The sequence below is a fragment of the Rhincodon typus genome, chromosome 15, assembly GCF_021869965.1.
Source record: "Rhincodon typus isolate 14 chromosome 15, sRhiTyp1.1, whole genome shotgun sequence".
Classification (NCBI taxonomy): domain Eukaryota; kingdom Metazoa; phylum Chordata; class Chondrichthyes; order Orectolobiformes; family Rhincodontidae; genus Rhincodon; species Rhincodon typus.
Genome location: NC_063346.1, coordinates 47,096,856 through 47,241,034, shown reverse-complemented (window position 1 = coordinate 47,241,034; position 144,179 = coordinate 47,096,856). Strand labels below are relative to the sequence as shown.

The 144,179-nt window shown below is 39.6% G+C and overlaps 4 protein-coding genes across 4 annotated transcripts in view; all 4 read right to left on the bottom strand.

Annotated features, from left to right (window-relative positions):
- Positions 1-48,138, bottom strand: part of LOC109916435 (BTB/POZ domain-containing protein KCTD19-like) — a 100,912-nt gene extending 52,774 nt beyond the window's left edge. Inside the window, 8 exon segments of the mRNA XM_048605999.1 lie at positions 500-612; positions 6,273-6,430; positions 18,183-18,405; positions 19,415-19,546; positions 28,067-28,258; positions 39,569-39,716; positions 44,956-45,272; positions 47,902-48,138. Of these exon segments, the coding sequence (XP_048461956.1) occupies positions 500-612; positions 6,273-6,430; positions 18,183-18,405; positions 19,415-19,546; positions 28,067-28,258; positions 39,569-39,716; positions 44,956-45,246 (1,257 nt within the window). The 5' untranslated portion in view covers positions 45,247-45,272; positions 47,902-48,138.
- A 6,867-nt stretch (positions 48,139-55,005) lies between these two features.
- cep72 (centrosomal protein 72) lies at positions 55,006-105,734 on the bottom strand. The gene is made up of 14 exons (XM_048605998.1): positions 105,662-105,734; positions 104,433-104,560; positions 101,053-101,245; positions 92,696-92,795; positions 91,272-91,372; positions 78,452-78,609; positions 75,053-75,101; positions 72,220-72,657; positions 69,931-70,295; positions 67,700-67,880; positions 64,220-64,407; positions 61,731-61,839; positions 59,489-59,603; positions 55,006-55,195 (listed from the first exon to the last, which is right to left on the bottom strand). The coding sequence occupies exons 1-14, from the start codon at positions 105,732-105,734 to the stop codon at positions 55,006-55,008; spliced, it is 2,388 nt and encodes a 795-aa protein (XP_048461955.1).
- A 17,098-nt stretch (positions 105,735-122,832) lies between these two features.
- LOC109912560 (tubulin polymerization-promoting protein family member 3-like) lies at positions 122,833-132,353 on the bottom strand. The gene is made up of 3 exons (XM_048606039.1): positions 132,140-132,353; positions 127,270-127,423; positions 122,833-123,762 (listed from the first exon to the last, which is right to left on the bottom strand). Exons 1-3 carry the CDS (start codon positions 132,328-132,330, stop codon positions 123,574-123,576), a joined length of 534 nt encoding a protein of 177 aa, XP_048461996.1. The 5' UTR covers positions 132,331-132,353; the 3' UTR covers positions 122,833-123,573.
- A 9,904-nt stretch (positions 132,354-142,257) lies between these two features.
- The window catches only part of LOC109912561 (tubulin polymerization-promoting protein family member 3-like), a 14,779-nt gene continuing 12,857 nt past the window's right edge, over positions 142,258-144,179 (bottom strand). The window contains exon 4 of the mRNA XM_020511993.2: positions 142,258-144,179. This exon is cut by the window's right edge and continues 681 nt beyond it. The gene's annotated coding sequence lies outside the window, so the exon portion shown is untranslated.

The following is a 144,179-nucleotide window of genomic DNA, read 5'->3' as shown; positions in this document are numbered from 1 at the left end:
GCAAACTTGAATGAATGGCCTAATTCGGCTCCTATATATTATGTCTATGAATAGAATAAAACAAAATAGAATATCCTTTCATTGTCATGTGAACTCCAGTACAAAAGTACAGGAGTACAGTGAAAAGTTTTTACAATGGCTGCCTTCTAATGGCGCCATCGTAGGTACAGGTACAAGTACCAAGGTACAAATCTTGGATATAAAAGAGGAATAAAAGGAAAAGTCGTGGCATTATTTAGTGTCTAAAAAATAAGTTAGAAATAAGATAGTTATAACATAGTTAAAGGATTGACATTACAGTCCAATAAAGGATTGACATTACAGTCTGGTAAAGAATTTCAAATCGACGTTACATTGCAGCAGCTTAGCATGTAGTCTGACCACCTGCACCAGGCCCCAGTCCAACAACTGTCCCGCTCTGCTCCAAACCTCCAGTCCACTTCTCACCAGGACTGGGCTACACCAATGGTCTAAATAGTAGAATAGTGAACTAACATACCTTTAAGAAGGTATTCAGATAAGTGGCATACCAATAGTTTCCCACATAAACCTTCACAATTTGATGAAGTGTGTGGCTGTCTACATCAGCAGCCCAGCTGTCATCCAAAGAACCTTAAAATTGAACCAAAAATGTTTAACATTAGTATTTGCTGTAAGATATCAGAGAGTAAGATATTTAAATGGGTAGATTAGCCTGCTTCAATTTATTGTTGTAAAGGACAGTAATATATTAAACAAAAGACTTAAGAGGCTAACCAATTCTGGGGCATTAATAGTTTAAATGAAGCATAGAATGATGCTAATGGAATGCAGGTCTATAGAAACTGAATTGATCTGAATACCATTCATTGTGTAGCACTCATTTGAACTGAAATAATCTTAACAACTGTAGACTGTTCACGTCAGACAAACACAACCACTGGCAACAAAAAAATTTGAAGACTACGGAATGTTTAGCAACATGTATAGAAGTTGTTAAATTGATTTGAAATCAATACAGACATACTTCAAAGTTAAATGTGGCATTGATACCAAGTTAAAACTTCAGAGAAATCATGGCGAAGAAATTTTCTAGCCCCTGAATAATGTGAGCTATGGCGAGGAAATTGGGAAAATTGGGTGAGAAAGCCAACAAGAAGTTTCTTGGTGTTGAAGGCAAAACCTGGACTTTTTGCTTACTTGCATGCATTAATAATTCATTATTAAGTTTTCTGAATGTCACTTTTATGCAGTTTTCCATTCTCCCGCCTACTGGATAAAAACTAAACAGCAATAGTTTCTGAATCTGACTTCAGTAGTGGGTAAGCTGTTGGAGGCGATTTTGAAAGATAGGATTTACATGTATTTGGAGATGTAAGGAATGATTAGGGATAGTCAGCATGGTTTTGTGAAATGGAAATCATGTCTCACAAACTTGATTGAGATTTTTGAGGAAGTAACCAAGAAGATTGATGAGGGCAGAGCGGTAAATGTTGTTTACTTTAGTAAAGTCTTTGACAAGGTTCCACATGGTAGACTAGTAAAGTTAAATCACAAGGAATTCAGGGTGAGACTGCAAATTGGATACAAAATTGGCTAAATGGCGAGAAACACAGAATGGTGGTGGAGGGTTGTTTTTTGGACTGGAGGCCTGTTACCAGTCGTGTTCCACAGGGACTGGTGCTGACGCCAGTTTGTTATTTATATAAATGATTTAGATGAGAATATAGAAGGCATGGCTAGTAAGCTTGTGGATGACACCAAAATTAGTGGTATAGTGGACAATGAAAAAGGTTATCTAAGATTACAAAGAGATTTTGATCAACTGAGTCAATGGGCTAAAAAGTGGCAGATGGAGTTTAATTTAGATAAATGCAAGGTACTGCATTTTGGTAAAACAAACAAGGGCAGGACTTATACAATTAATGGTAGTATCCTGGGTAGTATTGTAGAACAGAAAGACCTAGGGGTTCTGGTACATAATACTTTGAAGTTGGCATCACATGTAGATGGGGTGGTTAAGAAGGCATTTAGCGCACTTGCCTTCATTGCTCAGACCTTTGAGAATAGGAGTGGGGACATCATGTTGAAGTTGTACAGGATGTTGGCAAGGCCTCTTCTGGAGTACCATGTCCAGTTCTGGTGGTCCTGTTACAGGAAGACTATTAAAAAGCTGGTAAGGGCTCAGAAAAAATGTACCATGACGTGCTCAGAATGGAGGGTTTGGGTTATAAGGAGAGGTTGGGACTTTTTTTTTCTTTTACTGGAGCAGAAGAGGCTGAGGAGTGACCTTATAGAAGTTTATAAAATCATAAGGGGTATAAATACAGTGAATGATAGGTGTTTTTTCCATGGGGTGGGGGATTTCAAGACTGGGGGATATATTTTTTAGGGGGAGAGGAGAAAGATTTAAAAAAGACATGAGGGGAAACTTTCTTTACACAGAGTGGTTCATGTGTGGAATGATCTTCCAGAGAAAGTGGTGAATGTGAGTACAATTACAACATTTAAAAGGCATTTGGATAAATACGTAAATAAGAAATGTTTGGACGGATAGAGGCCAAGCACAGGCAGGTGGATCTAGTTTAATTTGAGATTATGGTCCGCATGGACTGGTTAGACCGAAGGGTCTGTTTTTGTGCTGTATGATTCCATACTCCATGACCAAAAAAAAGAGCAGTTATCAAGCAATTCTAGTTTGCCATTTGCTCCTTTTCACCTCCATGTCCACATCCACCATACCGGGCACCAAATATCAAGATTCACTCCATGGGCACTGACTGCATGCAGACAACCCCCACCATTCCACACACCTCTGCATCAGACACTTACCACCCTCACTCCATCATCATGCCACTTCTCTGATCCACTTACAGAACAGTTCTGGATTTCAATGCTTCACTTTGGGATGCACCAGTACCTTTTATTGGATTGCTACTGCCAATCACTCTACATACAGGGATAGGCACACACTTCATGAATTGGACCAGGGTGCATCTCAAGAATCCTTGCTCGTTTTCTTTGCACTCACTTACTTTATGCTGACTTCAATGCTCAAAGCGTCTCTGCTTTGCCTTTATGCATCTTGACTTCTCTGCCAGAGCTGAAATGCTTGCTGGGCGTTTTTGTTGACTTGGGTTTTAGCACAGATCCAAGAACCAGGCAGCTTGTCAGATGTCAGCAATCAAGGCTGTGGACACGTTGCTGTACATCACTGTGTTTCATAAATCAAAGCTGCACCACGTGCCAGCCACATACGCAGCAAACACACTACACATGCATCAACTAAGTGGTCGTGTCTCAAAGTCTAAGAGGATCAGTTCTCAATTTAATGGAGTGTGTTGTCAGAGACAGTAAGTCATGGACAGCCTCCAATATCATTCCGGGGTTTGAGCACAGTCAGTTTGCCACTTGATGCGGTCAGGGTCAAGGGGTCAGTACCACTGTAGTCCAGGGAATGGGCCACCATCAGCCCTATAGGTCCAGTGCAAACAGTCTAGAGAATCAGTCAGGGAGATGCACACCGACCAGTCAGAAATCATGCTAGATCTGATCATTCATCGTTCCAGGCAGTCCTGCTAGGTATGTCAAAGAGGTGAGCTATGGTCAATCCTGGGATTCAGCCACTAAAGGTTATCAGGAACCGGTGCTGGAGGGGATCTGGGGAACTCAACTGCAATTATTAGCACATTCCATGTATGAATCTTTTTAAAAAGCAGAATGCTGAGATGCAGAGGTGATAACAATCGTGAAAGGGGCACACTCAAACATGTAAGGCAGATAGGTGATCCAGCAGTGAAGCATATGAGGTCATTCCAAGAAGGAGAATCATTGACAGTCAGCAACACCATAGTTTCAATGGGAAGACAGTTTTTTTTTCTTTATTCATTCATGGGATGAGGGTGTCACTGGCTAGGTAGCATTTATTGCCCACTCCTAATTGCCCAGAGGGCAGTTATGAGTCAACCACATTGCTGTAGGTCTGGAGTCACATATAGACCAGACCAGGTAAGGACGGCAGTTTCCTTCCCTTAAGGACATTAGTGAAGCAGATGGGTGTTTTTCCCCGACAATTGGCAATGAATTTATGGTCATCATTAGGCTCTTAATTCCAGATATTTATTGAATTCAAATTCTACCATCTGCCATGGCGGGATTCAAACATGGGTTCCCCAGAATATTATCTTGGTTGCTGGATTAACAGTCCAGTGATAATATCACTAGGCCATCGCCTCCCCTTGCAGTGGACTATTATATTCGTCATGACGATGTAGCTTACCTGTGGTTCGGGGATAAAGTGGGGAGATGAATTTGATAGATGGATTGGATGGGAATGTGGACAAGTTCAAAGCTGTTGCAGTTGAAAGGGGGAGCTACCAAGAACGATTTGTATATCTGGGGATTCCCCAAGGGTAAGAGGCTGAGCCTGAGACTCTCTGCCTGAGGGGCCAATCTTGACGGTATTAGGCAAGAACACTCAAAAGTTGATTGGGGTGGATATTCACAGGTAAAGAGATGGCTGGAAAGTGGAAAGCCTTCAAAAATGAGATAACAAGAGTCCAGAGACAGTATGTTCCTGTTAGGGTGAAGGGCAAGGCTAGTAGGTATAGGGAATGCTGGATGACTAGAGAAATTGAGGTTTTCGTCAATTAAAGGACGGAAGCATATGTCAGTTATAGACAGCAGGGATCAACTGAGTCCCTAGAAGAGTATAAAGGCAGTAGAAGTACACTTAAGAGGGAAATCAGCAGGACAAAAAGGGGATATGAGATAGCTTTGGCAAATTGGATTATGGAGAATCCAAAGGGATTCTACCTATACTTTAAGGACAAATGAGTAAATAGGGAGAGAATACAGCTCCTTAAAGGTCAGCTCTATGACTCTGTGAGTGACCGCTGTTTCCTTCTATCAAGGTCTAAACAGCAAGTGCATCATGAAGCTGAAAATGGTTGCTTTGTGAGGCCCTTCAAAGGGCAATGGCATTATAAAGACATCTACACAGTACAAGGAAAAACAACTGTGAGAACTACATGCTATCATGCCTTAACCTATAATGTAAACTACAAATCTTGGTCCAAAGCACCCTTGATTACATCATGCCATATTGAGAATCAATCCCACATGGCTGACATGCACAAGAAATGTTGTGTGGCCTGGAAGTTTTTGGTAAAGCTGCAAGCACCTTTCAAGTCCTCATGTCATGCATGTGATAGGACAACAGCTGATAGGACGCTCTGAGATCTTTTAAATATGGCAGGGCACCAGGAATCCTGGATTATCCCAGCAGTACTTCTGCCACCAGCAAGTGGAAGAATATGATGAGCAAGGCACCAAAGGTATATTGCACTTATCTAATGAGGTGAGCTTGGGATGATAGCGTGAGAAAACCCACTAGGCCTCGCAGAGAGACATCATCCATGAAACTCACAAAAAATGACACTCAGCTGATTTCTGCCAAGATTCAGTCCAAGGTGATTGGAAACACGAACAATAGCAATTAGTATATTAATTATGTGTAAAAATATGATAAATTGAGCTGCCTTCAGTGGTCCCAAAATGTTTTGAAACTGTAGTAGTGTGGCACAAACTGACATTGATGACATCAAACTGTGCCTTCTTTCGAAATGCAAGGAGACTAGAAGTTACATTATTTTTATATTCTTTGCCAAATAAAATATGTATTTCCAAGCCAATTGCAAGAAGTCCTAAGGGACTTAGATTGTTTAGTTGTCATTTTGAAATAAGTGTGAGAGAGACCAGAGGAAAGAAAGCTGCTGTCACACTTAACAATTGCTTTCAGGCATCTATAAATCCTAGAAATGATATTAAAAGAAAGAGGTTTAAATAGATGGTCTCTAATGTGGTAGTTTGAATGAAAAATTATACACCTCATTGGACAATTGTCACTTAGGGTTTTGGATTTAAGGTGAGCAGTACAATCTTCTCAATGAAACATTTTGTATGCTTTTGAAAGACAGCCATTAAAAAAAATTGCAAAGAGTGATTCAGTGCTTAACTGAAGCAATTTGGTCAGCTGCTGAATGGTATATTCGGCACAAGATGATCTTTTATGATACCATAAAATGTATTTGCAACAGCTGTACTGCTAATGGGTGTATTGTTAACGAATGGATTATGTTGTCATTAATGCTTAAAATTGAGCCTTGAGTGCTGTCTGTTTATTTCTCATAATTATCATGTTTAAACCATTGCATAGCCTGTCAAGGGTAAATGTTACATCTTATGGTAAGAAAGAAGCATTGTATTTTAAATCAACTTACTTATTTTAAAACTAGATTCGATTGTCTCCCTTTTTCTTTTCTGCAGGTAGAGTCGCATGGCATCTTTTACTGGCTGATATAGGCTGTCATGTTGATCCAGAAATACACAAACTGCGCACATCTGAGATACATCTTCAGTCAATGGTAGGCGGGATGTTCCTAACCAGCTTCTGAAGTCATAAATAAGGTCAAAAACTTCCAATTAGGCAAACAAGCTTGAGAAAAAGCAAATAAAAAAGAAAGAAAAATTTAAATATCTAATTTATAAATATAACATGCCAAACAACAATTAATCAATCATTTTGGTTTTGCATAGGCCATATTACATATGCATTTAATGTTTAAAACCATATCTGGTAAATAAGAGGGAAATTTTACAGCAATTAATTTCTGTTAATAAAATTACAGGAACGTGATGTCTTAAACCATCCAGTCTAAGAACGTGCTTTGCATTAGTTGCTTGTGGAATGTTAAAATTGTGGTTAAAACGCTAGGCTAGAAATTTGAATGCATTCAAATTAGGCTGTGAATCAGGTGCACTGTGTGCTAGTTGCTTCAGATTTGTTGAGATTGGGTATTCCTGATTCTTTTCCCATACACACACTCTCCCAACTCCCCTCCACCCTATATTCTCCCAAGAATCTTGTCCAGTCCCCGCATTGGTCAATCCTGATGTTCTCCTTTGACTGGTTCTGCAGCTGCAAATGGTAATTAATGAACCATCAAACCAGTTTGTCCTTGTTCTCCCACTGTTGTCAAGTGTGATAGTGCACGTTTGTGCATGTGTACAGCACTGCGCTGGGATCACTCCCAACGAATTCAAATTTCTCAGTCAAAGTCTTCACTACATTTTGAACTTTCCACAAGTGATGAATGGAAACGGTCTACATAACTGTTAAGAGCAAGTTAAGATTAAAGTATATCCTATATCTAAGGTAGCATACCCATCAATAAACCTATACTTTTTGGAGCAAGTTTGGGAAAATAAAACTATAAACTCAAATGTTTGGGGAGTTTTTTTTTAATCTTCACCCCCAAGTGTAATCGGGCACGTTCTTTGTAGCAGTTGTCTGTTTTTCATTCTGTTGATTTCAATCTATAATGGATAGGTGATCATCCTATGGTTAAGATGTTAATAATCTGTCTTGTTTGTGCCCATCAGATAGAGTGAATTCCACTGATGTTGTACATTTGATTAAGTATGGTGGAATGTCACTTTAACAATCCAATCTTGTGATGTGATGATGAAATCAACCATTTTAAGAAGGAAACAGTTTAATGTAACTTTGCTGCTGCAGAATGAGCATCTCTTTAACAAAGCTCCTGCTGTTATTAAACATTTTGGTCTCTGGGTCTTTCTTGAAATGGAACACAAGAGGGAAATAGTGACGATGATAAAAATTGCTTTGAGATCCACCATGTCAATCTACTGATTTGACAAGAAAGACAGAATTGTGGACATTGGAGGCACATCATTAAATAGAAAAAAAAATCAAAGCACACAATCGCTGCAGTGGGTACAGTAAATGAGGAAAAAAAGAATACATCTCACAAAGGAAGTGAATAGTGCCGAAGAAACTTTTCAAGTGCTCCACCCTGAAGGAACACTGAGTAATGAATACCCTACATGGAGGAAAATATTTTGGGTGAAAGATACAGTCTCAAAGAAACAGACAGCCTCAGTAATGCCTCGTTTTAAACAGGAAATAAACAAGGTAGTACTAACATTTCTATGGTACATCATGCTACGCAGGCCTCAGCCATTTTTAAAAAATATATAAAAGTTTGGTGCCAAAGGACTGTATGTTGAAAATACAGAGAGCTAAAATTACTACACAGAGAAATTCCATTATTTTGTTCAAGCTGACAAAATTGAAGCAGATATAGTCATCCCTGCATTTCTGAGTGTTCGTGGTGGTGGGGTGGATTTTTGAAGTCTGGTAGAGCCAAAGAAACCAGGTTCCAGAGCCCAAGAAGAAATAGTAGGATGCCTGCTATTTTTCACCAAAACCATTGATGGCTGAAAGGTTAAGATTTCACAAACATAGCCAGCATGATTATCTCCCTGTTCACAGCAATTTTAAAGAATTAGTAGAATTCTGTGAATTTGGAGACAACTTAAATGATACTATCATGGACTGACTCGTGAGTGATTTAAGATGTGAAGTAATCCAAAAAAGCTTACTGGTGGAAAGGAACCTAAACTTAAAGAAAGCACTGGAAATAGCAGTCTAAACGGAATTGGCAGCCAAGGAAGCTCAACAGCTAAGCTCGAGCATGAGAGTTCACAATCTGGCAACTGAGAGACAAGCACCAATGCAGACTCAGACTGCAGCAGTGTGGGAAAAACAAGTCGCAGAACAGCAAATTGCTGATGTAAGAAAGATAAGAAAGGTATATGCAGAAATCTCGACAAAACAGGGCAGATTGAACAGATGTGTTTGAGGAAGAGACATGAACAACATTAAACAAAACTACAGATACCAGAGTAGTAAGAAAATATACACGATACAAAAAGAGCATCAGAAAAGCCCAAACTCTCAGTCCGAAAAGGAACTGTTACTAAACATACTGGCCATTGCTGGCAACACCAACTGATACTGGGTCACTCCCCTGCTGAATAGCAAACCAGTAAGCGTAGTGTTGGACACTGGAGTAGTGGTTTTATTCATGCCTGAAAGTGTGAGTCAAGCGAAGTCAGATTGAACTGTGACCCTCAAACTGTACTACGAACATACACAGGTGAAGTGGTGTCTTTATGAGGGATGTATCAATGTGACTGTTCATTATACAATCAGTCTGAATGTTTGTCCATAAACATTACCAAGGAAATAAAATTTTCCAGCTTTATTGGGAAGAACGTGGTTGGAGTAAATCAAATTGAACTGGGCTGAAAACTATCATTGCCTAGCACTTGTGTGATACCAGTGTTACTTGCCGCTTGTCAGCCCAAACCTGGATATTTTTCAGCTCCTGCTGAAATTGGACATGCACTGCTTCAGTTATTGGTGAGTATTGATCATTATGAAATCAGTGAATACTGCTCCCCCTTCTGACTTTATGGTGCAGAGAAGGTCATTGATGAAGCTGCTGAGATTGCTTGGTCTAGGACACTAAGGAATTCCTGCAGAGATGTCCTGGATCTGAGATGATTGACCTCAAACACCCACAACCATCTTCCTTTGTGTCATGTATGGCTCTAAAGAGTGGAGAGTTTTCCTCCAATTCCTAGTGACTATAGCTTTGCTGGGCTTATTGATGTCACACTCAATGATATGTAGCCGTGATGCTAAAGGGCAGTCACTCTCACTTCATCTCTGAAATTCAGCTTTTTAGTTCATGTTTAAACCAAGGCTGTAATGAGGTCAGGAACTGAGTGGATCTGGTGGAACACAAACTGAGTGCCAGTGATCAGGTTATTGAGAAGCAAGTGCAGCTTGATAGCACAAATGATGGCACCTTCCATCACTTTACTGATGATTAAGATAGAGTGATAAAGTGTTAATTGCTGAGTTGTATTTTACCTGCCTTTTTATGTGCAGGACATACCTGGGCAATTTTCTGTTGAGTTCCACATTGTTACAGCTCTACTGGAACAGATTGACCAGGGGTACAGCAAAATTAGAGCACAGGTCCTCAGGAGTATTGCTAGAATGTTGTAAGGGCCTATGGCCTTTTTACTATCCAGTGCCTCCATAAACTTTTTGATATCACAGGTTGAATTGAAATGGTTGAAGACTGGCATCTGTGATACAGAAGATCTCTGGAGAAAAACAAAGTGGATCATCTACTCAACATGTCCGGCTGAAGATTGTTACAAATTTGTAACAGTCTTTATGGACGTACCATATTTCCTTAGCCTCCTGAGGAAGTAGAGGCGTTGCTGTGGTTTCTTGATTGGAGTGTCAACTTGGGTGGACCAGTACAGATTGTTGGTGATCGTCACTCCCAGGAACTTGATGCTCCTGACCATCTCCAGCTCAGCACCATTGATGCAGACAGGGGCTTGCCCTCCACTCCACTTCCTGAAGTCAATGACCATCTGCTTCATTTTGCTGACGTTAGAGAGATTGCTGTTTTTACAACATGCCATTATGCATTCTGTCTTGTCATTGTTTGAGATCTGACCTACAACTGTGGTGTTGTCAGAAAACTTGTGAACAGAGTTGGCATGAAATTTGGCCACACTGTTGTGTGTATATAAGGAGTATAGTAGGGGCTGAGTAAGCAGCCTTATACGGCACCAGTGTTGAAGATTATCGTGGAGGTAGTGTTGTCGTCTATCCTTACTGACTGTGGTCTGTTGGTCAGGAAGTTGAGAATCCAATTACAGAAAGGGGAGCAGAGACTTGCGTCCTGGAGTTTGGAGGTCAGTTTGTTTGGAATTGTTGTTTTGAAGGCAGGGCTATGATCAATAAGCCGGACCCTCATGTATCTAGGACCAAATTACTGCAGATGCTAGAATCTGTACTGAAAACAAAAATGCTGGAAATCACATTGGGTCAGGCAGCATCCATGGAGATACAGAAAGTTAACTTTTCAAGTCTAGATGACTCTTCATATCTTTTTGTCTAGATGTTCTAGGGATAAGTGTAAGGGCCAGGCAGATAGCATCTGGCATGGACCTGTTGCACCGGTAGACAAATTGCAAGAATCAAGGCAATCTGGGAGGCTGGAGTTGACGTGGCCATAACCAAGCTCTTGAAGCACATCATAATTATGGCTGTCAGAGCCACCAGGTGGTAGTTATTGAGGCATGCTGCATGATTTTTCTTTGGCACTGAGATGGTTGTCTTCTTGAAACAGGTGGGGATTTCAGAATGTAGTAAGGAGACGTTGAAGATGTCTAAAAATACTCCCTTCAGCTGATCCGCACAGGATCTGGGTAATATCTGCTACGATGCTTTCTCAACAATGAGTTGTTTAATTGTCTATTCAAGACTAGATGTGGCAGGACTGCTGAAGCTTAGATCTGATCCATTGATTGTGGAAACATTTAGCAATCTTTCATTTGCTGCTTATGCTGTTTGCCAGTCCTAGTTTCACTAGGTTGCCACATCATCTCTAGGTATGCCTGGTCTTTCTCCTGCCATGTCATCCTATATGCTTTATTTACCAATCCCTGTCTTAAGGCTAATGGTGGAGTAGGGATTATGCCATACCAAAAGGTTGCAGATTATGTTGGAATACAATTCTGCTGCTACTGAAGCCCATAATGCTACTGAAACTGTAATTATCAGTGAACTATTTCTAAACTTATGATTTAGGGAAGGTCATTGATGAAGCAGTTAATGATGTTTGAGATTACAGTGAGGAACTCTTGCAATTATGTCCACTGGTAGCATGACCTCTTTTGATTTGTTCATAGGATGTGGGCATCACTGTCTAGGCTAGCATGCCCACCCCTAATTGACCTTGAATTGAATGGCCCTCTGAAATGCTAGGCCATTTCAGAGGGCAGTTAAGAATCACATTCTTGTGGATCTGGTGTCACACGTAGGTCAGATCAAGTAAGGATGGCAGATTTCCTTTTCTAGAGGACATTAACAAACCACATAAATTTTTACAACAATCAACAGTGATTACATGGTCATTATTTGAGTAGCTTTTTATTCCAGTTTGTTTATATTGAGTTCAAATTCTTCATCTACCATGGTGGCATTTAAACCCATGCCCTCAGAATATTGGCATGATGTTCTAGATCATTAATCCAGTGACATTTCACTACACCAGCAACTTTCCTTTTACTGGTCTGCAATAACCATGGCCTTGGCAGAACACAAGCTGAGCAGTAATGTATGACTTATTAAGAGCTGCTTAACAGCACTATTGACGATGTCTTCCATCACTTTGTTGATGATCACAAAGAAACTTTACCAGGTTTGCAGTTATTTTTCAGATGTACCTGGTGCTTTTCCTAACATTCCTTCCTACACTACTCAATAAAGCAGTGTGGAGCTGGAGGAACACAGCAGGCCAGAAGAGCAGGAAAGTTAACATTTCGGGTCGGGAGGCTTCTTCAGAAATGGGGAGGGGGAAGGGAGCTCAGAAATAGAGAGAGGAGGGGTGGGTCTGAGGAAGGTAGGTGGGATGGTGATAAGTGAGTGCAGGTAGGGAGTGGTGGGGATTGGTCAGTGAGGTGGGAGGGGCGGATAGGTGGGAGAGAAGATGGACGGGTTGTGTCAGGTCAAGGCGGTGGGGATTAGAGGGAGGGTTGGAAACGGGAATGAGGCCAGGGGTAGGGAGATTTTAAAACTGGTGAAATCCATGTTTAGGCCAACGGGCTGTAGGGTCCCGAGGCGGAATATGTGGTGCTGCTTCTCCAGTTTGCAGGTGGCATCATTGTGACACTGGAGATGGCCCAGAATGGACAAGTCACCCAGGGAATGGGAGGGGGAGTTAAGATGGTTCATGACGAGACCATCGAGATATTTCCCTCCCCACCCCTATCTGCCTTTCGTAGGAACCGGTCTCTCCGTGACTCTATTCTGTACCCACTGAAAATCAGCAACTTTCCACAATCATGCTGCAGCTGCAAGGGCATGCAAAGGGAAATCAGTAATAAAGAAAAAGGGTGATTTTCATCTCCAGACAATGCATGATTTGGTTTTGAAATTTAGTTTAGAGTATTTGAGAGTTGGTTTTTAACCTTGCTCTGTGGATAAGTAGATGTTGTGATGGCCTATAAACAAAGAGACGGAAGCTAGTAGTGAGAGGTAGTGGACAAATGGCAAATTTGGGTTGCGTTTATAGACATCACAGTCGAGTTGAGATAGTAATGAACATCACAGCCAAAGGCTGTGTTGCTTGCTTCCCCAGTTCCTTTTTCTCCTGAGTTAAGTCCATATATCTGGTGGCAAACACTATGGGATCTTGATGGCAAAGTTGTGAAGGTCAGCATGAATCTTGTCACAGAGCAAACCAACCAACAGAAGAATTTCAGCATTCTAGTGGTTTGGTTTATCATATTTCATGTGGCAGCATCTTTTTTGTAAGCATGCTTCCAATATGTTTGTTTGTGATAGCTCAAATGCATTTAGTACAATGGACTTCTGCAGAATGAAGACTTTGTGACTGTTGCCAGGATAGCAATCACTGGACTGTATTAACACTATGGGAGGTAGCACACCAGATGGACACTGAAGGAGTGGAATCACTTTCAATTACAATACATCTTGATTGTTCTATGACAATTGCAGAGTCATGTGCATGCAGTCAACAGTATGCTGCACCACAAGAATGCCTGCAATTCACTCCACCCACTTCTCTCTGGCAAGAGAGATGCTTTAATCAGTTCTCTTGGAATACAAACTCTCAACCTCCTCCATTAAGTAATATGAAGTCAAGCTCAAATTAAGAAATTTGGTAAATAATGGAATTTTAATTGATTTGCTTCTAAAATCTAAAGTTTGCTGTTAGAATTTTCCTTAAACATTTAGAATGATCTGTGATCAGGACTAGGAAGGTGTGATTACAAGCGAGGCAAGCAATGGGATCCAGAAGTTAGCCTTGAAAGAGACACAGCCTATGCAATTATCCAACAGCTTCAAGGTTCATGCAGCCCAGGAATAAAAGTAGGGACTGCAAAGAAGAAAAGCAAACTGACCGCAGCACTAAGTTACAGCAGGCTATTCAAGTGGGGGAAGTAATAAAAAGATGTAGTGGTATTAAGGGACATTATAGTTACAAGAATAGATATTGTTCTCTACAACAAAAGGGGAGTCCCAAAGGCTGTGTTCCCAGCCCAGTGCTAGACCGAAGGACATCTTCTCAAGGGAAGATGAAGGGTCCAGTTGTTGTGGTCCACAAGAGTACCAATATTATAGATAGGAGAACTGCTACTTGAACACCCTTGATAGATATGACTTCTGCTGGGGGTCGTTCTTCCCCTCCTATTCCTCCTCCCTTTTCCAGCATCTTGTCTTGCACTGTCACCTCTGCTCATTCATCAAGCACCAGTTAAAGAGGTATGCATGCAACTGCACATATTTCTGGAAAAAAGTGGATTATGCAAAACCTCAAAATCAGGGTAATGTCCATCAGTGTTTGCTATAGCAACTTTAAACTACTAAACAACTTTAAACAACTCTAGAAACCACCAAACACATCTACAATCACAGCAAAAGACAACCAAAAATCAAAGAGCAACTAGCTTGTAGGAAGATAATGTTTCTTTTAAATAGCATTGGTCAAGAAGGAGTGCTATTCTTTACGCTCAATGCATGTTCAGCTGCTCACGTTTAAGACATGGTGTCAGCCAGAGGGTAAAGCTCCAAAATGGCACTGGTGACATCCAACAATTTGTTTAATATCCATGTTTCTAGCAAACACCCTCACCCTCAAAATGAGTCTGGCATACTTTGTAGCAGACATCTGTGTATGCACTGCATATACCATCATACAATACTCATTACGCCAAATGTCTGAGCACTAAGCAATTGAATTATGTTTCCAAGCATTACAAACTTTTTTTTAAAAAGTGAATTGGCTTCTCTCCATCTGCCAAATAAGCTTGCTTCCAGTAAAATGGCATTGTAAGCAAGATGGTTTAAAGTGGCTTGAACACTCAATTTCTTTCAGCCTTAGATGTCATGCCTCACTGGGGTAGCACACTGTAAATCAAGCCTGCTATCTCCAGAGTCATCTTGGATTCAACAATCTTATCCAACTGCGCAGAAATCCCCAATTCATCTGTCTGATCGACTAAGGTTAACAGAAGTACAGAACTGTTTTCTGCACTTAACAAGAATTACTTTTTATTACAAATAAATGGATTCTAACTCCAGGTAAACAACTATGAACTGCTGACATACAACTCCACTAGTTAAAACTCTAACCCCATTCTAAAATCCCTCTACACACACACACAACAGACACACACACAAAAAAACCAAAACGTTAGTGTTATGGGTGGAGGAGAAAATCTGGGGAAGCAGCTCAATGATCTCACTCCTTGGGGCTTGTGAAATTATCCTTTGGCTTGCCAGAACTTGCTGTTCTTCAATCTCTATTTTCCTGGTTCTTTTCACTTCCTTGCAGGAGGCACATGTGATTTATACACTAACTGTGAAGTCTCTTAGTTATTGGTTAATGGTTGCAACTTACAACAACTTTCCTTAGACTTCAGATATTTTTACATCAGGGAGAAAGGGACACCACCATCCCTTCCAGTGGTCTGAAGGTTTCTCCCAGTATTGGTCATATCCACATGCTATGCGGCTACCTGGGAGCCGATTAGATTGCTGTTGTCAGGCTGATGTCCGTTAGCATCTTCAATTCTATAAACCAATCAGTAACATGTTGCCAGCTGAATTTCACTTTTTACACAGCCCCCCCAAGCCAACCTGTCTTTAAATAGCTTTCCCCACTGCTCAAACAAAACAGCAATAAAAACGTGACTTACAATGAGTTTCAGTAAATCGCTGTTTAAAAGTACAGCAATTCCTTCCATGATCACTGGTTTTAAAACAGTACTTTGTACTTTTTAGTCCACAATCAAAAATACAGTTGGACTAAAGGGTCTGTTTCCATGCTGAATGATTCTATGACTCTATACAAGAAAGATGAACTGAATCACATCAACACTAATATATTCAACAGGTGAGGGAATGATAGTGATTTTGTGCTTTTCACAAAATTTCAAAACTAACCTTCCGTTATAAAATGCTAGTAAACCAAATATCTAGTCTGGTTGTTTGATAAACATGCAACAGAGTGTGGGCAATCCAGTTGAAAGCTACAAGATTCTGAGATTAGCCATGATTTTATGAAGTCACAGAGCGCAATGTTCTCAGGCTGTTAAAACAAAAATAAAGCCAAGGGTTTAAAAACAAAACAAAATTATGGAGGCAATTCACTTTAGAAATGCATTTGGCTTGGCAAAGATCATTGCTGGAATACCTTGCAATTGTGACCTCCTTATACCAACAAGAATATGCAGTTACTGGAGAAGGTAAACAGTAAGTAGCATATTTGATTCTACAGCTTAAGGAAATGATGTATGAGGAAGTGTGCGTACAGAAGGGATGTGTAATAAGTGCTAAAAATTCAGAAAGATTCAGACAAAAATAGGAGTAAAATTACTCCCCACCAGCAGCATGAAATAGGGTTGCAGTGAATTGATAGACAATTTAACACTGTGCTTAATGTTCTTGCAAAGGGGGTTAGTAAGCTCAGTTAGCTGGACAGTTTGTAATGCAGGTGATGCCAACAGTGTGGATTCAATACCCACACTGGCTGAAGTTATCATGGAGGATTCTCTTTCTCAATCTCTCCCCTCATTTAAGGAATGGTGACCATCAGGTTAAATTACCAGCAGTTATCTCTTTCAAATGAGAGAGCAGCCCTATGGTCTGGTAGGACTATGGCAAATTTACCTAGATTGATTGTTCAAATATAATTTGGATCTTGTCTCTTAATCTCGCCCCTTTTACTTGGTTTGGAATTTTAAAAGTCTTTGTCATCTGAACTGTTGACTGAAAAACAACTGCCGTTTGCTTTCAGCCCATTTCACCCTGCTGATATAGACCAATTTCATCTTGACTGAATTGAAGAAAGCTTTGTATCATTGTTAGAATTTCAACACAAGCAGTCATATTTACAAATTAAGGACAAAACAGAAAAGAAAATACAGTAGGAATGCTTTACTAAAAGTAAAAGGGACTAAACAAAACAAAAAAAGGCCTTTCAGAAAAGGGACTAAAGGACTGCCAGCACCCATGGCACCTCAAGTCCTCTTAAAAATAAGCACCTTCATGCAAAAAATGACAAAAAGTGGGAAACAAACCTGTATAGGAATCACCTTGACTATGCAACGAGTTTTAAAACAAATGAAAATCATTTCAGTTTTAAAATTCCAAGGTGTATCCCTGGTAAACCAAAATGGAGACCAAAACTAGCAAGTCTAAAAAGAACTCGAAGTACACTGACCTTGTGCTGCTCTTACTGCTGCTTCACATGCGCTACACCTGTTGGGAAATGCCCACTTCTGGTCACATGCCATGATCAACTTAGCTTGAACTACTTCTGCTGGAACACTAGGCATGGCCACCACCTAAATCAGAAGATCCTGCAGACCAGGTATGGCAATTAGCCATAGCTTAATTACCCTTGTTCCAGGTGGTACAGTTGGTGAGGTTGGAAGGTGCATGTAACAGTGATGCATTTTATAGACATTAAGACCGTTGCCACTGTACACCAATGGTGGAGGACCTAAATGTTTAACAGTTTAGAACTCCAATGAAGTGGGCAGCTTTCACCTGGATAGTTCAATCAGACTTCTAACTTGAGTCTTGTAGATGGCAGATGTACTCAGGTGGTGAGTTACTCACTGCAGAATTCCCTCTGACCTGCTCTAGTAGTATTCATATAGCTGCTCCAGTTTATGTTTTTGGTAATGGTAACTTCAAGTACATGGGTTGTGGGGGATTCAGTGAAGTGATGCAATTGAATGTCAAGGGTTGAATCTCGCATGGTGCAAGTTGTTATTACCTGGCAAATGTGTGCTGCAAGTGTTACCTAACACTCGTTAGACCAAGCCTGAATGTTGTCCAGGTTTGCTTGCTCTCAGATAACTAAATGATCTCTCCTATCTCAAACAGAAGATTGGTTAATTTTAAAATAGTTCGGACCAGGTATATGTTAGCATTGAGAAAGTCAACGATTTATTTTTTGCTGAGAGTTCAGGGCTGTTCATAACTACCTGAAGGAAAGCATGTGCACTTAATAAATACAAGAGATATCATTATTTAATCTGTTATAACAGATATATGCAATTAAAATTAATTGAAAAATGTCTTAATTTTCTAAAAATAACTTTTCCGTGGGACAATATTGTGCAAACATAATTTTAGACAGTAAATCATTTTGCTTCTGCCAGGAAATAGAATGAAATGTAATTAAAAATAAACCTAATATAAGCACCTGACATGTTTAAAAAGAACTCCATTGCCAAAAATATATAGCTTCATCCCATCAAGGCTGCTCTCAATGGAAAGCTGTCCTAGTGCTGAATCTGGGTACTTCACTAACAATTCCAGGACAAGGACATATAACGGTTTATCTGTCATTTCACATAAATTGTTACAACCCCCTTCAGAATGATGTATAGAACTGACAGGGATAGAGACATCTTTGGAACTATCACCTATAACAAAAGAGAGGTGAAAATTAATTCACATAACTAATGACTTGCAAGTGGCCATACAAGATACTAGTTAGATTTTCAACTTTCCACCCATGCATAAAATGCCACAATAGATCAACATAAATTTCATTGCCATATTTTGATTTTTAAATGCTTTTTAGCAAGTCCAAAATCTACTTCAGCAGCACCTTATAAATATCTATTCCTGCCCCTCTTGATTTCCAAAATTCTCAATCATTAGACAATAATAATTCCTACATTATCACAGTAACCATGCACTTAAATGCTTCATTAAATGTGAAGTGCTTTGGGATGTCCTGATGTTGTAAAAGGCACTATAGAATGTGAAGTTTTGTTTTAAACGAACACTAATAGTTGATGCTATACAGAACATTATTTACAAAAGTAGCATTATCCCTTGAATGTGTACTTTCAAAAATGATCATTTTAGGCTCCTCTCATCTTTATATTTACAACAATGAACAATCTTATCTTGGTTAACACAAAAAATTGAAATGAACTACAAGCACTGTGATTATTGTTCTTTAAAATTAGTGTAACAGGGAATATTACAATGTCACAGCAACGTCAACACTGGAATGCTGTTGCTTAGTCTTTTCCTATGTCCTTATATTCTTGAAGTTTATACATTTTCCACTCTTATCAGCACATTTGTAGTGTATATATTTTAATTGGTTTAATAACCTGTCAATTATTGCCATCATTAAGTCTCAGTTTCATTAATATTTTTAAACCAATACCAAAAAAAACTTGTACAAGCTTTACTGTTAAATGATCAGCAGCTATCAATGGAAACAATCCATAAATTTAATATGAATGTAGTGAGATATTATTCTAATTTTTAAAAAAATTACAAATGTATTTCAATGTAAATCAATAACTTCTAAAGAGTTCTGTCAAGTATATTTTGTATTTATTTCTTCCTTTTCTAAATAAATTATTTCAGGTCCTTTGGTTCCATTTTACCCATTGACTATTGTTGACTTACCTATGTCTGACCTGTATGTTTTCACAGCTTTGATGAGTTCTGGAATTTGAAGCATCTCCATTTCAGTCACAAGAACATCAATTTCTGAAAATTTGTCAGGCACGAGAAGTTTCCCCGTCTGAAGGAAATTTGCTGCAACATTAAATTTTAAAAACTTTCATAATTCTGATTCATTCCAATTCAGTGCAAATAAACTGAATAACTGTCAATATAAATTTTATTATACAATGTGTATTTACACAACACCTTTTACACAGAAGATGTTCCATCAGGTGTTACAGGGAGAAGAATTAATAAAAACAACAGATGATAAAGCAGGGCAAAAAGCTACATTATGTTGCTACATTCCAAAATCCCAAAATAGAGATGAATAAGACTAAAGGCAATCTTTGTACATGTACCTATTAACCTAACTAGCATACTTCAATCTGTTCAGTTTTATCATCGGTATCAAAAGATGGTGCTTGATAGGAGAAAATTTTGACAATACAAAAGTAGGTTGATAGAAGTATGAGAATTCAAGTTGGTTTTATCAGCACTGACCAGCAGACTGTGGTCTGAAGTTTATATTGTGTTGGATTCCAGCCAGCCCACGTTAAATAATGCTGTCCCACAGCAACAGCACGTTGCCAGCAGCTTTAACTATTTGAGGGTGTGACTTCTGCCCCTCAGTGGAAGTCCCACCCTCCAAAGATACAGCCAATCAACTGCAGCAGGATCAAACTCAGCACTGAGAGCTTCTAAGACTACACTTAGGTCCCAGAATGAAGACATGGATCCCAGAGAGTTAGATTTGGAGTACTGAATGTGAAGGGTTCGGGGAGCTTGTATGGGTGGATGTTAAACAATGGGTTTTGTTTGCCAAGCAGGAAATAACAAAGCAGAGGAAGGTAGCGTCTTGGGAGCAGGGAGGTTGGCACTGTTGCATACAAGGCACCCCTTTCTTCCTGCATTTTAACCAGATATGGTAAAAGGAACAGCCTTCCCACTCCTGTCCACACCATCCCATATTACGGCATTGGCAACATATGATTCAGGTAAATTGGCTTGCAGATTCCCTATGTTTCTTAGGGAAGGAAGTGTGCTCTGTATAACTACTCTGGCTCATATGAGATTCTACGTCAATGTGGTTGACTCCTTAAATGCTCTAAAATAGCCAAGCAAGCTGCTCGTTTGTACTGAACTGTAACAAAGTCAAAAAGGAAAAAAAAAATGAATTGATCGACCAGCATCAGCCTAGGCACTAGGAATAATAACAGCACAACAAATCTCATCAACCCTGCAAAGTCCTCCTTACTAACATCTAGGGGCTTTTGCCAGAATTGAGGGAACTGTCACACAAACAAATCAAGCAACAGCCTAACAAAGTCATACTCACAAAATCATACTTTCCAAACCACGTTCCTTTCATCACCATCACCAACCCTGGGTATGACCTGTTCCACTAGCGAAAGATCCAGCAGAGGAGGCAGTACAGTGGTTTACAATGGCAGGGAGTTACCCTGAGACCCCTCAACATTGACTTAGATGTGCTTATATTTTCTGCTATTGATACTTTGAAGGTTCAATTGATTAACACTCTCTTGGGTTTGTAGTGACAGCAATTAGTTTTTAAAGAAAACTACGAATAGAAAGACTTTTAAAAAGCTTTCACAGACATAGCACCATACAATTGGGATAGCTTGGTTTATACAGGATAGAGCAGCATAATGAGATATCATTGTCCATTATCCTCTTTTTCTTCCCCCTAATTCCAGTCTTTTGATTTCTGACTGTATCTTAGCTAATTCTAGCTGTGACATCTCAATTTCAGTTTCCTTTCTTCTCATTCTAAACTTTGGATAACCTACTGAAGTATTTCATCCTTACGAGATCCCGCTTTTATGTCCACCTTCAATTTATCTTCTAACTCACAGTTTGGTATTAGTGAAAGATTCTACTTCTAAAAAACTTCACAACATTCAGTGTTATATTCAAATTCCATGCTGTAAACTTGAAGACATGGATCCCAGACAGTTAGATTTGGAGTGCTGAATGTGGAGGGATCGGGGAGCTTGTGTGGTTTGATGTTAAACCACAACACAGCTGTTTTATGATCAGAACCAGCTTATGTGCATTACTTTAAAAAGGCACCAAATCCCTCTTAAATCCAATGAATTAAAATCCCAGATGACCCAATTATGATGATCCCAGTTGATGTCATTACTGAACAAGTCAGATCCCAGAATGAAATCTAGCTCATTAAATAACAGAAAAAAAGGTCTAACAAGGTGGTCTTTAACTGGAACACATGAACCCAATGCTAGATTTGCTTTTAACAGTAGAACAAAAGTTATGATACAAACTAAATGGAGATAAAATAAACGAATACTATATACAAGACAATTTTAAAGATTTTCAAACATGCACTAAAATACAATGCAATTTATCCCAGCAGCAACCTTTTTTTGTACTCAATCACCAGAGAGAATACCTCTGCCATTATGATGGTTTAATTTAAATGTTTCTTTCTATTCCTGGTCCTGAGTGTTGGATTACTTCTTCTTTGTGTAATCATGCAACTTAAACTTTCTCATATTCAAATAACTCCTTCAGTGATCTAACCAAACATTCCTGGTTTGGAACTTTCAAGTTTGACTCCTTACACTGAGGTAACCTATTTCTTAACAGTTCAAAATGATGTCCTTTCTTCAGAAGAAACTGTTTTACTCATAACTACTACCAGGGACCTCTACAAGTGGAAACCAAAAGCTTTTCAAACTATGGGAATTTCCCCTAAAATAAAATAAATGAACCTTCTAATTGAAAGCAAATGCTTCTCAAATGTTGATTTTGTCTATTTGTAAAACTCTCACAATGCCAAGAAATCTCCATTACCACTCCAGGAAATCTTCATCTCTTACTATTCTTTTTAGCAAATCAAGGCTCCAGAAATACTAACAAGTTAATCATTAAATCTCTCACATAGACCAAAATCCATCTGCCAGAAGTTCAAAATCTAACCTCTAAAATAAATGGCATTAATGAATAATATAAATAAAATTTCACACTTTACATCACATGTTGTATTCCTCATTATCAGCCAATGTAGAGACTGTATTGGCAGCTTGCAAAGGATTAAACACTTTGCCTTTTATCTATTCAAGTAAATCACTGTTACCATAATACATAATGTAAGAAAATTATGATTCTTTGTTATATCAAAAAATTGGATGAACACAATCAAGACATTTTACTCTTTGGGCCACCACTTTGGTGGTTAAATTCTAAATAATCTATCAGTTTCCAGGATGGGTGCAGTTCCAACACTGAAGCAGCTTGACACCATCAAGGACAAAGTAGCTCACTTGACTGGCAGTACATCCATAGGCATCCACACTCTCTACCACTGATGCTCAGCAGCTACAGTGTGTACTATCTACAAGATGCACTGCAGAAGTTCAAAGATTCTTAGACAGCACCTTCCAAACCCATGACCACTTCCATCTAGAAGGACAAGGGCAGCAGATACCTGGGAAACCACCACCTGCAAGTTCCCCTCCAAGCCACTCACCATCCTGACTTGGAAATATATAACCATTCCTTCACTGTTTCTGGGTCAAAATCCTGGAATTTCTTCCCTAAGGGCATGGGGGTCCATTTAGAGCATGTGGACTGCAGTGGTTCTGGAAAGCAGCTCACCACCACCTTCTCAAGGGCAACTACAAATGGGCAATAAATGCTAGCCAGCCAGTGATGCCCATGTCCCGCAAATGAATTTAAAAATAAACCTGGACAATATGCATTTTCATGAGAGATAGTAGGAACTGCCAATGCTGGAGTCTGGGATAACAAGGTGTGGAGCTGGAGGAACACAGCAGGCCGGGCAGCATCAGAGGAGTAGGAAAGCTGACGTTTCGAGTCTGGACCCTTCTTCATAATTGGGGGATGGGAAGGGGGCTCTGAAATAAATGGGGGGGAGGGGATGGTGATAGAAGGTGGATAGTGGAGCGGATAGGTGGGAGAGAAGACGGACAGGTCAAGGAGGCGGGGATGAAGCTAGTAAAGGTGAGTGTGGGTAGGAAGTGGGGGTGGGGGTTAGTCAGTGAGGTGGGAGGAGCGGATAGGTGGGAGAGCGATGACGGACAGGTGAAGGAAGTGGGGATGAGAGGGGGGCCGGTCTTGGGATGAGGTCAGGGATGGGGAGATTTTGAAGCTAGTAAAGTCCACATTGAGACCATTGGGTTGTAGGCTTCCAAGGTGGAATATGAGGTGCTGTTCCTCCAGTTTCCTGGTGGCATTGTTGTGACAGTGGAGGCAGCCCAGAATGGACATGTCATCCAGAGAGTGGGAGGGGGAGTTGAAGTGGTTCGTGACTGGGAGGTGTTCTCGTTTGTCGCAAACCAAGTGTAGGTGCTCCACAAAGCGGTCTCCGAGCCTCCGCTTGGTCTCCCCGATGTAGAGGAGACCATATCGGGAACAGTGGATACAATAAACCAAATTAGCGGATGTGCAGGTGAACATCCGTTTAATGTAGAAGGTTTTTTTGGGGCCTGGGATGGAGGTGAGGGGGAGGAAGAGGGGCAGGTGTAGCAACTCCTGTGGTTGCAGGGAAAGGTGCCAGGGTGGTGGGGCTAGTGGGGAGTGTGGAGTGGACAAGGGAGTCACGGAGATAGCAGTCCCTCCGGAAAGTAGATAAGGGTGGCGGGGTGGGGGGAATATATCCTTCATAGTGGGGTCAGATTGCAGGTGGTGGAAGTGGCGGAGAATGATGTGTTGGATCCGGAGGTTAATGGGGTAATACATGAGGTCAAGGGGAATTCTGTCTTTGTTTTTAATTGCGGGAAGGGGGTGAGAGGGCTGAGGTGTGGGAAACGCAAGAGATTCGGTCGAGGGTGTTTTTGACCACTGCGGGGCGAGGAGGGGAAACCGCAGTTCTTGAAAAACGAGTGGAACGCCTCATCTTCGGAGCAGATGCGAAGGAATTGGGAACAGGGGATCGCATTCTTGCATGAAGATGGGTGAGAGGAGGTGTAGTCTAGGTAGCTGTGGGAGTCGGTGGGCTTGAAATAGATATCAATTTCAAGGTGGTTGCCAAAGATGGAGACAGAGAGGTCCAGGAAGGAGAGAGAGGTATCAGAGATGGTCCAGGTGAACTTGAGGTTGGGCTGGAAGGTGTTCGTAAAGTTGATGAACTGTTTGAGCTCCTCATGGGAGCACGAGGCGGCGCCGGTACGCTCATCGATGTAACGGAGGAAGAGGTGGGGGATAGTGCCAGTGTAGCTGCGGAAGAGGGACTGTTCCATGTATCCTACAAAGAGGCAGGCATAGTTTGGGCCCATGCGGGTATCCATGGCCACCCCTTTCATCTGTAGGAAGTGGGAGGAGTTGAAGGAGAAGTTGTTAAGGGTAAGGATGAGTTCAGTTAGGTGGATAAGGGTGTCGGTGGAGGGGGACTGGTCGGGCCTGCGCGAGAGGAAGAAGCGGAGGGCTTTTCTGCATGGGGAATGCAAGTGTAGAGGGATCAGCTGTCCATGGTGAAGATGAGGTGTTGGGGGCCAGGGAATTGGAAGTTTTGGAGAAGGTGGAGGACGTGGGTGGTGTCCCGGACATAGGTGGGGAGTTCCTGGACCGGGGTGAGAAAATAGAGTCGAGATAAGTGGAGATATGTTCGGTATAGCAGGAGCAGGCAAAGACAATAAGTTGGCCAGAGCAGTCGGGTTTATGGATTTTGGGAAGGAGACAGAAACGGGCATTGCGGGGTTGGGAAACGATGAGGTTGGAGGCTGTGGGTGGGAGGTCAACTGAGGTGATGAGGTTATGGATGGTCTGGGAGATGATGTTTTGCAGGTCAGGGGTGGGGTCATGATCAAGGGGAGGCATCAGAGAGTTGCTCCTTTTAAATGCCTTACTACGTTTTGAACTTATAAAATTTAGGTAACTAGAATATGTTTTGCATCACTTCCAATGTAAGTTTCAACTTTTTTCCACAATTTATACCATATAGCAACATCTGCAAGTTAGAATTGAAATAACTAACAGGACTAGATATGACTGAATGCAACAGCTAAACAGGAACAGATTGTCAGCAGGACTTGCGCCACCACAGCTTACAAAACATATAGGCCTGTTTTTGCAATCTCTATCTTGTACTCAGCTGCACAAAGTTTAAATCAAACCAATTTTGTGCACAGTAATATCTCAGGGAAACTATTTGCTCCCATCTACATATTATGGATACAACTGAACTAATTGACTATGCTAACCAAGTAAGAATGGGATAGGTTAAAGAAAAATAAAATGTAACATGAGGCTTAAAGAAAGAACAATTTATTTTTCCCAAATAGTTGTACATAGCTTCACACTACTACTACAACAACTCTATCAATTTGGAGTAAGTATCACAGATGATATTCAAGTAATAGTTGTGCAAGATTCCATGAGGGATAAATTATTTTATACAATTTTCCGACTCTCGACACATACTGGAATTTCAGGGCAGAATGTAGAGTGCTAGAAGCCAGTGATGCTTTGGTAAAATGTGGGAACTGATGGCTACAGGGCAGGTCATAGGAGAAACTAGGCAAGGATTTTTCTTTGTTTAATGTAGCATCCTTCAGTTTTGTGTTGCTAAAGTAATGCCCAGATGCACCAGTCACAATTGTAATATGGCGGTCCAATCTGAACAAAAGTCAAGGGTGAAACAGAGGGTGATAGTGAAAAGTGACTGAGGAGGATTCGGCGCAATCACCACAACTGCTAGTTTCAAGAAGCAGCTGGAAACTGAAACCAGAGAGGCTGGAGAGAGGAGACAGTTACCAGAACAGGTTCAAAACTAAAGATGGAGCATTTTGGGCCTAATTTTGCATCGTAGCCTTATCTCGATCCATTACACAGGGAGTATGATGGGAACTGATTTCATGACAACACAAGTTCAAACGTGACATTTTAGACAGAAGGGCTCCTGATTGCTAAGTAGTGGTCAGGTGATTTTCTTTTTCTCCTTACCTTCAATTTCCATAATGTTTTCATACCCATAAGGTTTTAGAGTAGTGGGATTTAGGTTAATGGTAGAGTGGTACAGTACTGGGATTCAGAGTAGTACCTAGACTTTTGTTTATCCATGTGTTATTAGTATTTGTTAGTGAGAATCCGACACTAGGGGCCATCTAGATAGCTGTAAATTAAATAGATTTATCAAATTAACCAAAATACAATCTGTTATGAATGGCTCATCAGCTACATTTCTTTATAAGGAGACTGCCCCCAAAATTTCCAAAAGCACATAATTATGGGGTTGTATTTTAAATTGCTCATCAGTAAAACTATTTGCGTAAAAATCATTCAGCACTTGTGCAAAAAAGTTTATTGATTTAGTCAAGACACTGAACTTTTGAAATGCATCTTGAAGGCAACTCACGTTAAACTGGAGTAAGTTAAGATTTGAGATAATTGTCTAAACTATTCCATACTTTCAGTGCTAATTTTTTTTTTTGAATTCATTTGTGGGATGTAGGCATCGCTGGCTGGCCAGCATCTCTTGCCCGGCCAGCATCTCTTGAGAATGTGGTGGTGAGCTGTCTTCTTGAACCACTGCAGTCCTCCTGCTGTGGGTTGACCTACAATGCTATTAGGGAGAGAATTCCAGGAATTTGACCCAGTGCCAGTGAAGGAACGAAGATATATTTCCAAGTCAGGATAATGAGTGACTTAGAGGGGAACTTGGAGGTGATGGTGTTCCCATATGTCTGATGCCCTGGTCCTTCTACATGGAAGCGGTCGTGGGTTTGGAAGGTGCTGTCTGAGGATCTTTGGTGAATTTCTGCAGTGCATCTTGTAGATAGTATGCACTGCTGCTACTGAGCGTTGGTGGTGGGAGTGAATGCTTATGGATGTAGTGCCAATCAAGTGGGCTGCTTTGTCCTGGATGGTGTCAAGCTTCTTGAGTGTTGTTGGGCTGCACTCATCCAAGCAAGTGGGGAGTATTCCATCACACTCCTGACTTGTGCCTTGTAGCTGACGGTCAGGCTTTCAGAAGTCAGGAGGTGAGTTACTTGCCACAGTATTCCTAGCTTCTGGCCTGCTCTTGTAGCCACTGTGTTAATGTGTTGAGTCCAGTTGAGTTTCTGGTTAATGGTAACCCCAAGGATATTGATAGTGGGGGATTCAGCGATGGTAACACCATTGAATGTCAAGGGACGGTGGTTAGATTGTCTCTTATTGGTGAAAGCCATAGCCTGGAATTTGTGTGGCGCAAATGTCACTTGCCACTTGTCAGCCCAATTTATAAACTTATAAATTTTTAATGGGTTGGAATAGATGAATGAGGATGATCCTGAAATATTATAGCTCTGACTAATGAGGAAAGTCAAAGTTAACTTTCTTTCATCCAATGTAAAGAAGTTTAAGTATAAATATCTTGCATTGAGAGACATCAATGATCAAAAATGGCACAATTAACTAGATTATGAACAAATAAGTACAGAACATGTCAAATTAATATGCCCCAATAACAACATGAAAGTCGTAGATTTTTCCCACAGATTAGGTACAGACCTTTTAACACAAAGAATTCCAGTAACAGAAATTAGGGAGGTAGAAGAGAATATTTTCAAATTGCCTATTTTTATATACAATGCAATATTAGTATATCACAGGTGACGACTAATCTACCTATATATCGGAAATTACTCCATCCAATTTCTATGAGGACAACTCCCTCACATAGCCACAGCAGATTATCATCATTGATTAAAGCAGGGTATTTCTTCACTAGGTCTAAAGGAAGAAAATACCAGTGCACCTCTTCTTCAGTATCCAACAAAGGTGTGTCAATCAGTCCTAAAGGAGCTTTATCAGGTAATCCTAAAACAAAGTAAAACATTGTTTTAATTTTCTTGAAACAAAATGCATTTCCGATTGATACTTATGCCACTTTGCAAAATATTTACAAACTTATGTTTTCAAAAACTTTCTTGTGTGTATAATAGTTAAATGGGCCACAGAGATATGTTATGGAGTTACAAAGGCTAAGAAGGACCTATGCTGGACTTCTTGTGTGCTGAATATGTTTACTTATTAATTTGCTTACTTCTTGCAACAATGGAAAGATTATTTTAACCAGACTGAATGGTTAAATGAAGGCCTGGCCAGCAAAACATTAAGTTGATGGGTTTATAAAGCTAATTGCTACAACAATTTAAAGTTTAGTTAGAATTGAAGACTAACCATTAAATGTAATTTTATTTGCCATGGTAAAGAAGAGATCAACATGTTTGTAATTGTGACTATGTATTTCTGGGATTTTGCTTTTAAGTGAAAAAGGAGAAATGTTTCATTGAAAGCCAAGGAACTAAATGGTAAAAATTGTAGTCTTCTTCATATATCTCTTCAGAATCAGTTTTACATCTTCATTTTTTTATTAATAAACACTAATCAGATAGAATATAGTTACCTGAATAAATAAAAGTCTCAAATAAGAAATCAAAGTGGACACAGCTTAAACTGGGATTTTCCCGACAGGACAATGTGCACAAGGGAAAACCATGGTCTGGGTAAGAAATACCACTGAATGTTATGGGAACTGTCAATTAGCAGTTGGCAGCACCAAAATTCAGTGGAGGCCGCGGCTGCTGTCAGGACTTCCTGGATAGTCGATCACTAATGAGAAACATAAATATTGGTTTATGGAAATTTCTAGGATTGGAGTTCATAAGGAAAGATATTTAGAAGTGAGAACAGGGGGTCGGCTTTCACCAGCAAACACTTGGTCTGGATCAATTCTTTCTGTCTTGCACAAATTAGCATAGATCAAAGGTCCCCACCTTTACCAACGTCACCCCCATCCCCACCCAGACTGATTCTCCTGCCTCTATCATGCCCTGCCCAGAGGTACATAACTGATAAGCTGAATGAGCCTGTTAAACGGTCACGTAAAGGCCACAATTGGGAAGGTTGTCGAGCTTGGGACTTACTGCCCAGAAATGAATTAGATCCAGGTTGAGAATGTGGTAGGGTTCTGGCCCTCCATCATCCTACATAACTAAGTTCATTTACCACTTTCAGGCCTGCCACCTCCAAGACCAGAAGATGGGGTGCTTTGAAAACAAGTATTTTCCATTCTCTTGCAGTCTTCCAAATGGAACTTTAGTGAGGGACTACAGTTACCATTTTAATTTTAAAAATCAAAAAAATGAAAAAGAGAATTCTCAGTTTTATCAAAACTATTTTTTTCGCCTGTCAGTATTGAGGTTAGTTGCATAGAATTGTGTGTACAGCATACAAACAGTCCATTTGACCCAATTGATCTAGTCATAATTTTTTATTTACATAAGCTTCTTCCCACCATACTTGACCTAATCCTATTAGGTTCTATTCCTGTTCTCATGTATTTACTGTCCATCTCCTTAATTGTGTCTATGTTCTTCAACTCTTTTATGCATTATCAAGTACAACATTACAACTATTAACTGGATTAAACAGTTTATCCTGAATTCCCTATTGGATACTTAAGTGATTATTTTATACAAGACTTCCCTGTTTGCTGTTATAATCCTTGCTCATTCCCCACATGCAGAAACATTTTTTCTACTGCCATCCTGTCAAACACCCTCACAATTTTTAAAGATCTTCATAGAAGAGATTAATCTTCATAGAATCCCTACAGTGTGGAAACAGGCCCTTCGGTCCAACAAGTCCACACCGATCCTCAGTGCATCCCACCCAGACCCATCCCCCTATAACCCATCTAAGCTACACATCCCTGAACACTACGGGCAATTTAGCATGGCCAATCCACCTAACCTGCACATCTTTGGACTGTGGGAGGAAACCGGAGCACCTGGAGGAAACCCACGCAGACACAGGGAGAACGTGCAAACTCCACACAGACAGACCCCCGAGGCTGGAATCGAACCTGGGTCCCTGGTGCTGTGAGGCAGCAGTGCTAACCACTGTGCCACTTTTTTTTTTTAAAGAGAGAATATCCAGTTTTCAGTCCTTCCAAGTAGCTTTAACCTCTATTTTCCTTATCATCCTTGTAAAGCTACATCTTTTCCATTGCCTCTGTATACCTTTTGGAATATGGAGGGCAACACTGTATATGATATTCCAAAAATAAATATGGGGGGAGAAACCAGATACATCTTAGTATTAAGGTATATTAATTCTTCTACTCACAAAGATATTCCAAGTTAGCTGTGTTGTTCAGATGTTGCCCACATTTCAAAATAATCAATAGTGAACACACCATGTTACTTACAAGTTTCAGAATTGTGAGAATGGGTGGAAAAAAAACCATGCAAAAAGTACAGTAGGAGATTCAGGAATAATTTATTGATTTTGGGAAAATCAAATTTCTTCATACATGTCCTAAAAGGGTATTAACAGCTTCTTTGGCTAAATAGATGTCACCCTGGCAGCGCACACACTTCAGGTTCAAGTTTCAATCCAGGGTTTGATCACATAATGTAGAACACCAGTGTATGAAATACTACATCATTTTCTGAGGTGTTGGTCTTCAGATTAGACATTAAACTTAGGTTGAATCTTTCTCTTCAAGTAAATACGAAATATTCAAACAAAGTTTCGTGAGAAGAGCAGAATCAACATGACTAAGAACATTTCACCTACATCATACAATCAAAGTTTACATGGTCTTATGAAAGGATCATTATGTTTCACAAATTCAAAATTTTTTTGAGAATGTAGCCGTAGAATAGATAAAGAAGAACGAGTACATGCAGCATATAGTTGCTTAGAACTGCAGAACTTGGGTATTGCTGAAGGCAGATGTTCTAGCTGCTTTTCATCATGCACTTGTCAGGACAATTCACAATAAACAGCAAAGGGAAAACAACGTATATACAGCATAAAATGAGTGTGCTGATTGGTTGGCAAGCAGAAATAGATTAATAGAGGCACTGCCATGAGAATTCACTAATTAATGATGACTGACAGTTAACTGTAAGGCTTTATTTAAATTTAAAATAAACAGGTTAAAACAAGACTCTGATTAGTCAAGGCATTGCCCAGAGAAATGAACAAGTGAATGGTTGTCACCTATTTTCTTCTTTTTAACCAGGCACAATGCAGAACAGTGCAGAGAACAGGGACCTTGTATTAGTGTACATAGCTTCTAGTACACACAAGTAAGCTAAACTGCAAGTCTGCCTGACAATCCTAAATTGGTTGTCAGCATAATTCGTCACTCAGGATTGTGTAGCAAATGTCCAGTTATGGAATCACATCTGCTGCTGCACACAGAGCTTTGAAAGTACAGGCTGTGTGGGTACAGTCAGTATATTGCTTGGTGCAATCAGCCAAAGGCATATGCCGTCTGAAGTGTTCCATAAACTGTAAAACCATCAGATATAGTAGCAGAATTAGACAATTCAGCCTATCCTCCTGCGTTCTCCCATAATTCCCTTACTAATCAAGAACCTATCACTGTCTTAAAGGTATCACAAGAACCTATCACTGACTTAGCCTCCACAGCCTTCTGTGGCAATGAATTCCACAGATTTACCTCCCTCTGGCTGAAGAAATTCTTTTTCATCTTAGTTCTAAAGGGCTGTAGCTTCACTCTGAGGCTGTGCTCTCAGGTCTAGTCTCTCCTACTAGTGAAAACGTCTTCTCCACATCCACTCTATACAGGTCTCTCACTATTCTGCAAGTTTCATCGAGAACCCCTCAGCCTTCTAAACTGTTATCAAGTGCAGACCCAGAGTCCTCAATCACTCTTCATATGACAAGCCCTTCATTCCCAGGAGCATTCTTATAAGCCTCCTCTGAACCCCACCCAAGGTCAGCAAATCCATCCTTAATATGGAGCCCAAAGGTGCCAGCTGAATCTACGTTAACTTTAAGAGAATCCTGAACTAGATCTCCCAAGTCCTTGTGCTTCAGATTTCTGAAGATTTTCCCCATTTAGAAAATAGTCTATTTTTGCTACCAAAATGCAAAACTTCATACTTTCTCCACATTGCATTCCATCTGCCACTTTTTTGCCCAATCTCCTCACCTGTCCAGGTCCTTCTGCAGCCTCCCCGCTTCCTCAATACTAGTTGTCCCTTCAACAAATTTTGTATTATACTTTTTTTAAAATCAGAAAAATGTCCCAGTTTTGGGGACATTTGGCCTACATACCTAGCATTACACTGGCAGTGAAATTCATATATCATATTTCTCATTTGTGAGATAGGTAGAACAACATTTTGGCTTGGCAGCAAAATCATGTTAGTGACAGAGACTAATTGTATTACTACTGCATTGTAGCAACATGAAACAACTGGAGTCACCCATTGCTCAAATGTTTGGACACCTTACTTAGGGTAGTTTGGAGGCAGACTAGGAACCTTTCAGCACCAAAAGTATTGGCCTTGTGCCTGTTCATGGTTTTGCATTATACACAGCAAGAAATCCAATCAGGATAACAATTATATTGCAGATAGATTTAATGTACATAATTTCAGCTACAAACCAGTAGTGAACAAATGGCTCAGATCCTATTTATAAGGTAAATTTAAAAGAACATCCTTACAATGTGTGGAACTGTAGGAATCCCAATATGTATACGACCAGTGAAGGCAATTTTGTGAAAGTTTCCTTCAGATTTGCAAAGACAATACAGTACTTGTATTGCAATGTTTCACAAATGTAACACTCAAAGAAGCCACATACATCACGACGATCTAGTCCTGCTGCCATTGTTTGAACCAGTATTCATTGAACACAGTTGCCAAGTTGCTGAGTTCAAATGTTCGGTTTTAACAACACTGTGTATGCCCAAATAGATAGCATATCACAGAAGCTTTTGGGGTTCCATGGAACTCTTGCACATCTCCAATATGTAGATAATGTTTGCTATACTTGAATCTGCAGTTGCATGTAAGAATTTCCATGCACATCTTAATGGTCTCAATCTACACTCAAATTCACCTGTGAAATGGAGGAATCACATACACGCCCTTCTCTTAATGTGCTCATTGTGAAATTAGCCTGTGTTTTCTCTACTACCATCTACTGCAAATCTACCTTCCCTGGTCAGTATTCGCATAGTGATTCAACTGTTCCGAGTTATAAATTAGCAAGCTCATAAATAGAGCCGGAGCCATTTGTTCACTATGCAATCTTGATTCTCAAATAGGTTACATCAAAGCCATCATGCAAAACAATGTACCCTGATCAGATCTGAAAAGTGCCCAGTCTCCCTCAGATTACCCAGGTAGTCTAAAAGGTCAAAAAAGACATTCTGCCTTTTATATAGATTAGTAATGTGGCATATCAATTTCGGTGTCAATGTGATATTAGGTACGTAGGCCATACGTTCTAAAGACTGACAGAACATATTAAACAACATATCCTTTCAACTGTTCTCAATAAGCAAGGTACTGACTGTATCCAACCAGCCCATGCTTGCAAAATTCAAGTGTCAAACATTAGATACATTTCCACAATTGGACAATATTTGCCAAATAACCTTGCGTGTGAGGAGAAATACATTGTCAACAATATAGAATTGACAGTCAGTTTTGCAGATTGGCACATTTGCATCCACTGGCAGCTGCATACATTAATACACTGCCTTGTTCTTGTAGATAAAAAGAAAATGTACACATGCTGCACCTGTTCCATTGCAATAGAATAGGTGACAGCCATTCACTCATTTACTTCTCAGTATAATTCTTTAACTAGAGTCAACCTTCCTTATTTAAAATTTAAACATAGTTTGGCAGTTAACTGTCAATCATTAACTGGTGCACTCTCCATGGCAACACCTCCAAAGTCCACTTACCAACCAATCAACACACTCCTCTACTCCTGTTTTCCCTTTACTTTGCTATTCCATGTGAATTTTTTCTGATGAGTGCAAAACAAGGCTTTTAACAAATTCTTTTAACAGCAATACTCACGATGTTGTATACTTGGATTTCCAAAGGGCATTTGATAAGGTGCCACATACAAAGTTAATACACAAGATAAGGACTCAAAGTTGGGGTTGATAGATTTGCATGGACAGAGTGGTGATTAACAAACAGGAATCTAACAGTAAGATAAATAGGCCACTTTCAAATTGTAAGGCTGTGACTAGTGAAGTGCCATAAGGATCACTGTTGAGGTATATGCTGTTTACTATATATATTAGTGACTTAAATGAAGAGACAGCGAGTAATATATTTAATTTTGCTGACAAAACAAAATTAGGTAGAAAGTAAGATGTGAGGAAGATACAGAGGATGCAAAGAAATATGGTTGAGTTAAGCGAGTGGGAAACATGGCAAGATGAATCATGTTGAAGTGTGAGGTATTCACTTAAGGTAATAAGAAAAGAAAGCAGAATATTTTTAAAAATGAGGAAAACTTGTAAATGTTAATATTCTAAGGACCTAGCTCCCTGAAGTGTCATTGCAGGACTTTGTCACTCTTCATACCTGTCATTTGTGCCAATATGGACAATGACTTCTGTTTACCCTCCAATTTCAGGATGCCCTGTACCTGCTCAGAGACATCCACGATCCTGGCACGAGGAAGCAACATACCTTCCTGGAGTTTCTCTTGTGGCCACAGAAACATCTATCTGTGTCCCTGACAATCAACTCTCCAATTACTTTTGGTCCACTATGCTTTGTCCTTGTCCTCTACAGCAGGGCCTGTTGTGGTGCCAGTACACTGGCTGTTGCTGCTGTCATCTGATGGGACAAAGTCCTGCACTGACACGTCAGGGAGCTAGGTAGTAAACCAAAAAGAAGGACCTCAGGGTAGTAATCTCACATAATACTGAGGCTAGGAACAGCGGCAAAAGTACAATTGAACGCATGGCTAAAGAGCTAGTGTATGAGGGAGGTCTTCAGAAATGTGAACATTGAGATTGCCTTCCAGGGAAAGTGGGATCTGTACAAGAAGGATGGGTTGCACTAATATCCTAGCAGCGAGGTTTGATAGGTCCACTTGGGAGGGTTTAAATTCGCGTGGGAAGCGGAGGGGCAGGTCAGTTAGTATAGAGATTGTGGAAGAGCTTAAAACTAATGTAAATATAGGTAAGAGGAAGTACAGTCAGGGAGAGGTTGCTGAGCTCAGCGGAACTGGAGGCTTGGACTCTATTTGCCTCAATGCAAGAAGTATAAGATATGAGAAGGATGAACGTAGAGCCTGGATTAATGCATGCAATTAAGATGTTGTTGCAATCACAGAGATGTGGTTAAAAGAAGGATAGGGCTGGATGCATAATGTTCTGGATTATCAATGTTTTAGATGAGACAGAGGAAGCAAAAGAGGGAGGGGAGTTGCATACGGGGCCTGGTATTAGGAAATGAGACCAGCCAGGCGATCAAAGTTTCAATGGGAGACCTTTTTGGGAATACTGATCATAATTCCGTAAGTTTTCTGACACTTATGGATAAGGACAAGTTTAGATCCCGGATAAAGGTGTTAAATTGGGGAAGGGCCAACTATAACTGAATTAGGCAACAATTGGAGAATTGATTGGGAGCAGCTGTTTGAAGGTAAGACCACATCTGACATATGGAAGTCTTTTAAAGACCAGTTGATTAGAGTGCAGAACAGGCATGTTCCTATGAAAATAAAGGACAGGAATGGCAGGATTCGGGAACCACGGATGACAGGAGAAATTATCAGCTTAGTCAAAAGAAAAAAAGAAATATACCTAAGATCTAGGCAATTAAAAACAGACAAAGTCCTTGAAGAATATAGAGAAAGTAAGAAGATGCTCAAATGGGGATTTAGGAGGGCTAAAAGAGACATGAAAAGTCCTTGGCCAGCTGAGTTAAGAAGAATTCCAAGGCATTTTATACATATATTAGGACAAGAGGTTAGCCAGGGAAAGAGTAGGCCCATCAAGGATAAAGAGGAAGGTTGTGTGTGACAGCAGAGGAAATGGGTCAAATCTTTAATTAGTACATTACATCGGTATTGACCAAAGAGATGGATGCTGAGTTTCAGGAAAGGTGTGTGAATACCCACAGGCAGGTCAACATAATGAAGGAGAAGGTGTTGGGTACCTTGAAATATATTAAGGCAGACAAGTCCCCAGGGCTAGATGGGATATATCCCAGGATAACGTGAGCGGCAAGAGAGGAAACAGCTGGGGCTTTAACAGATATCTTTGTATCCTCTGACTTCTGGCGAGGTTCCAGGGGACTGGAGAATGGCCAATGTTGTTCCTTTGTTTAAGAAGGGGAACAGCGATAATCCAGGTAATTACACGGTGGTGAGCCTGATGTCATGGTGAGGAAACTGTTGGCGAAGATACTGAGAGATGGGATCTATTCACATTTGGAAGCGAATGGACTTGTTAGTGATAGGCAGCATGCGTTTGTGAGGGGAAGATCACATCTCACCAACCTGATTGAGATTTTTTGAGGTGGCAACAAGAATGATTGATGAGGGAAAAGCAGTGGATGTTGTCTACATGGACTTCAGTAAGGCATTTGATAAGGTACTTCATGACAGGCTGGTACAAAAGGTATGGTCTCATGGTGAGCTGGCTAAATGGCTACAAAGTTGGCTTGGTCATAGAAGGCAGACTGTAGCAGTGGAAGGATGTTTTTCAGAATGGAGATCAGTAACTAGTGGTGTTCCATGGGGATCAGTGCTGGGACCTTTGTTGTTTGTAATATCTAGAAATGATCTGGAGAAAAATGTACTTGGTCTGATTAGTAAGTTTATGGATGACACCAAAACTGGTGGAGTTGCAGATAGTGAGGGGGATTGTCAAAGCACACAGCTGGATACCAACAGATTATAGATTTGGGCAGAGAAATGGCAGGTGAGTTTAATCCAGACAAATGTAAGGTGATACATTCTGGAAAATCAAATTCAGGTGCGAATTATATAATAAATGACACAACCCTTAGAATCATTGACATACAAAGGAATCTGGCCTTACAGTCCACAGATCCCTGAAAGTGGCAACACAGGTGATCAGGCGGTCAAGAAGGCATACAGCGTGCTTGCCTTCACTGGCTGTGGCGTCAAATTTAAAAGTTGGCAACAAAAACAAAGTTGCTGGAAAAGCTCAACAGGTCTGGCAGCATCTGTGAAGGAAAAAACAGAGTTAACGTTTCGGGTCTGGTGACCTTTCCTCAGAACTGATGGTGGCTAGGAAAACATCAGTTTATATGTAGAAAATAGGGTAGTGGGTGAGATAGGGAGTAAACAATAGGATAGAGCCTTAAGAGAGAGAAAGACAGTTGGACAGACAAAGGAATGGATAACAATCAGGCTGGGAGGGTGAATAGCTGTTAGTAGGGACTGTTAGTGACTAACAACAGGTAGTGTAATGGCAGGCTATGTGATAACAAGGCCTGTTGTGTGTAGGGGGCTGGGACATGGGAGAGTTTAAGCCCTAAAATTATTGAACTTGATATTGAGTCCGGAGGGCTGCAGGGTCCCCAAGCGGAAAATGAAGTGTTGTTCTTCCAGCTTGTGTTGAGCTTCACTGGAACACTGCAGCAAGCCAGAGACAGAGGGGTTGGCCAGGGAACAGGGTGGTGCATTAAAGTAGCAGGCAACAGGTAGTTCAGGGTCTTTTTTGTGAGCAGAACGTTGATGTTCTGCAAAGCGGTCACCCAGTCTACGCTTTGTTTCCCTAATGTAGAGGAGACCACATTGTGAGCAGCGAATGCAGTAGACTAGATTCTGGGAAGTGCAGGTGAAGTGTTGCTTCACCTGGAAGGTAGATTTGGGCCCTTAGATACTGGGGAGGGAGGAGGTGTTGCACCTTTGCCGGTTACAGGGGAAGGTGCCATAAGACTGTTTGGGGGGGGGGGGGGGGGGTTGGGGATGAGGGATGGGTGGACAGGGTGTCCGGGGGGAACGGTCCCTGCGGGAGGCAGACAAGGGAGGGGAGGGGAATGTGTGTCTGGTGGTGGCGGAAATGGCGTCTGATGATCTTCTACATGTGGATGCTGGTGGGGTGGTAGGTAAGGACAAGGGAAACCCTATCGCTGTTGCGGGAGGGAAGAGAAGGGGTGAGAGCGGAAGTGCAGGAGATGGGTTGGATCCGATTGAGGGCACTGTTGACAACGGTGCTGGGGAATCCTCGGTTGAGGAAGAAGGTGGGCATTTCAGAGGCTCCCTTGTCGAAGCTGTCCTCATCTGAACATATACGATGGAGACGGAGGAACTGACAGAATGGAATGGAGTCTTTGAAGGAAGTGTGGTGTGAGGATGTATAGTCCAGGTAGCTGTGGGAGTTAGTGGGTTTGTAGTGGATATTAGTAGCCAGTCTATCTCCAGAAATGGAAACAGAAATGTCAAGGAAGGGAAGGGAGGAGTCAGGGACAGACCAGGTGAAAGTGAGGGCAAGGTAGAAATTGGACGCAAAAATCGATGAAGTTTTCCAATTCCAGACAAGACAGGGAAGCAGCACCGATGATATTTTCGATGTATTGGAGAAAGAGCTGTGAGTGGGGGCCAGAATAGGACTGGAACAAGGAATGTTCCATGTACCCCGTGAAGAGACAGGCATAACTAGAGTCCATGGCCATCCCTCTTAACTGATAAAAATGGAGAGGAGTTAAAAGAGAACTTATTGAGGGTGAGGATGAGCTTGGCCAAGCGGAGGAGGGTGGTGGTAGGTGGGGATGGTTCAGGTCTTTGCTCCAGGAAGAAGCAGAGAGTCCTGAGACCCTCCTAATGGGGAATGGATGTGAAAAGAGATTGCACGTCCATGGTAAAGAGGAGGCGGCTGGAACCAGCAAACTGGAAGTTTTGAAACCAGCGTAAAGCATCAGAGGAATCATGGGTGTACTTGGGCACGGATCGGACCAGAGGAGAGAAGACTGAGTCAAGGAAGGAAGAGAGTTCTGTGGCGTAGGAGCACGCTGAAACAATCGGTCTGCCCAGACAGTCTTGTTTGTGGATTTTAGGGAGGATGTATCTCCAATACATCCATGGGGAGTAGACAGCAAAGTGAAGATTATATTGAATGCATAGCAGGATTGACAAGCTGTAGAGTACTGATGCTCATGTTCCTCACATTCCTATAATAGTGACTGCAATTCAAAGTACTCTATGTGAAGCACTGTCAAGATATTTAACATTAGATATTTTATAAATACAAGATCTTTATGATCATACCTACTTCAGGTTATGCCAGTGATGACAATAAAATAAAACTCTGGAAGAAAGAATCTTCATGAAAGCTATAACTACCTGAAAATGCTGGACTTTTGATTTGGAACTCTGAAGGTTTACTGTTACATCGTGTTCTCCAATAATTCCTGCTTGCTCTTTTAGTGATTGGTACATCTTCAGGCCGTATGCGTAAATGATGTTTACTTTCTTTCATGTTATCCAAAGCCTATTAAAGTTTAAATCAGTACAGCTTATAAAAGTTGTTAATCACTTTATATGTGATCCTGCTTAATTTCATAAAATAGTTTTATTAATAATCTCTTGTAAATTAAGGTTTACCTTTTTCCTTCCTCCCCCATTTTCCTGAACACATCTTTTCAGAGCTTAGAAGTCAAGCAAATGATCTGCTCTCAGACCTCTGTCACTGCTGAACAGCAATCAACAAAACTACGCAAGAAGGTCAAAGTAATTCAGTTAGGAACATGTCCAACAGTAACCCAAAAATCGAAGAATGGAAACTTGAGAAGTGGGAAAGCTCAAGAGTACAATCATGCCCTACAATGCATGGTGCTTCAATACTACTACATTTGTAGTATAATTTCTCTGTAAAATATTGTGCTTAATAGATATATAAGACATTCAAGGTAGCTCTGTATACATGTTCGTGGCAAGCAACCATAAACCCCTGTAGCATATCAGTGTCATAAGTGCAAACTGCAGTATATCCTTAATTTTCCAATACATACTACCAGTCTGAAAGTATCTCTTTTGCCAGCGCCAACTTGAAATAATCATTCCCACAGGGTGAAAGGACAAAACTGGGCAACATAGCCTATTAAGTAGATTATACTTTTCATGAGGTATAGAGAGAGTTGGTGAGGACAATGCAGTTGATGTGGTGCACACAGACTTGCAAAGGAAGCTGGATAAACTATAACATAATTGGAGTTCATGGAATAACTGGGTCAGTGACAGCATGGATATAAAGTTCGTTGTGTAACAGGGAACAGTTGTTTCCTTCAGACTGGAGGAAGACAAAAATTAGTGTTCTTCAGGGGTCAATACTAGGATCATTGCTACTCTTGATATATATTAACGACTTAGGCTTGAGTGTACGAAACAGAATTTCAAAATTTACAGATGACAACACTTGAAAGTGCTCTCAACTGTGAGAGGGACAATGATAAGATCTCAAATGGGCAGACAGGGAGCAGATAAAATTTAATACACAGAATTATAAAATGATGCAGGTTGGTTGGAAGAACAAGGAATGGAAATACATCAGAGGGTGAAATGCTAACGGAGTGCATAAACAGACACACCTGGCGGGTATGTGCACGCAAATTATTAAAGATAACAGGGCAGGTTGAGAAAATGACTAAAAAGGCAAACAGAGTGGTGAGCTTTAAAACAAACAGTACTGAATTTGTAATAATCAGAGGGGCATGCACTTTTTAAACAATTTATAAATGCATTAGAATGGATTGAGAGAACAGTGATTAAGATGTGATTAAACGGCACGACGAGCTCTCCTTAATATTGGTACACTCAGACAATTGAAGGCCATCAGTTTAACTGGGACAAGGTAACCATAGTAGCCCAAGCCAAAAATAGACACGCACGGAATTCCTACAGGCATGGTTCTCCACACGTAATGCAATCAACAAACACATAGATGTGGACCCCATATACAAACCCATACAGATCAAAACTGGAAATGACACTACTCACTATAACGGACCAAACAATATAAATTCCAAGAGGAGTAGTACAACATCGCTTTATCAGAGGCTCCACTGATGATGTCACCTAGCATGGTGACAAAATGTCTGAACGAGAACAAGCCAGCTCAGCGAGCAAGTTAACAACCTCACCCACAACCCAAGCTACAGATCTTTGCCAAGGCTTTATTTCCCTAATGATTTCAGTGCCAAAACTGAGATACAGGTATTTCTCCTACAACACAATTTTGCGTTGTGTAACTTCACACTATAGAAAATTGCATCATAGGGAAATCGCTACAGGAAATCACTACATTGCACAGTAGAAAGTTTGCATTATCCAAACAACATCCACTATTCAATCACATTACAGCAAATTCACATTAACGAAACACGCATTATAGCAGAAATACCTGTATACTAATTTGTTAAAAATTCAGCTGCGTATATTGTAGATTCAAATGCTGAAGGATTTTTTTAGCATGAGATTATCAAATTGAATTTGTAAAGCATATGAACATGGGAGAAAAAGATAATATTTTGCAGACTACAATTCTACCCAACATTTGTTTCAAACAGTCCTGAAAATTTAATTTGTTTTCCAGAAGTTTTAATTTTTAAAAAGAAACTGAGCATTGAGAAACTGACTTCATTTTTAATAGTACGAAAACACTGTTGCGTACCACTCCAAAAGTCAACATCGCATCTCATTCATATATTACAATCAGTATAAATAATTTGAAATTATTCAATATTTTCTAATAAAGTTTATTAACCTAGCCAACAGTAAAGATAGCTAGACGGCTGAATGAAATAAGTGGCAGACAGTTCAGTTTTGAATTTGTTTTCCACTACAGAAAAATGTATGAACACACATTTATAATCTGTAAATAAAGGTATGTTTTGTTGCAAAACATCAAAAATAATTTGAAAATTGGTTGGTTCACTCCATTGTAGTAACAGACTAATACCACATTTACTGTGTTCATATGCATTACATATCCTAACTTGACGCAAAATAGGACATCCAGATATTTCGCAATATGTATAATATCTGCCAGTTCTGGCTGAACACTATACATGTGAGAATGTGTGATACTGTTTTGAGTTGTGATCAGAAACGGAATAGAGAACAAATTTATGGAAGAGCGGACTCAGGAATCTTTAAAATTCACTTAATTATTTGTAAAACGTACAAGTTACCACATTTGTTAAGGATTTACTGAACTGTCTTCACAGTTCATGATAAACTGTCAAGAATCAGTTAAGTAGAACCGTAAAGTGTGCAATTTCTCTCGACTTGGGTCTCTGGAACATATACTGTCAGGAAACAGTTGAAACTTTGTTTCAAGATCATTCTAGCTGTTGTATATGTTTAGATAGCCTGGTTTGATTTTTAAATTTGTTTTAGTTGAATTAAGTTTTGTTCTGTTGTCGAAGAAAATCTGCAGCCCTGTATACGTCTCAGTGAGTGCCAGTACATGAATTAACTAATGAAGTCACCAAGCCAGGTTTCATTCTGGAATCTGACCTGTCCAGTAGTACCATCAGCTGGGATCATAACAAATGGGGACTCTTGACTGAGATTTGCACATACTGAATTTAAGAAGCATTTGGTTTGATAAAAGAAATGGGTACATGGAGGTTCCAGACATAAAACATGAGTGTTATGGTGATGCTTATTGCTATGGAATGGATTTTCAAGAACAGCTTTGGATGTTGCTAAGAGTTTTTTGTAAACAGAAGACATATTCGTGGACTATTTGAAATCTTTGACTAAAAACTGAAAATGTTAACAAATAGATTGAAGAAATAAAAGCAGGATTTCATAAGGAAGAGATGCTTAAAGTAACTATCCAACATTTAGAATTAGAAGGAGGGAAACCTGAAATGGATAAGTAGTAGCTAGAATTCGCTACAACTTAGTGAGACATCAAAAACTGGTGTTGAGGGAAAAAAAGAGAGAAACTTGAATTGAAGGAAGATACAAGAAATGTGAAAAAAAGCAAAGATTCAAAAAGCAGCAATTCTACTAGATACCTACGATATCTCACATAGATAGTTACATGTGGGGTGACAGTCATGGGGGAGACAAATCATAGAGGGAAGTTGGTCATAAGGATTCCACGAGGACATTGGAAGAATAGAAAACCTGCAAATGCAGTAGGAGGTACTAGTTTGAAGGTGCAAACAGTTGGACACCCCAGTAATAAGGGAGAAAGGCTAGACCTATGAAGTGACATTAAGACAATAACATGCTTCTGGTTGGAACAAGACTGGACATCCTAAGGCTAATTGATGGAAGTTAAATGGGAAACTGACTTCATAACAGGAATGAGTCATACAACACAGAAACAGACGCTTCAGTCCAACTCATCCGCGCCAAATGGACATCCCAATCAGACTGAGTCCCACTTGTCAGCATTTGGCCCATATTCCCTTTACATGTTGTAATTGTACCTGCCTCCACCATATCCTTTAGCAGCTCGTTCCATACACGCACCACCCTCTGCAAGAAAAGGTTACTCCTCAGGTCCTTTTTAAATCTTTCCCTCTCACCTTAAAAACTTTTGCGCTCTAGTTTTGGACTTCCCACATCCTAGGAAAAATACCTTGGCTAGTCACCCTATTCATGCCCCTCACGATTTTATAAACCTAAATAGAGGTCACTCCTTAGTCTCTGACGTTCCAGAAAAAATAGCCCCAGTCTATTCACTCTCTCCCTACATCTCAAACCCTCAAGTTCCAGCAACAATCTTATAAATCTTTCCTGTATCCTCTCAAGTTTAACAACATTCTTCCTACAGAAGGGTGACCAGAACTGTATGCCATATTCCAAAAGTGGCCTCACCAATATCCTGTACAGCCACAACATGACATCCCAACTCCTACACTCAATATTCTGGCCAATGAAGGCAAGCATGCGAAATGCCTTCTTGATCACCCGGTCTACCTGTCACTTTCAAGGAACTATGCACCTGCACCCCTTGCTCTCTTTGTTTGGCGACACTCCCCATAACCCTACCATTAACTGTATAAGTCCTTCCATGGTTTCCCTTACCAAAATGCAACAATGCAACTAATATGCTTAAGAAAAACTAACAACAGGGGAATAACAACATAAGAACTAGAAGTAACCAATCAGCCCCTCGAGCCTGCTCTGCCATTCAACACAATCACAGCTGATCTCATCTTCCCCTCAATTCCACTTTTCTGCCTGCGCCCCAGAACCCTTCAACTCTTTACTAATTAATCAGGAAACAGTATTAAAATTGTAGCAATAGTACAAACCAAACTCAAAGTGAATCTAAAACAAGAGAAATCTTCCTGGAATGTACTTGCTCAATGTCTCCACTTTGATTGCCAAAATTTTGGCAATTTTCATTACTCAAATTCACAGATAAATATCTTTTGCATATTAAATGTCAACACAATTGATAGTCTAGTTATCCTTTTTAGGTAGATGATACATTCTGTTGAAGTCAGCTGATTAATATTTTTGGGTTACATTTCCAGTTTAAATTTTAATGATATCATGCTCACTGAATTCAGTCATCAACATGGAGAGTATCTATGTTAGATATTTGTTTTAGACAGCATACAATACCTTTACCGATTCGTCTCTATTTTGTGTGTTTTACTTTGATAATCTTCAACGCATAAGGAAGCAAACACAATAATATGATGGATTAGATTACATCCTTGTAGTCATGTCTTCATCTACAAATTAACTACAGTCAATACCTGTTGCAAAGAAGTCAAACACATTGCTGTCGCTTGTTCATACAACAAGCTAATTTCTGAAAGGCAGGAAAAAGACAGCTTTGATGTGTGCAAATAATAGTGGACGTGACGGAAAATATATCCATCTCGGTCAATGAAAAGTCTGGCATCTTCAGAATGAACAAGGCTGGAAGCTTCTTGCCATAACACTGAATCACGGAACTGTAACAGTTTTGACTTTGGAATTGAAAAGAACCATCCTCCTACATTGAAGCAAAAAGCATCCTCTTCTTGATAGTCTTCTGATGCCATTATATTTCATTCCTTTTATGGAACAGCTTAAGTTTAAAAGAAAAGTAGTACAATTAACTCTTTAGAATGAATAATTTATAGCCTATTTTATTTCATAGAGCTTGCACCAAATACATTTTTTACTAAACAAACAGAATCATAATGGATTACTCAATGTAGACCCAGGAAACCTTCCTCCTCTCTCAATGGATTACAAAGTTCACATACAAACAAACTAGTACTCAAATGCTTACCGAGTGAGAAATCCTTTAAGAACTCCATTCTAAGTGGTGACTCTCTGCCATTTTATGATTATCAACATCTGTGAATTTAACACACTACACAGTAGATGTTCCAGAACTGAGCCTTTGGTTTAGTGGTAACACTCCTGCTATGTGAAAAGGTGCAGGGTTTAAATCACATTCCAGACATTTCTTGGTACTTGGAGACAAATCTGGTTCTGAAAAGGGACATAATTTTAATGTGAAAAGCAAGAGGTTTAGAGGGGATTTGAGGAAAAGCTTTTTCACCCAGAGGGTGGTGGGGGTCTGGAATGCACTGCCTGGGAGGATAGTCGAGACAGGAAACCTCAAGAGGTCCCCAGTAACAGGACGGCATGGTGACTCAGTGGTTAGCACTGCTGCCTCACAGCACCAGGGACCTGGGTTTGATTCCGCCCTCGGGCAACTGTCTGTGGGAAGTTTGCACATTTTCCCCACGTCAGTGGGTTTCCTCCAGGTGCTCTGGTTTCCTCCCACAGTCCAAAGATGTGCAGGGTAGGTGGATTGGCTATGCTAAATTGCCCATAGAGTTCAAGGATGTGTAGATGAGGTAGGTTATGAGTGATGGGTCAGGGTGGGATGCTGTGAGGGGTGTTGTAGACTTGTTGGGCCGAAGGGCCTGTTTCCACACTGTACGGATTCTATGATAATATTTAAAATGTATTTGGATGAGCACCTGAAGTGTCATAATATTCAAGGCAATGGCCTAGTGTAGGTAATAATGTATTTTAAGTGGTACAGACTCAATGGGCCTCTCTGTATTGTATGATTCTATGATACAACTGGTTGATCTCCTCTAGCACCGCAACCCCCATCCAACTGTTACAAGGGCTATGGAATTAAATAAAGCACTCTGGTAACCCCCAGGAGCAAGTATAAAGCTACTTAGAACTGTAGAAAGAACAAACACATCACATCCTGTCAGAATGTTAGACAGCCTGTAAATCCCTCCACTGTTGCACAATGTTCTCCAAGGAAGGCATGTGAATCTATGGCATTTGATCATTTTAATTTTATTATCCAAAGGGGAATTTGTGTGTTGTGTAAGCAGTCCATTGTAAGCAAATATTTCCAGTAAGATGTAAAATAAGAATTTCTTTGCCCTTCCCCAAAATGTTTCCTCTACTCCTAAATCAGCACATCCCAAAAGTGTTCCAATATGCCACACAGTATCTGTCATTTACCATATCACCCACCTCTGTGGGCAGGTTACCAGTGGTAAGATAGGGACAATTTTGCGTTATAGGACAGACACTTCTGGGTACACCAAAGGTGTTAAGCCCAACAAACCCAGCTTGGATTTGAACTTACAGTTCTAATGTGAAAGACCGTTGCACCACAATCATTTATAGTTAATCTTGAAGGAACATTTCCATCCATTGCAACTTAAGTCATAAAGAACCTCTCTGTGGAAACAACTTCATTGAGAAAATTAAAATGTCTACACTTTTAAGAGTAGCCCCATATTTCTCTTAGTTAATCAATGCACAAAGTAGACTGGGGTAACTAGAGATAACTCTCCAATAACACGACTTGTAATAAAACACCCAGAGATGGCAAATTGTAAACTATTTTTACTTTTTTGTTCGAAGTAACCATTAACACTATAGTTTTTCTGTATTTATGATGTTGCTGTGACAAACGTTACCACTGTGTAGGGTTACAACTAAAGATGAGGGTCAGTAATTGGGTGTTGAGTTTGAGATTGTTTAAAGCACGGCATGTGAGAAATCTGAGCTGGCACCTGTGCATTTATCTCTGAACTTCCTTCGTTCAGGCCGTTAGTGACAGCCATTAGGGTCACTTTTTTTCCTTCTTCAGCAAAAGAACAAATCTGTATTTTCTTAGAACGTCGCCCCCAAAGATGGCAGACTGTTTAAACTGTTAAAACAGAAAAATCTGAGCCGAACTAGTTCACTCCAGATCACCCAAAGTACCTAAGCGCACAGTTTGCAAAGGCTAGGGAACAATTTCTTCCACATTTTGTCACACTTCCCATCAGAGAAAGGCATAAAATGTAACTTGCCCGCACAAAACAGCAGCTACGTTAGTGCAACCGTGAGGTGGAGTAAACTAAAACAGCTACTTCTTCTGTGTTGCTCACTTAAACCCTTTACTGCACGAAGATACCTGCCTGGTCCAGTTGGGGAGCTAGCTGTGTTTCGGAGGCAGGGTGCCAGATATATCCTGAGCTGGAGGTGTGTGATATGCTCGGTGGAAACCGAACCCATTGCGTAAAGACTTTCTTCCACCGAAGTTGTCAGTCGCCTACAATAACGCAGCAACCTTTGCTTCACACCTTCGCGTGCCAAACAATATAGATGTCTTTTTTTTTAAAAAAAAGGACACATTAAATCGTTTGTGATATGCTTAACTATGCCTAAATCGCATTTACCTCAATTTCTTAAAGGTTTCTCGATCCCGCTTATGGTGCGCACAACTTTTATTTGCTTCAGTGATACTGTCAGTTTGAGTCCGTTTATCATTCCCTCCCGAGGCCCTTCCAAACATTTTGAACAAAACCGTCCAGCAAAGCTCGAGCACTGTGGAACCACTGCGCAGGCGCATCGTTCGGCACGAGCTCTATCTCCGTCTTCCGCGCATGCCCGTCACCGGCACCGGTCAAGCATGTGTAAGTAATCATAAACCGACCTGTTTCCAGTTGATTGAGATGACCATGTCACGTGGATTGCTTTCAGCTTTTCTGTCTGTGTCAGCAAAAGTTTTTATTTTGTCTTAGCAATCAGGTCAGAGTGGGAAGAGACGCTACCTGATTGCGACAGACAGACGGGGGATCTGGGAATTTGCCACACTGTGGGAATTGAGGGAGGGAGGAATGGGATTCTTCAATTAAGGTTTGCTGTCGGAAATAGTCTCCATGCGGGAGAAGAAGATGGGAATCGTGGGCCATCAGCACTGAGACTGATAGCGACGTGATAGAAGCAGATTGCTGGAGAATTTGTCAGTATTTCTAGTTTTTGAAATTAAAGTTGATATAAGATTGTTTTTAAGTCTCTAATCCCTTTTTCTGTTTTTTTATAAATCAGAAAGCATGTTTGGTTTTCATAAGTTCATATTGATTCTTAGAATAATAAATAGTTAATACAGTTACGGGATGGCTTTTCAGAAGGGCCCGTTGGAGTGTTTGTCCTGCAGTATGTGTGAAGTCATGGACGTACCATTATCCAGACGAACATATCTGCAGGAAACATCAGTGGCAGCACAAACTTTAGTTCTGGTTTCCAGAAGTTGAGTAGTGGCTGATGGCACTCATTCCAGAGTAGGCCAACTATATAGGGATTGATCACGCACCAGAGTAGAAGCCTTCACAAAGAGGGGGATTGGGAGTTTAATAAACTACAGAGGTAGTGTAGGAATCCCCTCACCCTAGAATAGGGAACAACAAGGTATTAGGTGGAGTCAAAGAATGAGAGAATGTAATGGAGGATAAATCTGTGTTATGCTGCATGTATGTAAATCCACTATGTATATATAGGGGCATTCCAGGCACAAATTGCAATTTGGGATTATGATGTTCTGGTGATAAGACACTTGGCTCAAGAAAAAAGTGCAGCTGTGTATTAAATATTTCTAAGTACAACGTGTGCAGAAGATAGGAAAGAAACAGGTGATTTTTTTTTCCAAATTCATTCATGGAATGCGGTCTTTTGAGAGGCCAGTTAAAAGTAAAAAACCAAAAGAACTATGGCTACCATAAATCAGAAACAAAAAACAGAAATTGCTGGAAAAGTTCAGCAGCTTTGGCAGCATCTAGACAGAAATCAAAATTAATGTTTTAGGTTGAGTGACCCTTTCTCAGAAGTTCCTCAGTTTCTACCTCCAGAACTTTAGTCTGGGTTTCTGGATCACTAGTCTGTTGACATTACCTCTATATCACCAACTCCCTTGATTTTTTGTTTAAACTGCATCTTTATTCGTTTACTAGGAGAACAGTAGTGTTAGGAGAAAAAGGTTGTCCCAGAGAGTTCAAGAACAGAAATGAGTTGATTAGATCTAAAAAGAATGGAATTACAGTGCTTGGTGTAATCTACAGACCAACACTGTGTGGAAAGGACGTAAAGAAACAAATTTGCAAAGAAATTACAGATAGGAGCATTATAACAGAGAACTGTAATTACCCAAGTATAGATTGTGAAAGTAGTAGCACAAAGTGCATAAATGGGTTAAGCTTCGTTAGACTGAATTCACGAGAATTTCTAACAACATTACATGTCCATTGAGAAAGGAGGCACTGCTGGGCCTGGTGCTTGGGAATGAGTTTGGCCAAGTAGATCAAGTGTCAATGGGGGAACATTTAGGGGAAGCGATTATCGTATTATAACATTTAGAATGTTGATTGAAAATTTCAATTTAGAGTAAGAGCAATTAATTGGCAGAGAACAGATTTTAGTGGGGCAAGAACAGAGAAGGGCTAGGTGTACTTGAACGAAACATTGGCAGGATAAACAGTAGCTGAACAATGAGCTACCTTAAAAGCGATGAATCAGGCACAAATTATATTCTCAGAAAAAAGGTAGGGCATTCAAATTCAGAGTTCCTTGGATGATGAAGGAGATAGAAATTAAGTTAAAGGAAAAAATGTGCTTATGGTAAGTGTGAGCTGAAAAATATAATTGAAAGCCAAGTTAAATGCAGAAGGTCTAGAAGAAAGGTGAAAAAGCAAATAAAAGAGGGTTAAAGAGAAAACACAGGTAGCTAAAATAAAGTATTCCATAAACATATCAATTATAAAAGAACATACAAAAAATGATTTACACTTAGTGACAGGAGGCATGGCCGAGGTGATAAATAATAATTTTTGTCTGTTTTAAGCTATGAGACAGATGCTGCCCAGGCATGGTGAGAGGAAGGAACTTGGTCACTTAGCAGGGTTTAAAATTGAATAGATGGTGATATTGGATAACTGTACTTAAAATTGATTAGGAAATAAGACCAGATGAGATACATCCAAGAATATTGAAGGAAGTGATGGTGAAAATTGCAGAGGTACTTAGAATAATCTTCCCTGGGCTCAGAGGTGGTTCTGGAAGACTAGAGAATTGCAAACATTACATTCTTGTTCAAAAATGTTGTGAAGATAAGACTAGAAATTACAGACCAGTCAGTTTAACTTTGGCAGAGATTGAATTAATAGTGACATTGAAAGAATGTGTTAATTTGAATAGCATAGATTTCAGAGAAAACCATGTTTAACTTATCATAGAAACATAGAAAATAGGAGCAATAGGCCATTCAGCCTGATTGTCCAATTTGTTCCCATTTTCTCCCATACCCTTCAGTCCTAAGAACTATGTCTAACTCCTTGGAAAACATTCATTTTGGCCTTAACCATTTTCTGGGGTAGAAAATTCCACAGGCTCACCATTTTGTGAGTGAAGAAATTTCTCTTCTCAGTCTTAAATGGCCTACCCCATAACTTGAGTCTGTGACCCTTAGTTCAAGACTCCCCAGTCAAACAATCAACTTTAAGTTTTTCAAAGAGGTAACAGAGAGAGTTGATGAGGCATACGTGGACTTTCAAAAAGCATTTGATACCAAACCACAGAATAGACTTCAGAAAAATAAATAGCTCATGGAACAAAATACACAATAAAAGCACTGAAACAAAATTGGCTGAAGGATGAAAAACAGAGTAAACGTTAGTGGGGGGTAGTAGGAACTGCAGATGCTGGAGAATCTGAGATAACAAGGTGTAGAGCTGGATGAACACAGCAGGCCAATAGTGGATATTTTTCAAACAGGAATAAGGTTTTTAGTGGAGTTCCACAGGGTTCATATTGGAATGCTTGCTTTTTCTGACACACAATCTAGATGTTAGGGTGCAGGGGACAATTTAAAAGTTTACAGATGCTTTAAGGGTTTGGAGAATGCAGGAATCTGTAATGTGACTGTCTGCAAGTTATTTAAAACAGGAAACTGAACCTTTCCGCAAGATCAGGAGTGGGAACACCATAAGATGTATGAGCAGAAATATGGCATTTGACTCAATGAGTCTGCTCTGCCATTCCATCCTTGTTTTTGGATATGAGTATTGATTAATCACTCCAACTGAATTTCCAATTTAGTATCAGGTGACTACATATTTGACAGCATAGTTGCACGGTACACTTCTATTTCATCTGTTTGCTAAAGAGGTCAAAGATTCCATCCTTGCATGCACTGCTTAATCTTACATTTTTCTCAAATGGCCTAAGACACTGAAATTGAAAACCATAAAGGTTCTGTTGACAGCTCAGGCTCAGAACACCAAAGACCTGAATTTTATTGGGATGGAGAAAGACAGCTCACCATTTTCCCCCACCCTCTGAAACAAATGTCTGTCCCAATCCAACCAACATTTAACAAGGCCTACTGTATTAGGGGTGGGTAGGATACTATTTGGCCAATTGGCTTAAGAAGCTCATTGGTCCAGTAAAATGATATTTTTTTAAAAATTAGTAGACTGTCAATTTCAGGCCAACTGTTTTATGGGGAACAGGTCAGGGTAGGCAGGACATCATTGGACTACCAACGTATCATATTTTACGTACCTTCTCCACCCCTCCCACCCTGGGTGAATACAGACTGGTGGGTGGGTTGTAAAAGCCAGATCCTAGAAACAGGAGAAATATGGCTCATCGTGATTTTACCTCAAAAGTTTATGGATTTAGAATCATACATTTTTTTAAAGGCAAGGCTAGATAAATTTTTGAACAGTAAAAGGAATCAAGGGTTATGGTGACCGGGCAGGTAAGTGGAGCTGAGTCTCAAAAAGATCAGCCATGATCTTATTGAATGGTGGGGCAGGCTCGAGGTGCCAAATGGCCTTCTCCTGCTCCTAGTTCTTATGTTCTTATCTATTTTTGCAAACTTGTTGCAGCACCCTGTCTCACCCCTTCCTTATGACTGTTTATATTCTGGTATTATGGTCCATATATGAAAAAGATTTTAGTGAACTTTGAATCTGTATCCTGTTCATTCTTCACTCCCTCACAAAAATAGCAAAATCCTTAATTTAAGGCCAATTGGTGACATCTTAAAATTAGCTAAGTTTGAGATCGCTGCAAAAATTCCAAGTAAGGTTTTATTTTAAGCAGTAAATGATTTTAAATCTCTAATAACTAGGCAATATGACTATTGCTAGGTTCTTGAAGAGTCAGCAACAGTAGATTTATTAAAGATCCAAACCACATTGATTTATGGCTAGAGTACAATTTTGTTGGGTACGGACATCATCTAAATAGAATATTGCAGCTATCAACTATCAACAACTGGAATTTGGACTACAAGGGGGCACAAAGTTTAAAGCAAAAATCTTAGAAAATATTTTATTGTTAAATATCTTGAAATCTACAAAGGTATTCAATTTTTCTGTCATCAGTAAGACAATGTTAATAAATCGGATCAACTTCAATTCAAGAAATTTACACACAAAAATATAAATAAAATGTATTTATGTCTACAAGTGCACAATACTTTAAATATTTCAAACATTTTGATAATGATTAAACGACACAACTAAAGCACATTTGAAAATAGAAATATTCCAATATAAAAATGAACTTGAGTGATAAAAAATCTCTACCAAATAACTGCATGACGCAGTGTCATTTCAGTCCTGAAGCACTTCAGCACACAGCAAAAAGAAAAGCAAAAAGCACCTTTTCAGCAAAACTTTTACATCAGGTAACAGAATAGATGGTATGGAAAATACGAACTGTTGCATCTGGATTAGCTTTTTTTTGAGGTTGGGGCTGGGGCACATTCTTGATACAGAAAAGGGGGCTCAGTATTCTACAACCCAAGATGAGACACTAAATACTGCTTGATACTGACTTGACTTTTGCTCAGAGCTAATCAGTCCTGGAATAACGAATGCAAAAATTTAACAAGACAAAAACATATGATCTCCATCATACTACAAACTAAAAATAAACAGTACAAGAGAACAAAATGAAATGTATCTTGAAACTATCTCAAAGTTTATTTTCTTGTACGAGTATTGTAGAGACATGCCTCTTATTTTCAAGATGATAAGAAAAATGTAACTGGATAATCAAAACATAATAAGAATATTTTAAGCAGCTTACTCAGCACTAAAATCAAGAAATAGGTTATAATAAATTCATTTTATGAAAACTAGCAAAAAATGACTAACAACTCTACTAAAAGCAGAGTGGTTGTTAATCCAAGGACAACTGAAATAACAAAAGAATGATGCAATGCAAAAACTGAGATGATACTCAATTTCTTTTTTGCAGTATTCGTAATAAAATACCAATCATCATGCTATTGAAGTGAAGTAGAAAGGAATATACATGTACATAAAAGATAAAATCTTAATTTTTTTTCAAGAGTCTTGAAACCAGAACTATTTCATAAACCAGTTTAATTTATTAAACATTATGATGAATTGCATTTAGGGTTCCAAATATTCCATTATCATCTTAGATTTCAATATTTAGTAGAGTTTAAAGAAGTCTGAACATGATTAACACTTCTACTAAATAGGCAGGCTAGATGAGATTACAAAAAGCAAAATACTGCAGATGTTGGAAATCTGAAATACTTATCTGTCGTGAGGAAGTTAGGGTTAATGTGTCAGATCATTGACCCTCCTCCTCTTGCTACAGATACTGCCTATCCTACCCAGTAATTCCAGCATTTTGTGTTTGTTTCACTCAATAATTGCTGTGATTTCCATGAGGTGCTGTCATTACTAAAGGTTCCATTGATAATATTAGTTTTTAAATCCACACAAACTGTTGACCAAACGTGTGGATAACATTAATGCAAAGCACCAACTGCTCTAAAATGCATTGTAAAGAACTTGAAATAATTCGTAATGAGTTTTCAGATCCGTTGATGAATAATAATGCATTGTAATTTTGTTTTGCAAACAAGGTGAAAGTATTGCATAACTTACAATGCTGAAATTTAACTAAATTTTTACTTATATCAAATATAGTGTTCAGATTTTAGTTTAAAGATCATTAAATCAGTTATTTTTAATGACATTCTAACCAATAAGTGCAAATTAATCTACACTTTGCACCAGTAATACATTAATCCATATTTCATTGCAAGTTAAAACACTATTATGTAACTCAAATTTGTTACAAAATAGCACAGACAAATTTAGCTGAAATATTAGGATTACTTCACAAGAAAGTCACTCATTTGTGTGGATTAAAAATTGCTACCTAGTGTTTGGGTTTTGAACATGTACAGTTCACAAACTAAATGCATTAATTGTGATAACTCCACAATAAGAATGCATTACACATATAGCATAACTGTACATGGTTATTTCAAAGTAGCCTAAACTATTTATTAACAAAGCATATTTATTTTACAGTTCAATTTCAAATTCTGTTGAAATGAGACACTTCACCGACTTAAAAAAAACACAATTAGCTCAAATACAATTTCCGACAAACACTAATTTAATTAGAATTAGGCATTTTGAGTTTAGTTACTGTATTATACAGCAGTTTTATTACAGTATATCTGAGGTACTGTGATAGCTACGCTTGGATGATAAGGGCAATTCTGTGATTTCTGAAGGTGGGAGTTTACTCCATGCTTTCGTCCGATGAGAATTAAGATGATATGGTGCATCATTATTTTGGCCAGCACTATTTACGTTCAGCTGCTGCTGTAGGTAATTATTGGTAGATACTAGAGATCTAGGAACAAGACAAAAGTTAATTTACAAGAGCAGAAATAATCTCATATTTCATCAATACTGGAGAAAAAGTTTACAACCTCCTTCTTCCCTAAATAAAATGCATTTAAATTACAACCAAAAGTTATAAATAAATCAATAAAAACATAGTAAAATACCATCATTATTTTTGGATTCATGAAACATTTTAGCATTAAATTATTAGACTAATTGGTTTCCTGAATAGTGCAGTGAGTTTATCCATAAGTAGTGGGGTCATTAGTTAAGTGATTTCAGCCCCTGGAACAGAAATAGAGACCCCACAGCTAATGCTGATTAATAGCCAGCAATTCTCGTTGGAACAATGTTAAGTGTGAATATTGGACAAAGACAAAATTGAGTTAATCGCTCAAACAGCTTCTTGACATTTATTGACAAACCTGACACTTAAATCACTTGAACAAAATGAAAGTGGGTACCCAGATGTGATGACTTGACACACACTCTGGTAAAATGACAGCCCAGTAAGGAGTTCCACTTTCAGAAAAACGGAAAGGAGGAGATAAACAAGAAAATGAATTCCAGTATTTAATGATATTTTAAAAACAATAGTAACATTATACCATTAACTTGCTACTCAACTTCCTTTTCATAAGTTCAGTTAACAAGTTACAAGTTATTCTTTTCAGGACATAGTGAAAAATTTATTCAAGAGGTTTTTTTTTTATTTTAAGTGCTCTCACTTAAAAAGTTAACTCCAAGTATAACTTCTTTCCTTTTCGCAGACAAGCTTCTCCATACCATTTCCTCATGCCATCAATGACCAATTGCTACGAGGTGCAAGGAATGAGCCAGTGCAGTCTGTAGTAAATCCTCGTTTATCTTTTCTACCGCATTTGGAGAAGCACCTGATTCCTGCTTATCAGCGTCTTATAAAATGCAATACCCTGTGCTTAGAACCTACAGTTAACACTTTTCATTCTACTATTCTACAGCATGAGAAATCACTATCATAAATCCATTTCCCTTTCAAAAATTACTGCCGAACGTTAAGACTGCTGAAAAAAAACTGTAAAATACTTTCGTCAGTAAGAATCTATATGTTATATTTAAACGAGTATAGAATATAGAAATATAGAAAGAATATAGACGGCATGGTTAGTAAGTTTGCAGTTGACAACAAGATTGGTGGTATAGTGGGCGGTGAAGGTAGTTATCTAACATTACAAAGAGATCTTTATCAATTGGATTAATGGGCTGAACAGTGGCAAATGGATCTTAATTTGAATAAATGTGAGATATTACGTCTTGGAAAAACAAACAAAGACAAAAAAACTTGTACAATTAAAAGTAGGGCCTTGGGCAGTGTTGTAGAACAGAGAGACCTAGGGGTTCAGGCACACAGTTCTTCAAAGTTTGCATCATGTATAGGTAAAGTGGTTAAGAAGGCATTTAGGATGCTTGCCATCATTGCTCAGATCTTCGAATACAAGAATTGAGACATTATGTTCAGGATGTACAGGACATTGTGAGGCCTGTCCTGGAGTACTGTGTTCGCTTCTGGTCACCTTGTTATAAGGAAGGATATTAAAAAGCTGGCGAGGATTCAGAAAAGATGTACCAGGATGTTGCGCAGAATGGAGGATTTGGGTTATAAGGAGATGTTGGGAATTTTTTTTAAATGGAGTGTAGGAAGTTGAGGGGTGACCTTATACAAGTTTATAAAATCATAAGAGGTATAGATAAGGTGAAAGACAAGTGTCTTTTCCCTAGACAACAAGGTGCAGGGCTGGATGAACACAGCAGGCCAAGCAGCATCATAGGAGCAGAAAGGCTGACGTTTGAGGCCTAGACCCTTCATCAGAAAAGGGGGAGGGGAAGGGGGTTCTGAAATAACTAGGGAGAGAGTGGGAGGCGGATAGAAGATGGATAGAGGAGAGAATAGGTGGAGAGGAAAGAAACAGGTCGAAGAGGCGGGGATGGAGCCAGTAAAGGTGAGTGTAGGTGGGGAGTTAGGGAGGGGATAGGTCAGTCCAGGGAGGACGGACAGGTCAAGGGGGCAGGACGAGGTTAGTCGGTAGGAGATAGGGGTGCGGCTTGAGATGGGAGGAGGGGATAGGTGGGAGGAAGAACAGGTTCCCAAGTGGAATATGAGTTGCTGTTCCTGCAACCTTCGGGTGGCATCGTTGTGGCACTGCAGGAGGCCCAGGCTGGACATGTCGTCTCAGGAATGGGAGGGGGAGTTGAAATGGTTCGCGACTGGGAGGTGCACTTGTTTATTGCGAACCGAGCGTAGGTGTTCTGCAAAGCGGTCCCCGAGCCTCCGCTTGGTTTGCCCGATGTGGAGGAAGCCACACTGGGTACAGCGGATGCAGTATACCACATTGGCAGATGTGCAGGTGAACATCTGCTTGATGTGGAAAGTCTTCTTGCGGCATGGGATAGGGGTGAGGGAGGAGGTATGGGGGCAGGTGTAGCACTTCCTGCGGTTGCAGGGAAAAGTGCCGGGTGTGGTGGGGCTGGAGAGGAGTGTGGAGCGGACAAGGGAGTCACAGAGAGAGTGGTCCCTCCGGAAAGCAGATAAGGGTGGGGAGGGAAAGATGTCTTTGGTGGTGGGGTCGGATTGCAGATGGCGGAAGTGTCGGAGGATGATGCGTTGGATCCGGAGGTTGGTGGGGTGGTACGTGAGGACAAGGGGGATTCTTTTTTGGCTCTTATTGCGTGGACGACATGTCCATCCTGGGCCTCCTGCAGTGCCACAACGATGCCACCCGAAGGTTGCAGGAACAGCAACTCATATTCCGCTTGGGAACCCTGCAGCCCAATGGTATCAATGTGGATTTCACAAGCTTCAAAATCTCCCCTCCCCCTACCGCATCCCAAAACCAGTGCAGCTCGTCCCCGCCTCCCTAACCTGTTCTTCCTCCCACCTATCCCCTCCTCCCACCTCAAGCCACACCCCCATCTCCTACCGACTAACCTCATCCCGCCCCCTTGACCTGTCCGTCCTCCCTGGACTGACCTATCCCCTCCCTAACTCCCCACCTACACTCACCTTTACTGGCTCCATACCCGCCTCTTCGACCTGTTTGTTTCCTCTCCACCTATCCTCTCCTCTATCCGCCTCCCACTCTCTCCCCTATTTATTTCAGAACCCCCTTCCCCTCCCCCTTTTCTGATGAAGGGTCTAGGCCCGAAACGTCAGCCTTTCTGCTCCTATGATGCTGCTTGGCCTGCTGTGTTCATCCAGCCCTGCACCTTGTTGTCTCGGATTCTCCAGCATCTGCAGTTCCTACTATCTCTGTCTTTTCCTTAGGATGGGAGATTTCAAGACTAAGGGACATATTTTTAAGGTGAGAGGAGAAAGATTTAAAAAAAAAGACACGAGAGGCTGAGTTCTGAGGAAGGGTCACCAGATCCGAAACATTAACTTTTTTTCTTCACAGATGCTGCCAGACCTGCTGAGCTTTTCCAGCAACTTTGTTTTTGTTCCTGATTTACAGCATCCGCAGTTCTTTCGGTTGTTATGAGAGGCTTTTGTTTCTTTTTTAAACACACTGTAGTTTGTGTGTGGAATGAACTTACAGAGGAAGTGGTAGATGCATGTACAGTTACAACATTTAAAAGAGATTTAGATAAGTACATGATAAAGAAATGTTTGGACAGATACGAGCCAAATGCAGACAGGTGGGACTAGTTTAGTTTGGGATTATGGTCGGCATGGACTGGTTAGAATAAAGAGTCTGTTCCGTGCTGTATGACTCTACGAATGGTAATAAAAATGAATTGTCAGAAAATGGAAACTGCAGTGATGAAACAAATAAAACCTTTTCCCGAGCATCTTTCATTAGAACAACTGGTGGTGACATCTTTACTGCAATTCAGTTATGCCATAGTATTCAATATGAAATGGTTTCCTACTAAATTGCATATACATTTTAAGTACTTTTCACAGTAAAGCAGATCAAAGGAAGACAAAGTAACAAATTTTAAAACATTATAATTTGTTTCAATAGTTTTAAGATGCTGTCATAACATTTATTTAGGCAGAAGCTAAGTAAGAACAAGACTATTGCAATTAAAACTTTGAATAAATAATCTTCACAGTCAAGCCCAAATAACTTCTGATCTTGTTGTAATACCATTCCTATTCCTAAATTCTTAACCAGTTATTAGGATAGATCTTTGTTACCAACTTCAGAAACTGGAAAAAGACATCACAATGCTTTACGTATGAATTTTTTTCCCTAAAAATTATAGTTTAGCTGATATATTGGACCATTATCTATGTTAAAATTCTTCATGATATTCTTACCTGTGGCTCTCCTGTAACATGGTGACAGTTTCTTGTAATTTGCTGTATTGCTTTATTTGCTGATTTAGGTATTCAACCTCCAAATTTAATCTTTCGTTATCTTTCTGCAAGTCCTCTAAGAATATACAATAGAACGGCAGCAAAAATTTCAAACAATTTTGTTAAAGAATCTTCTGCAAAACAAGTAATCATTGTTCCTTGGTAGATGAAAATCAATATAAAAGTTTAGCTATGGGTTGAGCATGGCCTTTTTTATTAAAATGTATGCTTTTACATAACCGCTTAGTTGTAAAATTCTCAATATTTTACAAATTTCCTTAATTCTTGCGCTGCTATGTGGACTGGTGGTTAAGTATATTGGATATTAGGCTCTTTTAATGGGGCACTAAATATAAAATCAACAAAGTCCTGTTAAACCTTTACACATGATCAAATAGGCTCAGCTGAAGAAGTGTCTCTAATTCCAGACAAGCACACTTTAATGAGGATGTCAGTTCCTTGGAGAACGTATGGAGATTGCATACCAGGATGATATAAAGAACTTCAGTTATGGGGAACAAAAACAGAATTTGTTGGAAAAACTCAGGAATGGCAGCATCTGTGGAGAGAAAACAAAGTTAATGTTTCAAGTCCAATGACCCCTCTTCAGAGCAGATTGTAGCTAGGAAAAGGTTGGTATATATGACGATGGGGTGGGTTGGGGTGGAATAAACAAGAGGTGAAGATAGAGCCCAGATAGAGAGAGGAGATAGAGAGAGGCATCCAATGGGATGCCGCCACCACCACACACACATCCCCCTCCCCTGAGCTTCCTATTGCCTGCCACTTTAACACACCACCATGTTCCCTGGCAAACATCTATCTCAGGCTTAATGCAGAGATGCAGCACAGCTCAACACAAGCTGGGAGTACAGCATTCATTTTCTACTGGGGGTTCCTGTAGCCTTCAGGACACAATGTTCAGTTCAGTGTTTTTAGGGCCCCGAGTACATTCTCCCGTGTCTTCACCCCAAATCCTACACACGAGGCCTTATCATCAGACGGGCTGCTACCACAACCAACCCATTGTCAGCCACTAGCAGTTCCTATTAGCAGGTATTGATTCTTCCAGGCTGACCTTTACCCTTTCTTTTGTCTGCTCAACTCTTGTTCTCTCTCTTTGATCTCCGTCTCCACCTATCATTTACTCCCTATCTCTCCCCCCACCCCTTCTCTAGCATATCTACCAACCTTTTCCGAGTTACACCCAGTTCCGAAGATGGGTCACTGGACCCGAAACGTTAACTCTGCTTTCTCTTCCCAAATGTTACTGGACCTGTGGGATTTGTCCAGCAATTTCTGTTTTGTTTCAGATTTCCAGCATCCTGCAATATTTTTGGGTTTTCCAGTTATGGGATTCGGAGGAAGCTGGAATTGTTCTTAGATCAATTAAGATTAAGGGGAGACCCAATAGAGCTGCTCAAAATTATGACAGGTTTTGATAATGTTTCCCCACTTGCTCTGTTTCTTGTGGCAAGTGGGTCTACAACCAGTGGTCATAGATTTAAAATAATTATTGAAGGAAAAGATGAGAAATGAGAATTTTTTTTAACATAAAGAATTAAGATCTAAAGTGCACTGGAACTCAACTGGACAACTCTTTTAAAGAGTCAGGAAAGAAAAGAATAATCAAATAGCCTCCCTCTCTGCTGCAAAATTCTTTGATGCTACAAAATACAGATTTTATTTTCTAAGAAAACAATAGGATATTGAAGGAGAGAAAATTTAAAAGAAGAAATTGATCTTAGTTTTTCCTCCTTGCTTGGTAGCTCGAACTTAATGAATGATGATCTGTGGACAACAGAATGGCAGATACAGGTTCGGCACAGTTTTACCATACAGTTGCATGAGTCACTATCTTCAGAAAAGTCTAGTTAAGCAATACTGGAGCAGAAAAAATATGTCAATAATTGGAAAAAAGTACAAGAAGGGGTTGAATATAGTGAGTGAATGCCGAGAATATTTTTTCTGCCGCTCAGAATGTTGCACTTAGACAGTGAACCATCAATGTATTATATCCAAACGGTTACTGTTGTGTACAAGGAATGACAACGAATCTATTAATGTGCTCAAATGAATTTCTTCTGTAAGGTTACTAATTGGCTGCTCTAATTCAGTGAACTAAAGATTGAGATTATATAAAATCATTTATAACACGAAACTGTAAAGTCTTTTTCAATCACATAGTAAAAAAGTTTCTTACTGTTCTGTAGTTGATTTCCAGCACAATTAGCAAGTTCCAAACTTGTTAGTTGAGAACGCAGCTTATTGTTTTCATCCAGGACTTTTGCTAGTCTTCCTCTTAAACTTTCCTACAAAGGTATTAAAACAAAAAGTTAGTTTCAGTCATAATTTCTTTTTCCTCTCCATATATACTGCTATTCGGTCGAAGGCTTTCCTCCTGCTGCTTTTCTTTACTTCCTTATTGCCTGTTTAAATGGATGCTGGGAAAAGGAACTAAATTATTGTACATGTGTCATATTTTGAAAAGGTCACTATTAAAATTATACCATTTCATACTGCATGAAATAATGGCACAGTTGACCGTAAGTCTACATGAGTCTCTCCCACTTTTTCTAGCTTGGTCAGGGAGAGGCAAGGAAGGGGTCAAAAGAATTTCTGATAAAACAGAGCACACCAAATTTTCATACTTTCCTACAAGACTCAACATTTGGAAATACTGTAGATTGAAAACAGATTAAAACACTCAATAGTGTATTTTATTCATAATTTGTTTTAGCATAGTATCTAATTTCCTAAAAGAAATGCTTCTTAAGAAATTTAAGCTTGAATATAACATTATCTATTCATGCTAATGTGGGTAAAACTTGATTTTTTTTTAAAAAAAAATTCAAGGGAAGCTGGGCCAGCATTTACTGCCAATCCCTAATTTCCCTTTATCTGAGTGGCTTGCCAAGGTCATTTAAGAGGGCAGTCAACCACACTGCGGTAATATGGAACCACATGTAGGCCAGACCAGGTTAAGGACAACAAAAACTTTCCTTCCCTAAAAGACATCAGTGAACCGGATGGGTGTTTTTATGACAATCAACAATGGTCACTGTTATGCTAGCTTTGAATTCCATATTTTTGTTAAACTGAATTCATATTTCACCATGCCATGGTGGGATTCAAACTCATGATTCGGGATTACCAGCTCACTAAACCACCACTTCCATCAGTTACTAAAACTTGCAACTCTATAATGTCATTAACACAGTAAAACATCCAATGTGCTTCATTAGGAACATTATCTACCAAAATTTAACACCAAGCTACATAATGAGTTATAGAACAGGTAGTTGAAAGCTTAATCAAAGTAGCAGGCTTTAAGGAGCATTTTAGAAAAGCAACGAATGGCACACAGGTTTAGGGAGGGAATTCCAAGGTTTAGAGCATTGACAACTGAAGGCACAGCACAGCAGAAAACAAAAATGTTCATGAAGCCACAACTGATGGAGCACCAACATCTTTGAAGCCTGTAGAGGATACAGAAAGCTGATATTACTGACAATTTGACTAAAATTTAGTGTATGTGACACAGATTCACCTCAACGGTTGAAGTGGTGGAAAACCCTCATCACTTCAAGGGACATCTAATGTTATTTTAAATGCAATCAGTCACTTTAATGAACAGCATCAGATCTCTTAGAGAATTAATATGGAAATCTCACTCCTGAATGCCACACATTACATGAACATCACTATGAGCACTGGCTACTGCCAGTAATGCCCTGAAGCTTCAGAGATCATCAATGGACATTCAAAGACAGCTGAATACAATGTTAAGATTTCTTACAGTCATTTGGTGAAACAAAAGAACAAAAGTCAATCTTGAATAAGCTTTACATTTAATCAGTGAGACATTACAAATGTACATCTCCTAATTCTACAATCCAGTCACCAGTACCAATAAATGTCTACTTATAATGTGGTCAAGTAATAATTCAATGAGTGTTCCCTCACCTATGTACACTAAACCATGATTTATACAATAAATATGGAGTGCGCTAAGGGTCATAGTGAGATGGGAATGAAAAGGTCACATGCAAGGGCAAGGCTGTAGCTCTAAGTGGGTAAACATCCCATTCCAATGATGGGCTCTTCAATCAGGCACAATGTGCCTTTCAAAGAGGGCTGTCATTCTGGCTGCTACCAAACCCAATGCCACTGACTAGAATGGATTGGTGCAATTTGCACTATATATTCTAAAGCTAATTTACAGTATCTCTGACTAATCTTTGAAATCAAATAAAATACTGCAAGTGCCGAAAATCTGAAACAAACACAGAGAATGCTGAACGAACTCAGCAGGTCTGACAGCATCTGCGGAGCAAGAAAGAAAGTTAAATTTTCAAGTCCGATATGATTCTTCTTCAAAATAGCTTTGAATGTCTTGCGGAATTACAGAAATATATACAAGTTTGCGACAAGTTTTATTCAGAAATACTGAAACATGGTTCTGCTTAGCTAATCAGCACATAACGTTTAAATCAGGAGCTGGGAAAATCTTTTTAGAGCAGCAGAGAAATCAGGTTCTGATGCAACTAAAATTAATCAAACTAGAAAATACTGGCAAATGGAACATTTACAGTCACTGACCTATTGAAGTTTCAAATCAAAATTTTAAACAGGGAGTCAAACTAATTTTGTTCAAGATCTATAATCAGGAAGTGTAAAAATGCTACTTACCAGATCATCTTGTTTCTGAGTCAATTGATGCTTTACACGCTGTAATTCTGCAGTGTCCAGGCCAAACCCTGTTCTGGTCAGCAAAGATTTGTTTTCTTCAGTCAATGCTTTAACTTTTTTTTCTAGACTTTGAATTTTTGATACGGACACTGAGTTAACCAAATTGGACAGTAGTTCATGAGCTGGAGCTATAGTAGAGGGCAGTAATGAACAATGGTAAATTATTTAAAATAATACATACTTAAGTATAACGCAAAGAATGAAAATAAAATCAAGTCTAACATATCTTCATATTTTGGAAACAATAATATATGATACCTCAACTATCACTGAATATAAATGTTTATAAGACATAACAAATGAAAAGATATGATTATGTTGCTAAATTGCAGAATACAAATAAAACACACACCAACAAATTAAAGCTGAAAACTCTTCTGCAACAACTAATGAAATATCACTGTAGTATATATTTCATAAATATGTTTAATTTCTAATCATCCTATGTAGGGAATCTATATTACCTAGGAGCATTGTCTAATTTATACAAATATCTTAATCAGGTGCCCTTACCCTACTTGGTCATTCAACATATTGTCTGGATTGCATGTGCTTTTAGTTCTTTGACTGAAGGAAACAGCCTTGAAAGCCCATGTAAGAAATTGAACACTATGCAATTCAGGAGAAAAGAGTAGCTCCAAACCAAACCCATACAATAAAAGTGGTCAAGGAAATTTTTGAAAAGTTCAAACTATTTTTGAAGAAAGATGATACTGTTGTCTACAAACCTTGATTAAAATTCAACCTTTACATTTAGAATTTTAAAACCACACTAGCTAAGATTGAGGAAGGCTGTTCAACTATTTAAACCATTAAAAGTTGAAAATATCACCTTCACCAGGATCCTGTATTTCATGATATGAAAGTGAATAGGCAAATGCTAAAATATGCAAGAGGTTTTCTTGCGAAGAGACTAATTGTGATCTCTGTCTGTTCACTACCCTCTGTCCCAAAACCTATGATAGAAACATTGCTTTTCTAGCTCAGGATATCAATTCAAGGTAGCTCCCTTTGTCAAAAATGAGACAAGCCAACTGCAAATGTTCTTCTCATTTTACCTCTGCTGAAAGCTTTGCTGCCAGTTCTTCCACAAGATGTTAAGTACATGTGTTAACGAGCATCACTTAAGATGGGTGAAATCTGCTTGCTGTCTCAACAAAGACAGAAGAATCTCCCTTCTTAATTATGGAAGCACCATGTTAAGACAACGTGTCAGTTCAGAGCCTGCATTCCAATGAATGACCCTGATCACAGAATGGGCCTTTTGTGTAGCAGGAGTTGTGAGGACTGCTTGTGGAACAAATTCTACTTTCCTTTTAACAGTATCAAGTGACACGAGAGCAAACTGTCCCCACCTCCCTGAAATTTATCACCATCTCTCCCCTCAAAAATAAATTTTGATCCATCCGTCCTTACAATCTCAATCTCCTCTCCAAAGTTCTTGAAAGCATTGCAGTTTCCCAAATCTGTTCTCATTTTTCCAAAAAATCTTTAAATCCCTCCGATAAAGTTTCCGCCAATCACAGCACCAAAACAGCTTTCAATAAAGTTGCAAAATACATGATATGTAACTACAAAAATTAAATATCCTTCCTCAGCCTTGTGTTTTTTGTCTGTAGCCTTTAGTACAGTTGACCACATTATCCAACACTTCCTCTAATATCATTCAGCTGGGTAAGTTTGTACTCGCCTGGTTCAATTCTTATCTATCCAATCAGAGCCAGAAAATCAGCCTCAATGGCTTCCCTTGCTGCTCTCAGGTTGATACTTCACCGAAATCTATTCTTAGCATCCTACTTCTCATCAGTTTGCTGCCTCAATAATATAATGCAAAAACACTGCAGCAATTAACACATTTATGCTGACATTACATTACCGTCACTTCTCCCAATCTCTCCACTAACTCTAAATTAGTTTCTCTGCACATTCTGTACAGGATAAAGCAGACATTTCCTCTAAATAAATTATTTTTGGACCTGCCACAAACTCTTCTTGAGCAACTAAGTCAATTCCACTCCTTCACAACTGCTTGAGATTGAATTAGACTGTTGTCAAACCTTCGTGTCATACCTGACCCCAAAGTTTTTCCATGCATAATCCAGTTCAACTTCCAATTTCTGCACTCCTCCAATTCTGGCCTCTTGAACAATCCCAACTTCAATTGATCAATCATTGATTGCATGGTCCTGAGTTGTCATGACCCTAAACTCTGGAATTCTCTGCACAAGCTTCTCTTCCTTCTTTCTTTCATTCTTTAGGATACTCCTTAAAATGCATCTTTTTAGCTAAGCATATGATCAGCCAATCTGATATATGCGCATTTGGCTCAGTTTCAAATTTTATGTGATAATAGTCCTGTGAAGCACCTTGTAATATTTTACTAAGTTAAAGGTATTCTGCAAGTTATTGCTCTTATAATTTATTGAGACACTGACCCAAGGAAAATGATCCAATCATCAAAGATTATATTTTTTGAAGTTCATAATATAGTATATGATTTCTGTTAGGTGTTATGTGGTTGGTTTAACTTATATGTTTTAATCTTATATTTTAAGAATGTTGATATTTAAGCATGTGTACAAAATCTCAGACTGTCATGGTATAAATGATAACATTTCCCAAATCAAACCCTACAAATCTGAACATCAGAGGTGGCATTCCATTACAATCAGTTTGCCTTTACTGCCCACTGTGTACTATGATTAATGAAATCTTTTATATAAGCTACATAATGATCTGGCCAGATGAATTTCTCTAAGCTTCCAAAAGCTAAAAAAGTCTGATAACATTTTAGTGATACAAGGATGAACGTTAAACAACAAGCTAGTTTATTTCAGAATTGTTGCTGCTAAGCACAATCACAGTAAATCTTGCAATATTTCAACTTAATTTCACTATTACTCCTTCAAATAAAGTTTGCCATATCATCACCATGAGTGAGCAAAAATAAGTTACTCTGAGCAAGACGATGACAAATTATTTCCTGCTGTGCTAAAATTAGAAGGATCAGAGCAATATGGCTTTTGAATTGTCTAATCAAAACTTCATTATCTCAAGAAATCTGTATAGCCATTTCATCTGAATTCCAATGCTTTAGTATTCTTCAGTATTGTTAATCTGTTAGTCTTTTCAGAATGACATCTGAGAATTTTGATCCAAATCATGACAAATTATTTGTCAAAGAACCAAAAATATTAAAGTTTATAAATTGTGCAAATGTAATTCCCTAATAATCACCAAAATGCAATTGCCCCTTCAAGATATTTCCAGGCAATAACCAAATGTTAAAAAGCAAAGTTTTGTTCAAATTATATTGCCACCTGAAGTAAAACATCTAGCTTGAATTAAAAATCTCTATATTAAAATCTACATGAATATATATATATATATAGCAAAAAGGAAGCAAAGTAGCCAGCTTACTAAGAAATCTCTGGTTTGACTGAAGGGATCTTAAACCATTCCAATGTTGATCCACTAGATCAAGTAGGTTCAGCAAGAGGGAGGAAACACTTGCAGAGAAACTACAACTCAACCCAACTGGCGTTCGAGAACGATAATCACCACATTCCTCTACTTCATGCAATTTATTCAGAGCTGTTTGCTAATGAAGGGAGAAACATAGAAACGCTTGTTTTATAATATATGTTAATATTTGCATTTATCACCTTCAGACTGTGAACACATTTCAAATCACCAATTCTAATTTTGGATACATGATGATTTGGCATGTCATTTTACTTGTATAATGAATTTGGATACATCTAGCAGACTGACCATGCCCATTTAATTTCCAGGAGATCCAGTACTCCGAGTTGCTGCAAGTGGGAGATGGAATTGGGAGGGCATCTGCTATGTTTGAATGAGACAAGCAACTGTGTATCTTTCTTATGCATCTGATTGAAGAATTGTTAAATGAGTAATACCATCTAAAGCGGAGACAGAAGTATAAAGGGGAGTGGAAAACAAAGATTCGATTCAAGAGGGAAGAAAACATAAAAATACAATATTACTGAATTTTTAAAATATCAAATAATAATGCTGAAGGAATGAAACATCATATTTATATTAGCTAGTTTTCAGCATAAGAAAGATTGTTCAGCAGTAATCAACAGTAACCAAGGTATTAGTAAGCCAAAACAAATTATCGTTGGTTTGGAGAAATGGTGCAGGAAGGCAGGCTTCACATTCCTTAGGTAAGAGGGATTTGTTTAAGATGAAAAGATTCTATCTGAGTTGATTAGGAAAAATTTCCTTTTGGGAAGGTGACTTCATGAATGGGCAGCCAAGACAAATATTTGTGAAAAGAAACCAAAATGCATAGGTGCATGGGAGGGAAAAATAAAGAACAGTTCAGAAAAAGGAGGGGGACAGACAGACTATTACATGTCAGCCTTGGAGCGCATGTGCACAATTGCATGTATAGTGTGGGATAGAAGTTTAGTGTGTCAGGGGCACAAGTTGCTATTTAAGGCAATAACAGGGCCTGACATAAAGAGGAGGAGGAGGAGGAATAAAAGTTAATATTCTTGGCCACAGCATAACCAGAAAAAACAGTGAAAGTAACATGACAAAAAGGAAGTTTGGCAGTATTGATCAAAGAAAGATTAAAGATAACATATATTTAGTTAGAATTAAAGAACAATGAAGGAACTATACACTTCTGGAGTTTAATATTGGGCAGTGGGATGGAGGTCGGGAGCAGATTTTCAGGCACGTTACAGGAAGATACTGTACAAGAGCTGTAAAATACTGATAATGCAAACTTCAATCATTCTGATGTGAACTCAATAGTAACAGCATAAAGGGCAAAGAGGGAGGGGAATTCCTGAAGCACACGGAAGATAATTTTATTGATCAGTGCTCTTCCTGTCCAACAAGGAAGGAATCCGTGTTAGATCTGATTCTGGGGACCAAAGAGCACAAGTAGACATGATGTAGTGGAACACCAATCATATTATTATCAAATCTAGAATAACTGTGGGAAAAGAACATGATATAATCAAATGTGAAAATTCTAAACTGGGAAAAGGCTAAATGTTTAGAAATATATTTGAAAAAAAGCACAGCTTAATTTACACAATAATATGGATTTACTAACCTGAAATAACAAACTGCTGATCAAAAATAGATGGCTAGAAAATGACCAACTATAGACATGTGTTCTGATGATAGAATAACTCAAAATTTTAATGTGTTCTCTTTGGTGGAGAGTGACCAATTTGTGCTGTGCACTTGCAACATTTTTTTATTTTTTGCATATGTGGCAAGGAGCACAAGCAAATTAAAGAGAAAGAACTTTTCAGTAACTCAAAATGTGGCAAAGCATTTCATAGTCAATTAATTATTTAGAAGGATAGCCACTGCTGCAGTTTAGCAAAACGCTAGAATTAATCTGGCCTGAGGATTAGACTACATGGGTTCCTCTTCTCCTTATGGCAAAATCTCAGAGCCATAGCAAGGTCAGTGACAGGGAACATGGTGATAAATGTTGTGGGTTAGGGTTTACAAACAGAATCAACTAATAGTTTTAATGTTTGAGTCTACATAATCGTATCAAATTGCCTAATGCTGGAGAAAAACTTGACTGTGTACACTAGGAGAAAATAAGCTCAGAAAAAATATTTTTGATGGTAATAAGTATAGTTTATTACCTTCCTATCGTAACTTGGCTGTATGCACGATAGTGAACTTAAACTGCTTGTTTTCTTCGGTTCTAATTTAGACTCAAAATTTTCTACATTGGCTGTGGTTAGTTGCGATCGTCTCTCCAAGTTCTTGTTGGTTGTAAATTCTGTACTCATATGCTCAATAAAACCTCTCTTTGAACTATTGGAATAAAGGGATGTGAAAGAACTGGCAGGTGAAACCAAACTTTGCCGATCAAGTAAGTGGTCAGATGATGAAGTTCCATGACGTGGTATTAAGCCACTAGAAGTCATTTTTGATCTCTGACTACTAGCACCGTCATCTACATAGGTATTTTTTCTGATTCCATATGTGCTACTTGTTTTCAAGTCTGGACAGATTAAGAAAAAAAAATGAGGGCAAATGGTCAGGAGCTTCCTTAAATGTTAATTCATTTTTCTAATTCAATATATACAGTGGATAAATGCACTATATTCCTTTAATGTCCTTTCTTAACTATGTACCTATGGGAGGATACATGATAGTGATGCTCTGAATATCAAAATTTCAGCTACCACAATATTGCTGGAGGCACTTCGATTTTTACTCAATTGTTTTCTAATCAACACAAAACACAATATTCATTTCAAATAGGAGCAAATTTCTGCAGATGCTGGAATCTGTACTGAAAACAAAAAATGATGGAAATCACAGCGAGTCAGGCAGCATCCACAGAGAGAGACGAGAGAGAGAGAGAGATAGTAAGGTAATATTTTGAGTCTAGATGACTCTTCAGAGCTGATGTGAAGTGTGGAGGGGCAGGTTTTATGCAATAGTGTGGGGGTGGAGTGCTGGGGGAGAAAGGGTGATGATAGTGCAGAATAAGTGATTGGAATGTGAGAATGGGAGAACAATGGTGTGTCCAACTGCCAAACTGGAAAGAACAGGTGGTCAAACTTGAGTGGCTGGAGGGGAGAGAGGACATGGTGAAGGCGAATGCGACTGCGACTGCGACAAGTAAAGCTAAAGAAAGGGAAGAAATCGGAGTGTGTTCTCAATCTGAAAGTCTTGAACTCAATACTAAGCCCAGAAGGTTGTAAAATGCCTAGTCTGAAGATGAGATGTTTTTCCTCCAATTTGCACGGTAATTCGCTGGAGCATTGCAGCATGCTGAGAACAGACAAGTGGACATGTGAGCAGGATGATGTTAAAATGACCAACTATGGGAAGGTCGGGGTCATGCTTGCGCACGGACCAGAGGTGTTCTGCAAAGCGGTCATCCAGTCTGCATTTGATTTCTCCGATGTAGCATAGACCACATTGGGTGCAGCAAATGCAGTAGACCAGACTGGATGAGGTACAGATGAAATGCTGCTTCACCTGGAAAGACTGTTTAGGCCCTTGGATGTTGAGCAAGGAAGCAGCAAGTGTTGTATATCTTGCAGTTACACGGTAAGGTGGCGTGGGAAGGAGGTGTGGTGTTGGTTGTCATCGAGAAATGGACTAGAGTATCCCACAGGGAATGATCCCTGCAAAATGCAGACAAGGAAGATGTGTTTTGTAGTGGCATTCTGCTAGAGTTGTCTGAAATGGCGGTGGATGATCCTTTGAATGCGGAAGCTGGTGCGATGAAAAGTGAGGACAAGGGGGACCTAATCACGCTGTTGTGAGTGATGAGAAGGGACAGGGTGGAAGCATAGGTGATTGGTCAGCACGGTCGAGGGCCCTGTCAGCCACAGTGGGTAAGAAACCATGGCTATGGAAGAATGAAATATTTTACTTCCCATGTTGATACTACTCAAATGGTAGCACATCCCTCCTAAGACACCATCTCCCAACCACTGTCAGATACAGGAAAATTACTACATCTATGTTTGGAATAAAGTCTTCACTGTCACAAATATGTTATGCAAATGTGAATTATGTTAGTATTTTTTGAGTTTTTGTTTTAAATTAATAACATTTCAGTAGCATTCCAACACACTTTCTTGACCTTGATTTGATTTTCCTCAACTTAATGTTGTCATCAGCATGTGGGAACTGGATAGATATGGGGGAGTCTGACTCTGTATACTTTCCCCTCAGAGAAATTGTGAGCAAAAAACCTGCTTAAACAAAAGCTGGTAACATTTATTTTTATAAATAATACCTTAGTGGTAAATATCAGATAGTAAGAAAAACATTACAAATACATAAAGCTTATTTAAACACTATTGATGTATCAATAGAAAGTAGATGGAAATAAATTTAAAAATCAAACTACAACTAATGGGCAGGTAAAGAAACAAAACTACAAAGGGTAGCATTTGTACTACCTGAATTAGTTTTAAATGATCTGTCATTGTGCGTTCCAATGCTTGGTTTATCCGTTTGACGGTTTAAATAAGAATTCTGAGGCTCCAGCGTAGATTGATATGTTTTTGTATCCATGTTTGATTGCTTGTGGTAATCATGTGACAAAAAATTGTTTATGTCAATGTTTGCTGAAGAATCTTTCACAGAAGTATCTGTGTATTTTGTAAGGTTTCTTTCCCTGGTCTGAAGCAAGCTTTCTTTCTTATTATACCCTGAAGAAGGGTCATACTGCAGATCTGAATTGATAAAACTTTTCTGGATATTGCTGTCGTCAGTATTGGAATCCAGAATCTTATCTGAAAATGTTACTCTGAATCCTTCCCTGGGTCGATTACAAACACTCTTTCCAACAGAACGTAGAGATGAGCGAGATGGTGAAAGATAGGTTTTATTATCGTCTGAAAGACAAACAAATTATAACAAAACCCATGAATCATTCTACAACTAAAACTGTCTTTAGATTATTACCTTTGTAGTTCTAGTCACATGAAGTCTTAAATATAGAATCTCAAAAGCTTCAGGAAAACTCTGAATTCCTTCGGATTTTTTTTTATCACTTGTCAATACAGATAAAAAAGCTACATAAACACCAGAAATAACTTTTGCTGCAAACCCAAAACTAAAACTAAATGCTCAAGAAACAATTTTAAGTAGTAAAATTATTCAAAAGACTTTACTTCTGCCTCTCGAGACCATTTTTTAAATTTCCATTCTCTAGTCTTTTAAAATGTTAACTTTAAATGTTATATCTAACCAAATGAATTGTTCATTTTGTAAAAATTAAATTGAATAAAGATGAGACTTTTTAAATAAAAATAACCTGCTTGAAACCTACTTCTCCTTTCCAAGTCTCCATTTTGAAATAGGATAAATGTTATGGCATTCTGTTTGGCTAAAAACAGATCCCAAATTATATTTTAGTATCAAAATCATGAAAAAAGGTGCCAGTAAAAACAGATGGTGATGGCCAGCACTTTTACAGTGACAGAAAAGTAGACTTATTTGGTTTTATTAAATTAATTTGAATGGTTGCTCTTTGAAAATTATTTGGGTTGGTTGCTGTACTTAGGAAAGGTATGCAATTCTCCCTTGCACAAGTGTATTTCTTAACCTTTTTTTGCCTTGATTAATCAAAGCTATCTTACAACAATATTTAATTCATGAGGCAGGTAATATTTCTAGCAAAAATCAAAGATCAAACATTACAAATATTCCCCAAATTACACGACTGTATTCAGATCTTCATAATTTATATCATGCTATTTTCATTCTATTCTTTATAATTATCAGGTGCCTAATTAAAAATAATATTCCAAATTATATAATTGGGGGTTAAAACAAATCACTAAATATAGTTGTAACATTTGGTACTCAATGTTTAATGGGAATGCTAAAGATCCCATGTCACTACATAATATGGGAGATTTCCTGGTATTCTGACCAACAGTCCTGTTACAATCAATATCACAAAGAACAGATCTTGCTGTGCACAATTTGGGCACCATACCTGATACATGACTGTAACTTCACACAACTTGATTGCATATCAAGTGTGACAAAAATTATATAAATGTAAAGTTTTTTTATGCTATCAAATTATAACAAACAGCAAGTGATGTTTTTGCTGATTTTGGTACACAATAATTTTGCACTGAAGTTTGGCAGAATACTTCTGAGCAGCTTTGATGCCTTGCTAATGTACAGGAACCAGAATGAGCCTATCAATACTAGATTGTTGAAGGTAGAGGGACTTCCATGATAACACTGTTTCAGTGATAACAACTTCACTAAACAATGAATATCCACAACAAGGAACAAAGGTATATTTTTGAACCATACTAACAATGATAAAAGGAGGAAATTTTGTAGAGAAAAATTCATCAAATAATATACTTGTACCTTTAGAAAATCCTGTAAAACTACACCATGGGAGGAAGACCATTAAAATTTACAATTTAAAAAAAAGCCGAGAATGAGAAGTCTTTGGATATGGGTGAAGACCAAAGCTAATTGATGAACCAACAATAAGCAATAATAATCTAAAATAATTACAATTTTTATTATTTTGGTTCAGGAGCATTGCTGGCAAAGATTTGTTGTTCATCTTTAATTGCTCTTGAATTGAATGGTGTGTTAGGTGATTATAGAGGATGGTTCAGAATCAAATATAGTGCTTCAAGTCCGGAGTTACATGTAGACAACTTGGTAAGGATTGTACACTTCCTTATCTAAAAGAACATTTGTGAACTAGGGATTTTTACAACAATCACCAATCTGGAAGCTTTCATTTCAAGATTTTATTAAGTTTAAGTTTCACCAGCAGCCATGTGAGATTTGAACCCACATCCCCAGGGCTCTTGATTTCTAAGCCAGGAATATTACCACTACACTATCATCTCCATAAAACCTATGAGGATTTAGATCTTTCTGTATGATATATTTCTATATGTAAGTGCTGAGAAAAATCACAACAAATGTCAATGGCCTGCTACAATCCAAGACAACCAGTGGCTTTGCAATACTTGTAAGTAACGCTTTGGACGATGTGAAACTATTTTCAGGAATTTTACTGCACCATGAAATAGCAGGGAGCTGCAGCAGTCCACAACAGACATGAGAGGCATGAATTCAAGATTGCTGCTCCTTGAATTTTCAATTACTGACACAAAACTGTGTACTTCTTGTCTTGAATGAACAAATATTAGAAATAAAAGTAGAAATTAATGCTTTAAGAGTGTATTACCAATAAATAAATAATACAGCTTAAATTCAAATTCTACAGGAAAGCTTTACCTTCTTCAAGGTAACTGTGATATTGTCCACTTCTTGATGGTTCAATCTCCTATTTAAAAAATGTTTTTTGTTTTAATTGCATAGTTTAAATATACTAGATTTAATAGAATCAGTCTTTAACTCAATGTTTACAGGGCTTATTGTTATAAGTGTATGCAAATAAATGTTTTATTCTGTACATTGTTTTAAATTGAAATTCATGTGCATTTCAGTTCAGCTAAAACCCAAGCATAAACAAGATTGAACTTATTTTACTTTCTTATGCTCTTTCATAGGTTAGCAGAGCTAATACAGGACATAACGTAGCATCCCTCTGTTGAGCAGATTCAGCATTCACGGGCTTTAGGGTTTTTTTCCTCATTCTCTTTTATGTATTGTGTAAAAATTTGGAGATAGATACTTTGTTATGTTTAGATTACTTGCGCATCCATTCCAGGGATAATAAACACATCAATTAATCAAGCAACTCAGTGTTGCCATTTACTATACAGCAATTGAAATTCTAACACCACAACATAGTTTAATGAAACTAAAAATATTGCTAACATTAGAGTATCACTTGCAAACAGGTACAGTGCAACTGTTAGAACCCACACTTTACAAAATCAAGTGTTTCTCCAAATATTAAAAAAAACAGAATAAATCCAAAGTTCTATTGCTGTGAAAATCAGCAGGACTGTTTCAAGTTGTATCTAATATTTTAACATATATTTTTAAAAAACAAAACATTAGCATTCTCTGGTTCCCCATTTATTTAAATAATGACCATTTTAGATAAGGTAGGCTATAAGGACTATTTTAGATCACTCTGTAGAAGAATAATGCTATTCCTACTGATGAAAAGCATGGCTGATGTTAGCTATGCAAATTTAAGCTGCGCAGCCCCTCAGGACTCCACACCCACCAATCGACACATTAACTTTCAGTTCTGGACGTTACTGACCTAAAGTTGCTGCATACACAGACCTCAGAGGTCAATGCAAGAAAGACTGGGGTCTATTGAACCTTACATTATTGAAGAAATCTTCCAATTAGAGAACTCTTCTTTTTCCTTTCATCCTTGTCAAAATAGAAACTGATTTAATTCTGGATTCTCCACAGACAGGAATACTACTTAGTCACGTAAAGTCAGCTACTCCAGCAATAGAATTTTGGCTTCAAGCGTGAATTCACTTGAATACTATGAATCTGTCTGTTATAAGACAGATATTACATGTCCGTTTTTCTCAATATGTTAATGTTAAAATGTAATATTTCAGTCCTGTCTGTTATGTTTATATTTGCTGGCTACCCTGCTTGTTTCTGTTTTCAAAAGTACAGCTGCTCTCAGATCAGTCGTAAGTTGCAACTCCCATTGTTTGCATGTGGATGGTATCTGGGTAGATCCCATTAGTGACAATCCAAAATATCCAGAAGAGAGTCTTCAAGACTAGGGTGTTCTTAGAAATTAAGCAAAAAAAAAACTCATCTGTTATTTTGTTACCTAAGTAATTTTAAAGAAAAAAATTTCTACAATTTTCCTTGTTTAACCGAAGAGAAAAATCTTTCAAACGTATGTCTCAAAATAAAAAGAATATTGCTCACCCATTGACTCCATTTCACTAAAAAGTCTAACATAGTAAATCCAATGTCGTCCAGATTTAATATAATTATCCAAGTACCTGTACACATCCATTCTGAGAAAATGATAAGACATTTTGATGCATTTGGCCTGTCTCTTGAAGTATGCAGATTTTTGTAATAACTCATACACACATACTACATGCTGAATTAACTAATAAAAATCAAAAATTTAATTACTTTTAAAAAGGTGGCAATATACTTACTGAATATCGGACTTGGAAAATCTTAATAATTACACATTTAATAACCACTTCCATAGAAAGATTATTATTTCAAATGGGATACTAAAAGAACAACTGGAAATGATGTTTAAATAAAAAAAATACTGAAAATCTGAAACAAAAATAGGAAACACTGGAGAAGTTCAGCCGGTCTAGCAGCATCTGTAGAAAGCAAAACAGAGTTAACATTTCAAGCTCAGCAGCCCTTCGTCTGACCTGAAAATAGCTGGAAAGGGGGGATATTTATGCTGATGACATTTTTTTTGGTGGTGTTGGGGGGAGTGGGGTTGGTAGTATGTGGAGATGGTCTCAGGGAGAGAGGTGTTGGGAGCAGGAGAGGAGTGGACCAGAATGTCCCGTAGTTAAATGGTCCCTCCTGAATGCAGGAGGGTAGGAAGTAAGGGCAAAAATACGAGAAATGAGTCAGACACAGCTGAGGGCACCGTAAACCAGTGGCAGGGAATCCTCAACTGAAGAAAAAGGTGGATATTTCGAAGGGCTCCTGAGAAAGATAGCATCATCAGAACACCCCTCATCCCTTTCCTCCCCTCCCACAACAACAGGGTCCTCACTTTCAATCCCACTTCCATATCCAAAGGATCATAAGCAGTCACCTACAGCAGGATGCCATCAGTAGACACATGTTCCCTTCCCCTCTCATCAATATTCCACAGAGACTATTCTTTCTGGGATACTCTGGTCACTCCTCCTCTACTCCCAACACTTTCCCACAGCACCTTTCCATGCAATCGCAGAAAGTGCAACACTTGCCTTCTCCTTCCTCATTATCCAAGGTTCCAGACACACCTTCTAGGTGAGGCAGCAATTTGAATAGCGTACAAGTAATGTAGTTTACTGTATTCACTGCTCACAAGGTGAGCTCCTTGACACTCTGTAAACACAATGTAGATTTTGTGTGACTGCTTTGCCAAACACATATGCTCTATCCATAAAGAATGACGCCACCCTTCCAATTACCTCCCACTTCAAAACATCACTTGTGTTCTCATGCAAACATTTCAGACACATGCCTGCTGCAGTGCCCTAGGTGAGCCTCAACGCCAACTCTTCATCCACCTACGTACCTGACAGCTTCAGGATTTAGTATTGAATTTAACAATTTTAGAATGTGAATCCCCTCCACGTTCATTATCTACCCCCACACCCCTAGGTCCTGTTTTGCATTGGTTGCTCCCAGCATAGCCAACCCAGTTTCAACCATTTACACTTCCCATTAGCAGACTACCCAGCGTTCATCTCTCTCGGCTTATCATCAGCAATCTCTTTCTTTGCTTATCCCTCTTTTCCCTCTCTCTCTGGGCACCTTCTCCATGTACTCTATCTCTCTCCTTCCAACCCCACCCTACCAACCTCTCGCCACCCAACTGTCATCAGCATAAATACTATTTTCAGTTCTGACAAAGGACAGTGGATTTGAAATGTTAACTCTGTATTTCTCTCTACAAACACTGGCAGACCAGTTCAGTTTCTCCAGCACTTTCTATTTTTGTTTTAGAAATGATGATTTCCTGTTTGGTACTCAACAAAAACCTACCATAGTATCTATACCCATTTTGCTCGATGCATCATTTTCTCTTGCTTCCCTCATGTCTCTGCCAGAATAAACAGATGATAATGAAGGCCGACTGCTCAAAGATTCTTGACGATCACTCGTCAGCTGGAAGTCATGTGGTGCCCACCGTTCTTTCAAATCTAGAAGAAGAAGTGATGAGAGGTTGACTGGTAAATGCCATTTCAAATGTTACTCAGGCTTTTGCTAGACATAATATATGGGGTTCCACAAAATCTCTTTTACAATATATAACTGCTGAATAAATGTATATTCAAGTGACAGATAATGAACTGTTGAACAGACTACTTTGAACCTATCAGGTAAATCTAACTTTTTTTAAAGAAATCATGAATTATGAAAGATCTGTTACTAACAGTTAAAAGTTTGATAATTGACCTGAATTTTTTAGTTTTAAAAATCCAGAAATATATTTTGTATGATTGTTAACAGCAATCCAAGTAATTTTTAAACATGCTGGCTTGTAATAATAGGGGAGACAGTGGCAAAAATACATAAATGCTCAGGAAAAATGAATTGAAATTCCACCATGTCAACTTGAGGAATTTAAATTCTATTAATCAATAAATCTGGAACTGAAAGGAAGTCTAAATAATTATGACCATCTTGAAGCCATTGTCAATGATTCTAAAATCTAGTTCACTGAAGTTTTTTAGGGAGGAAAATCTTCAATCCTTAAGTAGTCAGGCCTTATATGTGGCTCCAGATCCATAGCAATGTGTGGACTCTCAACTGCCCTCTGAAATGGACTAGCAAGTCACTGAGTAGTATAAAAATTGCTGCAAAGTGTAAAGAATGAAACTAGATTGGACAACATAGCACTGACCTTGGCATCAGAAATGACAATGGCAAACCAAGACCCAAGAGAAAAATCTACAGGCCCTTTGTTCCTCCTCCACCACCATCCCCCTACCTGACTTTGATGCTACCTGTCAAACGTGTTTTTTTTAATATTGATTTCAATTTATATTTGACTTCTTAACGTGAAGCTGACATATCTAACAACTACTTATTTTTAATATTAAGCCAATTTTGACAAGTTCAGGGATATGCATTTTTAACTACCACTGCTTTGGAAGTCATTTATAGCATTATGATACATCATATATTGTCTGATTCCTTACAGAGTTTATATTCTGTGAAGATATATATGGACACCTCCACCTCCTTGATGTCCTTTTTTTAAAGTTTGCAATATACACTGACTGCCATATATACACGAACTCTTTATTGAAGTCTATTTCCAAGACACTCTCAGAGATTTTAATTTCTAACTACTAAATTTAGTTTGCAGAGATCTGCATTAAATTTGAGACTTGCAAGTCCCTTAACATAATTTTTATTAATCAGATACAATTGATTAAACTCATTTTCTTCTTCAGTTCTGATCAACAGTCATACTGGATGAGGTTGTAGACTTGCTCACCGAGCTGGTGTGTTTGATTGCAGACATTTCATCACCCTGCTAGGTAACATCATCAGTGCGCCTCCAGTGAATGCTGGTGTTCTGTCCTGCTTGTTATTTATATGCCTCATTTTGCTGGGGTGGTTGGCATCACCTCCAGTTCTGTTTTTCAGTGGTTTGTATATTGGGTCCAGTTCAGTGTGTTTGTTGATGGAGTTCCGGTTGGAATGCCAGGCCTCCAGGAATTCCCTGGCACGTCTCTGTTTGGCTTGTGCTATCATGGATGTCTTGTCCTAGTCGAATTAGTGTCCTTCTTTGTCCGTGTGTATTGAGACTCAAGAAAGTTAATGCACTGCTAGCAGCTACCGACGCCGACCAAGAGATGGCAATAGATCCAACATCATAGTCAGAGAACTGGATTACAACAACCCTGATAAAAAATCACACAACTCAGGAAGTATCAGCAAGACAGACTACCAAAAAAATGTGGCCAGAGGGATCCAACACACCCCACTTCTATGGGCTCCCTAACATACACAAGCCAGGGGTCCCCCTCAGACCTACTGTCTCACTACCAGTTACGCCAATATATCGACTAGCCAAAGAACTACAATGGAAATGAAATACTTAGTAGACAACACTACCCACTCCATCTACTCCTCCCAAGAATTCCACAACATCATCAAGGACACAAGAATAGGAGAGGACCAGATAATGATATCCTTCGACATAATAGCACTATTTACATCCATAAACATTGCCCTACCCAACGAGACAATTGCCACACTGTTGGACGAATCAGGAAGGCAGACACCCCACAACACCAACAAGGACAGCACCCTGAAACTGCTGGATCTGTGCCTCACAACCCACTTCACCTTCAACGACCGTATATTCCATCAAATCAACAGAACACCAATGGGATCCCCAATATCAAGACTGATTGCAGAAGCGGTAATGCAAAGGTTAGAACAGACAGTGCTCCCCAACAATAAACCCAAACTCTGGGTCCGCTGTGCAGATGACACCTTCGTGATTATCAAACGCACAAGACTAGAAGAAACCCACCGACACACAAAGAATATCCTCACTGGAATTGAATCCCCAAAGAAGACAACAATAACTGACTGCCTTCCTAGACATAATGGTGGAATGCAAGAACAACAGGGAACTCCAGACTAGCATATACAGAAAGACCACACATAGGGACCAGATACTTAATTACGCAAGCAACCACCCCAACATTCATAAACGGAGCTGCATCAGAACATAATTCAGACAAGCTACAACATATTGCAGCAACTGGAATTGTGCAAAGCAGAAGAGGAGCACTTATGCAGAGTTTTTAAAAGGATTGGATACCCAAAAAGCACAATCCGCCGTTACCTCTGCGACTGACCACAACAAGAAGACATAACACAGCCCGACACACTAGTCACCCTACCATACATCAGAGACGTATTAGAGATGACCACAAGACTACTCAGACCCCTAGGTATCAAGGTAGCCCACAAACCAACAACCATCCTACCACAGCTACTGATGAATGTAAAGGATCCCATACCCACAACTAATAAAACTAATGTAATATACAAAATACCATGCAAGGACTGTGAGAAACATTACATAGGCCAAACTGGAAGAAAACTGACAATAAAGGATACATGAACACCAACCAGCCACCAAGAGACACGACCAATTCTTACTGGTCTCAATACACATGGACAAAGGAGGACACGAATTTGACTGGGACAACACATCCATAATAGCAAAAGCCAAACAGAGACATGCCAGGGAATTCCTGGAGGCCTGGCATTCCAACCAGAGTTCCATCAACAAACTGGACCAGATATACAAACCACTGAAAAACAGAACTGCAAGTAATGCCAACCACCCCAGCAAATCGAGTCATATAAATAACAAGCGGGATAGAACACCAACACTTCACCGGAGGCACACTGATGTGACAAAACACCTGCAATCAAACACACCGGCTCAGTGAGCAAGTCTACAACCTCATCCTCAACCTGAGCTACAAATCTTCTCAAAAACTTTAATCATACTGGACATTAACTCTCAGATTCATTGGAGGCAGTTCACAGAAAGTTGACTAGGATGATCCCAAATATGGAAGAACTGTCTTATGAGCAAAGGCTAAGCAAGTTGGACTTCTGCTCATTAACTTGCATTGTTCTAAACTTTAATCTCATTGAAACATAAGATTCTTAGGGAGCTTGACGGGATTAAAGCTGAAAAAGTGTTTCCCCTCATGGGAGAATCTAGGACCAAAGGGCGTAGTCTCAGAATAAAGGTGCTAATTTAAGACTCAGATGAGGAGCAATTTCTCCTCACAGAGATTGAGAATCTTTCGAACTCCTTAACAAAGGGCTGTGGGGGCAGAGTCCTTGTATACATCTAAGGCTGACATAGATAAATTCTTGATCAGTTGGGAAATCAGGAGGTACAGGGAAAAGGCGGGCAAGTGGATGAGAGGAATGGTCAGATCAGCCATGATTCTACCAAATTGTGGAGCAGACACAAAAGGCTAACCCCTGTTCTTATATCTTATGGTCTTATGCTGTCAGACCTGCTGGGTTTTTCCAGCACCGTTTTTATTTCAGATTGCCAGCATCTGTGGGATTTTACTTTTTAGATTAAGTATGTGGTTTTAGTTAAAACACCATGAATACAATATGCTTTTCATTTTTCTTACCCAAAGGCATCAAATTCATCTTTACAGTATTGTCATCATTTATCTTTTCTTCATTTACTTTCATTGTGGTTGAAAGAAAATGAATTAAATTTTCTCACAAATCAGCATGTCAGAGTTACAATAATCCCAACATCCTCATTTTAATCATTGCCACTGAGGTCTTGATCTCACTTTCTTACTTTGTGCTTTAGCAACCTCAAGCCAGGCCTAAAGTGAAGAAAGCAAAGCAGTTGTCAATACCTCCCATTTTTCAGAAACTAAACAGTCCACAAGGTTGGCAAGTAACAAGGGACTGCTGAATCTGATGGGTCATAAACAATGATTGGTGTCTTTCAGATGGTCACTGTGCAAAGCAGCCAATCGGGTGCATTGACCAACTTGATTAACAGGCTACTCAGCCAATGTGATACGCTCCCTAGGGGCATGAAGCATGGTAATCAGCACTTTAAGCATTGCCCTCTTTAGCACCAAACCCCATCCCCTTTAATCCCTCAAAGTCCTCCTTACTAACATCGGGGGATATGTGCCAAAATTGGGAAACGTGTACCACAGACATAGTCATACATATGGAACAATACTTTGTAATCTCCCAGACACTGTCATCATTATCCTGGTATAGGTCCTGTCCCACTGGCAGAAAGACTCATCAGTGGTACACATTTTGGAGGAGTTTCCCTGGGAGTTCTGAACATTGACTCTGGACCCCATGAAGTCTCATGGCATCAGGTTAAACACAGCAAGGAGCCCTCCTGCTGATTAACACCTATCACCTCCCTTCATCTAATCAATCCATAGTCCTTCATCTTTAATGCCACTTGGAAGAAGCACCGAGGGTGACAAGAGCATAGAATGTACTCTGAGTGGAGAACCTAACGTTTATCAAGAGTGACTCAGTATCACCACTATTGACCATACTGGTCAAGTACTAAATTGACAATATGTGGCAGATAGTGAGGGAATCAAACTTGACCCTCTCCTCAGCAATCTATCACAGGTGCCTCTGTCCAATGCAGTATTAGTAGGCATCACTACTGTATAATCCCCTGTAGACAAAGTCCTGACTTCGTATTGAAGATACCCTCTCTTATTATGTGGCACTAAACCATGTCAAATGGGACAGGTTTCGAACATATCTAGCAACTCAAAACTAGCAGCCAAGAGGATGCTGTGGGACATCAGAAGCACCACAACTGTATTCAGCAACAACCTATAATATCATGGCCCAGCATATTCCTGGTTCTACCATTATGATCTTGCCTGGGAATCAACCCTACCTCAATGAAGAGTGCAGAGGGCATATCAGGAGTAGCAGCAGGCATACCTAAAAACTAGGTGTCAGCATAGTGAAACTATGGCACAGGACTAATTATGTAGTTCCAAACAGCAGTAGCACATATGATAAAGGAGGCCAAGCAATCCCACAGTCAGTGGATCAGATTTATGCTCTGTGGTTCTGCTCCATCCGGCCATGAATGGTGATGGACAATTAAACAAAGAACTGCCGGAAGCTGTTCCACAAATATCCCCATCCCCATTGGAGAGCGAGCCCAGCATAATGTTGCAAAAGATAAGGCTGATGCATTTGCATCTACCTTCAGCTGAAAGTGTTGAGTGGATGATCCATCTCAGCCACCTACTTAGGTCCCCAGCAACACACAGTAATATTAAGTAAAAGCTGAAGAAGTGGATTCTGAAAAATCTGTAGGTCCCCATCAACAGTCCTGCAATTATGTTGAAGACTTGTGCTCAATAATTAGCTGCACTCCTATCCAAGCTGTCCCAGTACAGCTACAATACTAGCATCTACCCAGCAATGTAAAAAATTGCCCAGATATATGTGTTGTATAAGGGGATAAGTGGCTGAAAGCATTAATATCAAGAGTGCCTTAAGCATTGCTCACTATGACAATGTCATATAAGTTTAGTGAGAAAATGGCTTAGGATCTTAAAGGAGTAAAACCTACAATTTTAGTCTTCCCATAACTTGTATGGAGTTACTATCATGCAATAAGCTACAAATTATTTAAGTCAAGTGATTTTCCTTTGCTGCACTAGACCAACCAAGCCCTTTAGATCCCTACCAGGAAACAGTGTGGAGGCAGCAAATCTACCAGCTAGATTGTACAACATGATGAGCAGTGGTAAAGTACAGCTTATAACGTGGTTAACAGTGTGGACTCCAGTAGGTGCACTAGTTGAAATTTGATGATTTCTTCAGACATAGCTTTAAGAAGGCTGCTTGTTCAAATAGCTAGCAGATAGATAAGCTGAAAATTTGAGATCATTACAGAGCAGAATGCCTTGGCAAAATTCAACAAGGCAGAATCTACAAACCATGACAAAAGCACTTCAGACATGGTGAGAGACACATAGCAGAGAGTGTGAATTAGGAACTGCATGGAACTGGGGCACTAGTCACACCAAGTCAGTTACAGAGTGGATTGGGTGCCAATGATCTTTAAGAGCAATCCCCAAAATAATAATTCAGCCACAGAGAAAACACACATCAGAGCTCTGTAAGTAAAGTTGTAATCCCTGATGGGCAAGGGGAAAACAATTTTTAAGAATTGCAGTTTACAATCTGGGGAAGCTAAAAGCCAAGTACTTTTGTTCATAATGAGCATCACCAATTATTAGGAAGTGGGCATCAAGAGTCACAGAGGCAGTAGGGGAAATCAAGGACCACAGAAGTAATATTTTAAATAGGTCTGGGCCATCACAAAGTCAAAATTAAAGTGATAAAGGGTCAATTTAGAAACCTGAGCAGACAAAGTCTAGTGGAAGAAGGAGGTTGGGAGAATATTGTGATTGCACAAATGCACGAGGAGATCCATTATGTAAACTGCACTAAAGGCGGGAAGCATTTATTCAAAAAGCACATAACAGAACTTATCCAGGAAATGAAATAAGAAACCAATGAGTACTATTATTTAAAGCCACAAACAATGGGAACCATCTAAGGAAAACCTAAAGAGCCACAGAGAGGTGGATTTATTCAGTAAAGCCTCAAGAAAATGGGAAATTGATATTAAAGCAGTAGGCAACAGGATTCATTCAGTAAGTTAAAGAAACAGGAACCATTTATGAAGGCCGTGATTTAATATAATTCATCAAGAATAGCCATGAAAAGGCAAGAATCTTCCATTTTATTCACAGAAGTTGGGAATCCTTCATTGTGACAAAGCAAAAGCAAGGGAATAGCTTCCAGGAGAGTAGCACACAGGAGCTGCACTGCTATATTGCAGAATTTAAAGCCTCTCAGGGAAAATAAATAATCACATTAGGAAGACATAGCAGCCAGGAAAATTAATTTCACTGAAGGGCTAAATATAGCACGGAGTTGATCATTTGGAGATTTATAGTTATAAGTTACAACATGTAAAATTGTTTCAGGAATTGCTGATGAATCATCGTCAGATTGATTAGTCAAAGGATTTGACTCTGGAGAAAAGCATTCAGATGGTGAGTGAAGCATAAGTCTAGAAGCAGCACAACTCAATCATAAGAGGTCAATCCTATCACAGGAGATCAGCAGAAATTATTCAGTTATCAAAAGGGTACAAAATCCCTAAAAACACACAAGAAACCTGTAGATTAAGTATGACACAATGGATACTTCATCAATTACCTTTCTTCCATCTTAAGGTCAGAAGTGAGAAAGTGTACGGACAATTACATAATAATCAGCACCATTTGTGCCCATTTGCAGCAAGACCTGGATTGGGCTTATAAGTGGTAAGTAACATTTGTGTCAAACAAGTACAAGGTAATGCTCATCTCCAACATGACAGAATCTCACCATCGCCCTTTGATATTCAATGGCATTAGCATCTCTGAATTCCCCATTATCAACTTCCTGGGGGGTTACTATCAAGCAAACTGAACTGGCCTGGAAGATTGTGCTAGGGAACAATTTTGTTTCTGTTGATGTCCCACATTGCAAAAGATAAGGCTGAAGTATTTGCAGCAATTTTCAGCCAGAAGGCCAAGCAGATGATCCATCTGGGCCTCCTCCAGTGGTCCAAGCGTCACAGATACCAGTCCTCTGCCAACTTGATTCACTATGTACTATCAAGAGACAGTAGAAGCACTGGATACTGCAACAACTATGGGCCCTAATAACATTCCTACAATAGTAATGAAGACTTGTGCTCCAGAACTTCCCACGCTCCTAGCTAAGTTTTTCCAGTCCAGTTACAACACTGACATCTATCTGACAGTGAGAAAAATTTCCAGGTATGTCATATACACAAAAAGCAGGAAAAATTTAACCCAGCCAATTACCATCCCATAGTCTACTCTCGATCACCAGTAAAGTGATGGAAGGTGTCATCAACAGTGCTATCAAGCAGCTCTTGCTCAACAATACTCTGCTCAGTGATTCCCGGGTTGGGCTCCTGATCTCACTACAGCCTTGGTTCAAACATGGACAAAAAAGCTGAATTCTAAAAGGCAAGGCGAGTGTGACAGCCCTTTATTTAAAGGCTGCATTCGACCAAGTGTGGCATCAAGGAGACCTAGCGAAACTGAAATTATTGAGTATCAGGGCTGGAGTCATACCCGGCCCATAGGAAGATGGTTGTGGAGGTCAGTTATCTCAGCTCCCGGACATCTCTGCAGGAGTTCTTCAGGATAGTGCCCTAGGCCAAACCATCTTCAGCTGCTTCATCAATGACCGCCCTCCATCATAGCGTCAGAAGTGGGGATGTTCACCGATGATCACACCATGTTCAGCACCATTTGTGACTCCAGTACTAGAGCAGTTCATGTTCAAATGCAACAAGATCTGGGCTTGCGCTTGTAAGACAAGTAACATTCACACTTCACAAACGCCAGGCAATGATCATCTCCAATAAGAGACAATCTAACCACTGCCCTTTGACATTCAATTTGTTACCGTTACCTAATTCTCCACCATCCACATCCTTGAGGTTTCCATTGACCAGAAACTCAACTGGACTTGTTACATAAACAACGGCTATAAGAGCAGGTAAAAGGTTAGGAATACTGTGGCAAATAACTCACCTTCTGAGTCCCCAGGGTCTGTCCACCATCTACAAGGCACATGTCAGGAGTGTGATGGAATATTTCCTACTTACCTGCATTAGTGCAGCTCCAGCAACACTCAAGAAGCTTAACATCATCCAGAATACTGCTTGCAATTCTGGTCGCCCTTCTATAAGAAGCATGCTGTTAAATTTGAGAGGGTGCAGGAAAGATTTACAAGGATGTTGCTGGGACTGGAGGGTTTGTGCTACAGGGAGAGGCTGAATAGGCTGGGGCTTTTTTCCCTAAAGATGAGGGGTGACCTTACAGAGGTTTGTAAAATCATGAGGAGCATGAATAGGGTGAATAGTCAAAGTCTTTTTCCTACGGTGGGGAAGTCCAAAACTAGAGGGCATAGGTTTAAGGTGAGAGGGGAAAAATTTAAAAAGTAATTTTTTCACCCAGACGCTGGTGCATGTATGAAATAAGCTGCCAGAGGAAGTGGTGGAGACTGGTACAATTACAACATTTAAAAGGTATCCAGACGGGTACACGAATAGGAAGGGTTTAAGAGGGATATGGGCCAAAGTCAGATTGGAAAGTACGGCTGGCACGGATAAGTTGCACCAACAGGGTCTGTTTCCATGCTGTATGACTCTATAATAAAGCAGCCCCCTTAACTGGCACCACATCCACAAGCCACTCCTTCTAACACTATAGGAATACCACTACCTGCAAGCTCCTCTCCAAGCAACTCATCATCCTAACTTGGAAACATCACTGTTGCCAGGTGAAAATCCTGGAACTCCTTCCCTATGAAAATTGTGGGTCAACCTTCAGTACATAGACTGCAGTGGGTCAAGAAGGCAGCTGACCATCATCTTCAAGGGTAACTTGGGACAGGCAATAAATGCTGGTCAATCAGTGATGCCCATATCCCACAAGTCAATTAAAAAAAAGTCACTCTTGGGAGCAGCAGGCAGGAAGGGGTGTAAAATTAATGTTGACTTCATCAGATAGAGGTTGATGGTGGAGGTGGAGAGTTGGGAAGTTCATGGGTGATGAGGATGAGAGATCAGGGTTGGGTGGATGTTGAGAAGGATGATCACTAGAGCATCAGATCACAGAAGCAGATGTTCAACTGTATGGAGGTAGGCCAATCATTGTATGATCATTCAGATCTGCAGGGGAATGCATTCTTGCTCCTTTTGGCGTACAAGCAGTTCTAAAAAAAAAGCACTTACCTGTTCCATTGCTTGCCTCCATTCAGCTCTGGGTTTCTCCGAATGCTGGAACACTGGCCCCGCAAGCAATGGAAGTAAAAATAATAAAACTTGAGGCACACAACTTTATTAAAATATTTAACCTACTGAACTGCTTCTCAGGAGCGGGTCAGTTGTCCACACCCTCTCAACTGGCTGTCAATGCCAGCATACCTAGTCAGCACAGTTTCTTATTTTTAAGATTATAATCTAACATTTCATGACCCCACACTTCTCAGGGAGTAAAACACCTCTCCATCAAAAGCAAGGCAAGATTTCAAGACCTACCATTAGGTTTTAAGTTTAAATAACGGTCAAGGTCCACACAGTAAGTCATCTGTAATTTCCTTTCTGAATTGACTAATTAGTGGCCAAGGAAGAACTCATAATCCAATTAAGGACAGTGGATGTGCATTTGAAACTGGATAGACAACAGGCAACACTCCTCCTGAGATATAACAGCAGGCTACCTCTCCAGTTAAGCAACAGATAGGGTGACCCAAATTGGGGGCGCCACAAACAAATTTAAATTTAAAATGGCATGTCATTCACATGAAAACCTAAAAATTCTGTTCTACATATATGTCAATTTTGATTTGGACTTTTGAAATTTGGATATTTTTGTAATGGTGCCCATAACAGCCATCATTGTTGTAAAAACCCATCTGGTTCACTGCTGTCCTTTAAATTTGCCATCTACACTCTACAGCCTATATGCGACTCAAGACCTTAAGCAAAGCAAACTGATCAACTCTTAACTGCTGTCTGAAATGGCCTTGCAAGCCATCCAGTTCAAGGGCAATTATGGATGAGCAACAAATACTTGCCTTACCAGCAAAGTTCACCTCCTTGAAAAAAGCAAATAATTATAATGCTGATTCTCAAGGATGGGTGCTTGTACATTGTTGCACCGATAAGAATTTAGCAACAGGAAGATCCAATGTGCTTTTTATTCAGTCTGTCTTTAATTTGGACTAATGCTCCCCAAGCAAGGAAAGGATATGTATATGTTATTCAAGTAGAGTCAGAGTCACACAGCATGTAAACAGACCCTTTGGTCCAACTAGTCCATGACAACCATGTTCCCAAAACAAACTAGTCCCACTTGCCTGGGTTTGGTCCATATCCCTCCAAATCTTTCCTATTCATGTACTTATCCAAAATATATTTTAAATGGTGTAATTGTACCTGCATCCACCAGTTCCTCACCAGAAGTTGCCCCTCGTGTCCTTTTTAAAGCTTTCTCCTCTCACCTTAAAAATATGCCTCCTAGTTTTGAACCCGCCCATCCTAGCGAAAAAAAAACTCCTTACTTTCACCTTATCTATTCCCCTCACAATTTTGTAAATCCCTATATGGTTATCCCTCAACCTCCTACATGCCAGTAAAAAAAAATTCCCAGCCTACCTTTATAAATCAAACCTTCTATTCCTTGCAACATCCTGATAAATCTTTTCTGAACTCTTTCCAATCTTATAATATTTTTCCTATAGCAGAGCAACCAGAACCGTACACAGTACTCCAGAAGAGGCCTCATCAAGTCCTGTAGAACCTCAAATGACATCCCAACTCCTATACTCAGAGGCCAAATTCCCTGCAAAAAGTTTTAGAGACTACAAGTCTCAAAGAAATGCTGTAAAATTACATACATGGATGTACATGCCAAAAGCAAAAGAAAATCTCAAATCCTTGCTTCTTCTCCCTATGCCAACAGATTTATTTATTAGTCTACCAACAACAAAAACAAGTAATATCACAAACTGAAGGAAGAACCCAAGTACTATCAAGTTGTTTAATTCAATTTTTGAATACCTTTAAATACATATCAATTCATTCAGGGAAGCAGTGCAAAAGGCTGCAGCCCATCATTGGCATTACTGAAGCAAGCCACATACACCACAAATGTAGCAAACTACAATATGCCTCTCCCAGTGAATTGGCTTTTTCCAGGTCCTTCTTGATCATTGGCCAAGGTACAAGACTATTTGGTACACTAGTGCTTTTCTTCACAAACTGGCATACAGCCTAGAAGGAAGACTAGAGCATAAACAATTTGCCCTACCAGTGTAAAATATTATTTCATCTCATGTCCATTGTATGGTGATACACTGTTTAATCAACCTTCTGTCCAACAAATGCAATATGTAGCAGACAGAACATCAGGATGCTTAACTAAACAACAATTTTCAACACAAAATTAAAAATTTGCTGTTAGAAAATATGCTACATTATGCTGAGGTAACTGCTATTGTTGAATGAATAAAACAATATCTCAACAGTGAGTGTATAACTCTAGGCATTCTAAAAATATAGATATGAATCTAAACACTGGCTGGATTGTACAGTTAGACCTAAGATGGTATTTGATGGTCAAATTTTCAGCCCATCAAGTCCAGTATATAAGATGCACGTTCTTACCAACTTTAAGATCTGACGCACTATCCCACTTGTATTTAACCGATGAATGTACAGATTTTTGTTCATCTTTCTCATATGCAAAGTTCTTCTTTATATAGTTCCTGAAATTAGCAGAGGAACAGACAAAAAGGCAAAAATGAACTAATCACATATTGGTTCCAGGAATAATACATCTTCAGCTATGCACCGTGCACATGTATACACTTAAGTCACTCAAATGTCAGTGGACTCAAGTAATAGCCTAACGACATAAAAGGTTTTAAAGATTCAAACAGCGGATATCTGAAATGAATGCAGAAAAATGCTGCAAATGCACAGCATCTGAAAATTTAAGATTTACGGTTCAGGAGAGCTCTTTCATAAGAACTTTTTTGCTGAAGGATCAGAACCTGACAACATTGTGCTTCTTTTTTCTTGCGTGAAGACTACATAAATGTGGAATAAAACTGCATTTTTCATTAACCGCCAGCTGTTCCCATTGGACATTATCTTTCCATAACAGGTCTAAAATAAAAATCTTACAAAATAAAAATAAAGGCAGGTTATTACATCTGCTGAGTTAATATTTCTGTTCTCATACTGTTACTCTTCAGACTCAAAACGGAAATATAAGTGCTCAAGTAGATAAAGGTAAGGTCACCGTAGTCTCAGAGGAACATAAGGCTGTTCTCTCATTAGAGAGGGATGATTGATTTATTCTGAGGGTCACCACGCCTCAACAAGGGGAAGAGGTTGAGAAGATGGGACCTTCATGGTGACCTCAGCTGGTACAGGAATTGAACCCACGCTGTTAGTATCTCTCTGCATCATAAACCAGCCATCTAGCCAACTAAGCTAACAAAACATGGAGAGTAATATTAACACAGCAGATTTTTAAGGCAAGTTCATTCACACAGGCTGTTATTTGAAGCACTTGGACAAAAGGTGGTTAAGATATCAAAGTTTTTCCATTAAAACTGATTTGCCAAAGACTACAAATAGTATAACAAGTAATTAGCTTGATTCTCAGTAAATATAAACATATCACAACCATTGGACTAGGAGCTCTCTAGCTCTCGGCACTTTTCTATCTCTACGTTTTACCCATTTTAACAGTCTTTAATTACGTTCAATAAAAATATTTTCATGGCATTTTACTCAGTGGAATAATTATATATATACTGTGCTTCACCAACTGAATACCTCAGTTATTTGAATAATGGACAACATATTCCTAAATTATATTTGAAAAAAAAATTAGTTAAATACATGCTGTATATCTCCTGAAGTCATATTGGTGGTGTCATGTTAAATGACTCCTAGATCATTCAGATCAATTTTCCTTCCTTTGCAAAGTACAAAAAGGCAACTATAAAAACTTATCCATCCATATATATTCTTAGATAAATGAAATGCATATATTTACAGAGTAGAACTTTTCTTACCTCTCTTCTTCTCTGTCTAGGTCTGCTTCTTCATTTTGCTCCCTTGAAACAAATTGAATTTGGGCAGCTTTTCGTTCACTGTCCCGCACAGGTCTATCATCTGTTGATGACAAGTAGCATCTGAATATATTTAAATTAATAAATATAGTCCAAAAACACAAGCAGAACTGAAATAAAACCTGATGATGAGTCCAAAGGTCAAGTACTCTGGGTTACGTTTAATGATGAATGATTAGTCAAGGTAACCAGAGCTCTCAAGTAAAATTACAAGCCATGCGGAACTGGCAACCGACAAAATGAATATCCTCTCAGTCAATCTATGCAGGATGCTTTGGTAGTTAATTATCTGCCTAGATGATACTAGTGATCACATATCTGTAAATATTCAGCTGAAATGTAAAACTACCAATATATTTATCAGCCACATTTTGTGGGTTAATCAGAATAAACAGGAAAAAAAATTACTTTGTGAGATTAATATATACTGGTATTTTTATAGTGGACTGAAACCAAAAGAAAAACATCTAATGGGCCATTTTTTCACCCATTCACATAACGTATCCACATCCACTTGCACATTTCTTATTTCTGCATTGTAACTTACTGTCTCACCTGCAGATCTGGCTATAATACCTTCTATCCCTGCATCCAAGTCATTACTATTGATTGTAAATAGTTGGGGCCTGAGGACTGAACCCTGTGGCACCCCACTAGTTACATCTTGCCAACTAGGAAAAGACCCATTTACCCAACTCTCTGCTTTTTGTGGGCTAGCCAATCCTCTAGCCAATCTAATACACTACCCCCAACCCCATGCAATATTATCTTATGAATTAGCCTTTTATGCAGCATCTTACCAAATGCCTTCTGGAAGTCTAAATCTACTGCCTGTACAGAATACGCAATGACCACTTCGCTTGTTACATCTTCAAAGAACAATATACACTTACCAGATTTCTAAACCCGATCGCCCCACCTTCTCCCCTTTACCAAGAACTGCAATGTTACACAGCACTATATAAATATGAAACTGGTTAATCCTTTTAGTTGTGGTTTACAAGTGTAAAAAAAACTAAGTATCAAGTATCTTCTAAGATACTGTTGAAAAACATAGAATCTGTAAATGTAAATGTTTAAAAATAATTGTTTCCCCTCAGTTCTGGAGCTGTTCTGTTTTACCTTTAAAGGGATTTGCATTTTTAACATTGACACCATGGTTCTCCATAATATATCTAGTTGAGCTAATTGGTCCACATAAGGAATCTCTTTGTTGCTTTAAACTTCAAACAAAGCATCATTTGCTAAAGGTTACTGATGGATAAATATGTTTAATCAACCTATTCAGGCAAGTAATGACATACCTCTGGAGCAGGCAGTGCTTGAATCCAGGCCTTATGGCACACTGGTAGGAACACAGCCCCTGCACCAGAAGAGCTCTTAGCCTGTTTGAGTAACTAGGGTCAACCAGAGTTTGATACAGCATTACTTCTACCCCTTGGCATTCCAGTCCCTTTAGGCAAAAGGCCTACATTCCATTTGTTATTTTCATAAAATCATAGAGACAACAATTGTATACCTATGAAGTTACAAAGTTACTGATGTTGAACTGATACTAACATTTTTTTTGTACCTATATGGTAAATTTTAGTGACATGGACCCTGAATTCTCTGCTCCAAGTTTCCAGCTTCTCACATTTAAGAAAATATCCTGATCCAAGGACCAAAGTGGATGATGTCATTCCCTACACCGAATTTCATCTGCCACAATTTTTTACATTCAATTTATCAAAGCCTGTTTGCAACTTTCTGCTCCCGACTACACTACACATTTAGTATAATGAATAAACTTGAAAAGTTTCAGTACTTCATTTAACTCGTTGATAAATATGCCAAGACACAAGCCCCTGTTTAAATCACCAGGGAACACACCCAGTCACAAACCACAAAATTGGAATACATAACTATTATCCCTAATCCATCTCCTACCACAACCAATTCCCTACCTATATCAATTGGCTTCCACCAAGTCCACAACTTATGTTTTTGTTAGGTCTTCTGTGTGGAACCTTCTGTATGGCAGATGATGGAATTTGAATTCATTAAAAAAAAAATCTGGAACTAAGAGCCTACATATGATTCCAGACCCACAGCAATATGGTTGACCCTTAATTAAGGACAGACAATAAATGTTGGCCCAGCCAGCAATGCCGTCATTCCATAAAAATAACAAATAAAAAAATCTCACTAAATGAATATCGCAAGTCCACATAAATGTCATCTGTAGACGCTCCTTGTATAACACCTTAGTGATCTCATAAAACCTCAACCAGGTTTGTTAGACTCCAATCCATATGCCATGATAAATGACAGAAGTTAAAATGCTGGTTAGACAGAATCTAGTCATATACTTCTTTTTTAATAACAGTTCTAATTCTAATTCACATGCCAGAAACTCCAGCCAGTAATAATTTGTTCCCCATATTTATATATGCAGATCTCAACAATTATCTATTATTTAACTAATTTATAACCATCATCTATTCCCTAGTTCCACTAGGTCTGCCAGACCCGAAGATTTTCTATCTTAGTTTTTTAAAATAAATTAAAATGTATAATAATAAAAACTCAAAAAGACAAAATAGGTGAAAAATTACATTGTATGCACACTTTTTTAAATTATACATTAAAGTTACAAAAGCCTTTTTTTAAAAAATGTTTCTTGGAACTTGTTCCTTTCTTTGAAAGATGATCAGATAGCTGACTGCCAACATCCACCCATTTCAATTTGATTTGATTTCATTGGATTGATTTTATTGTCATGTGTACCAAAATACAGTGAAAAGCTTTGTTTACGAGTGGTACAGGCAGATCACAGCAAACAAAGGATGTACAGATCAAAAAGACTAAGAAGCTTACAAGTTACATTGCAGGTTACATTATTTGAGGCGAGAGTCCATTCAACAGTCTGATAACAGCCGGAAAAAAGCTGTTCCTGAACCTGCTGGTGTGTGTGTTCAGGCTTCTGTACCGTCTGCCTGATGGAAGAGATTGTAGGAGGTCACTACCAGGGTGCGATGGGTCTTTGATGATGCTGGCTGCCTTTCCACAGCAGCGAGCCATGTAATACAGTCCATGGATGGAAGGTTGGCTTCTGTGGTGGTCTGAGCTGTGCACACCACCTTTTGTAGTTTCTTACGAGCCTGGGCAGAGCCATTGCCATACCAGGCCATTACGCACCTGGACAGTATGCTTTCAATGGTGCATCTTTAGAAGTCGGTGAGGGACCTTACAAGGATATGCCAAATTTCCTGAGCCCCATACACATACGACTGTGTTGCCAAATTCTGAACGAACGCTATCTACAAGTTCGCTGACAACACCACCGTAATGGGACAGATATCTAACAACGACGAGTCAAAATACAGAAGGGAGATAGAGGGCTTGGTGACAGAGATTTCTCTGTTCTGCAACATCTGTTTTAAAAATGCAATATTGATTCTCAGTCTTTTTCATTCACGCATGTTGTTGAATGTATATTATTTCGCAGTGACTTATTATAGATACAAAACTCTTTGGGCATTGCTGCTGAATCCCTTTTTAGAATTTCTTACACTATATTCATAAAGGGCAAAGTACCATATCTACTGCAAGAGCAAGAATTTGTCACTAAGGTACTTTTGACTACTCTTCTGATCATGTCAGCTTCTGAAAATAAAGGGCAATTCTTTTCCTAGTTCTCTTCAAAACAAAATTATAAATCCCCTGTACTCAAACAATCACAGAGAACATTAAAAACAATAATCTTCCTGTTCCTCACATCTCCTCATGGTGGAAGTTTCAAAACACAATGCAATATATTTTTAAAAGCAATGCTATTTCTTAAATGTTTTTTAATTGTTTGTTCACTAAATAATATCTTCCATATTTGAATCGTTCATAATACTAAACTCTAAGATTTCAAAACTGATACCCAACCTCCTTTGAGTTCCCAATTCAACTGTCCAATTAGATTTTTCAATTCCTTCAGTTTAGTATTGTAAGCTGTTACATCTTTTCTTGAGGTGTATTTTGATTAACATTAATAGGGATAAAATTTTCCAAATAAGATTGCTGATCTAAAGTAACACTCAATCCTGACTCCCAATTTTAAATTCTGTTCAAGTCCATTTATGACAAATTCACTGCAAAATTCAAATTCACTATTTTCATCCACAGAAAAGATATCAAATTTACAACATAAAGATGCCTGAAAGCTACCCCGTGGTCCCAATAAAACATAGCAGAATCCAATTTCAACTGGAGACACACCAGTTTAATAATATAGACCTTATTCTGGACTATCTAACTCTAGAGGCATTATTTAGGTCATACATATTTATTTAATTTCCAGCTGCCCCCCCTAGTTTTGGTGTCTCTTTTGGAGGGTAGAGAAACTTTTCGAAGTTAAATTTCACCCCAGAAATGCCAGCAAGAGCAGAAGCCCACGATTGGGAAATCCTAGTAGATCCTAACAAAATAGACGTTAAATTAATAGAACTTGTCAAACAGCGAGAATTACAAAATTGAAGAAATCTTGGGTGTATACAGATGTGTTAGATTGGTGAATTATCAGCCCTAGAAATGTAGCTTTAATATCAAATATTTGAAATTCCTTGGCATTTATTTTCAGAAATTTTCAGAATTGTTTTTCATGCTGTTGGTGAATCTGCTCTTATATCCTGGTCACCCAATCTTTCTTGAAAATATTGTGCCACTAGCCTGGCTTTAACCTGAAGTCCTATCAAAAATGCCTCTTTAGCCCATAGCCACCTAAGTGATGGGGCTAATTATCCCCATCTAACGGTACACCCAAATGCTCTCCAGTTTTGTAATTCTTGTTGTTTGGTAGTTTTTATTCATTTATTTTCTAATTTGTTAGTATCCACTAGGACTTCCCAATCATGTGGGCTTCTGCTCTTGCTGGCATTCCTGGCCTGTAGTATATTCCTTGACCTTTTTTAAGCTATGTCCTGTAACTTACCTTCTACTTCTTTATGGACTGTTACTGTTTTATTTCACCCTCCTGTTATTATATGGATTCCTTTCCACAGTTTGTGAAATCTTTCTAGGGGTATGTTCTCTCCCAAGGCCACTGTCAGAGCTTTTCTTGTCTTCTATTTTTGTGCTTCATGTTCCAAATACATGGTTGTTACATTTTCCAGTGAACTTTCTTGTTCTACTTATAGTTACTGTTCACCACTGACATCAGAACTAATCCCCCCTTCATCTGGCAAGCTGTCAATTACCAGTCTGATCCTCATAGCTGTGCAACATATGGTTGAAAGAGGTAGCCAGTTCCTGGTTACTTTCTATAACGTTTTCTACAAACCGAAAATGTGAAACCAATATCTAGCAATCTTGACAAGTAACTGAACCATCTGGTTTCCATACTGTACAATTATTATTTTCCATTTTTACCAATAACCTTTCCCATACATTCATTCTTTAAGCCCCTCTCTTTCATAATAAACCATGTCTACTGATTGAATCAGGTTTCCAACTTTCATTATGTCTTAAGGCTTGTCAAACTCTTTCTGTGACTTAGCCTTTAATTAAAGGCTTTCTGCCTACATTATCGTACATTCAAATTCTCCAATGAAGTAAAGCTATTTGCAGTTCCCTCCAAGCTGGGGCTGATCATTTATTATTGATGGAAATGTAGGATTTCCTCTAAAAAAAAATTAACAGAGATTATATCCTCCTACCATCTGCAGCAATTTCTTAGCATGTGCAGCCCATGCTGGTGCATCCCATAATTTACAGTATGGCTTATCTGCCAAATGCTAAGAATTATTTTGTCTATTACAGTATGGTTCTTTCACACTGCCCATTGCTGAAAAGACTTTGTAATAATTATGTTCAGACTTGCACAAATATTTGTAAATTCAACATTAGCAAACTCCCTCCAATAATCAGCAACTGAATTTGACAATGGTCCAAGTTCAGTTCTTACTCACTTTTCCATTATGTCAACAACAATGATTTTCTTATCTTTAATATGTATCATTGTCAAACTGACTAAATCTGGTTGCCAAATTTATAATTCTTTTTGTTTCTTAATCCATACCTTTAAATCAATTACTTCTACTTCATCAAAATCCCTTACTAAAGGGGAGACTTAACAATGACCATGACAGGGTATTTTGGTATTTAACATTTATTGCATCTTTTCTATAAGCTTATTACATACTTCATCTTTGATCCCTGCATCCTTTACTAAAAATTTTAATGTTTTGTAAGATGGTTGGGCAAATTGCCTACGCAGTTTTAATGCAACTAGGTTTTTTTGTATCAAAATTTCAGCGCTCATGCAATAAAGCTTCTTCAATTTAGTGGGGAGGTTAATGTTTTATTAAAAAGAAACAAAGTCCCGATAGTGTAAATTGCAATTTTGTAGATCAATCCCCTACTACTCAGTCTGGGTAGCATTTGAAACAATCTATTCCATATAATGTGGACATGCATCTACTGTCCAAAGCTGTGCAATTGAAAGATTTTTCCACAAACATCACTGTCTTGAAACTTCTTGTGATCAATACAATCTTATCTTTGATCCATATTCTTCCTCCAAATCTTCCATATCATGTTTAGTTTTGAAACTCTTATTATATTATTTGGAACATTCCCTGACGTTATCATATTTTGAATCATACCTAAACTATTGATTAACCACACCATGGGCATTTTTGGATTTCAGTCTTTTAGTGTAAGTCCCAAATTCTCTTTGCTTCTTAAAACTGCCGAAAACATTTCTGTCCTCATTCCTTTCAGTTAAAGTTCTTCTTTCATAGTGTCTTCTGCAACCCGTATCTAGGCAGTCTTGTTAGCCATCAACATTTTAACTTCTGTTTTCTGTCATATGGTCAATTGTCCCAGAAGTGGCACAAATGCCACTGGAAAGGAATGCCTTCCAAGGACCTTTTTATTAAGCGCTCCCAACATTTGTTCAAACTGCATGTGTCTTTCCACAAATTTAACTCCCAATAAAACTAGAAGACTGACCATATTCGATAATTTGACACAGTCTAATAACAAAGGCCAGCACAGGTTGTGGGATTTCCAGCTGGAATTTCTGCACTCTTGTATATAGCCAACGAATTTCACTCTTCCTAAATTTGTTAAAATCTGACCACACTTTGTAAGCAGTTAGTAAATCATCTCTTTAAAGAACAAAAAAGAACAGTACCAGCAAGAAACAGGCCCTTCAGCCCACCAAGACTGTGCTGACACAGGATGCCTTTCTAAACTAAAAACCTTTGCTCCTACACTTTCTGTAGCCCACGTCCTGAGGCAATGCACTCCAGGTGCTTACTACCCTCTCATATCTCCTTTAAACTTACCCCCTTTTACCTTAAACTTATGTCCCCTAGTATTTGATGTTTCTACTCAGGGAAAAACACTGATTATCCATTCTATCTGTGCCTCTCATAATTTTGTAAACTTCTATCAGGTCACCCCCCTCATCCTTGATGTTCAAATGAAAACAAACCAAGTTTGTCCAATCGCTCCAAAACAAGCATGTAAACCACTTCTATAACCTCTCCGAAGCCTCCACATCCTTCTGGCAGTGTGGCAACCAGAACTGTACACAATATTCCAAATTTTGATAAATTTAAACATGAAAGTTAATAATTTATCCAAACCTTCCATCTGTGTTCAAACCATCAGGCTTCAAATCTGTAAAAAATAAACAACTTTGCTACTTATCTTGCTACCGTACCGTAGCAAAAAATGTCAAGGCCACTCCTTGTTCACTCCTCAATAAAGCAGTATCATGGTTCACATAGTTACCTTATTCTTCTGATAGGTTATGAGGTTCATTTTTGGAAAACAGGAGTGGGCTGACATAAATTGATACTTTCCACTCGAATACAACCATCTTACAAAATTATTCTTTGGTTAGAATACTGCTTATTTTTCAATTTTTGACCTACAGGCAGCCTACCATCCTGTTACTAATGTTAAATACCGGAAGTTAAAATGCCGGTTAGACAGAGTCCAGTTATATTCTTCACTAGTCAGAGCTTTTTTTCTCTAGTTCACATACCATATACATCAACCAGTTTATTACTTGTTCCCCATATTTATACATCCAGCTCTCACTCATATATATAATCAACAACTGTTCCCTAGTTTCATTAGGTCTCAGGCATCCTGGCCAAACTCTTAAAGACTCTTACATGCAGCATATCAGTTCCTACAGGTATATCTAAAATCACAGTATAACTGCATCTTTATGGCAGCTGGGAGTATTTCAGCAATTTAAGTCTCTTTGTTCTACTTATTAGGCAACCCGATGAGGTATAACTCATGCTTACCCAGTTTCTTCAAGTTTGGTAGTAGATATATTATATACAGTCTGTAGTTCTCCTCATTCCTAGTAACTGGATTCAGGCGCAAGTCAAGTTCTTTCAAATTGGTTAAATGACGCAAGCTGGAAATCTCCTTTGAAGATGGTACATTATTATAATATAAATTTAACTTTTCCAATGAATGCAAATTCTCCAAACCCTAAAAAAAATTAAAAGACAAGTGTAAAGACAAAGTAATCATTCATAAAATAATTGACACCTTTTACACTAACACTTTACTTTTACAAGCTTGCCCCAAACAATAATCAGATACAATCCCTCTAACATGTGAGATGGACTGCAATAGAAGTAAATTTAAAAATACTGATCAACCACCTTCTATAAAAAGAGAAAAGATTATGATGGCTTTATTTTCCAAGATCCTGACGCCTAAGTGTTAGCTGTCAGTTCTGGACCAATGCCTACATTTTGTAGCCCTTTTGAGCAAAACCCAATTGGCCCTTGCAGCTGGCTCTACTTTACTTTATTGTTAGTTAGTTCTGTACTCAAGGAAGACAAGAAGTAGCATCTCCTACATTTTCATCTTCTAGGAATTTCCAGCAAACTTCTGCAATAAATCAATTACACATTCTCCCTCATCACATAAACGGATGTTCCTAATCAAAACAGGTTTGAACATTTATTACCCAATTCAATCAATAGTTGGTAAATTGTTTAATGTCTGTAAAGTCAAATACAGCAGCTGCAGAAAATCTGAAATAAAAATAGATCAGAGTGAACATTTTCAGTCTCCTTTAACCTTCTGCTCTCAGATCCAGAATAGAGTTCAACACCTTACACTCTGCCACAATGTATTCTGGGCTTAACATGACATTAAGTTCTTTTTCCACTGCCTTTACCTCTGCTTTAATCTGCTTTGCCAAGGGTTCACACTTTGCACAGCACACACTTTTTCCAGTCTTCAAAAGTTTTATTCCAGCTGGACTGTTCCTTCCATCCTCTTAATTGAGAGCTACCAGTGTGATATTAACTGCCTCAATTTCTCTGCATTCCTCAATCGAACCTACCTCCCTCTGAACTTCCAGAGCTGTTTTATCAGGTGCAACCTTAACATTGTTGACTGTGGTGCTGTCCTTGGTTGCATACCAACCTATGTTTTATGTAGACCCAAAATGCCAACTCCTCCTACCTCCGCCTGGAACAGCAAGACAACAAGACTGATGTAATCCTCTGCATAACTTCTCTCTATAGGCTCAGACTACAACTTCACAGTTCCCCTAAACCAACAAACCTCACTTCAAGCTCTTTCCCAACGTTAGCAAGGAGATTGAGTGGGGATATGATTGAGATGTATAGAGTTATGAGGGGCATGGATAGGGTAGAGAAGAAGGTACCTTTCCCCTTGGTGGAGGGATTAATGTCTGGAGGCATAGATATGAGGCACGGGGAAAGAGGTTTAGAGGGGATGTAGGGAAAAACTTGTTGACTGAAAAGGGTGGTGGGAATCTGAAATTGACTGCATGAGTGTTATGGACAGAAACCCATATAACATTTAAGAAGGATTTAGATGTGTACCTGCGATGCCAAGGCATACAAGGCTATGGGCCAAGTGCAAAATGAGATAGCTAGGTAGTTGTTTTTGACACAGAGTCGATGGACCAAAAGGCATTTTTCTGTGCTGTAGACCTCTGTCACTCTATGACAAACTGCCTGGTAGATCCATCACTTTAGCCTGCTTTTGCCCATAGAACTGATTTCTCCTACCAGTCCAAAGATTTGCAAGTTAGGTGACCCTGCTACATTGCCCATAGCATCCAGGGATGTGTAGATTAGGTGGATTAGCCATGAGAAATGCACGGTTACAGGGATAGGGTAGGTGGTTGGATCTGGGTGGGATGCTCTTTAGAGGATCGGTGTGGACTTGGTGAGCTGAATGGCCTGCTTCCACACTGTAGGGATTCTACGATTCTATGACTGACACTACTTTTCTCCTCCCCTTATCCATTCTTTTCTCCTATCTCCACAACTCTTCCAGTGTCTTACAGTGCCTTAATACCTAGTTTCCAGTTTCCTGGCACAAAACATCTCTTCTTTTTAACATGATCATTCAATCCTTCCACAACACCATCACCACCCTGCAAGACAGTTGAGGACACTCTGCTACTTCCTTGGAGGTCCAACTAGCCTCCGTCCACTGCCACTGTCTTCCTCTTGGTTAACGGTTTCTCAAATAAAACAACTTCTCTTTCAACTTCACTCACTGCGTCCAAACAAATGGTGCTCTTGTAAATAGGTATATAAATCCTAGTTACCAAAGTAGGCTTATTTTGGGTCATGTCAAAAACTCACCATCGCACTTCTATTCAGTTCTTTCCCTCACCTCATTTTCCAATGCATTGATTACTGTATTGGTGTTGCTTCCTGCTTTCAGTATAAATGGAACATTTTGTCAAAAATGCTTTCAATTTCCACTTTTCCCATGCTTTCATGTGCTCCTTCTCTGACTTTTGCAACTCCGCTTTTGGAGATCAGTTATCGATCAAAATTCACTATGTCCACTGTCTCCCAAAGTCACCTTGACTCCACTTACTCTTACCCTGTCTTCTTATAAGGACTGTTTTCTGCCAGTTTCTCTGGTGCTTCACTCATCAGATCTAATGATGCCACTTTTCATACTACTGTTTTGACTTGAAACTTTGATTATCTGACCTATAAATTTCCAGCTTTTTTTTTGATCTTCACTGTCTCTGAATATCCTATCTAATGCCTTTTATAACGGCCAATCCAATCTAATTGCCTTTTCTTGATGCTTAAGAAATTATCGTCCCTCTTAATCAACTCGAGAACTTCTTCACTGTTCATTTTCTGTCCAATTAACTCACTTAAATGACCATGCAGAAGACTTTATGAAAAGATGTTGGCCAATTCCAGAATTTCCACTCAAAGGGTTTCTTTTCTCAAGCTTTCTCAGCCTAAGAATTTTCAAAAATAGAGCAACACCACAAACCAACTGAAATTCTACTGACTATAGTTTTATATGTTATTCCTAGAATGCAAGTAATGCTGGTCAGACCAAATTTATTGCAAATCCTCAGCTGCGCTATAAAGTTTGTGGTTGGGCTTCTTTTATATCTTAATATCAAAGGCTAAGATACTTCAGTAAAAATTAATTATTCCTAATAATGTTTTGTCTAATCTTGGACATTAATACGATGCCACTAAACTAAGTGAAATAATGATTGATCCTTAAACTGCATTCTACATAACAGTCACTGCAGAGTTTGATTAATTATGTAGGATTGTTGCAAATATAATTTCTGAATAATACACAAATCAAAATAGGAAAGTGGAGGTCCCTACTTACTACAAATGAACAGGAGACTCACCCCGAGGCTGACAATGGAATTTCTCGACAAATCCAGAGACTTGAGTCTCCTGAAGTTCAAAAAAGCATCTCCAAGAGAGCTAATTTTGTCACTGTAGGTTCCCTGCAATGAGAGAAACTCCACTTCATCTGAAAAGAAAGCAAAAAGTTCAAGTGCAAGAATCTTTATTTACTTATAGTTTATTTATGTTTGTGTTATACTATGACCTGTTCACTCCATCTTTACAAGCACCATTATCGCGATTTATTTAGTGAAAAACTGAACTGAAAGAGTTGGCCAATGTGCTAAGAAAATCAACCTGTGTGGGAAAGATAATGGGCTGGAATTTTGGAAAAATTAACAACATGAATAATGAATACCACTATTAAAGCACACATTGGCCAAAAACATGCAACACAATATTATGGTGATTCTCTCCACTCTATGGTTAGCATTATGAAAACAGCATCTTACCCATAAACCTTCATGAGTTTCATTTGCTGCTGCATTTGCACATTAATTTTGTATTAGACGTAACTTTCTAGATATTTTATAATCAACCTCTTCAGAGATATTTTGACACTCCTCTGGAGCAGGTGAGACTTGAACCCAGGCCTCTTGCTTAGAGATAGGGGCACCACGACTGCATCACAAGAGACCCTCAGACATAGCTTTCTAGATATTTTCTTCAATAACTTGCTCAGAGATGTTGTTAGACACAGCTGGGACAGTTGGAACTTGAACACAGGCCTTCTGGCTCAGCACTGCACCACAAGACACCACTGGTCATAACTGTTTTTATATATCCAGAAGTATTATCATACATTACTGGATGACCTTCTCACCACCAAATCACCAGGAACATAACTTTCTATTGTGAATTTAATGATTAAAATATTCTTTTAATGTGTTAACTGTAATGACTTTCAATCAACCTCAATTGCTCAGAAAATGAATTACAACTGTGGAGTCTCATTCCCCTGGGTGTTATTTCCAAATGTCAAATTTACCAAGTGAGCCACAGCCACCTCTGGAAACCTTCCTGTTGAGGGGCAGGGTTCTACAGAGAGGATGAAAGTTAACACTTAGCCCCAGGCAGGGGAAGCCACCATCAAGAAACTGATGGTGTGAAGCCAAAAATGAGCTGGGATAACAGTGATTGCCATGGGGGGATAACAACTCACTTTGTCTGAATTGCTAGCCCGAAAGCCAGTGGCATCATCCTGCACCCCCAGAATTCCAACTCTTACCCAGTCTTTGGTTGTTCAATTGGGCCTTGTCTCTGATCCATTCTTCAGTTGCTTCCAACTCCACCGCCGCCATTTTCCTTTCTCTATACCCCTTCCCCTCTTCGACTAAGTATTTGTTTCCTTCTGTATGTCCCTCTCCCTGATAGTCACACAACACTAGTTTACCCTCCAAACAATCACCAAATCACAGAGCTGCCAGCTCAGACATGCACTGCGGCACGGCCATGCCCCCGGAGCAGTGAAGGATGCTGCGGGTCGTGCTTCAGGTTGCTAGGCAACAAGCACGAGGAACGCGCGGGGGGAGGGGCAGGGGGAGGAAGGGCGGGGTTGAAGTCAGGTTGGGCGGGGGGTGGGGAGGAGAGAGCTCGCCGCGCCCTCTGCAGGTGAGCGGGATAAGTGGAGCACGAAGTGATGGAGAGGAGAGGAAAACAGGCTCCGCAGCGACAGTCCCGAGTCACCAGTGGCAGGCGCACTGACGCCAACTTGCTGCACTTTTACTCCATCAGCGGCACATTGTGACGCAAATAATGCAGGGGGAAAAATATTATAAGGTGAGACACAATGCCCCAAACGCAGTTGCCTGCTGTGTATGTGGAGGGGGCGGGGGATGGTCAGCCTTGTCTCACAGGTAGAAACACAGCGGATTTCAAAGCCACGTGGATGGCCCTCAAGCTGTAATCAATCACTTGGCACTAGCCCCCAACTGTAAAGAGAGCCGATCTTTATAGAGAGAACGTAGTGCCTGGAAAGAGTGTCCCTGCTGTTGTCAGCCTCCACCCCTGCTTTCCTGACCTGCAGACTTGTCTGTTCAAACTGCTTCCCAACTCCCATCTTCTTCTCTAGCTGGGACTGGAAGGATTATAGATTTACCGCCTTGTAGTGCACAATGCTCTGAGGATCCCGGTGGGGGAATAAAAAAAGCAATCAGGGCATTCAAGGAATTTTATTTGTTTCAATTTCTCCTAACATTTTGCTGACTGGGGTCAAAATAAGGTATTTGGCTGAAAAGAACTACTTAACCAAGCAAGGAAATGTTTGTTTATTTCCCAATGGAGGCAAAGCTCTAAGACGTTCTGTGATTGATGGTGGGAATTTGGCAGGGGTCAGGGACACCATCAGGATGTTGAAGTTATGTCATGAAAGTTTCAGGAATGCGTCCAATCAGAGTTGCAAACTTTAACTTCAGCCCATCCAAAAAACTTTGCTGCTGGTATTCCATCCCATTGCCAAGTACTACTCATCCATTCCCCTCATGCTCGCTGACCTACATTAGCTCCTGTTGCACCAGCACTACAATGCTAAAGTATTCTTTAAAGCTAAAGTAAAATTTTTGAAGGCATTTCACAGGATCTGATGATGAAAATCAGACAAAATTATCATGTTGTAAAAGTTGTTATAAAACATGTGCTGCTATTCATTCTTCAACAGTCCGGTAAAAACAAAGGAAGCTTTCAAAGAGGACCTGTGCACATCTTGCTATCATCCCTATCAAACCCTGATATGGGGAATTAAGTGAAAACCTAAGTAATAATGTATAATACTGGGAGTAAAGGATTTAATTCTCTTCTGTGTGTATAAAATGTATAATTTTAATAATTGTCACACTAAGATAAAGTCTTGCAAGGAAGACAAGACAGTTCTTCTAAAAGTTCCACACATAGTGCTGCGTTGAAAGGTCAACCTGGATTATAAAAACATAAGAACTAAGAGCAGGAGTAAGCCATATGACCTCTCAAGTCTTTCATATTCTTCAATAAAATCATGTCTGGACTTTTACATCTGTTCCACTTTCCTGTCCTAGCTCATACCCCTTGACTCTTTGAGTGCCCAAAAATCAACCAATCTCATTCATTAAGCATCCATAGCCTCTGGCTGTGGATTCCAAAGCCTGCACAGCACATGAGCATACCTGAACATCCCGGTTTCTTGCGGGAACTCAATCCCTCAGCGCTCTCGTTCTGATGGGTCACAAAATGAAAATTTCATCCCCATGAATAAAGTCTGGTGGAGTATAACTTCTTCATTCAATAATACTTCCAATTTCATGGAACCAGACGGAAAGCTATTGTTGAGATAACAAGGTGTAGAGCTGGATGAGCACAGCAGGCCAAGCAGCATCAGAGGAGCAGGAAAGCTGACGTTTCGGGCCGAGCCCCTTCTTCTGAATCTGCAGTTCCTACTATCTCAGAAAGCTATTGTTGCTTGTTTTTGAAAATTCAGCCTCCTGTTTTTATTTGGCATAAATACAGTACAGCCCGGAATGACAACTCTTATGAAATAAAGGCAGGGGTGGTGATTGCTATTGAGAGCATAGGGTGCTCATGGAGTGGGCAGGCGGTTGCTAGTGAGAGTAGGTTTAGGGGTTAGGGTTGTTATTAAGGATACAGTGAATGAAAAAACATTAGGATGAATTCAGAAGCTGTATGGGGGCTACAATGCCATCTTGTGGCTTACAGTGGGAGTGTAGTGTGGCTGTTCAATTCAACACTATACAGGGAGCTACAAGAGGTGACTCCAGGCAGTGTCCCAGTTAAGTAGCCAGCAAAAACAGTAGACAGACAGGACAACTGGTGGCCTGAAAAGACAACAAAAAAAGAACATGGCGCATTGGAGAAATTGTAGCATGAAGGTGTGAAAAGTTGAACAGTTGGTCATAAACTATGATAAAAAAAGTACCAAAAGTCCCAGTCTCACAGACTGCAGACTGATGGGGAATGTCCAACAAGTGGGATAGAATCCCTGCTGGTTACGTGCTGTATCATCATTTCATAGGACTTTCAGTACTTTTCCAGACATTCTGTTGTGCATAAAGTAAGTTGAAAACACCTCCAGGTGGCTCGGTGTTAACAAGATGGATCCCACAAACAATCAAGGTTATGCAGTTACCTCCTAGCCAAAACAGGCCTTTTTTATATAGCAGGCCTACTTTAACATATTTTTCCACTTTACTTCAGTTGTTCATCATCATGTCTGCTTAACCCTTAATGGTCTGGTTTGAAGAGCTCATTTTTAATCCCAACACTACATACCACCCATTGACATCTTCAAAACAAGATGATCAAGACTTTACATTAGCATGTACATGTTGTTCAATAGTCGCCATTGATTATACGTGTGATAAAGTTTAAGATTGGTTCATGCTGAACTGATGACAAGTTATGCATGGACTTAAAAGATTCTCCAGCTCTTCCTTCATTTTTACCCATCTTGTGCATATTTCTTCAGTGTTTCCCCCTTATTCTCCAATTGTAACTTTTACCTCCTTCTCACTAAATATGACTTTCGTTGTTTTAACATCGGTTTCTTCATTGATTATGGGTCAGTGCCTTATTATTTAAATGTTGTTGTTGTACTCTACTAGGCCACATGAATCATTTTGTCAAATACATGTTTGAGACCTGTTCCTCTTTGCACTTTCGTCACTCATTCCTGCATGTTAGTTACTTCAGACGTAACAACCACCTCTGCACACTTACATCAGTAACCCAAGGTCGTGCCACGCATTTTTGACTTTCAAGCAATTTTTTTAAAACATCAAAAATTAATGGAGGGTGCCTATATATCCTCCTCACTCATTCCCAATGTTTAGGGTGATGGCTATATCATCCAATTAAGGTTCCCTTTTAAAAAATCACATGGGCAAAGGCTCACATATCTCTAAGGTAAAACTTTAATTATTGAACTATAACTAAATGAGTCATTCCCATCTCCATTTGATGTTCTGTCGCTCTTCTCTGTTACCATTCTTTTATTCTAAGTGTGGCCCTCATTAATTACATTATAACTGATTCAGGAACTCTGGAGAAATCTTACTGTCTAGAGGAGGATAATAAACCATGTATTCATGATAGCTTTAAAAGAGACAAACAAACATCATTACTGCGAGGTTTGAAGCATAACCAAATTTTGCTCGTTTGGTCTTTCTTACAAAAAAGTACAGACAATTTTCTCAAATGTAACTTGCTTGATTATACTCAACTTCTTTCAAAATTATTCCAAATTCAAAACTGACAACAATAGACTCAAGGGGTTTTTTTTGTGTATAGCCCCTGCAGTTTTGGTGGGCTGACAGGTTTCACTTGTGTCAATTAATTTCTTCCAAACAATCTAACCCATTTTTTTTTCCTGATACAGATTAAAACCACCCAAATGTTTCCCTTGGCTGTTGTTTTAAATTGAAATTTAAAGATTTACATTTATTTATCCTTTAAAATTCAATTGAATTTCACAATGCGTGCTTGAACTCTCAACTTGTACAAGTAATTTTATCAATTCCAATTCCAGAAACAATTACACCAGGCTTGATGGCTTTAAAAGAGTGCGGTTATATGGGAGATTCCAGTGACTAAAGTTTTAGAGAAGATTTGTAGCTCGGGTTGAGGATGAGGTTGTAGAATTGCTCACCGAGCCACTGTGTTTGATTGCAGACATTTCGTCACCCTGCTAGGAAACATCAGTTCGCCTCTGGTGAAGTGTTGCTGTTCTGTCCCACTTATTAATATGCCTCAGTTTGCTGGGCTGGTTGGCATTACTTGCGGTTCTGTTTTTCAGTAGTTTGTATATCAGGTCCAGTTCAATGTGTTTGTTGATGGAGTTCTGGTTGGAATACCAGGCCTCCAGGAACTCCTTGGCATGTCCCTGAGACCAGTGAGAATTGGTCATGTCTCTTGGTGGCTAGTTGGTGTTTGTGTATCCTCATTGTCAGTTTTCTTCCAGTTTGGCTTATGTAATGTTTTTCACAGTCTTTGTGGTCATCTCTGGTATGTCTCTGATGTATGGTAGAGTGACTAGTGTGACTGGCCATGTTGTGTCTTCTTGTTGTGGTCTGTCACGGAGGTAACAGCAGATTGTGCTTCTTGGGTATCCGTTCCTTTCAAAAACTCTGTTTAAGTGCTCCTGTTCTGCTTCATGCAATTCCAGAATACTGCAGTGTGTTGTGGCCCATTTGAATAATCAGAGACATATCAGCGATGACCACAAGACTATTCAGACCCCATGCATCAGGGTAGCCAAGAAACCAACAACCACCCTGTGACAGCTACTGATGAACGTAAAGGAACCCATAACCACAACCTATAAAACTAACGTAATGTACAAAATGCCATGCAAGAACTGTGAAAAACATTACATAGATCTCAACACACATGGACAAAGAAGGACACGAATTTGACTGGGACAACACATCCATAATAGCACAAGCCAAACAGACATGCCAGGGAATCCCTGGAGGCCTGGTATTCCAACTGGAGCTCCATCAACAAACACATTGAACTGGACCCGATATACAAACCACTGAAAAACAGAACCGCAAGTAATGCCAACCATCCCAGTAAACCGAGGCGTATAAATAACAAGTGGGACAGAACACCAACGCTTCACCGGAGGCACACTGATGATGTCACCTAGCAGGGTGATGAAATGTCTGCAATCAAACACACCGGCTTGGCGAGCAAGCCTACAACCTGATTCCAGTGACTGTCAGTTCAGGTTCTCCAGTCTTCAAAACCAGTATTAGAATTAAAATCACACACTTAATTGATGATTTTGATTTCCAGTTCCCTTGCTGTGTTCTTGAAACCTGTTCAAAAACAAATCCACTGTGCCTCTGGAAGAGGCCCAGTGGTTTAATAATGTCCAAAATCACACATCTCCCCACACAGAAGGTGTGTGAGAAGATTTAAAACTGTCAGCAGGAAGCGTTAACTCTGCTGGTCTCAGAAGGGTCATGGCCTGAGTCACCAGGTGATGTCATGTCATACTTTCACGTATTCATTTTAAATACAGTCAAAATCACTTGATAATTTCAAACTGGCATTTTAAATTTGTATTCTCTTAAAGAAAACTTTTTTTTCTCGTACTTTATTTCAAGACCACATCCAAAGGGAAACAATATGAGTATATGGACAAAACATTTCTTATTCCAAATTTGGAGTTCAAATTGGATGTCTTCCAAAAAGGTTTATCTATGTTTTAAGAACAAGCTATCCATTTGTTTTTCACATCTTTCTACAGCAGTTTAAAAAGAAACACTACTAAGAAGGACTTAGTAAATGGAAAATAGTATTTAGAGTTTCACAACAAATCCTTTTTGAAGAAGTTGATTTTATTTGGGGGAATTAACTGATTGTACATAAGTATTGACCTTACTAAGGATGGTGACAGTAGAAGTAAAAGAACCTGAGATGTTACAGGAGCAACATCCTGAAATGTTTTCTGACTATGTTGTGACTAGATCTCTGGCCCATTGAATGAGACAGTAAGAGGAGGAATCGATGAAAAAGGAAAAGATTTGGAAATTTAGTTATCTGACATAACTTTTTAAAAACTAAATGTGAAGGACAAGGGAAAAGAGAATTATGCTGATCTGTTTAGTCCATCTTCTTTAATAAAAATGCAGCAAATGGATCCTGCATCCGGAGAGTTACACTAAACACTATAGTTAAAAACAAAACAGAATCATTACCTGAGTATTGTTATTTAAAAGACCAAGTGGAAATGAATACCATCTCAAGAATGAACCCATGAGGAAGATGTAGTAGCCCATAAAGTGCTAGACCATCTGAGTATCATAATAAAATTTTACAAATGGATCATAAAATTCCAACGACAGGTCACTTAGGTATGAGGAAAGCACATGATAAATAGTAAAACATTTTTGTTGGCTAGGAATACATCAACATACAATTATATTTGGCCAATAGTTAGGAAAACTCAATTATCAATTAAACCGATGCTTTTAATTCCAATATTAGCTTTCAAAGAACCATTTAGCAGGGTATTAATAGATTATGTATGACCTCTATCTAAAACCAAGAGTGGAAATCAATAACTTTTAACAATTAAAAATGTTTGAACAACTGAAGAAGTGACTTAGAGAAACATTATGGCAATAATAGTGGTGAAAATGCAATTTGAATTATTTTACAAGATACAGATTACCAAAGAAATACAATCAGATCAAGTTTCAAGTGTTAGGTCACAAATATTCAAAGAAATAACAAATAATTTGGGAATAAACCAATTTACATCTTCCGTATATGAGTCTTAAAGATTGTGATGAGAGTTAGTTATCAAGAATGTCCTAATTATTGATATAAATGAATTCCTTTATTATTCCAGACGTCACAGGTATCTGAATGAGCATTCAACTTTAATCACATGCTTTCTTGGAAATGATGCATTTTGTTCACTGTTTCAAATGATTTTCTGACCTGTTAGAAAGTCACCTTCACAAAACTGCAACCACAAATTTAATTTTACCTCTACTCTAAAATCTAAATTTTAAGTTATAACAACATATTACACACTTTTATCCCGCCAGTGTCCCAAAGAAAAAGTAAATGAAACGGCATCCTTAAAATGTATTTTCATTTTCTAATAGAATTCTTTCTTATCACTGTTTCTATTTTATGTTGACAGTAGTAATATATACTTACAGTAAAGACACAAGATTTCATAAGGGTCATAAATCCATTTTGATCATGGTATTCATTTTCATTCACATGCATTTAACGAAGTATCCACTATAATATTGTCTTTGCTTTGTATGTGAACATAATTTAAATTTGTGTGGTTGGAGCATTAAACATCAATAACAGTCTTAGATGTTTGCCATGGAATGTCCTAAAATAATACAAGGAATTATGGCCTTTATAAGTAATAATTTATCAGAATTGTTGGATTTATTGTTACGATCCCAGTTGATGTTATTCCTGGAAAAATCAGATCCCAGCTATGAGAATTTGTGTGGATGTTAAATTGAAAAGGAATCTAGGCTGTCAGAACCAGAAGGAAGTATCTAGGGGATCAAAACTAGAAAGAATAATGAAAGAGTTTAAATAGGACAAGGATTTCAGTGGGATTGTGTATCTGTAAAGGACATTCTTGGGAAAAAGGTTGAAATGTACGATCAATCAAATTGGGTTTCCCCTTGGGACCTGACTTGTTCAGTATTATCATTAGCTGGGACCATACAAATTTCAACTAACACATTAGTGTGTGGAAATCACTTAGCTTGTGATGCATGTACTTTTCATGCCTGTCAAGCAATTTAAAACAGATGTAATGGCTGTAACAGTGACTTGCTTAGTTAGTCAGCAGCGGAGCATCCCTGTTGTCATTGCCAAGAATCCTGTACAGTGCTAAGCTTTTACTGGTGCACATGTTGCAGCAGCTATTTCTTCTGAACATCTGCATTTTCTCTGTGGGCTCCACTAGTCATACCCCAAAGTTAGAATACCCTGGAGAATGTCCGTACAAATTCAATGCGATAATGTTCGAGTTTCCACTAATTTCAATATTTCAAGTTACTTCTCCTGGCAGATCTCGGTGTTTGAATTTAAGATATATCCATTTGTGAGACAACAATATTTTCTATACCTCCAAAATTCAAATAGGATGAATCCACAAATAGGATTAAGTTTCCTGAGCTTTGAACAAGCTTGATGGCCATATTTTACCTCTGATTTCCCTGTTTTATCTTTAAAGTAGGACCAGCCAGGACTGGGTCTGACTTAAGTCATTGGAAGGAAAGTTCACAGGTTAAGTTGTTTTACAATGATCTTCTATTCTTATGAAGAAGGCCTCACGTTAACACTGAGATTTTCTGCAATGATTCTTCCACATTTTTAATGTTCAGTTGTCAGTGAGAGTACTCTTGATGGGTTGTCTTGATGGGTTTATTAATAATTTAGACCATGGTGTACAGGGGGCAATTTCAAAATCTGTGGATGATACAAAACTTGGAAGCATTGTAAACTGTGAGGAGGATGAAGGTCAATGCAGAGACGTATGAGGTGATACATTTTAATACAAAGAACATGGAAATACACTGTAAAATAAAGGGTACAACTCTAAAGACGATAGAGGAGTATGGTTAACTCGTATGTGTTTAAGCTGTTAAAGGTAGCAGAACAGGTTGAGAGAGCAATTAGTAAAGATTACAGCATACCAGGATTTGTTAATATTGACATAGAATACAAGAGCAAGGAAGGTCAGCAACACTTGCAACTCCTCGTGTACGGGAGCAGTCTATGTTTGTCTGCAGCAAGACTTGGACAATGTCCAGGTTTCAGCTAATAAGAAGCAAGTAACATTCGCACTGCATGAGTATCAGGTAATTACTATCTCCAACGGGAGACTCTGTCACCTCATGACATTCAATGACATTTGTTAAATACTGTGCTAACAACAACCTAGGGGTTACCATTGACCACAAACTGAGATGGACCAGCCATGCAATAACAGGTTACAGGCTGGGAATTCTGAGGTGAGTAACTCACCTCCAGTCTCCCCAAAGTCTGCCCATTATCTACAAGGTACGAGTCAGGAGTGTGATGGAATACTCTACACTCTCCTGGATGAATGCAGTTCCAACAATACACAATAGGCTCATAACCATTCAAGACAAGCCTTCCTACTTAACTGGCAACCCGTTCTCCATGTTCAATATCGAATCTGCTCACCACCAATGCGCAATGGCAGCAGTACCTTTTATAAGATACACTGTAGTAACTCACCAAGGCTCCTTCAACAGCAACTTCTAACCCCAAGACCTTTACTATCTAGAAGGACAAGGGCAGCAAATGCATAGGAGCACGACAACCCACATTTCCCTCTAAGACACATACCATTCTGACTTGGAACGATATCACTTTCCTTCATTGGAGTTGGGTGAAAGTCTTGGAATTCCCATCCTAACAGCGCTGTGGGTGTATTTACATCGTAAAGTTTTCAGCAGTTCAAGAAGGTCTTCTCCAGGTAATAAATGCTGGCATAAACAGAGACACCCACTTGCTATGACTGATTTAAAAACAAAAGGCTATATTCAATTTACATAAGACGCAGTTTGACCCCAGCTGGTGTATTCTGGGAGTTTTACTTCAGCAAATATGTGAAAACATTGGAGAGAATGCAGAAGAGGTTTATGAGAATGATACCAGGGATGAGGAATTTCAGTTATGAACATAGATTGAAGAAGTTGGGATTGTTTTCTTTCAAGAAGAGAGGGCTGAGAGGAGATCTAATTGAAGTATTCAAAATCATGAATAAATAGGAGAAATTGTTCCCTATTGTAAAAGGATCAAAAACAAGAGGGCCCAGATTTAAAATAATTAGTAACAAGCTGCTGCACACATGATGAGCTGAATGACATCCTTCTATGCTGTAGAAATTCTATGATTCCATGAATTTCTGACCATGAAGTAAATTAGGTTAATTGTTTGTATCTGACCTCATCTAATTGATACATTCAGAAGGCTGGAGAAGTGCACATGAGGCAGAGGCAAGGATCATGATATTTAGTCCCAAGAACAATTATTGTTATCCCCCGGCTTAAAATAACATGCAAGTAGATACTGGGAAATGTAGGCAAACCCCTCAATGTGAGAGATCCAGAGAGATGTACAGGAGATATAGTTGATACTAAACCCAACAGAATACGTGAGATATAACTGTTAATTTTTTCCCCATCTGTTCCAGTGACTGGCAGCTGCATAAAATTACATTGACTATTGGCTATTTCTTGACATGCTTCCAAGATAATTGTTTTGTAGATAGATGTCTTAAACCAAGAACGTTTTTTATTGCTCCACATTCTTTCCACCCACTAGTGATTTGAAGGCAGCAACATGACCTCTTGCTTTCCTTTCTCTGACTAATCCCATTTCCACAGATACACAGCAGCTGGATTAAGAAATGTTGTTCTATTCGAAGTAGGTATGTGAGTAGTTAGCTGATTAGGAAGTATCTGCTCTGTGTATCATAGCTGTAATACAATTCAATTATTGGGCCCCACTTGTGGCACAGTGGTAGTGTCCTACTCCTGCACCAGGAGGCTGGGGTTCAAGACCCAGTTGCTTCAGAGATGTGTAATATAATCTCTGAAGAGGTTGATTAGAAAAATAGGTTTTAAAAATTCTCCAGTTCAATTACTTTGCATTGCAAATAATCTACTAAATGAATATGAGCAATACCTTATGTTACGGATTGTGCTCAATAGCCCATAAATAAGGGAAGCAACACATATTTATCATGCCGAAGAAATTGTCAGACATGGTGTAATTTACACTAAGAGCCAGAAATGTGTTTCCTCCCTGACTTAATAAGATACTAGATTGTTTGTCAAACCAGAGTCTAGAGTAATTAAATGACCTTGGAAACACAAAATTTTTGAGTTGACTAAAACTTTTCAGATTGCTTGTCAAATTCCAGCAATACATAAAAGCCCCCAGTCTTCTGCCAAATTGAGCATGGCTGCGATGATTACATCTCGAGAGAAGCTATCCTTTTCAACAATAAATGCTGTACTGAAAACATGCTTGAATCTGTGAATGCCCACTATTTGAAAATGTTGATGTGTATCACCATGGAAATGTGAGTAAACACATCCATAGCTTCCCATTGCCTGCCAGAGCCTGTTACTGAACATGACTGATATTTCAATGGGGCACCTCTCAAAGAATCAACAAAAGGGGGCCAATGGATTATGTTTTTTGTATTCATATTTCCTGTGTTTCTTAAGAAACTGCTTAATAAATTCACCATAAAGAACTTTATACATGCCGTGAGTTTCTACTGGGATCAGAGAGTTGTTAATCAGGATTAACTTCACAGAAACTATGAACATGTTTGCATCTACGAAGTGTTGAGGCACTCCACAAATAGCATTCAGCTGCTGTGTGGAACAGATTGTGGTTAGGTCAAGCCCTCAATGGAGCCATTGACAAATCAAACAGCGCAGAAAACACAAAAGTGCTGGATCTTTGAAAAAGCTGTCCAATTAGTCCCATTTTTCTGCAGTTTTCCCATAACTGTGCTCGTGCTTCCATAATTTATCATCTTAGTGAAATATTCTTTTTGCTTGTAAATCAGTTTCATTTCCCCCATTTTCTCCCCTGTCTCATTCTTCCTGAAATAGTGATATGTGAATCATGTTTCCACAAGTCCTACCTTCTTTCAACTACTTGATTTAAACACCATTCTTAATGTGAACGTCTTGGCAGTGAGTGTCAGGAACCTGTTTTAACTATGAAGGGAATTGCCTGAAAAGGGATGTTATCCTCAACCAGCATCACAAATGCACTTCCAGCAGAGATCACTTCCAATCCCAATAATCCTTTTTTTTTAATTCATCTCCCCATGAAGAAGTTGATGAATTTGGTAGGCAGTGTCAGCTTCTGAAATAATCAATTTTAGAACTAGCCAGGAAGTGTTCTTTATTTTTATAACCTAGTCACTCACCTTAGGTGCTACTTACCTTTTAGGCAACTGGAGAAGCTGGTCATATAGTTTTACACAAAGCATTAGAGTAAGCATAAACGCAGACAACAGAGAGAATAAACAGCAGTAATGCTGTAGATGTAATTATCTGGATTTAAAATAACATTAATAAGATGGTTCATAATAAATTAATGAACAAGGTAAGAGAATGTAAAGTTAAGGCCAAGTGGCAGAATGGTTGCTAGAACACAACTCATAAATCTAATTCAGCTTTGAAGATATTCAATGACCCAGCCTCCACGGCTCTTTAGGAAAAAGAATTCCACAGACTAACAGCCGTCTGAGTGAAAGATTTTCTCTTCATCTCCGTATTAAATGGGAGGCCCCTTGTTTTTAAGCTGTGTCCTAGTTCGAAATTCCTCCATAAGAGGAAAGATCCTGTCACCATCCACCCTACCAAGTGCATTCAAGACATGCTTAACCTTTCCAACTTGGAAGGACAACCCTGAGTGATAACTGACCAGACCACTAACTGACTTATTGATAATCCCCAGGTCTGTTGCACTGGACCTGCAGAACTAACCAGGACCCACTCCCTGGAATATGATGATACATGATCCCTGACCCTGACATTCGATGTGTTTGGCACGGAATCGGCTGTCACATGCCGTATGTGAGACATTGATGTAGCACAGTGTCATATAGCTATATGTTCATCTCCTCAACTACTCATTGCTGGAAAACATGACAGGATGCCTGGCTTTGTGTCTGCATTGAAAGGCAAACAACACAAAAAAATGGAAAGGCTGTAAGTTCTGAACAAGCGAGGAATGCACAAAAAGGCAGGGTAGAGATAACAAGGTGTAGAGCTGGATGAACACAGCAGGCCAGGCAGCATCAGAGGAGCAGGAAGGCTGACGTTTCAGGTCGGGACCCTTCTACAGAAATGGGGGAGGGGAAGGGGACTCTGAAATAAATATAGAGAGAGAGGGATGCGGATGGAAGATAAATAAAGGAGCAGATAGGTGGAGAGTAGACGGACAGGTCAAGAAGGCGGGGATGGAGCCAGTAAAGATGAGTGTAGGTGGGGAGTTAGGATGGGGGTTGGTCAGGCAAGGGAAGACGGACAGGTCAAAGAGGCAGGGATGAGGCTGGTAGGTAGGAGGTGGGGGTGGGTGTTGGTCAGTGAGGTGGGAGGAGCGGATAGGTGGGAGAAAAGACGGGCAGGTCAAGGAGGCAGGGACGAGCTGGGATGGTTTTGGGATGAGGTCGGGGGAGGGGAGATTTTGAAACTTGTGAAGTCCACATTGATACCATTGGGCTGCAGGGTTCCCAAGCAAAATATGAGATGCTGCTCCTGCAACCTTCAGGTGGCATCGTTGTGGCACTGGAGGAGGTCCAGGATGGACATGTCGCGCCAAGGAGTGGGAGGTGGAGTCGAAGTGGTTCGCAACTGGGAGGTGCAGTCATTTGTCACGAACCGAGCGTAAGTGTTCTACAAAGCGGTCTCCAAGCCTCCGCTTGGTTTCCCCGACGTAGAGGAGGCCACATTGGGAACAGTGGATACAATATACCACATTAGCAGATGTGCAGGTGAACATCTATTTAATGTGGAAGGTTTTCTTGGGGCCTGGGATGGGGTTGAGGGGGGAGGTGTAGGGGCAGGTGTAGCACTTCCTGCAGTTGCAGGGAAAAGTGCCGGGGGTGGTGGGGCTAGTGGGGAATGTGGAGTGGACGAGGGAGTCATAGAGAGAGCGGTCCCTCCGGAAAACAGATAAGGGTGGGGAGGGAAAAGTGTCCTTGGTAGTGGGGTCAGATTGCAGGTGGCGCAAGTGGCGGAGGATGATGCGTTGAATCCGGAGGTTGGTGGGGTGGTACGTGAGGACAAGGGGGATTCTGTCTTTGTTGTTATTGCGGGGAGGGGGTGTGAGGGATGAGTTGCGGGAAACACGAGAGATGTGGTTGAGGGTGTTTTCAACCACTGTGGAGGAGAAATTGTGATCCTTGAAAAATGAGGACATCTGGGATGTCCGGGAGTGGAATGCCTCATCTCGGGAGCAGATGCGGCAGAGGCGAAGGAATTGGGAATATGGGATGGCATTCTTTTAGGAAAGTGGGTGAGAGGAGGTGTATTCCAGGTAGCTGTGGCAGTCGGTGGGCTTGAAATAGATATCAGTTTCCAGGTGGTTGCCAGAGATGGAAACAGAGAGGTCCAGGAAGGAGAGAGAGGTATCACAGATGGTCCAGGTGAATTTAAGGTTGGGTGGAAGGTGTTAGTAAAGTGGATGAACTGTTCGAGCTCTTCGTGGGAGCACAATACAGTCATTGATGTAACGGAGGAAGAGGTGGGGTTTAGGGCCAGTGAAGCTTTGGAAGAGGGACTGTTCCACATATCCTACAAAGAGGCAGGCATAGCTTGGGCCCATGCGAGTACCCATGGCCACTCCCTTAGTCTGTAGGAAGTGGGAGGAGTTGAAGGAGAAGTTGTTAAGGGTGAGGACGAGTTCGGCTCAGCGGATAAGGGTGTCAGTGGAGGGGGACTGGTCGGGCCTGCGGGACAGTAAGAAGCGGAGGGCCTTTAGGCCATCTGCATGGGGAATGCAAGTATATAGGGACTGGACGTCCATGGTGAAGATGAGGTGTTGGGGGCCAGGGAATTCGAAGTTTTGGAGGAGGTGGAGGGCGTGGGTGGTGTCACGGATTTAGGTGGGGAGTTCCTGGACCAGGGGGGAGAAAATGGAGTCAAGATAAGTGGGGCAGGAGCAGGCAGAGACAATGGGTGGACCAGGGCAGTCGGGTTTGTGGATTTTGGGGAGGAGCAACGGGAGGTGCGGGGTTGGGGAATGATGAGGTTGGAGGCTGTGGGTGGGAGTTCACCTGAGGTGATGAGGATGGGGATGGTCTGGGAGATGATGTTTTAGTGGTCAGGGGTGGGGTCATGATCAAGGGGGCAGTAGGTGGAGGTGTCGGAGAGCTGGCGCCTGGCCTCGGTGATGTAAAGGTCAGTGCGCCATACTACAACTGCGCCTCCCTTGTCCGCAGGTTTTATAGTGAGGTTAAGGTTGGAGCGGAGGGACCGGAGGGCTGCATGTTCTATGGGGGAAGAGGTTGGAGTGGGTGAGGGGTGGAGAGGTTGAGGCGATTGACGTCTCGGCAGCAGTTGGAGATGAAGAGGTTGAGGGAGGGTAGGAGGCCTTGGGGTGGTGTCCAGGAGGATGGAGACCTAGCAGAACCATTGCAATACAAAGTGCCACTGAGCTCCAAAGTGCAGCATTATAAGTGAATCCAAGATGTGCCATGAAGGTTTGATGAGATTGTTGCTTGTCTGATGCCAACCTACATGGACAAAGGATTCAGGTAGCCACTGCCCTTGAATCATGCCCTGAGATACTGGAAAGTGCTGGTCAAGATGGAGGCCTGTAGAAGCTGCATGAACTCACTCAGACTTTCTTGTAGGGAATTGCCATTGTCTAAATTCTTTCCACTGCCTGGAAAAATAGCAATTCGCGTGTAAATGAAGTGAGATTAAGTAATCATGATATGGTAATGCATATAAATATGCCTCTCGCTATTCACCTGTGAGATTCTCATCTTTCACAACTGACTCACCTTTACCTAGATTGTTCAGAGTCTGGGAAAATTCAGCCCTGGGTCTTTGCTTGATGTAGTCACTTAGCACAGAACCCAGGCTAAGGCTGGAAATTAAGGTTTTGGAGTAGATCTGTAGCTTGGGTTGTGGGTGTTGAGGTTGGTTGGCTCGCTGAGCTGGTTTGTTATTCCGCAGAAGTTTCGTTACTGTGCTGGGTAACATCCTCAATGCAGCCTCTGATGAAGCGTCGGTGTGTTTTCCCACCTGGTTTTTAAACTCTGGGGTCCGTCGCGATGGATTGCCTCACTTCCGGGTTTCCTCCGTAGTGGAACGTATATGGTGTCGAGTTCAATGTGTTTATTAATAGCATGCTTCATGGAGTGCCATGCTTCCAGAAATTCTCGTGCTTGTCTCTGCCTAGCCTGTCCCAGGATCTTGGTGTTGTCCCAATTGAAGTCATGGTTCTCCTTGTCCATGTGGATTGAGATGAGTGAGTATTGGTCGTGTCTTTTTGTAGCCAGTTGGTGTTCATGTACTCTTGTTGTTAGTTTCCTTTCTGTTTGTCCGATGTAGTGTTTCTCGCAGACTCTGAAGGGCATCTTGTAGATGACATTGGTCCTGTCCATGGCGGGGAATGGGTCTTTAGTTCGGGTGAGCACTTGTCGTAGGGTTGATGTGGGCTTGTGTGCTACTCTGATGCCCAGCGGTCGTAGAAGTCTTGTGGTGAGTTCTGACGTGTTCCTGATGTAGGGTAGTGTGATGAGTGTGTCGGGGCATGTAGAATCTTTCTGATGCTGTTCCTGTAGGCATCTCCTGACCCAGTTCTTTAGATATCCATTATCCTTGAACACTTGGAAGAGGTATTCCTCCTCCTCTTGGCGTAGTTCCATGTTGCTGCAGTGTGTTGTTGCCCTTTTAAATAGTGTTCGCTGGAAAGCTGGAAATTTTACAGCAGTGTAAATAGTTAATGTTGTTAATAAAAGCCAAGACACCTATCTCAATGAGAACCCAGTCTTTATGGGATATATTCCAAGGGCTTAAATGTAGAGGACATTCAGAGCATACCATATTGATAGTGCTCATTTACCCAGAAACCACAGCAATGACGTTAGATTTAATTAGGAAAAGATGGGAGGTGGCTCAACTGGAGCTTAAACATGGGCTGGTTTGACCAAATGACCTGTTGCTTTATTTCCTACGTCATTCTACGTACATTAAAGATGTGAAACATGAAATATAAAGCCAGGGGCTATATTTTACTAAAGAGCAGTTGAATGTCAATTTCATACAGTTTCAGGGAGGTGAAATAACTCCACAGAGGCCGGTACCCAGTCACCAAGTCACTCTTTATTTAAATGTGCATAGTACTTGTCTGGCTTCTTCAGAGCTGGCTGTCAAAGTGGCCAGAACCTCTGACATTCCTGAATATATCTGTCAGCCAGGGCTCCCTGATTAGACCAGGTTAACAGCCCTAATCGGCAAACTCATATCTTATAAGCTCCACCAGGCTGACCTTGTTCCAGTCATAACAGGAAGGTTTCTCTTCATGCACTGCTGTGAATTATCTCAAACAATTCTCCACTGCTGGCAAGAATTGTGCACAGATACAGTATTTTGAATGTATTATCAACATATTTCACAACAAGATTTCAAACAAACTACAGGGCAGATAAGAGGGAGTTGTGTTACAATAGACCTGGAAAGACTTTGAGTTTGTAGACAGGGAGATGCTCCATACTCCATACTGACAAACATCTTTAAAAAAAAACTGCTGTTAAAGTTAGTCTTGCATTCTGGCTATCAGTTTGTAAGGATGATAAATTACAAAAAATTCTCCTTGTAAGTTCAGTTTTTTCCGCTACATATCATTTGAAAAATACAGTGTGCGAGGAAGTTTTGCATCACTCAGCAATTCATGCAATTGCTTCTCACAGTTACAACTTTAGGCCATGAGTTGCACTTCTTACCCAGAAAGTATATTGTTAAAAGTTAAAATACATGTGTAATTTAACTGTTTTATTGAAAATGCTGGATGACCTGGAGCAAATTAACAAAGGATCATTGAGTCCTTTAATGGAAATGTCTCAGGCAGCATTGTGCGGTCTTATTTTCTCACTTTTTCATCGTAGGTTCCAGCTCCTTTGTAATTCCCGACGTATCCTGTGTTTTCAACTATGTTTTCCCTGCCACTTAGCCCTTTGCCTTTGCCACTTTCATCGAAACGTTCTTTATGGGTTCCAGTGTACTTGGAGGTGTCTGTTAGTCTATCAACACCTCCTGCTTTATATGCAACCTAAAAGAAGAAATGACATGCTTTATTACACCTGAAAATGTAAACAAAGAGAGATATCTGTTCTGTTTACAAAAATTGTAGTCAGTCATTTTTATAATAATGAACTTGTATTGTGCTGATATAAAATCCATTTCATGCACAGCAAGAAGTAAATGATTGAAGCAATATATGTATCAGAAAAGCAAGGAGAATAGAGCAGCAAGCTTGTGTGTATTTGAGGAAAGGTTAGAAAGGAAAGAAGGTCAAGACCAAGATCTAAGTTGGTAGTTCACATAGATATAAAAACACTTCCAGTGTCTGAGAATAAATTCTAGGAGATAAATAAATGGCTCACATCCTGAGTTTGCAACAATGATATCTTCTTAAATTGCAATTCCAGCAGAACAGAAAGCATTTATACAAAAATTCAATAGGAACTGAGGGAGTGACAAGGAACATTCAGTGAATACTGAAAAACTATTTCAACCAGGTACCTCAGGGAATAACCAGATATTAGCCTGAAGAGATCACAGAGGAAAGGTAACCTGCAGCTGAGTTCAGACACTGCAGCCCTGAGAAACATACAGCATAGAAGCTCAAGGACAGAACCTGATACTGAGGGACATGAAAGAAGGTAAATCTATTCTGAAATGCTTCTATGTAAATGCAAGAAGCTTTAAAAATTATATATCAGAACTGGTGCTGATGTCCGGTGAGGATGTTCACAAGTCTACTTAAACCCAAATGATTGTCTTTTATTATTGAGGAAGTGACAACAAACATACAGCAGTAAGCCTATGACATGCCTTCAAATGGACTTTGATAAAGTTTCGCATAAAGATTATTAATCAAATTGAAGCTGTGCAAATTCAGGAAAAGACTTAGAGGGAAATGTAACATTGTGGTAATAATACTGGTCTAGTAATCCAGATTTCAAATGCAATTAATTACTATATTTGAAATGAAAAGCAAGTCTTAGGAGATCAATGGTGTCCCTGCATCTGAGCCAGGAGGCCCAGGTTCAAGTCCCACCTGTTCCAGAGGTGTGTGATAACATCCCCGGTTGATTTGAAAAAATAAAAAGCAAGTCTATGTAATGGCTGTGAAATTACTGGATTAACATGAAAATTTACCTGGTTCACTATTATCTTTCAGGAAAGGAAATCTGCTATCTTTACCCTATCTGGCCTACATGAGGTTTCAGTGCATTTACTAATAGCCCTCGGAAGTTGCAAAACAAGCCACTTACTTTATCAAATCACTACAAAAAAGTGGAACAAGAAATAACTGGATAGATCATCTGGGACTGAGGCACTAGAAATAACAAAAGCCCTGACAGATCCAAGCAGCACTATTGTAGTCTTGTTCTCCTAAGCTAGTTACACCCCCAGACAAGTTGTACCAGTGCAGCTATAATACTGCCAAATATCCAATAATGTGGAAAATTGCTCAGGTATGTCCTGTCCACAAAAAGCAGGACAAATTCAAACCAGAAAAATAGCACATTATCAGTCTACTCTAATCATCTTCAAAATGACAGAAGGCAGTGCAATAGACTGCCTCTTACTCAGCAATAATCTGCTCATCAAAGCTCAGTTTGTGATCCATTGAGGACAATTCATCTCCTGACCTCATAAAAGTCTTGGTCCAAAAATAGACACAAAAACTGAATTCCAGAGGTGAGATGACTGTGACTTCCCTTGACATCATGACAGCATTTTACTAAGTGTGACAATGAAAAGTACTAACAGAATTGAAGGCAATGTTGGTGTCATATGTCGTACAAATAGAGATGCTAATTCTGATGGAGGTCTTCAAATCAGCCCCAAACATTGCACGAGCAAATCATCAAAACATTCTCCCCATTCCATCTATCAGCAGTTGCTTCATTAATCGCCTTCCCTTAGTCACAAAGTCAGAAATACAGATGTTTGCTGATGATTGAGCAATGTACTGTTTCTATTTGCAACTGCTCAGATACTGAACCAGCCTATGCCTGCATGCAATAATATGTGGACAATTACATGTGTATGTGTAAAGAACATTCATGCCACAAAATTGCCAGGCAATGACTGTATACAACATGAGAGAATCAAACCATTTCTCATTGATGTTCAATGATGTGACCATTGTGAAATCCCCCATTATCAAAATCGTGCAGGTTATCATTGATCAGAAACTTAAGTCCAAACAAATAAAGTCCATGGTCACAAGAACAGATCAGATGCTCATGAAACTTGGTTAACATCTGGAACAAAGTGACCAATAAACACTCACTCCTTCCACTACCAATGACAGTGGACTGTGTAGGTTCACAAGATGCACTTCATAAGCTGCCAAGATAAGTATGCTCATAGTTTGTCTAATGCTCAAAATAAGTGTTAACTGTTGTTCTTTATGCAAAGGGTAGAAAGTCACAAGAATATGCATGTTTTTAATTATTTACACAGGGTGCTCTTTTGTTGCTGTATTGATGTATTTGGCCTGTATCCTATTAAATATGACAACTAAAAGAACACAAATTGTCGACAACACAAGCTGCGACCATGCCATATTCTGACCTTCATATTAGGTGGGTGGTAGGCTGGATATGTAAGAAACACACTCCTGGGGTGGAATCTTTTGCTGACTCTGGTGGTGAGCTTGGTAGTGTGAAGGCCTTGTAATGAGTCAGGACAGTGGCATACCTCAACCAGTAGCTGAAGATGATTCAAAGTTATAATGGGCCATATTGTCATTTGTTACCATCCCTTGTAGGGATTGTCAGGGATGTCTGCAACCAAAGGTGACTGCAGAACGTGTAATGGTTATGTGTTAATTTAAGAAATTATTGCATGATAATGGGTGTATATATATCATATATACATTTATTTTTTATTCTCTCCTGGGATGTGGGTGTCACGGATTGGCCAGTATTTATTGCCTGCCCCAGTATAAGTAGTCAATGTGGTCAGAGTTTTGTGACATGTGAATTGAAATAAAACTCTGACTGGAAGAGTACATGCCTGGATTCTGTCTAACCAACCTTTAATGTCTGGTGTCTATTAGTTATTAAAGGATAATATTGGAGCTAGTTGTTACTCAGTCTTACACTTATTTGCAGAGTTAAACTTTGCAATCATAGATTTCCTCACTTAACCAAACTACAACTTCAAAAAAAATGTTTTATTGTATGTGCTCAAGTGAAACCCCGGTTAATTCCCGCTGCCTGAGTACATTGTGAATGTGTATGAGGGTGTGTTTAGAGTGTGTTTGTGTATTATCTGAGTGCACCTATGCACGTGATGTGAGATGATACAGTAAGACAATCTATGACATGGCTATACCACTTCCGCAGCCTGACTGAGGTGTACCAGTACCAGCTGTGTTCAAATCAAGACAACGCAGAGATTAGGAATTTTAAAATAAGGCATAACAACTCAGTAAAGCTGAAAATACAAGGAAACTAATGGAATTTTAGTGAAAAGCTTAAATGAAGATGATGTAATTTTCTGGCCTGAGGTTTGGATTTAGATTTGACATGCTCACCGTCACTCCAGCATTAGCTGGATCTTTTCCAGCAATCAGAGCATAAATGGATGCCAGTGCCTCCTCTTGACTTTTGCCTTTAAATCTCTTTGGAGCAAGTTCTGCCAGGGCCATTTTAAACTCTTCGAAGGTGATTACTCGAGCTGACTTGGATCTGAAATTAAAACAAAACTATAGGATAACCGCCCCTCTATTCAGCTTTGATATAAAAAAAAGACTAGGCTAACTTTATTCTTTGTATGATCATTTGACCATTGGCACATTTTAGGTATCTTGTTGGCCCAGATTAAAGCCTGCAATGTTTCTCATGCCATATTGCTGTTTAGAGATTGTGAATCATGGGTTTCCCAAACATCCTGTAGATTTTAACTAAAGAGTGACTTTAGCTTTTCTTCCTCTCAGTTTCCTGCCCACAGCCATTCTGAATGGTGGCCTGGCAAACAAGAAATCCCACAGCACAAAGCCACACCTGGATTTACCCAAGAGCACGTGGGTCAAATTGCAAGAGATTATAGGGTGGGGAGGTGGGAGAGTGGGTGCAGTCTAAGATCTCCATTTAAGGTGTCAGGGTAGTGAGGGTTGGGAAATTGTCTCTCCCTTTCAAGTCATACAAAAAATGTATGTTTCAACAAGATAACCTCCCATTCCTCAAAACACTAGAGAATGAGTAATTTATTCAATGTCTCCTCGTAACATAATCCTTTGATCATAGGAATTAGTTTAGTGAAACTTTGCTGCACACCCTCTAAGGTAAGTATATCCTTCTAAACCATGAGTCCAAAACTGCACCCGACTCCTTGTGTGGCCTGTGCAGTAGCTTCTACAAAAATAGTTAGATTTCTTTGTGTTTATATGCCATCCCCGATGTAATAAATGTGAACATACTATTTGCTTTGCTGATTGTATTCTGTACCTGAATGTTAATTTTCAGAAATTTAGACACCCAGGTTTCTCTGAAACATAGAAGCACTGAAATAGGAGCAGGAGTAGGCCATTTTGCCCTTCAAGCCACCTTTACCATTCAATATGATTGTGGCTGATCATTCATTCAATAATTTGTTCCTGCTTTCGCCCACCCCCTTTGATCCCCTTAGCCCAATGAATTATATTTAACACCTTGAAAACATTCAATGTTTTGGCCTCAACAGTTTTCTGAGGCAAAGAATTTCGCAGGCTTACCACTCTCACAGTGAAGAAATGTTTCCTTATCTCAGTCCTAAAGGGCTTATCCCATATTCTTAAACTGTGATCCCTGGGTTCTGGATTCCCCTTTCATCAGAAACATCCACCCTACAGTTACCAACATTGTCCTGTCTCTCATTTATAAAGGATTGTGCTTTTTATGTTTCCTACCAAAGTGGACAACTTTATGTTTCTCTATTTTATATTCCACCTACCATGTTCTTGTGCACTCCCTAATCTGTTTCCATTCCTTTTGCAGTCTCTTTGCATTGTCCTCACGGTTTACTTATCCAATTAATTTTGTATAGTCAGCAAACTTGGAAACTTTATAAACTATCCCCTCATCTAACTCATTGATATAGATTATAAATAGCTGGGGCCCCAGCACTGATACTTGTTGGACCTCCTTTGTTAACAGTCACAAAATATCCAGCTTATTCCTGCTGTCAATTTTGTCTCTGCTAACCAATCAGCAATCTAAGCTGATGTTACACCCAACCCCACGACCCCTAATATTTGTGTGATAAAGTCCTACGTGGCATGTCATAATGACAATGAATCCAACAGAATTAATGAGGAAAGACTAAGAAATGGAAATGAGGTAAACTGTAGAGCAAACCTAAGAATTTAGAAGATTTTCCAGGATGCCAGGAGCAGCTCCAGGCATACATAAGAGTGAGACACCGACTTGGTGAAGATACAACAAAGGATCCTATGCATGTTAGTTAGCTGAAATGGCATACTATAGGCAGAGCCAAGCAATCCCACGATCAAGAGATCAAATCAAGAGTCTACAGTCCTCGCGTGTTCATTGATGAATGTTGGTAGACAACTAAATAATCAGGAGTAGGAGGTTTTATAAACATCTTCAATGATCAGAGAGCCTAAGAAGCCAATGCAAAGGATAAAGCTGTACTTTAGCAAGAAAAACCAAGTGATGTTCCATCTGATCCTCCTGCTGAGTTCTCCAGGCTTACAAATACCCAATAATTATCCAATTCGATTCACTCTACAGAAGTTGCTGGAAAGGCTCAGCAGGTCTGGCAGCATCTGTGAAGAAAAATCAGAGTTAATGTTTCGGGTCTGGTGACCCAATTCTGAGGAAGAGTCACCGGATCCAAAACATTAACTCTGATTTTTCTTCACAGGTGCTACCAGACCTGCTGAGCCTTTCCAGCGAATTCTATTTTTGTTCTTGATTTACAGCATCCGCAGTTCTATCGGTTTTTATTTCGATTTACATCCAGTTGAAAGTCTGAGAAAGGCGGAGAGCTGAGACAACATCCAGGCTTTAGTCCTGAACACTTAAGCTCCAGAGCTAGCCACCTACCTAAGCCATTCCGCTACACTTCTGGCTGTCACTGATTTTATGGGAAGACACCCAGGTGTGCCCTGTCCATTAAAAGCAAAACATCCAATTTCTGCTCCATCACCAAAACAAAAGTGTTTAATCAGCTCCTGTTTGAATTCAATTGTGTTATCATGACCAAATCCGCTGCGATCAACATCCTGGGGTCGTTATTAACCAGAAGCCTAATTGAATCTAATACATAAAGTACTATGGGGGCAACAGCAGGGCAGAGGCTGTGGTGAAATTCTGGGGAATTCTGAGTGATTCAACTCCTGACACTCCTGATAGTAAAACTGTCCATCATCTATAAGTCACAGTCACGAGTGTAATGCAATATGCATCATTTGCCTTGAGGAGTTCACAAGGGCAACTAGAGGTAGGGAGTAAACATTGGCCCAGCCAGCAATGCCAACATCCCATGAATGAATTTTTAAAAAAACACACATGAAGTTTGACATCATCTGGGATAAAACAGCCCACTTGATTGGTCCTCATTCACTACCTTGAACATATAGTTCCTCCATCATCAGTACACAGTGTAGTGGTGGGTACCATCTTTAATATGCAATGCACTAACTTCTCAAAAACTTCTTCTCCAGCCACTCCCAAACTCCTGACTTTTAACTCTAGCAGGGGACAATAGGAAAAGGCTTATGTAAACTCCATCATCTGCAAGTCACACACCACTTTCTCTATTAAACTCCTTGAATTCCCTTCCTAACAGCACTGTGAAACTATCTTTATCCCACAGACTACAGTGGTTCAAGAAGGTGGCTCACTACCACATTATTTAGCAAACCTGAGACTAGTAATTAATTCTGTGCTCATGTGCATCAGGACACAGTCAACATTCAATCTTGAGTTGATAAGTGACAAATAACATTTGTACCCACAATCGTCAGGCAATGAGCATCTCAAACAAGACAGAATCTGACCATTGTCCCTTGACATGCAATAGGATCACCATGGTTTAACTCCCCACAACACCCTGGAGACATCACTGACAAGAAACTTAACTGGATCAGTCACATGAATACTGGGTATTCTACAGGGTGTGGTTCAGTTTCTGGGTCCCCAGAACGTTTCAAGCAGCTATGACGTGCAAACCAGGAGTGTGATAGAACAATCCCCATTTGCCTAAAAAACTGCAGCTTCAACAACACTTAATAAGCCCATCATCATCCAGGGCAAAGCAGTCAACTTAGTTCAACAATTTTAGGGCCTAAACTCCCCCATGTCCCAGCCCCCTACTCCACACACCAGGCCTTGTTACCACATAGCCTGCCAATACACACTATCTGTTGTTAGTCACTAATAGTCCCCATTAACAACTATTCACCCTCCCAGCCTGATCATTATGAACTCTTCGTCTATCCGCCAGCTCTTCTCTCTCTTTAGATTCTATCCTATCGTTTACTCCCATCCCGCGCCCCGCCCCCCCCGCCTTATTTTCTGCACATAAACTGATGTTTTCCCAGCCACCATTAGTTCTGAGGAAGGGTCACCGGACCCAAAACATTAACTCTGTTTTTTCTTTCATAGATGCTGCCAGACCTGCTGAGCTTTTCCAGCAACTTTGTTTTTCTTCCTGATTCACAGCATCCGCAGTTCTTTCGATTTTTATAAAGCAGTCCACTTGACTGGTACCACAACACCACCTTAAACATATTGACTGTCCCCATTACTATGCCTGTAGTTACAATATGCAAGATACTCTGCAATGACTCGCCAAGCCATTTTTGACAGTACTTCCTGTATTAATGACCTCAGCACCTAGAAGAACGTAGAAGGACAAAGTGCAGAAGATGGGATTACCATCACCTGCAAGTTTCTCTCTAACTTACACACTGTGCTGACTTGGAAAGATAATTCCATTCATTCATGATCATTGTATTATAACCCCTGGTAATTTCTATAAAACACCATTGTGTGGCTACCTTGACCAAATGGACTACAATGATGCAAGAAGGCAGCTCACCATTATCTTCTCAAGGACAATCAGAGAAGGAAAATGATTGCTGTCTCCTTGTCAGCAATGCTAACCTCCCTTGAAAGAATTTAAAAAATGATGGTGCAGAACTGCTGTCAATTACATTGTATTCCTTCATAATAGGGATGGGCAACAAATGCTGCCTCAGCTAGTGACACCCATGCCCATGAGTGAATAAAAAAAATTCTCTAATCTGATATGTAGCTACGATTGGGAATGCACTGTGTGAAAAATCATGGGCTGCATGTAACTGGATCAATGATCTCAGTTATTGAACTTACAACATTTTCTTTTATGAAGGCATAATTTCAACAAAATAATATTGTTAGTCAATACCTGATACCTACTTCACTTTTGAAAAGAGAATGTCCACATCTGTTGAAGTTACTGTTTTGCCGTCGATGACTTTGCAATCTTTGCAGATTTTGGACCAGTTTTTCCCATTCATTTCATTGCCACTTGAGGCAGTATCCCCATGCATAGCAAATTTTTTAAATGAGTCATGCAAAGCTGCCATATTGCTGGATGTTCCTGCCATTTTTGAGGTCCCACAGCTCGCTTAAGTTGCCCTGTGAACAATAGGAAAACAGGATTTAATGTTTAGGCAATGAGCAGTATTATAAACTGGGAAGAAAGGGTTGCATATAAATGATTGAAGGTGTTGGGAAAGATTTATGGCCATAACATTAGTGCAGCTTTACTGTTTTCTTTTTGTAAGGTGGTACTTTCACCTCTGATTTAGAGGTTTGTGGGTTCAAACCCCATTCTGGATGCTTAAGAACATAATCTAGTATGGAACAAACAGAAATTACTGGAAAAACTCAGCAGGTCTGGCAGCATCTGTTGCAGAGAAATCAGAGTTAATGTGTTGGGTCCAGTGATCCTTTCAGAGAACAAAAGAGTTTTTCCAGCAAGTTTTGCTGAACCTTTCCAGAAATTTCTGTTTTTGTTTCTAATTTCCAACATCTGCAGTTCTTATGGTCTAGTATGGTTTGTGTGTGCAATAATGAGGGAGTGCTGGACGGTTGGAGATACCATCTTTCAGATATGACATTAAATCAAGTTCCTCCTGCTTTCTGAGGTAGATGCAATCTTTGCAACAGAACTGGGGAGTTTGTACTTTACCATTGCCAACATTTATCCATCAATATCTACAAAAATAATCTGGTCGTTTAATTCATTGCTATCTGCTCAATGCAAATGTACTGCCATGTTCCTTGCAACAGTGCCTTTAATAGAAAAATACTTCACGGACCACAAAGCACTTTGAAATATCCTGATACCAAGAGAAGTGCTATAAAACATGCAAGTCTTCCTTTTATCTTTTGGAATACTTAATTCATTTTTGATTCACGCAAAGTAATGATATCTGGAGAGAGTCATCATTAATAGAATCAAACTGATAGGAGCCTGGTTTTGTTTAGTGCATATCACTTTCGTCAGAAGCATAAAGCATAAGAGCTGAATATTTTTTTAAAAGATGATGAAAGAAGCTAGCCTTGGCATTATGTCAATGTATATTCTTTGCATGTCATCAAGCATCCCTGGCTGAGGTCAAATGAGAGAATTCCCCATTTGCTCGTGTCATACCTGACACCCATAAAATTTAAGTTTATCAGAGCTACAACATGGCTGCTAGAGTGTCTTATATCTCTGGATCACTAATTCAGGTCTTTGGATTACTAGTTCAGTAACAATCATATGAATCCATATCTTTCACACATAAATATGCTTAAAAGAATGTATTAGGATATAATAAATGATTCCTACATTGGTGTGACAGCTTTACTTTTTAACCCTTGCAATTCTGTGGTGTAATAGGAATTCTTTAACGTGATCATACTAAGGGTAAAAGTACATTTGGTTTAAAATTTTAATGTTAAAACTGATAAATTGGAATTATTCCAGTTTTTAAACTGCTCTCAGTTGGCTCACCTAATGTCTTAAAGCGACTACAGAAAGGTCCCTTTCCTTCTGCGATGATGTTTAAAGGGGAGCACTCAGATTGCAAGTACTGGCATGGCCATAGCAACACAAGTGTGACATCAGAGCTGTGTAATAAGTAATAATGTCTCCTGTCATCAATAACTCGCAGTTATTGTGAGTACCGAAAACTGATTTGCTGCAAGGCATTTCCCTAAATATGATGCTGTCCTTTTCCCACAATCATCTTCCACCCTGTAAGATTTTGACATTATCATGCTGAAATCAAATAAGTAACTCATTTGTTAATGTTTTCATTTTGATGTGCTCCAGTCATCTCATTAAACCAGCTCACTCAGCAGCTATTGAAATCTAAATACAGTGGAGCAGGGGTTGTTGTAAACAAGGCAGAGTCTTTATGTCTAGTTGACTTCCAAAACTGTTGCTCCCTAGCATAGCACGACCAATACGGTAGTCGGCAGTACAGTGGAGGAAGCTGATAAGTTTCATCAGAGAAGAAAGAATGGGACATTAGTCTTGAACAGGCTAAAGGCTAACTTAATGAAGGTCTTTGGAATTACTTCATGTGTTGACAGAATAGAGGGGGAAAGATGTGTTTAGACCCAATGATGCACATGGGAATTTGGGAAGAGGATGATGTTGCGATGTGCAATTGACTTCTGCGTAGTCTCACTGAGGAAGACAGCACACAATTTCATACTGCCTGCTTACCTACATAATGGTAGCATTGTATTGCAGGGTGATTAGCATGATGCACAGTTAGTCTGCACCTCTTAAAGGCAGCCTGCATCTTTTAAACAGGAGATACATAGTTTCACATAGACTTTGGTGGAAAGTAGTGGACAGAAAATGCAGCAAAATGCCACAACGAGAGGACTCAGATTTCTGGATGCAATGCAAAGAGGTCTTAGTGATGGAGGCTAAAAGGAAATGATTGATACATGTGCCTTTTCAGCCATGTCTCCAAAGGGGATCAAGAAACCCTCAAGACATAGCTTGTGAAGGGACTGATCAGGGAGGTCAATTATGTGAATTCATGGAGATAGTTACTCTGCCAATAAAAATTGAATGGCCTCACATAAGTAGTCAAGGTCAGTATATGTACCTTCAAAGGACATCTCTTACACACCAAGCCACCAACATCTCTCAATGTTCAATGCATCACAATCTCATCACTTACTCATTATCAATTAGGACTGAGTTGGTTGTTAAAATCTCCATAGAGGCTAACAGCTTTTTAAAAACTATATTTTTCCAGCTACTGACAAAAGAACTGAAGGGGAAAAAAATTTCACATTTTAAGAATTTGACGATAACAAATAAATTTAAATCAACATAGATTAAACACTGCACAACTGCAATAACTCAGGAAACCCAACTGGGAAAGAATATCATTTATTGTTGAACGCCAAAATAGAGCATGTACTCATGGAATACACAATTAGTCCCAGCCCAGGACAAACACTTTATTTTTATTGGAAAAGCTCAGCAGGTCTGGCAACATCTGTGAAGAGAAATCAAAGTTAACATTTCAGATCCGGTGACACTTCCTCAGAACTGATGGTAGCTAGGGAAATGTCAGTTTATATGCAGAAGATAGGGTGGGGGGAAAGGGTGAGGAGTAAACGATAGGTAGGGTTAGAACCCAAAGAGAGAGAAGAACAGTTGGACTGACGAAGGAGTTGATAATGATCTGGCTGGGAGGGTGAATAGCTGTTAATGGAGACTGTCAGTGGCCAACAATAGGTAGTGTGTAATGGCAGGCTATGTGATAACAAGGCCTGGTGTGTGTGTAGTAGGGGGCTAGGACATGGGGGAGTTCAAGCCCTAGAACAATTGAACTCAATATTGAGTCCAGAGGGCTGCAGGGTCCCCTAGAGGAAAATGAGGCATTGTTGTTCCAGCTAGTGCTGAGCTTCACAGGAGCACTACAGCAAGCCTGAGAGGGAGATGTTGGCCTGAGAACAGGGTGGGGTGTGTTAAAGTGGCAGGCAATTGGAAGCTCGGGGTCTTTTTTGCGGGCAGAACATAAATGTTCTGTGAAGCAGTCACCCATACTACGCTTCTTTTCCCCAATGCAGAGGAGACTACATTGTGAGCTGCGAATACAGTAGACTAGATTGTGGGAAGTGCAGGTAAAGTGCTGCTTCACCTGGAACGTACGTTTGGGCCCTTGGACAGAGGACATAAATGGGCAGGTGTTACAGCTTTGGCATTTGCAGGGGAAGCTGCCGTGGGGCTGTGGCGGGGGTGGGGGGTAGGTGGCAGGGGGCAGGGGCTGGGCGGGTCATGTTGGGAGCAAAGGAAGAGTGGACCAGTGTGCCCTGGAGAACTGTCCCTGTGGAAGGCGGACAAGGGAGGGGGAGGGGAAAATGTTTCTGGTGGTGGCATCTCGCTGGAGGTGGTGGAAATGGCAGCTGATGATCTTCTGGATGTGGATGCTGTTGGGATGGTAGGTAAGGACAAGGGGAACCCTATTGCTGTGGCAGGAGGGAAGAGAGGGGTTGAGGGTGGAAGTCCGGGAGATAGGTAGGGTCTGTTTGAGGGCCCTGTCAACAATGGTGCTGGGGAATCCTCGGTTGAGGAAGAAGGTGGACATTTTGGAGGCTCCTTTGTCGAAGTTGGCCTCATTGGAATATATGCGACGGAGATGGAGGAACTGGGAGAATGGAATGGAGTCTTTACAGAAAATAGGGTATGAGGATATATAGTCCAAGTAGCTGTGGGAGTCGGTGAGTTTATAGTGGATATTAATGGCCGGTCTATCCCCAGAAATGGAAGCAGAAATGTTGAGGAAGGGAAGGGAGGAGTCAGAGATAGACCAGGTGAAAGTGAGGGTGGGGTGGAAATTAGAGGTGAAATTGATGAACATTTCCAATTCCAGACAAGAAAGGGAAGCAGCACCAATGATATCATTGATATATTGGAGAAAGATTTATGAGTGGGCTTGGAATAGAACTGTAACAAGGAATGTTCCATGTAGGACAGGGTACATATGAGTACCCATGGTGGAGAGTCCTTCATGGTAACCTCAGCCAGTCACTGGAATTGAACTCACACTGTTGGCATCTCTTTGTATTGCAAATAGCCATCCAGCCAACTGAGCTACACTTACCTGAGCCCCTAGACCTGCTTTGTTTCTTTTATATCCACACAACTGAGTATTTTTCCGTCCCACTGAATCTGCTTTATATTTTCCAATCAGCCTGTTCAGAGATGTTATTATATGCCAAGGCTGCCTGGCTTAAAGATAGAGATTCTATCACTATGTCACACAAGTCCAGTCTGGATTTATTTTTTTTTAAACTCACAAGCTTCCAACTCAAAGATGAGTCAGGATCTCCAGTACCATCCCTAAATACCACTCCCTGGGACTGTAGGTGTACTTTGCAAATAACCTGTTCAGAGATATTATTGCACAGTTCTGGAGCTGGTGGGACCTGAACCTAGGGCCTCTTGACTTAGGGGTAGAGACACTTCAACTGCACTATGAGGGCCCTCCCCCATGTGGATCTACTTTATTTTCCATTGAAGTGTTATCACACACAACTAAATAACTTTCCCACCACCAAATCACTGTGACTTTTTCGTTTGTTTTTAACTATTAACTACCACCAGTAATCACTCATGCAGCCAATTGGAAGTTTACATTGCAAAGTCCAATATGGGAAATGCATCAAAAGTGAGGAGGAGAATTAGGGAGAGTGGGAAGGGGGTAATCAAAATGAAAATAGAGGGGGGAAACCTACTGCACCTGGTATTCCCAGGAGGTGTCCCATCTGGGTTCTAACCAGGCCTGAGTCTACTGAGCTTCTGAAATCAGGCATTTTCAGACTAGTATGGTCACAGGCAGGGATCTGCATTTTTTTAAAACTGTGTCTAGAGAGGTCACTATACACCGCTGAAGCGGTTGGGATGTGAATCCAGGTTTCCTGGTTCAGAGGTTGGAACACTATTGTTGTATCACAAGAACCCTAGGGGATCCACTTTTCTTGTCTGGAAGTGTTATTACATACAACCAAACAGCTTTCCCACCATCAAATTATTGTTTTGTAAACTATTAACCACCAGTAATCATCCGTGCAACGAATCTAAGGGGACGTGACAGCCTAGTGGTATTATTGATGGATTATTAATCCAGAAACTCAGGTAACATTTTGGGGACTCAGTTCAATTCCTACCATAACAGATAGTAGGATTTGAATTCAATAAAAATCTGGAATTAAGAGTACAATGATGATCATGAATTACCATTGTCAATTGTTTGGGGAAAACCCCACTTGGTTCACTAATGTCCTTTAGGGAGGGAAACTGCCATCCTTACCTGGTCTGCCCTACATGTGACTCCAGACTCTCAGCAATGTGGCTGTTAAATGTCCTCAGGGCAATTGGGCAAGGCAATAAATGCTGGCCTAGCCAGCAACACTCTCATCTCACAAATGAATATTTAAAAAGTAAGAAGTTTCCATTCAAAGCCCATTGTGGGCAATTTGAACAATCAAAATGTAGGGGAGAGATAGGGTGGGAAAGGACTAAATCAAAACGGAGATTACAAGACCTACAGATGCTGGAAGTCAGAGTTGATACAGTGCAGAGCTGGAGGAACACTGCAGGTCAGGCAGCAGAAAAGCAGGAAGGGTCCCAACCCGAAACATCGACTTTCCTGCTCCTCTGAAACTGCGTGACCTGCTGTGTTCCTACAGCTTCACACTGTATTGAATCAAAATAGAGTTGGAAATAAAGCACTGTATTCCCTGCAGTGCCCATCTCTCTCTCTCTAAAGGGGGAATCAGCTCTATTTTTATTTAAATCAATATATTCAGGAATGTTTTAACATACCTATCAGGTGAGACTTAGAACCCGGGCCTCCCAGTTCAGAGGTATGGACACTACTACTGTACCACAACGCCTGACTGGGGTCCTACATTTTTAAATTTATTTTTGGTTGCACTGTAGGTCAGTGGTTAGCACCACTGCCTCACAGCACCAGGGAGCTGGGTTCAATTCCAGCCTCAGGTGACTGTCTGAGTGGAGTTTGCACATTCTTCCCATGTCTTTATGGGTTTCCTCTGGGTGCTCCGGGTCCAACCTAGAGTTCAAAGATGTGCAGATTAGCTGGGTAGCCATTGGAAATGTTAGGTTACAAGGATGGGGTGGGACTGGATGGGATGGTCTTCAGAGAGTTGGTGTGGATCCAATGAGCTGAATGGCCTGCTTCTACACTGTAGGGATTCTATGATTCTACATGGGATCTGCTTTATTTCACCTCTCTATATTTGGATATGTTAACACACACAACCAATCGACTTTCCCACCATCGAATCACTTTGGTTTTTTTTTTTGAAAAAATCAACCGATGATGCTAAAAGACCATAAGGAAAAGAACAGGAGTAAGTGATTTGGCCCCTTGAGCCTACTCTGCCGTTCAATACGATTATGGTTGATCTGATAATCCTCACATTCACTTTCTTGCCATTTTCCATTAAGCTTTGATTCTCCCACTGATCAAGAATATATGTAGCCTTAAATATACACGAGGACTCCACCCCCATAGCTCTCTGTTGCAGAGTGTTCAAAGCCTCTCAATCCTCGAAGAGAAGAAATTCCTCTGCAAAGGGACCTGCAAGACTGACATTAAGAGAATACACCATGTGCATAATATTGGAGATATTCTTGGATAAACGTGTCATGGAATGGTGGCTTTTTAGGATAATGTGATGATCTGTAGCAGAGGGGATAAGGTTGAGGCTTATTGATTGGCTGTGATGTGGTGATAGGATCTCAGAGTGTGAGTAGTTGTTAATGGACACTTATCCAGAGGTGAGATTATCTTTACAATCATTAGCAGTGCTAGCAACCTCACCCTGTGGTGACAGGTCTGCTGGCACAGTTTGGTTACTACCTCCTTGGCAAAATGGGATCAATTTTATACTTGGCTAGATTTCGAGCAGGATGGAGAAGTGCATAGCAGCTGTGTATTTAGTAATAGAAGATTCCAACAACAGTGAGTTGTGGGGGCAAGATTTATAGCAGTGGGACCAACGGAAGGTAATTTGGATTGGATTTTATTTTTCTTTACAGGGCTAGATTAGTAGTGGGGCAAGGAATAGGTTCATACGTAGGTTCTAGGACAGATGATAAGTGAGTGTGGTAGGTCTGAGGTTCTGTTTGTTCCAGGAGGAAGCAGCGGGAGGGAGTGTTGTAGTGATAATATCAAATCCAACAATAGCAGCTAAAATGAATTGATCAATATGTAAAATAAATTTAGCTCCATGGCCACCATTACAGAGACTATCTTCAATTGTTGTAAAAAAAATTTGATTCACTAACGTCCACTTAGAGAAACAAATCTGCCAATAATACCTAGCCTGGCCTGCATGTGACTCCAGTTAAACAGTAATGTAGTTGGCTCTTCACTGCCATCTGAGATGACCTAGCAAGCTATTCACCTATTAAGGGGAAGCAATGGCCTAATGGTATTATTGCTGGGCTGTTAATCCAGGGACCTAGGTTTGAATCCTGCCACAGTAGATGGTGGAATTTGAATTCAATAAAATATATCTGGAATTAAGAGTATAATGATGACCATTGTCAGGAAAAACCCACTTGGGTTCACTAATGTCCTTTAATGAAGGAAACTGCCATCCTTACCTGGTCTGGCCTACATGTGACTCCAGACCCACAGCAACGTGGTTGACTCTGAACTGCCCTCTGGACAAAATGGGAATGGACAATAAATACTGCCTAGATATTGACACCCTCATCCCATTAATGAATGAAAAAGGAGCTTCAAGGGCACTTGGGGATGGATAAAAAAAACTTGCCAGTGTTGCCCACATCGAGTGAAAGAATAAAAGGGGAGGGAAAAAGATGCCACTTGGCCTTCCGAGATTTTCCTAGCCCTTCGATTTTATTTCAGGCATATTATGGCTTGGAATACAACTTCACTGCAGAACCTAGGGAAGGATACAGATGCTAAAACATTCTACGCTACCCAGTCTAATTGGCCCCTTGGCCATCAGAAACTGGCCTGACAGCATAATCAAATAGCCATAGTTATAAAAAAATTAATCGATTTGGTAAGAAGCACATAGGGAGTTACTTTACTGTAAAGAGTAGCATCTTGACCTCTGGAAAAGAAGCTCAGGTTTGAGTCCTACACCAGGACTTGATCGCCAGGGAAGGTGCATCCATAACATGGCCAAACAGGTTGAATATCAACCTGAAAATCTTTCCAATGGCGAGTGGCGAGGGTGAGAGAGATTCCTGGTCAGCCATACAAAGGAAAGAAATCGGAGTCTCTACCATTACTAGCCATAGCTTCAGACTACAACAAGAATGTGGAAGTGCAGGTCTCATTAAAAACTCCAAGTGAACTACAACTCCATCATCAGGGACTCAGTGCAGAACAGGTCAATAGCTGGATTTGTTTGCCTACTCCTGTACCTTGTGCAACAAAGAATCCCCAATACCTTTGCCACAAATTGTCAAATTCTGGCAATAAGATGGGTACAATTGGACTTGGCTAGCTCAGTCTCATCTTGTCAGTCATCTTTGAGCTTGAAGGCAACAAGTTTCCAGTTCTAAAATTAAAACAGACTATGTAATTACAGTATACAAAGTTGAGCAGTGTCATAAGTTAATTCACTCGTTCATGGATACCTCGATTTTTGCAACTTTCATTTGGCTATCTGGCTGAACTATTGTGCAATTCACAGCTGAGTTAACAGACTTAATGACTTGCAGATCAATCAAATGCTTGACAATGGTTAAAGTATTTATAGTTATATAATAATTGGCTGTGTTTTTGTGCTCCCACCAACCAAATTGCTTGTTCAGCTATTGTACATTAGTAGTTTCAATAGCTATCACTAATGTTGAATGAAAACAGGCACTGCTCCATATATTTATTGAACAAATGCTTCCTAAATCAGAAAGCATGTGAAAGTAAAAACTTTCAGTTGTCAGGCTTGATTGCATCATCTTGAACTCTAAGGCAACTAACTAAATTCCTTTAATATTGTATCTGAAGGCACAGCAACATACTCCCTTCAAACAGCAATTACATTGAAACTAGCTTGGTATAGACTCTGTTTTATTAAAAGCAGCTGCCTGATTGTTTGCATGGATCTTTGGTTTCCATAGAGATGCATATACACACAGACTGATTACTTACTGCTGGCCAGATTCATGACCCAATTGTAACTTACATTTCCTTTGGGAGCTTCACCCAAAAGAACTTGATAAATGTTTTTCAATTGAAGCCAAAAAACACAATGCATTATTTAGAGATCAGTAATGTTTTCAGGTTATTTTAATCTTGAAGAACATTCCAGGGTTGAAAGTATTTCTGTTTTGTTCTGAGACTATGATTTTCCCATAAACTACTGGCTGAATGCGAGTTATAGACGGTGCTGTTTGTGGTGATACTTTTCACCTTCAAGAACCTGCACCCTAACACCAAACTTACATTAGATCCTTTTCTCCAAGTGAAAGAGAAAATGTCAAAAATCACCAATCATTTATTACAAAATAATTTATTGATAACAGTTACTAACAGAAAATTCAACAGAACATATGGATAGAAACTTGAATTATTAGTAAATTGTCATTGTGCTATATTTGCCCTGCTTAATGTGCGAGTACATCAATATCTTTAACTCAAAACAAGATGGATGAAGAAAGTTACAAACAGAGCCATTGTTTTCAATAACCTTCATGCCATTTTGACTAATTTTTACACATGTTGGGTGATGAAATAGTGATATATTTCAAAGTACACATTCAGCAGACAAAGTACTTGGGAGAGTCCAACAAAAACTGGATATTTCCCAGGCTAAAAGCATTCCTTAAGAAACTATTAACTATTAACTGAAAGTGTTTGGCCTCATGTACTCTCACATCATGAGCTGGAAAGACTTAAATTGATATGACCATTATCAAAACAGCAAACCCAGTTGCATTGCACTTGCCTCCCTAAAGCATAGGTTACTTTACTAAATGGATGTCAAAAAGGGGGACGGTGATGTAGTTGGAATGTTACTGGACGACTAATGCAGAGCCACAGGCAAATGCTCTGGCGATATGGAAGATGCAGCAGCTGGTAGAATTTAAATTCAGTTAATAATGAAAATGAAAGCTCATCTCAGGTGATGGCAACCATGAGAACTGTAATTGATTGTTGTTAAAAACAAAAGCCATCTGCTTCACTAAAGTCCTCTGGGGGAGGAAATCTGCTGTCCTTACCTGGTCTGGCCTGTCCATCACTCCAGCCACACAGCAATGTGGTTGATCTTTAACTACCCTTCAAGTACTCCAGCAATTCCCTCCACCCCACCTCCACCCACTCCCAGTTCACAGACAATTAACTGAGGGAAACAAATACTGGCCTTGTCAGCAACACTCACATTCCATGGACAGATAAAATAGAAAGGTTACTGTGGGCTCATGGCTTCTATAGATTAAGACATAATTTTGTGAAGTTCTGCTCTTGATGTTATAGAGTTATACAGCATGGAAACAAACCCTTTGGTCCAACCAGTCCATGCTGAACATAATCCCAAACTAAACCAGTCTCATCTGGCCCATATCAATCCAATCCATTCATGTACTTATCCAAATATCTTTTAAACATTGTAATTGTGCCCACATCCAGCACATCTTCAGGAAGTTAATTCCACACATGAGCCATCCTGTGTGTAAAGTAAGTTGCTCATGTGTTTTTTAAATCTCTCTCTTCTCACCCGAAAAATATGTTCCCTAGTCTTGAAATCCCCCATCCTACAGAAAAGACACCCGCTATTAAACCTGGTGTTTATTCACCACATGGGGGTAGGACCTGCTAAAATTTGCTATGTTGTTTGTTTTGTCACATAGTTACTATTTTTAACCTGGAGGAAAGGAGTGGGGTTAAATTGGCATAGGGTGAGTAACCAACATGATTCATTCATATGGAGGGCAAACAATGCCACTCACTGGATGGGTCAAATGCCGTGTTTCAATGCAATGCCATGCGGCTTTTGGATTGAGGAATCTTCTGAAGCAGACTTATTTCCTGGAACAATCTGCGCTAAAACTGACTCCAACATTGTTGTTTTGGATGGCAAGGAAATGTTGAATTGCAAAAAACACAACAGTTGCCTCGGCAATGAAGTCTGCAAATTGTTTTTCAAACATTAAGCCTACTTTCAATCATGAAACAATAAAAATAAATGAAAGCAACAATGATGGCTGACAATCTGAACATATCAATATCAAATGTTGCACTATATCAAAAGCTCTGGTAATAATTGTCTTTAAAAAATGCCTCTGACATGCACTGGAAACTCACAACGCAGTATTGCACATTTTCCACCTGCAAGTTACTGCCCATTAAATCAATGTTTGCAGGATTAGAGGCCATGAATGAACAGTTTTGTGAGATATGCTTCCGATATGTCAATA

Excerpts from the sequence above, each read along its gene's own strand:
- cep72 (XM_048605998.1), bottom strand. The coding sequence starts at position 105,734 with ATGGCGGCGGTGGAGTTGGAAGCAACTGAAGAATGGATCAGAGACAAG. Across the intron at positions 72,658-75,052 it reads TCACAGTTACCTTGAAGAAG|ACGATAATAAAACCTATCTT; the intron begins GTAAAGCTTTCC and ends TTTGTCTTTCAG. Across the intron at positions 55,196-59,488 it reads ATGTTACAGGAGAGCCACAG|ATCTCTAGTATCTACCAATA; the intron begins GTAAGAATATCA and ends TCTTGTTCCTAG.
- LOC109912560 (XM_048606039.1), bottom strand. The coding sequence starts at position 132,330 with ATGGCAGGAACATCCAGCAATATGGCAGCTTTGCATGACTCATTTAAA. Across the intron at positions 127,424-132,139 it reads ATTCTCTTTTCAAAAGTGAA|ATCCAAGTCAGCTCGAGTAA; the intron begins GTAGGTATCAGG and ends TTTTAATTTCAG. Across the intron at positions 123,763-127,269 it reads CAGCTAATGCTGGAGTGACG|GTTGCATATAAAGCAGGAGG; the intron begins GTGAGCATGTCA and ends TTCTTCTTTTAG.